This window comes from Bubalus kerabau, chromosome 22 (genome assembly GCF_029407905.1).
Source record: "Bubalus kerabau isolate K-KA32 ecotype Philippines breed swamp buffalo chromosome 22, PCC_UOA_SB_1v2, whole genome shotgun sequence".
NCBI classification, from domain to species: Eukaryota; Metazoa; Chordata; class Mammalia; order Artiodactyla; family Bovidae; genus Bubalus; species Bubalus kerabau.
In genome coordinates this window covers 15993168-16137346 of record NC_073645.1, presented here as the reverse complement: position 1 = coordinate 16137346, position 144179 = coordinate 15993168, and the positions used below count along the sequence as shown (strand labels likewise).

At 39.8% G+C, this 144179-nt stretch overlaps 2 protein-coding genes and 1 non-coding gene across 4 annotated transcripts; 1 reads left to right on the top strand and 2 right to left on the bottom strand.

Annotated features, from left to right (window-relative positions):
* The first annotated feature begins 2170 nt into the window (after positions 1–2170).
* On the top strand, positions 2171–2944 carry FGFBP3 (fibroblast growth factor binding protein 3). Its single transcript, XM_055559958.1, has one exon. It carries the CDS (start codon positions 2171–2173, stop codon positions 2942–2944), a length of 774 nt encoding a protein of 257 aa, XP_055415933.1.
* Positions 2945–27301: 24357 nt separating this feature from the next.
* Positions 27302–94602, bottom strand: TNKS2 (tankyrase 2). Of its 2 annotated transcripts, XM_055560688.1 has the most exons (27): positions 94084–94602; positions 76980–77204; positions 74164–74259; positions 72301–72337; positions 72059–72134; positions 71594–71688; positions 70031–70097; positions 68565–68751; positions 67410–67531; positions 64882–64973; positions 64715–64793; positions 61693–61864; positions 59594–59673; positions 56422–56567; positions 55554–55719; positions 54807–55026; positions 52015–52124; positions 51143–51331; positions 48834–49086; positions 47874–47956; positions 46347–46467; positions 42778–42875; positions 41863–41937; positions 39537–39642; positions 35264–35450; positions 31227–31383; positions 27302–30374 (listed from the first exon to the last, which is right to left on the bottom strand). In XM_055560688.1, exons 1-27 carry the CDS (start codon positions 94280–94282, stop codon positions 30312–30314), a joined length of 3501 nt encoding a protein of 1166 aa, XP_055416663.1. In that variant the 5' UTR covers positions 94283–94602; the 3' UTR covers positions 27302–30311. The 2 variants fall into 2 exon arrangements, with proteins under 2 accessions (XP_055416663.1, XP_055416664.1); XM_055560689.1 differs by lacking the exons at positions 64715–64793; positions 64882–64973.
* Positions 35540–35682, bottom strand: LOC129637168 (small nucleolar RNA SNORA79). Its single transcript, XR_008707376.1, has one exon. It is a non-coding gene; the product is annotated as a small nucleolar RNA SNORA79 (small nucleolar RNA).
* Positions 94603–144179: the final 49577 nt, after the last annotated feature.

The window sequence follows — 144179 nt, the reverse complement described above, 5'->3', positions numbered from 1 at the left end:
GTTGAGCGCCGAAGAATTGATGCTTTTGAACTGTGGTGTTGGAGAAGTCTTTTGAGAGTCCCTTGGACTGCACAGAGATCCAACCAGTCCATCCTAAAGGAGATCAGTCCTGGGTGTTCTTTGGAGGGAATGATGCTAAAGCTGAAACTCCAGTGCTTTGGCCACCTCACGCGAAGGGTTGACTCATTGGAAAAGACTCTGATGCTGGGAGGGATTGGGGGCAGGAGGAGAAGGACGACAGAGGATGAGATGGCTGGATGGCATCACTGACTCGATGGACATGAGTTTGAGAGAACTCCAGGAGTTGGTGATGGACAGGGAGGCCTGGTGTGCTGTGATTCATGGGGTCACAAAGAGTCGGACACAACTGAGCGACTTAACTGAACTGAAACTTCTAATTTCTGTAAGAAGTTAAGTTTGATTTATAATACCTAAAAATAATCAAAAGATCAATGCTTACTCCTGGGTGAAATGCTGGACAATATAAGTCAATAAACTAGGATATTACATTTTTATCAGTAGTAACAGTTATTAGGATTAATATTATTAGGATGAGAAAAATTATTCGAAATTGTGGGTGAAAATGAAGAACTCAGAATGATATAAAAATCAGAGTGTAAATAGTCCCCAGTTTAGGCTGTTTACAGTTTTTTGCTTCATTTTATTTAACTCTTAAAACTCAGATCTTTCTGTTTTACCTTTCATTTCCAAATGATTAAATATGTAAAAGGAAAGGGGGTATATAGTAGGTAAAGTGTACAGGTTGCTTTTTGTGGTCATAAAAATGTTGCAAAATTAACTGTAGTGATCGTTGCACCTGTGAATATATTAAAAACCATTGAACTTTACACTTTAAATGGGTGAACTGTATAAAAGGGCTTCCCTGGTAGCTCAGACAGTAAAGAATCTGCCTGCAGTTTGGGAGACCTGGGTTTGATCTCTGGGTTGGGAAGATCTCCTGGAGGAGGGCATGGCAACCCTCTCTAGTATTCTTGCCTGGAGAATCCCCATGGACAGAGAAGCCTGGAGGTCTGTAGGTGGCAAAAAGTCGGACACGACTGAGCTACTAAGCACAACAAAATGGTAAATAAAGTTATTAAATGATGAAGGAAGCACTATTCAAACATTTTTTTCTATTACTGCAAATATAGGTATGAATGCCTATTTTTAAAAGAGTACTGAGAACAACTGATTTGGAGGAAGGGATAAATTGGAAGTATGGGATTAACAGATGCACACTACTGTATATGAAATAGATATACAAGGGTTTACTGTAGATCACAGGGAACTATATTCAATCTCTGGTAATAAACTATAATGGAAAAGAGTTTTTATAAGGAATATTGCTATATATGTATCACTGAGTTACTTAGCTGTACACCTGAAACTAACACAGTATTGTAAATCAACAATAATTCAGTTAAAATAAATAACAGTTCAAGTAAGAAAAAATATGTAAGAGGAAAGAAAAGAATAACGTTAAAATTCGGGTGATTAAACCCTGGAATCAAAAAAGATTTATATTTCATGATATATCATCACTTCCATCATACGTGTGTGTGTGTGTGTGTGTGTGGCGCGGTGATGGGAAATCTCCCAGTGAAAGAGAAGTTTGGGAGGGGCGTAGTGGGGGAGGCCCCTTCTGTTGCATTGATAACACGTTCATTCACTGGGAGTCGGCTAAAACAGACTAATCCTTCACGCAGTAATTCGCTTTACCTTAATAAGGCCCTGCCACCTCTCCCAGAATTCGGTAAGTTCAAAGTGCAGGAAAAGTGCATTTTTCCAAAGAATAATTTGAAACGATTTTGTATATAATTACTGGAGGGTGGGAATGGGTGAAGGTGGTAATTACCAGGCGTCGCTTTGCTATAGTATTTGCACTGGGGAGATAATCTCAATGCGCAAATAGTTTCAAAAAGATTGTTTAGCTAGTAATTGTTTTTTTCTCAGGAAAACTTTTCAGAAGGGCCTTTCGCAAGCTGCTGCTGCCCCCTGGAAACCAGCGCCCAGGGAGTCTGGGGAGGCGGGTTGGCAGATGCCTGTACTCTGTCAGTAGCCGTCTCTGCCTCTGTCCCCAGGACCAAAGGATGCTGCTCTCCTGGCCCCGCTACCGCTGAAGCGCCCAGGGGTCCCTGGAGAGCCGACCTGAGCGCAGAAACCGCAAGCCATGAGTCCTCTGAGGCGGCGAGCGTCGCTCTCACTTCTGCTGCTGCTGGGCGGCTGCCTCCTCGCGGCCGCCGGGAGAAAGCAGGGGGCGGCCGGCGTCGCGGCCGAGTCGGCTTCGGGCTCCGCCGGCGGCTCCTCCGGCCGCTTTGTCAGCCCCGAGCGGCACACGTGCAGCTGGCAGCTCCTGCCGCCCGCCCCAGGGCCCGAAGCCGGCAGCGAGCTAGCGCTGCGCTGCCAAGACCCGGACGGGGCGCGCCACCGATGCGCCTACCGCGGAGAGCCCGGGCGCTGCGCTGTCTACGCCGCCCGCCGCTCGCACTACTGGAAGCAGGTGCTGAGCGGGCTGCGCAGGAAGCGGCGGCCCTGCCACGACCCGGCGCCGCTCAAGGCCCGCCTGTGCGCCGGCAAGAAGGGCCGTGGCGCGGAGCTGCGCCTGGTACCCCAGGCACTCCCGGTCGTCAGCCCCAAGGCGGCGGCGGGCTTAACCCGGGACCCCAAGCCCCGGGCCGGGAGCCGGGGGCAGCCCCGAGAGCCCGCGCTCGGCCCCGTGGCAGGGGCCCCGCCTCCCCGGAGCGCGCCGCCCAAAGGGAAGCCCTCTGAGCAGAAGCCCAAAGCGGGCAAGAGGAAGGCGGCCTGGGACCCAGACGAGGAGCGACCACTGGGGACCGGGCCTGATGCCGATGGGCTGGACGAGAACGCGAAGCTCACGGACACCTACTGTGCTGAGAAGTGGCACTCCCTCTGCAACTTCTTCGTCAATTTCTGGAATGGCTGAGGATGCGGGCCTGGGGAAGCCTGGGGAAGAGGGGTGGGGGGCGGGGGGGGGGTCTATATCCAGCCAGGGAGGGAAAACTAAGGGCATCCTAGTTCAGGAGATGCAGGAGAGTGAGGGAAGAGTCCCCGTTCTAGAAGGGGACTGGGGGGTAGAGTGGGGGTGGGGGGGCTTGGGATGGGAGTGTAAAGGGTATGGACAGTCCCTGAGACAGCAGAGAAGGTAAAAATTATTGAGTCGAGCCTGATTAAGAGCAGAAGAAACAGTGGAAACAGACGTAAGTAGGCATACCTTAAATATACAAAAACTGTAGACTGGGGAGAAAGATGGGTACAGAGAGAGGCTGAAAAAAGGAAGTGGGGAAAAGTGACTAAAATGATGTGACTCCTGTGGGAAGCAGGATACAAAGTACACTATTTAATACATTTATACTACAATTGATAACCTGAGCCAGACTGATATTCAGTGTCTTCTCATCTACTCATCTACTTGACTGACAAGATTACCAACTTTTTTCTCTTTAGGAATTAGAATGAACTTGGGTGCTGTCTCCAGTCATAGATGATCCCTAGAGGGATCAAAGCCAATGGGAGCTCAAAATTAACTCCAGTGAAAAGATTTTCCAGATGATTTGCCTCTGAATTCTTTTAGAAGTATTGCTTTTAAACTGAGTGATGCCCGGTATTCTGAAACTTCCCCATTAACCTTCCAAATTCAGAAGTGAATTATAGAAGTTGGTTTTAAAAAACAATTCTCTTTGATCGTGTTTTTAAAAACAGCTAAAATGTAAGCACACATCTCAGAATGGAAGTCATATCTCTGTTTCATGTAATTGTTAACATATTCCATTTTAAATAAGATGTAATAATAGACTTTGCACACATTAGGTGCTCAATAAAAATTGTATGGCTAGATTTAAAGAACTGGCAGGACAATGGAAATTTTGATTGCATTGGATCTAGTTCTGACTAAACCTTGAAGTTGTAAGTTCCTAAAAATATCTTGAATTGTTGGGGGAAGACAAGAAGTAAGAAGTCTGCATAAGGGAAAAATCACAAACTGGCAAACCTGGGCCCTATCATTCCTTTTGCCCTGCATGTAGTTATAGCATTTTTCTGCTCTTCCTCCCTTCCTCCCAATTGGGATTTGTTGCCAGCATTGAAAATTAAATAATTTCATATAAAAAGCCAGATGTTTGCATTCTTGTGTAAAATTAGATCTGACAACATTCGACACACCTTTCTACATGGCAACATGATGCTGAAGTTGGCTGCCCTCTTTAGATTATTTTCCTGAAGATTTATTTCATTACTTTGGGCTGTGGTGGATCTTCGTTGCTGCCCACAAGCTTTCTCTAGCTGAGTCTAGCAGGGGCTACTTTTCGTTGTGGTTCAAGGGCTTCTTACTCTAGTGGCTTCTGTTGTTGCAGAGCAGGGGCTCTAGGGTGCAGGAGTGTGGGCTTCAGTAGTTGCTGCAAGTGGGCTCAATAGTTTTGGCTCCCAGGCTCTAGAACAAGGGCTCAGTAGTTGTGGTGCCTGGGCTTAGCTGCTCTGCAGCATGTGGGATCTTTCCAGACCAGTGATCAAACCTGGTGTCCCTTGCATTGTAAGGTGGATTCTTAACCACTGGACCACCAGGGAAGCCCTTAGATATATTTTCCTGAGTTTTTCCACTGCTCCTGCACATCTTATCAGTTGACTTTATTCATTCATATTATAGGGCTCAACCTGAGACATTTGAGCCACCACCAGATAGAAGGGTTTTTGGCTGACCTGTTCTTCTCACCTCCTACCCTTTAAAACAATCGTAAATCCAACAATCTGACAGATACTGAATATCTCCTGAACTTCTCCCTCCTTGAACAGCCCCTAGAAAACTAGGGGCTGTAAACTTTTACCTGTTCTGTACATTCTTCACACAGTTAGCAAAACATTGAGATTGATGAGATGTCTTTCAATGACAGCCACTTGAAAGGAGATGAGAATGTTTCTGCTTTTGGAGGCTTGGGGACCACAGCTGCCCTCCCAGCTCCATGGCTCTCTTACAACTTTAAAGAGCAGTTCTCCTTACTTCCTGCCGGACGCTTATGGACTTCAGAGCTTTGATGAACTTACCCCAAGTTTGTCCCTCCTGTGACCTCTGACTCACCACATTCAAACTCTTCCTCATTTCAATTGTTAAAACAGGCTCCAAAGCTCTCCTTTCCCTTTGTAAAGCAAGACAGCTACTTCAGCCATATTAAAATTATTCAGTGGTCATTATATACAGACAACAGCAGAACTAAGATAATGTAAAGTGCCATTAATAATGACTAGCCAAGGCAAAATACCTTGGGCTTCCCTGGTGGCTCAGACGGTAAAGAATCTGCCTGCAGTGCAGGAGACTTGGGTTCGATCTCTGGGTTGGGAAGATCCCCTGGAGAAGGAAATGGCAACCCACTCCAGTATTCTTGCTTGGAGGATCCCATGGACAGAGTAGCCTGGGGGGTTGCAAAGAGTTGGGACACGATTAAGTGACTAGCACACACACATAAGGTAAAATACCTAAGAATAAACTCAATGAAAAAATATGCAAGAGCTACATGTAGAACACAGAAATACACTTGAGGGCAGAACAGAAAGACCTGAGTAAATTAAAACATATATGGATTGTGATTATGACTATTATTAAAGAAGGCTTAATATTAAAAAATGTCAACTAATCTACACATTTAAACACGATAACAACAAAATGCCAAAAGGATTTTGTGGTGTGGGAACTGGGTAGACTGATTCTAAAGTTCCAAAGGAAAATCAAAATGAATTTGGGGACTAGACAGGTGCAGGGTTGTATGTTTCAGAGAGGAAGAGAAGAAAAGAATGCTTTCATTAAGGGCACAACTTGAAATGGCTAAATACAGAATCTCCCGAAGGACTGTCAGTAGCACAGTGCAAAACAATGTAAATGACGTGAGGGCACTGTTTCTAGGTAACCACAGGGACTCTCCTCCATAAAAGGCCAGAAACTACCGACCAGCGCTTCAGTTGACAGTTGCCGCCTTTGAGCTGGGTGGTCACGTGATCCTGGCCGCGCTGAGGACCCTAAACCTTTGATCCGTCTGTTCTTTTGTTCCCACACATAATGATCACAATGAGGATGATTCTTCTCCACATGGAGACAGGGAGAGGGCCCTTATGCATTGATTTTAAGATGTAGGTAGAGAGGTTGAAGGGAAGAAGACTAGTGTGGGATCCCCAGAAGGGTGAGAGGTCACAGTTTACATTTAATCAAGTGTCAGTACTCCTTGGGAATGTCACAGGATTAAATATTTCCCAGCATTTAGAGGCAGCTCTTTACCTTCTCTCTCTTCTCCCTTCTGATTATTGCTCAAGGCTTGGGAGGGCCCTCAATTATATTTAAAAAGGCAAAGCAAAAGAACACACAACACAACAGAACACACACACACACACACACAGGATTGGAGTACTTTGAAAACTTATTGCTGGCAGTGTGCCTCAGAGGAGGAAGCTGGTTAGGACAGTCACATCTTTTATTCCTGAGCTCACAACAACAGTCTCCACCATGTGGGTAGGCAACCAGCTTCTTAGATGGCTTTGGATATTCCTGCAAAGCCCTGTTAAAATCCACAACATAAACCCTCAGTAAAATCTGGAGGGTGAAATCACTTTGAGTAACTGTGAGTGGCTGGCACCTACACCGTTATAAACACTTGGAGTGAATCACTAAGAATGAAGGAGGACCTCGGTGCAATGTGACAGCATGCTTGCCTGGAAGCTGGTTGGCTGGCTTAGGAAGGCTGCGGGCGGACCGAAGTTGGGAGAGCTGAAGTTATTTGCGGGAGGGATAATTCGCCTCATAGGACCAGATGGTAGCATGTAAGAGGGCAGGGGCTGGAAGTGACCAGCAGGGCCATTTGACTGCAGCCTCAAAATCTGGCTACTGTTTAATGGTAAATTTGTTCAAAATAGTAGAGGAGGCCTTCTCTTTTAATTGCCACGAAGTTTCATTTGCCATTTAAATAATAACTATAGTTTAACATCAATGATCTTCTTGAATTTTGAAAATAACTTAGACATAACCATTTAGACAGGCTTCTGCTGCTAAGTTGCTTCAGTCATGTCCAACTCTGTGCAACCCTGTAGATGGCAGCCCATCAGGTTCCTCCGTCCCTGGGATTCTGGAGTGGGTTGCCATTTCCAGGACTGGTGTGTTATTTTGGTAATGAATGCCTGTTCACAAAATTCTGTATCAATAGCATAAAAGTTTCTTTGTTTATCATTCTATTGTTTTATCTCAAAGTTTGCCATTAGATCCTAATTGAAATTCATAGTCTTTCCTGGTCCTTGCTAAATACTGAAAGTGAGAGCTCATTTCTAAGAGTGAGAAGGGTTAATGAGTTTGTGAACTTGCGTTGGTGGCCGGTTCCCAAGTCTGAACCCTGCATGTGTTGGGGAACAAAGGTTGCTTGTTAACCTCCCAGGTGAACAGCTGGTGGGGATCAAAGGCACCCTGCACCGTGTGCTTTTGCTCAAACCGACTTCCCACTTAACCCCTAGGAAAAGAGTCCTGCTAGGTCCCCAGGGAGCGGTGCTAAACCCAGAAGCACATCTGAAGGAAGGTCTGTCCCACTAGAATTTCTTTGGAAATGTGCCAGGGGAGGCTATGGGGGTAAGGAATTGGTTCTCAGAGCTGTGAAAACAGGGATGGGAATACGAGGATTATTTAGGCAGAGACATCACACCAAGTAGCATTTCCCTCTTTAGGTCCTCCTCCAACAGTTGCAGAGTCTGGAGCAGGAGTTCCAGTGGAGGGAAGTCCACTTACTGTATGCTGAATAGTAAATAATCATGACACAAGCTAGTAAATAGTCTATCCTCTTGTCTCAACTATACCTTTGAACAACAAAAAATTTAAATATATACATATGAAAACTATAATTTTTATATGATTGAAAGTTGGTAAATATCAAAGAAAATGAATTCACATATATGTGGGACTTCCTGGTGGTCCAGTGGTTAAGACTCTGTGCTTCCACTGCAGGGACACAGGTTCAATTCCTGATCGGGGAACTAAGATTTCCACATGCCGAATAGCAGGGCTAAAACAAAACAAAACAAAAAGGTACTTCCTTGGTGGTCCAGTGTTTAAGACTCTGTGCTTCCAATGCAAGGGGTGCAGGTTCAATCCCTGGTTGGGGAACTAAGATCCTACATGCCATGCCAAGAAAATATTTTTTAAAAAATTAAGGTTAAAAAATGTAATGCAAGGAACATGTTCATGCTGGAAAAGTGTAATTGTCATTTTCAAGGATCCTTACTCCCCCCCGCCCCCAAAAGTTCCAGAGGTCTCCTCTTTTTCATCTAGCTTGCTGACTTCATGGATGCAATTTTATCAGGTAATAGTCCAAAATAGCATTTGAGGTTTTGATTTGTGATGTAAAAGGGATAATTCTTTTAAATTTTTAATTGGTTTGATTAGTCATTACTTCTGCACTTAGTAGTTAAATATTCATTAAAGAATTTATATATATTTTTTCACATTCTGTATGGTCTTAACCTACAGTTTAGGGTTTAAAAAAATAAACAGATCACTCTGAAAATGTTCTATTTCCTTTTTTCCTTCAGTTTTTTTCCTGCTATGAGTTCCATTTGGATATTTTCTCTCACAATCTTGACTAGTAATTCATTCTCAGTGATCTAAGGGATTAAAAAATAAAGTGTAATATGGATAAACAACAAGGACCTACCGTAGAGCATAAGGAGCTATGGTCAAGTTCCACAGTGCACTGTTGAGCACAGTGCACACATTTCAACTCCAGAAAAATGCCAGGGAGGTTGAAAATAATAACTGTATAACATAATTACTGTAAAAAGAAAAAGCAAACGCAAAACATGACATTTTACTGGATTTTGGATTTTTAAAAAATTTAGTTAAAAGGTATTTTGTGAACAATTGAGAAATTTTAAATATGGCCTCTATTTTAAGTGGCATTATTGAAGCAGAGTTAATTATCTTAGGTGTGATAACAGTATTGTGGTTATGAAGAAAAACGTCCTTATGCCAATTCCTTCATGTGAATTATTTCAGGGCAAAATGTTAGATCTGAAATTGTAAGTAATTCAGGAGACAGAAACCTCTATGCAGATATATGATAAAGCTAATGGCAAAATGCTAACAAATGATGAATGCAGATGAAGGGTAGAGAAACGTTCATTTGTCTTGTATTACATTTTCAACTTTTCTAACCCTAACCCTAATCTAGCCCCATGATTATCTTAAAATGTTTTCTAAATTATTTGAATTGCAGTGAGAAAATGTGGCCCTGAGAAATATATCTATGGTGATTAAATGATGAGAGTGGGGGAAAAAAGAAGGCAACACTAAAAGAGCCACGAGTATATCTAGAGGAAAATAAATTTGGCAAACCAAAGTACCGCGCATGGTCCTTGGGAGCGAGGGATGCTCCACACCCCGGGTGACATATTGTGCGCGCCTGGGAATGCTCCACCGCGGGCGCGCACAGGGTTAACTGCAGGCCGAGGGGCCCGTGCATCCTATGCCCGCCCACATTCCGCCACTGAATGGAGGCGATGGTCTGATTCCGGTGGGGTGATGTCGCCGCTCCGCATACAACCTTCCCACTGGCCAGGCCCCCAGCCCCTCCCGGGGCCGACCCTGCGCTCCGCAGTCACGTTATCTTCACCACCATTCACGAGGCCCGACGGGGGTTACAAAGCAGGACATTAAGAAGTCTGAGGACGTCGTCGCAGAATCTAGAAATGCTGGGCTAGCGACGTGGAGACAATTACCGGGGTTCTGAAGGCCCCCGTCGTCGACCATCCTAGTAATCTAACCCCTTCCGTGATGTGACAGCGGGTCCTGTGTTTGCAGATCTGTTCCTTTGTCTGAATTTTGGAAAGAAAGCGTGTTACAATTTGAGAAATGTGTGCCTGCGCACCCTTTCATTAAGTCCCTATGAACCAAACAAAAGGGACCTTTCTCGATTTGCCCTTGTCTAACTTTATAGAGCACATCTCATAAACTTAAAAAATAACAGAACCGGTTTTTAAGTCTAGAGAGACCTAAATGAAAATAAAATATTATGTTCATATATCATGCTCCACCAAATCTAATAATTATTCTTTTTGTAATAACTGCATTTTTGATACCTTCAGCTGGTTATATTTCCTAAAATATTTTATAGAATATATAAAACATAAAATAACGTGAATGCTTCATTTTTATCACCTATCCAACAACCATGAAAACTAGAGGAAGTATGATTAAGTGGGCAATACAAAGTGACATTTATTATCACTAGAGAAAGTAAACTGGCATGTACAGAACGAGTAAAATGAAATGTCCAAATAGAAAATTAATTCACTCCTTCAACTAGTACTTAGAGAACCCATAATGCCCCAGGCCCTGGCGATTAAAGAGTGTGTGGGACACCCTTGCCCTTCAGAATCTCCCAGTATTCCTGAGGAAGAGCACTGAATGAGGGGGCCAGAATTATGAGAGTTAAGTACCAGGTGCTGCAGGAGCCCATGGGAGGGACATACAACTGGGTCAGGCTCACGGATGTGTGTGGAGGTGACAGAAAGGGGGAATCAGTGAAGGCTCCCTGGAGGAAGAAATACTGAGCTGAAATCTGAAGAATGAAGTAGGGCCTATGGTTCCCTAACTTTGTGGACAATAGACTCACCTGGGGAGGGACTTCCCTGGTGGTCCAGAGGCTGACTTCAGGCTCCCAACACAGGGGGCCAGGTTCCATGCCTAGTCAGGAAATTAGAGTTCATATGCTGCAACTAAGTATCTCACATGCCTCAACTAAGACCCAGAGCAGCCCCCCGAACCCTCCATACCAGTAAAAAAAAAAAAAGAGTCATCTGGGGAGCTTCATAAAATGCCTGTTGCCAAGGTCACACTCCTATTAAATCAGAATGTCTAGGGGTGAGAACCTGGCAACAGTGTTTTTAGCAAGTATTTTAAAAGCCAGGTAACCCCAACGTACAGCAAAGTTGTGGGAATTACTAAGACAGATGGAGGGAAGTTGACATTTTTCAGTTTCCTGAAGGAAAACGTTTGCCCAGCAGGCATGTAGTAGTTGTCAGTCATTGTTCTTGCTTCCAGATTCTCCTCTATACCGCCTGCCTCTAGTACACAATTCAGGAAATGTTGATTGAAGTTGGAGAAAAAGCCAATCAAAATCTGGATGTATAAGAAAATCAGGCACTCCAAAAGAATGCCAGCTGTCATTCCTTAGGGTCTGAAACTTACAATGGTAGGTCCCCCCCTAAAGACAAGGTAAAATGCAGCATTCTGACAATTGGGGGGAAATGTGTAACTGTCACTTCATAGGCAATGGCGACCCACGCCAGTATTCATGCCTGGAAAATCCCATGGACGGAAGAGCCTGGCAGGCTACAGTCCACGGTGTCACAAAGAATCAGACACGACTGAGTGATTTCAGGCAACAGTTGGGCTTCCCTGGTGGCTCAGAATCCACATGCAATGCAGGAGACCTAGGTTTGATCCCTGGGTAAGGAAGATCTCCTAGAGAAGAACATGGCAACCCACTCCAGTATTCTTGTCTGGAGAATCTCATGGACAGAGGAGCCTGGTGGCCTACAATCAGTGGGGCTGCAAAGAGTCAGACCCGACTGAGCAACTAACACTTTGACTTCAGACAAGTTACAGGATTACTGTTTCTATCTTGAAAATGGCTGTCCCCTTTTTACTAAAAAAAGCACCACGTCTGCTGTTATGGGTACATCAATCATGAACTGTCAAGAAAAACCTGAGGAGGCCACCACTGGAAAGCATATTCCTCCAAGTGAGTGGAGGTAAACCATGCGGAGCAGAAGCTAGGGCTCTTCCACTCAGGGGCCACTTTCTCTGCCCACTGCTCTAGGAGCAGGATTTGCCCAACAAGCTCTCCTAGCTAAGCATTCTCTGAGATGCTATTCTACCTGGGCATGAAATACCCTCTTGGAATTTACCTCTTGTTATATAAATGACTTGGAAACGAACAGAGATCAAACCAGTCAATTCTAAAGGAAATCAGTCCTGAATAGTCATTGGAAGGACTGATGCTGAAACTGAAACGCCAATATTTTGGCCACCTGATGTGAAGAACTGACTCATTGGAAAAGACCCTGATGCTGGGAAAGACTGAAGGTGGGAGGAGAAGGGGATGACAGAGGATGAGATGGTTGGATGGCATCACTGACTCGATGGGCTGAGTTTGAGTAAGCTCTGGGAGTTGGTGACAAACAGGGAAGCCTGGTGTGCTACAGTCCATGGGGTCGAAAACAGTCAGACATGACTGAGTGACTGAACTGACTGACTGATATAAGTGGCTGTTCCATGCCTGCATGCTGTGCCTGTGTGCTCAGTTGCGTGGGACTCTTTGAAACTCCACTGCACTGTAGCCTGCCAGGCTACTCTGTCCATGGGATTTCCCAGGCAAGAATACTGGAGTGGGTAGCCATTCCCTTCTCCAGGGGATCTTTACGACCCAGGGATCTGACCCAGGGATCGAACCTGGATCTCTTGCATTAGCAGGTGGAATCTTTACTACTGAGCCGTCTGGGGAGCCCAGGGCACTTTAAAAGGGAGGGGGAAAGAAAGCCGCTTGTAATCCAGACTGAGGCAGGCGGCGTTTTCAGTAGATCAGTTACCACAGAATATGAACCTTTTTTTTTTTTTTCCTGAGAGGCTGGGTCAACCTAGATAGCATATTGAAAAGCAGAGACATTACTTTGTCAACAAAGGTCCGTCTAGTCAAGGCTATGGTTTTTCCAGTGGTCATGTACGGATGTGAGAGTTGGACTGTGAAGAAAGTTGAGCACCGAAGAATTGATGCTTTTGATGTTTGATGTGGTGTTGGAGAAGACTCTTGAGAGTCCCTTGGACTGCAAGGAGATCCAACCGGTCCATTCTGAAGGAGATCAGCCCTGGGATTTCTTTGGAAGGAATGATGCTAAAGCTGAAACTCCAGTCCTTTGGCCACCTCATGGGAAGAGTTGACTCATTGGAAAAGACTCTGATGCTGGGAGGGATTGGGGGCAGGAGGAGAAGGGGATGACAGAGGATGAGATGGCTGGATGGCATCACTGACTCGATAGATGTGAGTCTGAGTAAACTCTGGGAGTTGGTGATGGACAGGGAGGCCTGGCATGCTGCGATTCATGGGTTCACAGAGTCGGACACGACTGAGCGACTGAAATGAACTGAACTGAAGGGCTGGGTGCTATTCCAGTCCCCACCCCTCCCTCCTCCAAGTACTGGTTGCAACTGTGTCCCCATGGGATTAACAATGCCTGTGACCTAGATTCAAGTCACAAAGGTGCTCCTCAATCAGGGCTGGGAATGGTCTGGAGAGAGCACTCTTTTCATTAGTTGTCCCATACGTGATGCAATAAACAGACCAAGTCTCTGAAACCAATCAATCAGCATAAATCTGTGCAAAGTGGAAGCTGACCTGGAATGAAGCCAGTTCCAGGCAAAGCCCATGGACAGGGAAGGAGAAGGAATGGAGAAAAACAAGTGTGGATTTTGCAGCAGGCTTCCCAAGGGTAGCTGGGAGCTGTTGCTAAGCCCTGAAAATCAATCAGGCTCTTCCAAAGATCTTTTTTCTCTTGAGCACAGTGAGGGAACGCCTCCTCCCGTTTATATGCAGTCTATAATCTGCCAAGTGTTTTCATTGACATGACCTCATCTGAGCCTCACAGCCACCCTGTGAGGTTGGCAGGGCACACATGATCTTCCGCCCCCTCTTCCTGCTGCCCACAATTAAGACTGTGAGAAACTAAGGCTTAGGGTGAGTGCCCTGTAGGGAACAGCTGCCCCTGAACCTGTCTGACTTACAGTGCTCTTTCTACTCACTGTATTCAGTACCATTAGTATTGGGTAGCAGGCTCACCATCAGTAGCTCTTTTTAAACCACCCTCAGATCTCATGAAAAATAACGGATTTTTAGACCTCACTTGGATCTTCCCAAAATCACCATCTGGGGCAGCACTGGGAAGACTATTTTTAACCTGCAGATTGCCCCGGTGATTCTGCTAAGAATCACTTTTGGTAGCTTGTCACCCAGACAAGACCCAGGAGGGTTTCACTTTGGTTTGCAGTTCCTGTGAGCTCTTGAGTCTAGTCCTTAGCCTTGCACCACAAATTAAACAGTTCATGGTTTAAAATGAATGAACCTATAAAAATTACTCTTTGGCTTCCCCCTCCTTTTTCCCAGCATGGCCATTATGGTTTTGGTTCTGGGCCGGAACAACTTTTTTAAAGAAGGCAGCCCTTTGGCCTCCCTGCATCCTTTCAAACAGTGATTTGCATAAAATCCAAGGCAGCATCTCTTTCCTCTAGCATCCTAGTCTTCAGAACTGCCCCATGCTATTTATCCCCCTTTCTCCTACCTACTGCCCTTACTCAATTCTCATCAATCTTCCCTGGGCCTTCCCCTGACTGCTGGAGCCACCAGAGCTCTGATTTACAGCACAATTCCGTGCTTGAAATTATAGGAAAGCATAAGCACAGCTCTATACATGGGTGTCTGTCTCAACAGTTCCCTAGGCTTGGCCAGCTTTTCTCAATTGCAAACTCTTAACTGGCCCCACACCCCACTTCCCTCATACAGATGACATCCCAAGTCCTTCAAGGGATAAATCATTGCCTTTCATACTGAATCAGTCTTCTCAAACTCAATGTTGGCTGAGCCAGCCCCTAATCCTTGTTAAAACCCCCAGATACCCTGGTCACCTATCATGTGCCATCTTCGCCTGCTTCCTCCAGGTATCTTCCAAACTTGGCTCAAATTGTCCGTCTAGTCAAAGCTATGGTTTTCCCGTAGTCGTGTACGGATGTGAGAGTTGGACCATAAAGAAAGCTGAATGCCGAAGAACTGATGCTTTTGAACTGTGGTGTTGGAGAAGACTCTTGAGAGTCCCTTGGACTGCAAGATAAATGATCCTAAAGGAATCAGTGAATCCTAAAGGAAATCAGTCCTGAATATTCACTGGAGGGACTGATGCTGAAACTGAAACTCCAACACTTTGGCCACCTGATGCAAAGAACTGACACTGGGAAAGACCCTGATGCTGGGTAAGATTGAAGGCAGGAGGAGGGGACAACAGAGGATGAGATGGTTGGATGGCACCATGGACTTGATGGACATGAGTCTGAGCAAGCTCCAGGAGATGGTCACGGACAGGGAGGCCTGGTGTGCTGCAGTCCATGGAGTCACAAAGAGTCAGACACGACTGAGCGACTGAACTGTACTGGGCCTCAGAACCTTCAGCATCCCCCCAAAAATCCACTCAGGCCTTGAATCAATGAACTCCCAGGGATACCACTACACTCACCTCGAACATACGTCCATGGCACTGGGCAGGATGCTGGAAGACAGTCATGAATAACACTGACGTGGTTCCTGTCTATATGGAGTTGGTAGCCAATTTGGAAAGGCAATTGAACAAGGGATCAAACATCGTGGCTGTCAACTCTGGATGCGCATTAGATCAGGGCTTATTCATGAGGTGGGATGAAATATCTTGGTGGCAGTCCTGGGGAATCAAGTATTCTCCAAGCTTCTTAACTCCCAGGGTTACTCTCATAGCATTTCCTGCCTTCCATCCACTCCTTAGAGGGCTCCTGTGGAATTTCAACTACACAGATAACCTTCTACCACCCACTCCTTGTCTCTATGACTGGGGCCTGAATGGGTATGTGGTGCTGTGATGATGACCGTAGTCAGTGGGTCTCACAGTGCAGAATATCACTCCCTGCACACTCTCACCGGTGGGCAGCTCTGAAGACTTCAGAAGGCAAATGAAGAACTGTGAATGAGGATTTTCCTTTGACCTTTATTTGGGAAAGTGGGGGCTAATGCTTTTATTATCTGTATTGGGGTCTGATCAGGTCAAAAGAGAAAAACACATGGGAACTAGCGTCAGAACAATGAAATACATACAGCTGACAAATATTTAACTCCCTTTCCTCATCTATAAAATGAGATCATTATAGATAAAACCTCAAGGTCTGCTATGAAAATTAATGGTTATTTCAGTAAAAAGTCTGTTATGTAACACCACACAATAAGTGGCATTTATTATTTCTTTTAATCTCTGAAAAGGCTGGAAAATGCTGTTTTATGATTCACAGATCTACAAATAAATCTCCAGAGAGGTTGTACCAATGCACACTCCCATCTGCAGTCCACAAGAATACCTATTTTTAGCTCCTCCACCACAGAGCATCATTCTTAAAAAGTTGACAATTCGATAGAAAAAACTGATATAAAGTTATTTTAACTTTCATTCATTTTATTAACTCTTTCATTTTATTAATCCTAGTGAACTTTTTCCCATCATATTTCTATTTTGTCTATATCTATTTTTTACATATAAAATTAAACATTTTAAACGTAATCGTGTCTTTTGATTTACAACTTTTGCTTTTACGCTTGTCTTGAGATTATATATTCACCTTTATCACCTTATAGTTCTATTTCTCAAAAGTATTTTTTAGATCCACATGGAATTTATTCTAGACTATGATGTAAAATATCTAACTTAATTTTTCCTTAAATAGTTAATTTCTTCTACTAGGAAGATATCATTCATTCTATATAATTCTATATAATTCATTCTTTCCCTATTGATTGGAAATACCATTTTCATTCTTTGGATAACTTTAACCATCTCTTCTTATAATAACAGCACATATTTTAATTATCATAGCCTTATAGTATTTTTAGTATCAGGTAGTGTGAATTCACAGGGGAAAATCTTGATACTGCATATTGTTTGTGTGTAACACACTTGTTTGTGCACACTGTCGCCTCAAGTAAAACATACTACTTTGGGTAATGCAACCTAAGTTGAGATACTTTATATGATGAAACAAGATGCAGCCATTAAAAAGCTTTTCCAAGAGGAGTTATACTTTGGCTATAACATTAAAAGATTCAGGTTAAATAATATGATCTGACTTTATTAAAACCAACAAATTACCTGTCTATATGCATAGAAAACATTGTAAATAAACACACTAAAATGTTAGTGGCAAGCTGTTTAAAAGTAATAGGATGACAGACAATTTTTAGCTGTATCTTAGCTGTATCTTTCAGCCTTTCCCAAATTTTCTACAGTGAATGTGCTTTACTGTTACAAGCAAAACAATTAGTAATTAAAATTTCTGAAATGTTTTAAGGTCCACGCCCAGTACTGGTCAGGAAGGTTGGAGTCGTCAGTCCCCTCACCCCAACCCCCAGACGATACTGGCTCTTTCTCTCTGGAGGGAGTCATGGATGAGTATCCAGCCCTGAAAGAGCTCCACCTCTTGATCAGAGAGATGCTGCCATTACAACACCTTAAATGCCAAATAGCATCTAAAATCTCCCCATGATCCTTTGTATTGCCAGCTGGGAGAGGGCCATGGGTGTCACCTCCTACTCCCCTCTCCAAACCCCACCCTGGAGGGCTGGGGGGACACAGAGATGGTGCACGGCATCAGGGAGGTATGCAAATGCTGGCGTGTCTCTGACCTTCGAATCCTATCAGGAATGCTTAGGGTGTTAATTTGACCATGTTCCACAGCTCATAAATCTACTTGGGGGCAAAGCTGAGCTGCCAGATGCCATCAAGCATAACGCCTTGAGGTTGGCAGTTGGAGTAAAACAGCCCGGACAGTGCCTCAATAAAGTCCAATAAAGAGCTTTGTATGTGGCGGACTGGAAAGTAGTGTCTCATGTTTTGACACAAAGGAACAAAACTGTGGGAAATATGCACTTCTGATTATCTGGACTGGTGGTCTCCCCTATGCCCCGCCTGCCCACTGAGCCATGATCCTCATTCATTCACTGTTCTTTGCACACAAGATGGATCTATCTTGTTCCCAAACAACTGCCTGCAGAGACTCCTGTCAGATTATTTAATCCCTGTCAGTAAACACAAACTAATTTCGCTACAAGGGAATCTGCTAGCCTTTTTATATTGAAATCTACTAAACATCAGGGAGGTCATTTCTGTCTAGATTCATTCTCCCTTTATTTAGTGGTCAGAACAGAAACATTCTCCTCTTTCTGGGACAGAACATTGCCCCAGAAGAGATCCCCCTATTTTCTCTTAACAAAGGTAGGGAAGAAACTAATAAATCACTTTCAACCTCCAGATTACAGCTTCATCTAGAATCCATCTATTCCTCCAACTGGTCAGTTCACAATTGGGTAAAAACATCCTTTCCAGTATCTGTTTCAAGAGGGGAGGCAATGAGGCAAGCAGTTAGAATTTCAATTTCCTTCTAGGTTCAAGCCTCTTAGAAGGCATGCTGGCACAGTTTTCTGTCTTCAGAGTCATAAAGCTCCTCTGACAGATTCTGCACATCAACTAGGGTGAGGAGGAGAGCTGGTTCCAGGAAAGGCACACAGCAGTTAATTCCGCTGAAACTTAACAAAGTACCAGCAAAGACCTACCTGCTCTGCGTCTCCACACGATAGAGGCAACCAGTGATATTTCCAGAACCTAGATGAGAAACTCCTGTCTCCCCTGGGCTGATTTACTAGCTGCCAAGAGCACAGCATCTTTGGAGGGTTACAGAAAACAGGTGAAAGGAAATCGGAAAAAACTTACCAGCCATGGTTTTGGGCAAGTTTAACTCTGGAGCTCCAGTTCCCTTCATGTGGGATTATCTGGTTTATGATACAGACATTTAATACATGGTTAATTGTGGTTACTGATAGAACTGATGGTGAGTTGATAACTGTGATTTTTGGTATTATTATGGGTGGTAAATTTAAAAAATGATAACTATGATTATTGGTGTTGTTAGTAATGGATTTGATAAATAACTTGTTATTGTTGCTGCTGCTAATGCCACTACTAGCCATTTCTTCATATAATGGTGCATGCTAAGCCACTTCGGTCGGGTCTGACTCTGTGTGGCTCTACAGACTAGTATGCCAGGCTCCTCTGTCCATGGGATTCTCCAGGCAAGAGTAGTGGAGCGGATTGCCATGGCCGCCTCCAGATCTTGACTGAGGGAGTGAACCTGCATTGGCAAGTGGGTTCTTTACCACTAGTGCCACCTGGGAAGCCCCTCATTTAATGGTGAGTAGGCTTGAGAAGGGAATGGCAATTTACTCTGCTGCTGCTAAGTCGTTTCAGTCATGTCTGACTCTGTGCAAGCCCATAGACAGCAGCCCACCAGGCTCCCCCGTCCCTGGATTCTCCAGGCAAGAACACTGGAGTGGGTTGCCATTTCCTTCTCCAATGCATGAAAGTGAAAGTGAAAGTGAAGTCGCTCAGTCGTGTCCAACTCTTTGCGACCCCATGGACTGTAGCCTACCAGGTTCCACTGTCCACGGGATTTTCCAGGCAAGAGTACTGGAGTGGGCTGCCATTTCCTTCTCCAGGCAACTCACTCTAGTATTCTTTTTTTTAAATAAAGTCTTTACTGAATTTGTTACAATATTGTTTTGTTTTTTTTTTTAATGTTTGGTTTTTTGGCCCCAAGGCATGTGGTATCTTAGCTCCACCATCAGGGATCAAAACCTCAACCGCTCGCTACACTTAAGGCAAAACCTTAACTACTGAACTGCCTGGGATGTTCCCACTCCAGTATTCTTGCCTGGAGAATTCCATGGACAGAGGAGCCTGGCAGCCTACAGTCCATAAGGTCACATAAGAGTCAGACATGACTGAGCAACTAATGCACACACAATACAGACTTAAAAGAATGAGTGAAGATCATATAAGCCAATTCACTCACTTAACAACTGTTTATTGAGCACATCTATGTGCCAGGGACTGTTTGAGGCACTGGTGCTACATCGATGGAATCCACCCTTGTGAAGTTTACGTTTCAGTGTGGGGAGACCAGGAATAAATGTTAATTACATCATCTAGAATGTCAGTTTAATAGGGAAAACTAGGCAATGGCACCCCACTCCAGTCCTCTTGCCTGGAAAATCCCATGGACACAGGAGCCTGGTAGGCTGCAGTCCATGGGGTCTTGAAGAGTCGGACACGACTGAGTGACTTCACTTTCACTTTCCACTTTCATGCATTGGAGAAGGAAATGGCAACCCACTCCAGTGTTCTTGCCTGGAGAATCCCAGGGATGGCAGAGCCTGGTGGGCTGCAGTCTATGGGGTCGCACAGAGTTGGACATGACTGAAGTGACAGTACTAGCAGTAGTAGAGCAGGGCAAGGAGGATGTGGAGTGAGTTGGGGGAGAAGGGGGAGTGTGCAGTGGCATTCCAAATAATGTGGTTCTGGAGAAACTTCCCGAAAAGGTGACATCTGAACAACCAGGAAATGGGGGAAATGAATCATGGAGAATGCTGGGGAAGAGCATTTGAGTTACAAAACAGTCCCTGCCAAGGATCTGAGGGTGGGGACACCCACACTAAGAAGGCTGGAGTGGCCAGGAATAGAGTGGGAAACAGCAGCACAGGGGCGCAGCAGCAGGTCGCCAAGCGTCAAGCTGGGCATTTTAAGGACTTCAGCTTTTTACTCTGTGAAATGGGGAGACACTGCAGTTTTGTGACATAGTTGACTTATGCTTCAACAGGATCTTTGTGGCTCCCGAACTGGAAGACAAAGAGATGTGGGGGTGGGGTTAGGGAGAGGCTGCTAGCGGACAAGGGTGAAAAAGCAGGGAGGCCAACTGAGTTGAAGTAGGCAGTGAGGGGAAGAGGACTTACAACTAGAAGAATGGAAAGGACTTTCATTATGAAGACTAATGGCAGAGCAGGTTTGAGGAATTTTTTAAATTAATCTTTATTGGAGTATAGTTGCTTTACAATGTTGTTCGTTTCTGCTGTACAGCAAAGTGAATCAGTTACACGTATTCATATAGCCCCTCTTCCTTGGCTTTCCTTTCCATTTAGGTCACTACAGAACACTGAGTTCCCTGTACTGTACAGTAGGTTCCCATTAGTTGTCTATTTTATACATAGTAGAGGGCACCCCACTCCAGTACTCTTGCCTGGAAAATCCCATGGATGGAGGAGCCTGGTAGGCTGCAGTCCATGGGGTCGCTAAGAGTCGGGCACGACAGAGCGACTTCCCTTTCACTTTTCACTTTCGTGCATTGGAGAAGGAAATGGCATCCCACTCCAGTGTCCTTGCCTAGAGAATCCCAGGGACAAGGGAGCCTGGTGGGCTGCTGTCTATGGGGTCACACAGTCGGACACGACTGAAGCAACTTAGCAATAGCAACTTGCTATCCACATAGTTCTGAACCTTTTCTTTTTTCCACTCCATAATCTATCTTGATCAGTACATGTAGGTCTGGCTCATTCTCTTCATGATTCCAGACATTCTAGTATACGGATGCACTGTAATTTAACCAGTCCCCTACTGATGGAGAGATGAGCTTTTCATAACTTTGTCTTTCCAAGTAATGCCGCAATGTATTTCCTTATCACAGGTCCTGTTACTCAAAGGGTAAACCCATTTAAAATTTGGACAAGTATTGCTCAATTTTCCTTCTAGATGTTGTTTCTCAATGAAGCGAGACATATTCTCCGCCACCAGTGGACTCTACTAGTTGCTCTCAGCATCCTTCTGTACCCACTGGTAACTAGCTGCTGGCCCCAATCCCAAGTGCTCTTTTTCTCACAGGCTCTGGTTCCTCCACAACTTCCCCAAATCCAGCAACTAAAGGACTAACACCAGGCAGAAGCAGCAGTTTTGTCTGTTGACTGGCCAGTGCCTCAGTATTAAATACTTTGAATATTCCTCCCTGATTACTAGTAGGAGGTGAAAATTGGTATCACAGTATATAGTTAAGCTGTATCTCTCTTTTGTAAATGCTGTTTTAATTTTCTTAATACTGCTCATTTTCTATTAGGTTATTGGTGTTGATTCCTGATTTTCAAACATTTAATGTTAAGTAAGAAAATTCCCTGAATGCTGTAAACATTTCTTACATTCTACCATTTATCTTTTAACTTCGTTTGCAGACAAAACTTGAGAAGTTGGACTTAATCTCTCTCTCCAGAACTTCTGGATTTTGTTATAACTGAAAGGCATTGCTATACCAACACTGTCCTATGTTTTTCTTCTTGTAATTTTGTAGTTTTATTTTTCTATCATTATATACTTGACTCAACTGAAAAGTATTTCGATTTAAGAAACAAGGGTCCAACTTATTTTGTCCAGATGGGTGCCAAGACAATTATCTTTGCCACAGTTTCACAATATCCTACCTTTACCATATACTGTAGGTTTCAGACCATTTCTGGATTCTGTATTTCATTTCAGTGATTGGTTTATGTGCCAGTATTACTGTTTTAATAAGTTTTAAAATATTTTAGTAAGTGATACGGCTAGCAGCCTTTCAGAAATCTTCTCAGCAACTTTTTATAAGAATCCTTGTTACATTTCCTTTCCCATAGTAGCTTTAGAATCAGTGTGCATAGTTCCCCACCCTTTCCCTCAAAAGGGTTATGTTATTTTTTAAATTAATTTTGGAGTCTAGTTGATTTACAATGTTGTGTTAGTTTCTGCTGTACAGACAAGTTAACCAGTTATACATATTTGTGAAGTGAAAGTCAAAGTGACTTAGTTGTGTCCGACTCTTTGCAACCCCATGGACTGTAAACCATGGAATTCTCCATGCCAGAATACTCGAGTGGGTAGCTTTTCCCTTCTCCAGGGCATCTTCCCAACCCAGGGATCGAACCCAGGTCTCCTGCACTGCAGGCGGATTCTTTATCAGCTGAGCCACACAAAGGAAGCCCAAGAATACTGGAGTTGGTATCCATTCTTTTTTTGATTCCATTTCCATATAGGTCATTACAGGGTACTGAGTAGAGGTCCCTGTGTTATACAGTAGGTTCTTATCATTAACAGTTATCTATTTTATATATAGTAATGTGTGTATGTAAATCCAGTATGTTATTGACATCGACATTGAAGTCGCTCAGTCGTGTCCAACTCTTTGCGACCCCATGGACTGTAGCCTACCAGGCTCATCTGTCCATGAAATTTTCCAGGCAAGAATACTGGAGTGGGTTGCCATTTCCTTCTCCAGGAGATCTTCCCGACCCAGGGATCAAACCCAGGTCTCCCACATTGTAGGCAGACGCTTTACCGTCTGAACCACCAGGGAAGTCATAATATGTTATTAGGTCATGGCAAATGTATATACTTATTTAAGGAGAACCAAAATCATTATAATACTAAACTTTTCTGCCCAGGAATGGCATATAGTATTCTATTTGTGCCAGTCTTATTTTATTCCTACATAACATTATTTTCGGAGAAGGCGATGGCACCCCACTCCAGTACTCTTGCCTGGAAAATCCCATGGGACGGAGGAGCCTGGTAGGCTGCAGTCCATGGGGTCGCTAAGAGTCGGGCACGACAGAGCAACTTCACTTTCACTTTTCACTGTCATGCATTGGAGAAGGAAATGGCAACCCACGCCAGTGTTCTTGCCTGGAGAATCCCAGGGACGGGGGAGCCAGGTAGGCTGCCGTCTATGGGGTCGCACAGAGTCGGACATGACTGAAATGACTTAGCAGCAGCAACATTATTTTAGTTTCCTCTTTATATACCCAGAAGTAGACTCCTTCATTTTACTGGTAATGTCAATTGTTTTTCAAAGCACTCAGACCCACAGCAGTAAGATACCAACATCCTCTAATACTTGCATTGTCAAATTTTTTATTTTTGTCAATTTCAGCAGGTGTAAAATGATATTACATGTTACCTAATTTGAATTTCCCTGATTACCAATACGTCTAAGCATTTTTTTGATGTGCTCAGTAGCCACTAGGGTCGCCCATTTGGAGAAATGCCTGTTTTTAACTCACTTTTTCTGTAGTTTAATATATTCTGGATATGAATCCTTTGCCCTTTAAATGTACTGCAAATATTTTCTCCCACTTTGTGACCTGCCTCTTTATAGAAATCGTTTGATAACAAGGATGTTCTTAATTTTAACACAGTCAAACTTTTAATCTTTTCTTTTAGGATGACATCTTCTTTGAAGCTCAGTTAAAAGCTCTTTGTTATCCCCAATCAGGAAGTCTTCTGTATTTTCTTAACATTTAAAATACTTTGATTTTCGTATCAAGCCCTATATAAAATCCACCTGGAACTGATTTTGTGTATGCATCTAGATATACATTTTTTCCCATATGCATAACCAGTTGTTTCATAACAATTTACTGAACAGTTCCTTCTTCCCCCATGATCTGTAATGCTACCTCTGGTGTATATAAAAATCCCATTTATTCTCTGTTCAGTTGGTTAGATGAGTATGTCCCTATACCATTATTATGCTTAATTACTACAGCCTTAATGCTATTCTTGACCTCTGGTCCTCCTGTTTTTGTTTTTTCTCTTCAGGAAGGTCCTGCCCAGTCTTAGCCCTTTACAGATTATTTCTTACTCATTCTAGATTCTTTCATACGTTTTGGGAGAGAAAAAAGTATGTCACTTAAGGTCCCCATTTTTGTTGTTCTTTTACCTTTCTTCCCCCACCTTTCCAGTCCTATTTCTGCTTTAAGTGATTACAGTCCTGCTAGAAAACTCATAAAGAATAAAAGAATATACAGTAAAAAGTGTCTTTAACAAACTCTGTCCCCTGGTACCCAGGTGTCCTCCCAATAGTTTGTGTGTATCCTGCAGGCATTTTATGCATAAAGCAGCTAATGTATATTGTACTTTTTCCTATTTTATACAAATGAGAATAACAAATCAAACACAGTTGCCAACTTCTTGCTTCTTCATTTATTGTATCTTGAAGATTGTTCTGTATCAGTTAATAAAGTTCTTCTCGTTTTACACAAGTGTAATTTCAGTCTGTTTAGCCATTTCTTTGTTCACCATGCTTCTTGCAGTTCATTCCTTCCTTTCTGGATTCAACTGCCTTTTTTCCTTAACAACAACCCTGAGCTCATACAGCAAAATCTGAAAATGTGTTTTTCAGCCTCTCTTTTGAATGCTAACTTATCTCTGTATAGAATTCAAGGCTATCACCCATTCATCATTTATAACTTATCTTGTTTCCTTCTGGTCCATACTGCTGCCATTGAGAAAGCCTGCTACCAGTGCAATTATTCCTTTGCAGGTAATGTCTTTTTAGTTGCTTTTAGATTTTTCTCGTCTTTTGCAATTGTACTGTAAGTCTAGAAGCATACTTGTTTTTATTCACCACTTTAAATATTTGTTATGTCTTTTCATTTGGAGATCTATATCTCTTTTATAAATTCTGAAAAAAAAAAAACAAAAACCTTCAAACCTCTTCCCTCCCCTATTCTTTATGTTGGATCTTCTCATCCTGTTCTCCGAGCTTCTTAGCTTTTTCCTATTTCCCATCCCTTCCTCTGTTATAACTGGGTACCTTCTTGATTTATCTTCTAGTTTACCAGTTCTCTCTTCACATATGCCCAATCTGTGGTTTAATCTGTCCACCAAGCTCTTACTTTCACTAATCGCACATTCTGTAGTTCCAAAAGACTTAAGTTTTTCAAACCTACTCTGCCTTTTTTCAGTGTCATCTTTCCTAATGCTTTTTGTATTTTCCTCTCCCAGTCAACCATTTTAAATATTCTTATTCCACAGTTATCCTATATTAAGTTTTGGGGGTGCTAAACCTCTAAGGTTGTTATCTGCTGACTTGTACTCACAATAGACTGTTCTGGACGTCTGATCCTCTGAGCGGAGTTTGTTTCTTCTGTACTGTAACAATATGATGCAGATAAGATTGTGGGTATGTATTCTTTCCCCAACCAGGCTGCTGTACTGTCTGTGTGCTTTTGTGAGTCATTTTCTAACTAAGATCTTCAGCCACCTAGTGACATACATACCTCACATTTTGAGCTTCTTAAGGTTTCATCTGAACAAAGATTGAAAAAAAGGTTTTCATCTGAACCAGTGGCCAATCAACTTTGCTTGTTTTAAAATTCTATGTTCATGGGGAGGGAGGAGGGAGGAGGGTTCAGGATGGGGAACACATGTATACCTGTGGTGGATTCATTGTGATATTTGGCAAAACTAATACAATTATGTAAAGTTTAAAAATAAAATAAAATAAAAATAAAATAAAATAAAATAAAATAAAATTCTATGTTCGGGAGGGAGGAGGGTTCAGGATGGGGAATACATGTATACCTGTGGTGGATTCATTTTGATATTTGGCAAAACTAATACAATTATGTAAAGTTTAAAAATAAAATAAAATTAAAAAAAAGAATCCACCTGCCAATACAGGAAATGTGTGCTAAATAAAAATCAATGTTAATAATTTGACATTAAATCTGAATAAAAAAAATAATAATAAAATAAAATTCTATGTTCTGTGGCCCCATGACAAGTGAAAAAACCCAACCAGTGGTCCTGGGAATTCAGGGAAATAATAATATAATTACAATAACCAGCTTTTGCCAGTCACAGTACTTACTAGCACATACAGAAAATCATTTAGTTTCCTCAACAAACCTATAAGTACTGTAATTTGTTCAAGGTTGTACAGTTGGCATGGACTAGGCTAAAATTCAAATCCACATTCATCTGACTCTAGAGCCCAATCACTTAATAACTCTTTTCACTCAAGTAAAACTTATTTGAGGAACTATTATGTGTCAGCATGTGCTAAGTGATGGGTCTAAGTGGTAAACCAAACAGATTATTTTTCTTCTACTTTTCAAATTATCTGTGAGGGACTAGAGTTTCTGTTTTCCTCTTAATTTCCAATCTGTTGCAGACCAAAATCTTAGGTAAAGAAATTTAAGGGACTTCCCTGCTGCTCCAGTGGTTAAGACTCTGTGCTCCCAATGCAGGAGGCATGGGTTCATTTCCTGGTTAGGGAACTAAGATCTTTTATGCTGCACGGTGTGGCCTTTAAGAAAAAAAAAGAAAGAAATTTAAAACATTGCATCAATGTCAAACTGCCATCAAAGTTTCCTCTCAATTTGTGTTTTCATCTCTCCATGGGCTGGAAACAAACAGGCTGCAGGCCAGCCCCAACTACAGGTCACTTTCACGCAGCACTGCTCTACAGTGTACTGGCAGACCATCTGGAGGGCTTTGTGCACTTTTGTGATGGTGATGATAACAATTGTGGATGGGTAACAAAGTGGAGAAGACACTTCTGACAATGATGGCTTGTATGTGGACACCAAGAACCTTCTAAGAAGCTATAATTAAGATTTTAGGTCACAGTCTTCCTCAGCTAGTAAAGCATGAGGAGGAGGAGGTGGGTACAGGTTCAGTAGGCTAACTTTATACAAATCTGACAGTTCTCCTGGTGAAGAATGTATACCACCACTTGCTTCCTCTGTTACTCTACTCCTCTAATAAGACAGGACAGTAGGAAAAGGGCCAGTCAGGAATACTAATCACAAAAGCTCAGGGAAATTTATTGCAAATTTTCTTTCCTCATCAACATGCAAAGGATCGCACATGCTTAGGAACTAGCATGCGGACACGTTAACATTATCCCAACTCAAGCAGTAAGAAAGCTGCTGAAGAGTATTTCAAAGCTAAATGACTTATGAGCTACTTGCACCACTATTCTCTTATTATAGAAAGCAGGGAGCTGATCATACACGCAGACATTTAGCATAATGAAATCTAAAATAAATGTACCTTATTATAATTTTTCTTTTAAGAGTAATAAATACCCCTAACTTTAAGGTTTGTAAACTCATAAATTTTCTATGCCTCTTTATAAGTTAAGACAGATTTCCCGGGGGTATTCCCTGGTGGTCCAGGGGTCAGGACTCTGCTCTCTCACTGCTGAGGGCCTGGGTTCAATCCCTGGTTGGAGAATTAAAATCCTGCAAGCTGTACAGCATGGCAAAAAAAAAAACAAAAAAAACCCCAGATTTTCCAGGAAAAAGCTTGAAGGTTTGCCAAAACTTATGTTGGGTGGACTAAATGTCTAAAAGCATATGACAGCTACTTTCATCTTAAAGCATCTGAGGAGGTATGGTCACAGTGTTCAGTATTTCAAATTTTAAACTGCAGTGTCTATCACTAGTAGACTCAAAACTACATTATTTTCCTGCAATTGTGGTTTATTGTAATCTTAATTCATTTTTTTCAAAGACCATTCAATACATTTATACTATTCCAGTAATTACCATGCTACCAAGAAAAACAAGTGAACAGTTTATTAAGAATTAAATGAGGGTATGGAATGTGATACAGTACAAGACACTCAAGATGGATACAATAGTACTACTCACACAAAAAGTTAAATCTCTTTAAAAAAATCAGAAGACAAAAGAAAAAGCAATTCCATCATCATAAAGTATTTCATGCAAAAACTTCAAAGAAATCCCCAGTCCCCACCCCCCACCCCTAAGCTCCTAACAAAAAGCTATCTGAAATATGCCATGCTAACATATTAACCACAATATAATCATTCATAGAAAAGCAACACACTAATTAAGAAATGAATTAGATGAAACAACACAGGCTGCAAAATCGTAAACTCATAGACCACGATGATTTTACATGATAAGCAATTTCAGATTCACTCATAGGGTGAGCAATACGAGCTAAATGTTGAGAGAGAAGGTATGTAAATATAAACTCCACTAACTCATCTCATTATCTTCTAATTATAAAACCTGGAAGCTTCCAGAACCTGAAAAATTATATAAAATTTGGCATACTCCATTTGTGTTCCAAGAAACGACTTTAGGATCGTATTTGCAATTATTAGAGAGCTGTATAAAAAGCACTTTATGGTCAGGAATTGACCTCTTAAATAATGATCACAATTTACATTAATAGAAACAACTCCAGATATGCATTTACTGTGAATAACTCTTACTCAAGATAAGAAACATGATTTTCTAGCACTTTATGTACAAATTACTGCAAAGGCCCAGTTAATTTAGAGACTGAATAAAATGTAAAATAAATGTGAATTGGTACAGAGAGTGAATAGGAACAGCCTCATTAACAGAGGTTTAAGTGGGTAGCAATCTTGCCTTGACTTCCAAGAGAACGAAAGTCAACAGATTGCCAAGCTGTAACTCATGTCTCTGTACCAAGATGCGTTAGCATATTTCATGGAAAAGTAGTTTTACCTTAAAAAGTAGGAATGGCATTTTATGGGACGGTATTCCCCTCCACAGCTGCCAAACAAGCCTGGTCACCAGGCGATGCACAGAGTGTATTTTCAAGTGGGTGTAACATGTCACAATGAGGCAACCCAGAAGCGGAAGCACCCATCTCATGGCACCTGCCTATTCAGCAGGCCAGGAGAGAACTGGGACACCCACGTGTCATGGTTTTGGGTTGAGCTTACCTATGGTGTATAAACTGGTTATACACGAAACAGTAAGGCCAAAGAAAAAGAACAGGAGAAAAACTACCCACTCCCATCTGCTATTTTTTTCCCTTTAAATTTAAGGTAATTAGAACAGATTCGAAAAATTTCAGGATTACCCTTCCCACATCTGAAATTCAACCTCCTATTTACATTCCATGAAAACAACACTATAATTGTTCTCTAAAAAACAGAAGCTCTTGCTCTAATTTTCACAAAATAACATGAGAAAACTTTTCCATGTGAAACCCAGAGTGTGAGGCTTGTAAAGAAGTGTCTGTAATAATCAGGACCGTGATAGTTAAGAGCTCTTTGGAATGTGTGTTACACATACAAAGTTATCACAAATTAAACTCCCAGAGTATTTATGAAACAAGTTCTTAAATGGGAAAGATTATTGATGAGAGATAAATGCTTCCATCAGCAAATTAAATCTGAGGGATCAATCTTTCCCAAGTGACAAGGTGTCTGCTAATAATTCAACACAGCCTCTGGAATCAAACGTCAAAGATCACTCAATCACGATGATTCAAGATGAAGTACAGATGAGCAGTACATATGAAAAAATCTGTAAACCGCTGCCATTCTACAACAGTAGATTTATATTACAAAGCAATGTAAATAAATATTGGGCTAGTACAAAAGCTCTTATTTACAGTTTTACAAATGAAACTGTATTCAGTGTAAATGCTGTGTTTTGAAGAACACAGTACTATATTAGTAAAATGAGTTCTGTTGAGGGGAATTACAGTTTCTGTTAGAATCAATGTATAATGTATAAAAGATTCAAGTTAACTCTGTTTATAATTTAGTACAGACAAACCCAGTTTAACCTGGAATGGCATCTGTTAAAGTGCTGAAAAACAGGAAATATTTAGAAAACACTGTACATTATTAAAGCTTTATCAAGTCAGAATGTTAAAACCCTTTCACATTTTTAACCTTTTGCCACAGGGTTGTGGACAAGATGATTTTTCTCAGCAAAGGAGTAAAACTTACGAGGCCACCAGCTGCTTAGATGATTTTAGGTTCGGTGGTGCTAGTTTCCTAAAACAACTATTTACCCATCAACCATACCTTCAGGCCTTACAATCTGGTAAGTAATTAAATATTCAGGATAAGCCTGGAAGAGAAAGATTAATTCAAAAATTGGTAAATAAATTTTTTGAATGGAGACTTATTCTAAGGATTCCTTATCTTTAGGGAAGAAGCTCTAAATTAGTGTCGCAGATCAGAATCAAAGGGCCTCTTCTCGAAACAGCTTTACGTGACTGCAATCCCTTCGATTCTCAATCAGCAGGTCTAGGATGACTACTGAGCATGTGTTTGTCTTTAGGAATTGAGGTTAACCTGATACATATCCCCAGTACATAATGTTGCTCTAGAGATGCTTCTGACTGCATCTATGCCACTAAGAGGAAGGGGAATTACACATTTCTTTGCTACAGAGAGGTTAACTATTAAAATAAATATAGGATTCTAATTAATTATATTTTACAGAAGCTTAAAAAAAATTCAGAATAGCTGGCAAAATCTGAATAAGGTCTGTAGGTTAGATTTACTACACCAATGATATTTTCCTGATTTTAACAATTTTAAGACAATGTCCTTAAAATTTAGGTGTATTTAGGAAATACACCCTGAAGTATTTAAGTGTAAAGGAAGATGCTTATACCTTACTTCCAAGCTGCTCGGTGGGGGGGAGGGGGGGAGGGGAGGACATACACATATAGTAGGGAGAACATGATAAAGGAGAGAGAAAGCTAAAGTATTAACATTTTGAATATCTGGGTAAAGGGTCTAAGGGAATTCTCTTTACTATTATTGCAACTTTAAGTCTGAAATAATTTACAAACAGAAGTTAAAAAGAAATCCAGTTTGTAAGGCACTCTACCTTGTTAATTTAAAAGATTAGTAAAAGGTTAAAGTATAGCTCTAAAGTATTGCTGAAAACGAACAAATAAAACTGAATTACCTGCTCTCCTCTGTAAATAACATATTCAGCCAATGCTAGGCCATTTACACTGGGTCGGCCAGTGACTGAGTGATGGCCTGGAGGAGAATGCGCCATTTTCATTGCACTGAACTGCAGGAAAGACTTTCCCAAGGTTACACGGCAAAAGAGCAGCTGCCTGTAACACATGAAAAGGAAAAGATTTCCCTGAGACAAGGCCATACAGGACAGTTTTATTTATGTACACTATATAAGCTTTTGAATGCATTTATACTTAAACACAATTGTTTTCACCATTTTACCCTTTAAAGAGTTTTTAAAGAATATCTTCTACTGCTCTCACTAATGAAATAATTTGTCACTTTAATCCTCATTGTAACTATAAAATACTATCTTAGAGAGATTATAATAATCTTTCAGATCAGATCAGATCAGATCAGTCGCTCAGTCATGTCCAACTCTTTGTGACCCCATGAATCGCAGCACGCCAGGCCTCCCTGTCCATCACCAACTCCCGGAGTTCAAGGAGACTCACGTCCATCGAGTCAGTGATGCCATCCAGCCATGTCATCTTCTGCCGTCCCCTTCTCCTCCTGCCCCCAATCCCTCCCAGCATCAGAGTCTTTTCCAACGAGTCAACTCTTCACATGAGGTGGCCAAAGTACTGGAGTTTCAGCTTCAGCATCAGTCCTTCCAAAGAAATCCCAGGCCTGATCTCCTTCAGAATGGACTGGTTGGATCTCCTTGCAGTCCAAGGGACTCTCAAGAGTCTTCTCCAACACCACAGTTCAAAAGCATCAATTCTTCGGTGCTCGGCTTTCTTTATAGTCCATGTATGGTCACATCCATACACGACCACTGGAAAAACCACAGCCTTGACTAGAAGGACCTTTGTTGACAAAGTAATGTCTCTGCTTTTTAATATGCTGTCTAGGTTGGTCATAACTTTCCTTCCAAGGAGTAAGCGTCTTTTAATTTCATGGCTGACAGACACCATCTGCAGTGATTTTGGAGCCCAGAAAAATAAAGTCTGACACTGTTTCCACTGTTCCCCCATCTATTTCCCATGAAGTGGTGGGACCAGATGCCATGATCTTCGTTTTCTGAATGTTGAGTTTTAAGCCAACTTTTTCACTCTCCACTTTCACTTTCATCAAGAGGCTTTTGGGTTCCTCTTCACTTTCTGCCATAAGGGTGGTGTTATCTGCATATCTGAGGTTATTGATATTTCTCCCGGCAATCTTGATTCCAGTTTGTGTTTCTTCCAGTCCAGCGTTTCTCATGATGTACTCTTCAGAGAAGTTAAATGAGCAGGGTGACAATATACAGCCTTGACGAACTCCTTTTCCTATTTGGAACCAGTCTGTTGTTCCATGTCCAGTTCTAACTGTTGCTTCCTGACCTGCATACAAATTTCTCAAGAGGCAGGTCAGGTGGTCTGGTATTCCCATCTCTTTCAGAATTTTCCACAGTTTATTGTGATCCACACAGTCAAAGGCTTTGGCATAGTCAATAAAGCAGAAATAGATGTTTTTCTGGAACTTTCTTGCTTTTTCCATGATCCAGCTGATGTTGGCAATTTGATCTCTGGTTCCTCTGCCTTTTCTAAAACCAGCTTGAACATCAGGAAGTTCACGGTTCACATATTGCTGAAGCCTGGCTTGGAGAATTTTGAGCATTACTTTACTAGCGTGTGAGATGAGTGCAATTGTGCGGTAGTTTGAGCATTCTTTGGCATTGCCTTTCTTTGGGATTGGAATGAAAACTGACCTTTTCCAGTCCTGTGGCCACTGCTGAGTTTTCCAAATTTGTGATACTGACTCTGCCATCCTGCTTGTATCCCAGCAAAAGCACAAATCATAGCCCAAGTGAGGAGGAGGAGGTTTTAAGGGACTTTCATGAAGTGTCTTACAAAGTTGAACATTTATCCAGATAAGTCCTATTGATTCCACTTTCAAAATGTATCTTTCCTCTAAATTCTACTGTCACTATTAAGGCCAAATTGCCCAAATTTTCACCCAGACTATAACAATGGCCTCTGAGCTACCTTTTCTGTTTTTACTCTAATAAATTATTTTCCATCTAAGCTACTGGTGATTTAGGGAAAAAACAAACAGCAAAAACCATAAATCAGATGACACTAGTTTTCTACTTAAAACCTTTTAGAGACTGTTCACTGTGCCTAAAAGAAAACCCACATTTCTTATAATGATACCAAATTCTCCAACTTTACTTTGTGTTCATTACACCTAGACACATTAGTTTTTCTTCCTGCAGGCCAAACTTTCTTGCCCCAAGGCCATCAGACACGCTGTTTCTTTTACCATCTAGAATGATATGTTCTACCACTCTTCAACTGGCTAATAGTCATTTTTCAAGTTTAGCTGAAATGTTTCTTCTTCAAATATGTCTTTCCTCACCAGAAGTTTAGGTTGTATTACTTTCTTACTCCCCAAGGGCATATGATTGGCCTTCCCTAGGTCCAAAACGAACTTTTTGTTATTTCACTGTTTCTCTCTCTAATCTACTTTTCTTTCTACCGGAGAAAAGGAGATTTGGTGGCCTGATGATTCTGTCTTCAAAGAAGATAGGCTACATTTTTTATTCTAAATATGCTCTTTGCAAATTTTCTTAGCATTTCTAATACATTTTCTATTATAGTCACAATCAATCCATGATAATTCAGCATGCAGAAATCTTAATTAATAAATTTATTTCCAGACATACAAGCATTGTACTTCAAAGACAACTGAGAAGAGGTACTAGAACACTGCTTACTATTAATAGTCAGAACTATTTAGCCTCCAGATGATATATGACAAGTAAAGATAGCAGTGTTCAATTTACAGACTCTCAAGAAATTACAAGCCTCCTAGCCATTCCAACCTATGATCTAAAATAGAAGTGGGTGGGAGGTCATCCCCAGGAGGTCTGGCTTTAGACACCTACACGAGTCTAAGTTTAGGAGGAAAACAGTAAGAACAAAACATAAACAGTCTTTGTCTCCCTTTAGGACTTCAGGCCTTCACTTTGGCAGCCCTTCAAAATCAGCTGGGAAGCTTTTAAAAATCCCATGCCCAGACCAGACCCCCAAGTGAGACTCTCTTGAGGGTAGGACACAGTCATTAGTAGTTTTTAAAGCCCCTCAGGTAATTCCACTGAGCTGCCATAGCTGAGAACTACTGCTCTAGGGTTTCTAGATCTGTGATCAGAAGCTTCAGCATCCCCTAGGAACTTGGTAGAAATGCAAGTTCTACTGCCCTAGCCCCAGACCTACTATATCAATAATTCAGGAGGTGTGGCATAGGAGTTTGTGTTTTAATAAGCCCTCTAGGTGATTCTGAACTTGCTAATGTTTGATAGCTACTGTTCTAGGTCTTTATAAGTAGTGCTCTAACCACAGAATAAATTTCAGTAATTAATCTTACTTGATTTTTAAAATGGTGAAGATTATTTACCTACAAGGATTTTATCAACTAGGGCCAAGTCATTTGAATGATTTTAATAACTAAGTTCCACTAGGGTAACTAAAAGTAGGAAAAAAAGAAGTACAAAGTAATTCTTTGATAATGTGCTTTCTAAAAGGACTGACATGCTGATATGCTTTATTATAACTTTTTTCTGAGTAGTAATATCACAAATTGACAATTAAAATCATACCACAGTGGAGGAGAGATTCTCTCATCCATTACCATGAAATGATTAGGTGTAGCAAATAATGCCATTTTATTAATAGCATTTGAATAGATTTTTAAACAGTCCACAATAAAACTCTTTCGTGCCCAGCAATATTTTCTACTCCATATTCTGAAAGCACTGTGTGTTCCAATGATTGAATGATGTGAACAGATCAAATGCTTGTAACTGTGCTTGGCTCTTACAGACCATTTAAAAAACATCAGCTACTATTAGAACCAGTGAGAGGACCAAAGCAACCTGAACTGTGCCTCACTTGGATTCCTAGAGTGGTCCAAGATAATGTCTTACCTGAAAATTTCAATATGGAACCAGTTCTTATCTGATTCTTATCAAAATAAATGAGAAAAGTGATCTCTTACCTGTGGCAGATGTAACAAGATCTGTCTTTATGTACTGGACATCCAGTACCTCCTCCAATTCCATATACATACTGATTGCTTTTGGAAGAGTTTTCAGCAAAATAGATCCCAGCTCCAAACATGCCGCCTATGTAGGCATGCCTTTCATCAAAGCCTTTATGGATGATTGCATTCACAAAGGGAGACCCTAAAAATACATATAAATAGGTAACATTTTTAAATCACAAGTAAAGGAATAAAAGCTAAAGCGTCTTAGAAGTTAAATTCTTTTTCTTCAATTGTTTGACTCCACAAAAATCAGAAGGCACTACAGCCAACCCATTCCCATGGTGCCCTGAGTGAAAACAAGTCAGCTTAGATATATGATGGACTAAAATCCCACTACTTAAGGCTCCAAGCAGTGAGAGGAACAGACATCAGAAGAAGTTAAATTCTGAATTAACATACATATATCACCACCATGATAAGCAAAACCGAAACACAACCGTCAGCTGGCTCACTACTTTAGAATAGTTATTTTAGAAGAATTGCTAATGTGAATGAATGTTTCTAACAGGGTGGTGGTTCGGATGCCAAAGTGAGGACACATACAGATTCAACTAGGAAAAACGTACAGATCACCTGAAAGAAACATCCATGCTAGAGTTATCAAATTCCTGGCTCCAAATTCACACCAACCCAGAATCAAGAGTCTCATAATTGACGTCCTATGGCCAGGCTGAACGCAACTAGGTCATGCAATGACACCCACATCCGTGTACTTTTCCTAGATACCCTAAGTGGCTACAGTGATCTTTTCAAGTTCATGCTTTTCTTTACACTTCTCTCCTATTCTTCCTCTTCTCTGCCTTTATCACTTGCTAGTACCAGATTCCATCTGCAAATGTGGTGTGTTCCTTCATTCCCTACATATTGACTTCTTTCTCCTCCTTCCTTGCATGCATGCCAAAAAGGAGCTCAGCCAAAGACCAGGAGGTACTAAGTATGGAGATCAGGTCAGGGAGGGCAGTGAGGATGGGGCTTGGGAAAAGCCAATATGACACAGCTAAGTGATTCATCAAGATTAGTGTCCCTTTTCATTTAATAAAGGGACAAGGGAAATACACCGAATTTCGCTTTACAGAAATACTAAAGAACAGAATAACTCACTTGAATTAACTTGGAAAAACCATTTCTATTATAAAATAGAAAAAGTCATACATTACAACCCTTAAGTCAATACATAAATAAATACCATGTTCTGTGGCAAGATTTTATCGTGACAATCTTTATGGTGTTGAAATGAGAAGTACCATTTAGATATTATATACTAATTCAGTCTGCTATAGCCATTCTTCCAGGGGATTGTGAAATTTAAATACTGTATTTTATAGAACTTTACCAAGTCTCTAAAAATTTTTTGCAATCAAAGCCAACTGAAGGAACACATTGGAACTATCATGGGTAATGTGTTTAAAGACTTGATAAACACTACATTAATATCTATATTCATCTTTTCTATAAACTTGAAAGATCAACCACCACCACCTGCCATGTTGCAACATAAATAGGAAGTTTCAAAAATGACAAGTAATGGTGCTCAGTAAAACTTCTCAGAAAACTCCACAGGTTCAATGACAATTATCTTTTTGCACCCTGGACACTTAGAAGCACAGTCACAAGAGGATGTACATATTCTTCTGAGGCAATTTTCAGATCCTCCTTTAATTCAATCAACCAGTTAAAAGTAACACACATCAATTTTCCAGAGTAACCCTAACACACAAAATCAACTACATACATACATACATACATACATCAGTTCAGTTCAGTTCAGTCGCTCAGTTGTGTCCGACTCTTTGCGACCCCATGAATTGCAGCACGCTGGGCATCCCTGTCCATCACCAACTCCTGGAGTCCACCCAAACACATGTCCAGAGTCGGTGATGCTATCCAACCATCTTATCCTCTGTTGTCCCCTTCTCCTCCTGCCCTCAATCTTTCCCAGCATCAGTGTCTTTTCAAATAAGTCAGTTCTTCGCATGAGATAGCCAAAGTATTGGAGTTTCAGCTTCAACACCAGTCCTTCCAATGAACACCCAGGACTGATCTCCTTTAGGATGGACTGGTTGGATCTCCTTGCAGTCCAAGGGACTCTCAAGAGTCTTCTCCAACACCACAGTTCAAAAGCATCAATTCTTCGGTGCTCAGCTTTCTTTATAGTCCATGTATGGTCACATCCATACACGATCACTGGAAAAACCACAGCCTTGACTAGAAGGACCTTTGTTGACAAAGTAATGTCTCTGCTTTTTAATATGCTGTCTAGGTTGGTCATAACTTTCCTTCCAAGGAGTAAGCGTCTTTTAATTTCATGGCTGCAATCACCATCTGCAGTGATTTTGGAGCCCAGAAAAATGAAGTCTGACACTGTTTCCACTGTTCCCCCATCTATTTCCCATGAAGTGGTGGGACCAGATGCCATGATCTTCGTTTTCTGAATGTTGAGCTTTAAGCCAACTTTGTCACTCTCATCAAGAGGCTCTTTAGTTCTTCTTCACCTTCTGCCATAAAGGTGATGTCATCTGCATATCTGAGGTTATTGATATTTCTCCCAGCAATCTTGATTCCAGCTTGTCCTTCTTCCTCCAGCCCAGCATTTCTCATGATGTACTCTGCATAGAAGTTAAATAAGCAGGGTGACAATATACAGCCTGACGTACTCCTTTTCCTATTTGGAACCAGTCTGTTGTTCCATGTCCAGTTCTAACTGTTGCTTCTTGATTTGCATATAGGTTTCTCAAGAGGCGGGTCAGGTGGTCTGGTATTCCCATCTCTTGAAGAATTTTCCACAGTTTATTGTGATCCACACAGTCAAAGGCTTTGACATAGTCAATAAAGCAGAAATAGATGTTTTTCTGGAACTCTCTTGCTTTTTCCATGATCCAGCAGATATTGGCAATTTGATCTCTGGTTCCTCTGCCTTTTCTAAAACCAGCTTGAACATCTGGAAGTTGATGGTTCACGTATTGCTGAAGCCTGGCTTGGAGAATTTTAGGCATCACTTTACTAGCGTGTGAGATGAGTGCAATTGTGCAGTAGTTTGAGCATTCTTTGGCATTGCCTTTCTTTGGGATTGGAATGAAAACTGAACTATTCCAGTGCTGTGGCCACTGATGAGTCTTCCAAATTTGCTGGCCTGTTGAGTGCAGCCTTTCACAGCATCATCTTTCAGGATTTGAAATAGCTCAACAGGAATTCCACCACCTCCACTAGCTTTGTTTGTAGTGATGCTTCCTAAGGCCCACTTGACTTCACATTCCAGGATGTCTGGCTCTAGGTGAGTGATCACACCATCGTGATTATCTGGGTCGTGAAGATCTTTTTTGTACAGTTCTTCTGTGTATTCTTGCCACCTCTTCTTAATATCTGCTGCTTCTGTTAGGTCCCTACCATTTCTATCCTTTATTGAGCCCATCTTTGTATGAAATACAGTCAGCAAAAACAAGACCAGTAGCTGACTGTGGCTCAGATCATGAACTTCTTATTGCAAATTCAGACTGAAATTTAAGAAAGTGGAGAAAACCACTAGACCATTCAGGTATAGCTTAAATCAAATCCCTTATGACTATACAGTGGAAGGGAGAAATAGATTTAAGGGACTAGATCTGATAGACAGAGTGCCTGATGAATACGGATGGAGGTTCGTGACATTATACAGGAGACAGGCAGGAAGACCATCCCCAAGAAAAAGAAATGCAAAAAAGCAAAATGGCTGTCTGAGGAGGGCTTACAAACAGCTGTGAAAAGAAGAGAAGTGAAAAGCAAAGGAGAAAAGGAAAGATATACCCATTTGAATGCAGAGTCCCAAAGAATAACAAGGAGAGATAAGAAAGCCTTCCTCAGTGATCAATGCAAAGAAACAGAGGAAAACAACAGAATGGGAAAGACTAGAGAGCTCTTCAAGAAAATTAGAGATACCAAGGGAACATTTCATGCAAAGATGGGCTCAATAAAGGACATACATACATACATATATATATAAAGAGAAAATATGATTAGTCAGTATTATCATTTCTATACTTTTTCTATTATGGTAATCTTATTTATAAACTATATCCATTCAAAACATACAAATCAGAAGTTTGAAGACACAAATATAAATGCAAAGATTTACAGAAATAATGTTTGTTTTTTAGAAAATGATATGAGAAATATACAGATTCATTATTATTTCAAACCTGACAAAAAATGTGGAGGAGGATGATGGCAGGTAAGGGGAGAGGAATCTTACCATGAAATAGCATTCTTTCATTTGCATGGTTGTGGTTTTCTTCAGAAACTTCTTTTCTCCTATGAGTGTATCTTTCCCATAGTTTCTTGTTACAAACTTTCTGAATCTATAAAAAGAAAGCAGCAAAATAAAAATCTCTGGATCACAATAATTACTTACCTACTTGTTAATCTTAACCAAAAATGGGCCACATAGGACCAGAAGAGAGGCAAAACTTTTCTCTGAAATATAAATTACGTATTATTTTTAGTCAACTAAAAAACTTTGTCACAACCATAAAGATGAAAATATATGTACATTTTAGAAATCAAAAACTACAGATGAGAAAAAGTTACATATGGCTATATGTAAAGGTCAAGAGTACTATCAATTGATTAAAATACTTCTATTCTCACTTTAGAATTATTACTAAAACATCTCCAAATCAGACATACTGAGTTCTATATGGAAGTGTAAGAAAGAAAATAGTGTAAGAAAGAAAATACTGTCTTTCCCCCAACTGCTTTTTCTGGCTCAAAGTACCATCTGTTTTTAATTAAAATATTTGATATAGCCACACCAAACAATCACCCCCCTACCCCCCACCTCCTACCCCCCCCACCGCCACACACACACACACACACACACACACACACACTCCCTAATATTTCCTCTATTCTTCCCTATCCCTCCAATTCCTAAAACTTTTGTTTGGAGAAAAGTTTTAAGATGGATGCTGGTTTCGCTAGGAGTATTTCTAAGTCAAAACTCACAATCCTAGTGCTGCTTTTCAGCTGTATTGAAGGGTGCTACAGCCCCCTGCTGGTCCCAGAACACATCTGGGAGCTGATGGTTTTAGTCTAGGTTCCAATTAACTCAAAATACCATCAAAGACATAATCAAAGCACACAGACTGGCATAAACAGAGCTCATTCATGTTTTTTAAAAAAGGAAACAAAAACAAAAGTTTTATCAGTGAAAACACTTGTATTAGATATTGTACTAAAATATCTTTCTAGAGAAAGAAAACAGCATACCTCCCAAATTCAGTAACTCTAGAAATCAAACCCATATTCTGTTCCTCGCCCTCACCCTTAACAAACCTTTGCATATTTTGTTACTGGTTGCACACAAAATGCCCTTGACTAACATCTACCTATAATAGGAATAATTATTTGTTATAGTAATTATTATTATACATGTGTTCATGAAAAGAAAACTCAAGATGTCACTCAGGTCATACCATGATACGAACTAATGAAATACACCTCCTGAAATAACCCTTGCACCTGAATAATGTGTACTTATTTTATGTCATCTTATTTCTAAATAGTAAGAACATAACGATCTTGATGAATAACTCTAAAATATGAGATCTATTGGTATACTCAGAATAGTGTATTATTGTGAGTCAGTAATATAACACAACTGAAAGATTACATACTATTCACCTTTCAGATTAAAATTTAGGTATCAGAGATACTTGCCACATTATAACTCTAAATCTTATAATGATTAAGAATAATTAACAGAAAATCATTATGCATCTCAAGTAGAGTATACAGTTTGGTTGCCATACAGCTTTTAAAAACACCAAGCATATTAGCAAAGCTGAAAAGGCCCTGAGAAGAGTACCTGATATTAGTAAGAGTCAGTGCTCTCTTTAACGTATTTTTTTAAATGACTATTTCTGGAAAGATGAAAGGTACAGAGGGAGTGCTACTAAAATTACCACAAGATGGTATTATGTGTGAGGACTCACAGAAACCTGGAACAGACACAATTAGGACAGACCAGAAACAAACCAACCATGGTGTAACTAACTGTAAAGATGGGAGTCCTTCCATGAGCCACAAAAAATTCAAAAGTACTGGAAAAAAGTCAGCAAGAGTACCTTAACAGTAGTGTCCATATTTAAAATCCTAAGCCTACAGGATTTATCATCCAAGAATGAGAAGTCATAAAGCTTACTAACAATGGAATGCTTATTCTAATCCATAATAGATTCCTTAATTTGTCGTATTTGCTGAATGTCAACAGTTAAGATAATCATGTATCTTGCCATTTAAACTTATTTAAGTTTAAAGATTAAACTTAAATAATCTTTAAGTTTAGAAATTATTTCAAGCATAATCTCTAGACTTAAATATGTTAACAGGCTGAACTAGTAGTTAGTACAGAGACTGAGGACCTTAACTGCCAAGTACACATTCCTTCCCAAAATATGCCTGATGCCACAGGAAGGACTTACTGGGCCGCACACATGACGTTCTTTTGAGAGTTAATCATGGTTTCAGGCTTCTGAAAACTATGGTCACAGTGAACTTTATTTTCACTGACTTATTACCTTGAGAATATTGTATCTGTTGAAGATCCCACCTGCGTGACCTCCATCTCTGTGCTCTCGGACTGTACTCTGCATCTGATGGAAACACATTTCAAAAATATGTGCATTAGCTTGTAATTCTTTTCTGATTTAGGGAACACAGTTCTTGACTCATGTGACTCTTAAGACAAATTAGGTTTTTAATATTTTTGTTGTTTAAGGAATGAGTTCTATAAGTTTGCAAGAACTACTTTCAAGAGACAGTGCATAGTTGATACAATGAATCCAAAAATACCTATAGGTGAAAATTATATAATGCAAACTACTGGACAGAAGGCAACAAGCAAATGCACAGGTGAGCCAAACACAAAGCCAACCAGCTGGCACACTAACAAACAAAACCAAACCAATGATATATCTGCTCCCATTCGTTTTGCTCTCATAAAGCACAATTTATATTTCACTGAGAGTTGGGAGTTTCCTGAGATTTACTAAGCCTCACTCAACTTTGTGTCTCTGTGCTCAGCTCACACATACAGGGTATGGTGTTCTTCAAAGCGCCAGGTGCCATTTTAAGGCTTTGGTGGATACAAGAGTTTTATGGAAAGAAAGTTAGAAAAACATTTCCTAGATAAGTAGCATCCACATGTTCTGGGTCTTGTCTAAGATACAGGGCTTTGCAATTGCCTTCATGAAGGAAGGGAATATTAGCAACCTCTTCTGCAACAGAACTCTGTATATTAATTGTAATGCTGAACCAAATTATTACAATTAAAGCTTACTGAGATAGTATATCTTAAATGCTGATTTTTTAAGTTTTCAGGTGGTAGAGTGAGGAACAATTAAAAACTCCTGCTACATACATGTTCAAATAGATCTGGGAACTTCTGGGAAATTCAGCTGCTGACCCGACATTTATATGGTGTATGAACATACCTCTTCCTCCACAGACTGAAACTCTTTATCTTCAGCAGACAGATCAATGAGAATTGTTCCACTTCCAGAGGTGTTCAGAGTTAAGTATGGGTTAAGACCTATCAAAGGAAATTTGAAGGTTAAAAAAAACTTGCCAGAATCCTCCTCCCTGCCCCCAGTCCACAATAAACATCAACCCAATACAACCACCCAATTTATCTGATGCTTATTACTAGTTCTTACAAGTTTTTTATTTGGGGACAGTTTAGATTTATAGGAAAGCTGAGAGCACCGGGAATTCCTGTGTGCCCTCACTCCACTCTCTAAAGTCATCATCAGGAACATTAATGTTCCCATTTTATACAGTCACAGCACACTTATCAAAATTAAGTAAATTACAGACTTTATGTGGATTTTACCAGTTGCTCCCCACTAATGTCCTTTTAGTTTTCCAGGATCCAAACCAGAAAATTACACTGCATTTAGATGACTATTTTATTGACCTTACAAGTGATAAGGGTTTTGTAAGAATAGTTTTGAAAATCTGTTCTTTATCTCCTATGTGTCATATGTTTTCTTCTTCAAATCATTTCCTTTATTAACTAAGCAGCCCTTTCAGCATTTGATCCCTGTATTTTTTGTAAAACTGAGAAGAAACTAGCATGGCCACAGGTAATTTTAAATTATCCAAGAATGAGAAGTCATAAAGCTTACAAACGATGGAATGCTTATATTAACCCATAATAGATTCACTTCAGCAATGAATTTATCCTATTTTCTGAATGTCAACAGTTAAGATCATATATACTTTCGTATTTTTACTCTCACAAAAGCTTTTAAAATGGAATCTTACACAGGATTTTCTAATTTCTTTGTTGTATCTATTAACACAACTCTCCTGTAATCTCTCCAAGATCTCCAGAGCTCCACTGTTTTCTCAGGTAGGACTCAAGTCCTTTTTTGTTGTTGCTCAGTCACTAGGTCATGTCTGACTCTTTGCATGACCCATGGACTGCAGCATGCCAGGGTTCCCTGTCCTTCACTATCTCCCTCTCCTGGAGTTTGCTCAAACTCATGTACACTGAGTCAGTGATGCCATCCAACCATCTCATCCTCTGTCATCCGCTTCTCCTCTTGCCTTCAATCCTTCCCAGCATTAGGGTCTTTTCTAGTGAGTCAGCTCTTCACATCAGATGGCCAAAGTATTGGAGCTTCAGCTTCAGCACCATTCCTTCCAATGAATATTCAGGGTTGACTTCCTTTAGGACTGACAGGCTTGATCTCCTTGCTGTCCAAGGGACACTCAAGAGTCTTCTGCAGCACCACAGTTTGAAAGCATCAATTCTTTGGCTATCAGCCTTCTTCACAGTTCAACTTTCACATTCATATATGACTACTGGAAAAACCATAGCTTTGACTATATGCACCTTTGTTGGCAGTGATGTCTCTGCTTTTTAATACACTGTCTAGGTTTGTCATAGCTATTCTTTCAAAGAGCAAGCATCTTTTACTTTCATGACTACAGTCACTGTCCGTAGTGATTTTGGAGCCCAAGAAAATGATATCTGACACTGTTTCTACATTTACCCCATTTATTTGCCATAAAGTGATAGGAATGGATGCCACGATCTTCATTTTTTGAATGCTGAGTTTTAAGCCAGCTTTTTCGCTCTTCTCTTTCACCTTCATCAAGAGGCACTTTAGTTCTTCTTCACTTTCTGCCATTTAAAGTAGTATCATCTGCATATCTGAGGTTGCTGACATTTCTCCCAGCAATCTTGATTCCAGTTTGTGATTCATCCAGCCTGGCATTTCACATGATATACTCTACATATAAGTCCTCTGCTGCTGAGTTAATGCATGGCAGTTTCTCTCTGGAGACTAAGAACACTGTTCTGGTCTGAATAACAGAGCTATCACAAACATGCCAAACCCTAATAACAATGTATAGGTATGGCTGCATTATAATATCTACGGGAAGTATGACAACTATACAGAGGAGGACATTTTATAGAAAAAACACTTAACAGAATAAAGTCTGTGATAGACACTGGACTAAGGCATCTTTGAACGTCCCAAGAAGATACTCATAAGTGCTGAAAGATCAGAACATGTAATCTGTTGACTTGATGCACTGAATAGCAGCTAAGCTGTTAAGTCAGCAAGGTAAGAGACAGTCAGAATGTTTGCCACTGGTTCTAATTTGCAAACTGGGTATAATGCCGGTATTATACAGACTCCTAGCTGCAAATGGAGATAAGGCAGGTGGTAACTTTATGCAGAAAAGTGACCCTGATGTGCTAGACCAGACACAGTCATTCTGTGCTGCTGTGGTGTTTCTCCTCCACGTAGGAATCAATGTTCCTACTCAATGCAGCTGGATGTCATCAGAACGACCAGAGGGCCAAAGGCGGCAGGGAGGGATGTACCTCTGCCACTTGGAAGCAGTGTATCTGTTTCTATCATTGTTTCCTGAGCCTTTAAACAGTCTTAACTGCCTCCCTACCAGGTTCACAGTGTTTTCTAGTAGAGGCACAATGGCAGTCCAAAACTGAGGGTTCCAGTTCTTCTTCATACTAACATTTCAAAAAGCATCGAGTCTGCCCTCTTCTTTATCTTATAAAATTCTATCTTCTATACTAGCAACGTCTAAGACTATCTCACATTTTAAACGCTTTGCCCTAGTTCCTATCAGGCAAATAAAGTGCATCTACCTTTAATCAATCCCAATCCAGAATTTCAGTTTAAAGCATTCCTTAGCTTGAATCACAGAACTTTCAAAGTTCTCTTTTTGTTCCTCAAGAGATAGACCGTATCCTGGATAGCATACATTCTTTCCTCAAAATTCCCTCAGTTTTGCTAATGGAGGTTTGTCTTTAACCCCAGTTGTACAGGCAGGTCTTCAACTATAGGATGCTTCTAATCTCAGGGTACATCACTCCCTCAGTTGAACAAGAAACTTAAAATGTGGTTCTGACAACTAAAATAACTCATCTTTTATACCAAGACCTGATATACAGGAAGTGTGAACATTTGCAGAACAAATGCAATTTGCATTTTCCTTATGTATCAACATTCAAGAGAAATAAAATATTATTCAACTTTGTTTTACTACGTTTCCTTAGTTGCAACATTATTGTTTCCTTGTACTTTTACAGTAAGTGTTTAAAATGTAACTATTTACAGCAAAAGAGATTTACAACATTATTTTATGGGCAGGCCTGAACACCTGGCCGTTACCTGTTATGTTACCATATGAGATATCCAAGTTTCAGATCTTTTAGAACCATATAATTTTTGAGCTACAATAACTTCAGAAATGAGTGAATGGAAATAATAGAAAAAACTTCAGAGCTAAAATAACACCCATATTTCTGAATGGCCCAGACACTTCACTTAGGTTCACAGAGCTAAAGGTAGCAGTTCAGGAAGCCTAACAGTGGCAGATTTAAGATTTGACTCCAGGTTTCCCGAATCCTCATTAGTATTCTTCTTATCAAGCGGACTATTACAGATTTTAAAATTATCCTTGAGGGCTGTCTTTATGCAAGCTGTTAAATTGACGATAGCAATGACTTAAAATGAAATACCTTGTTGTCCAGAGATAAGTCTCTCAACTCCTTTAATTAGTTTGTGTCTATGTCCATAAGCATTGATTCCAATCTCTTTCAACTCCTTGTGTCCCATCTCAACTAATACATCCAACGTGATCTTATAAAAGAGAATGAAACTGTTTAGAAGACTTGTTTGGAAGACATTCATATATTGGTGTTCTCACAATGTTATTAGACATATATTTATTTCAAATGACTTCTGAACACAACATAGAAATGAAAGCATACCAGCTATTAAACCAAAACTGAAAAGTTGCAGTTAATTAAACAAAAGTTGAATCAAGAACTAACCAAAAACATCATTATTTTCATTTAGTATTTGAACCTGAGTAGAATTAAACTGCAAAACAAAAATACATTTTCAAATTAACCACATTTAGGTGCACTATTTTATCTCTTCCACTATCACTTTATACCCACCTATTAATACAATGTCTTAATGTAATGTTCCTACAGATTCTGCACTATGTTACCTGATAACTTCAGCATCACTGTTTAAACTAACCCTTTTAACCCTGAATATATGATTCCCATTTTGTGAAACTGAAGGCATTCTTTAAAATCCTGTATTATTTGCAAACCTTTCATGAAGCTTTCTTTGAATAGTCCAGCTTGTAATAACTCTTTCTTAGAATTTCTATGCCAAAAACTTAATTCTTCATATGTTCTTGCTATGCTCCGTAACTAGATTAAAATTCTTTAGAGGTACAAGTCTACAAAAATTACATTTTCTGAACTCAAAAAATCAGTAAATGTATTCTGACAGAAAACTTAAATTAGGACTATTCAAGAAAAGCCCAGATACATAGTTTGTGGAGAAGGCAATGGCACCCCACTCCAGTACTCTTGCCTGGAAAATCCCATGGACGGAGGAGCCTGGTAGGCTGCAGGCCATGGGGTCGCTAGGAGTCAGACATGACTGAGCAACTTCACTTTCACTTTTCACTTTCATGCATTGGAGAAGGAAATGGCAACCCACTCCAGTGTTCTTGCCTGGAGAATCCCAGGGATGGGGGAGTCTGGTGGGCTGCCGTCTCTGGGGTCGCACAGAGTCGGACACGACTGATATGACTTAGCAGCAGCAGCAGCAGCAGCAGAGTTTGTGTGTCTATATAGCTTCCCAAAGTGGTTAGCAACGTGTCAGGCTTAGAGTGGGTAGTGATTGATGTAAGAGAACTGAACAAACTGAGGTCAAGGATAACTTATCTTTAAGAAACGCATAAGCTAGATTTATTCAAGAAAGCTATTTTGTTACCACACAAGAAACAATTTTTATGTGCTAATAAACTAAACATAACTTAGTGAGTAAGCAACAAGAGCAACAAACTGAATGGGAAAAAAACAAGCCAAATTAGAAGAGGGATTGATTTCCAGTCCTTACAAAAAACACACATCCTTTTCAGTCCTCAATATGTCGAATGGTTCAGGGCATTTCAAAAGTTTCTATTTTTCCCTTGAGGTTCCCCAAAACAGCAAACCAAGTGAAACAACTCATGAAGTTACCTGTTCTCGCTCAAATATATCCATTAGGTGTTCAAGCCCAAGATTTCTTACAAATTGAGTTATGCTAAAATCTATTCCTGGAACTGGAAAATAAAAAAAACAACAAAGAATTTCACATCGGAATAATGTGTATCAACATTAGAACAGCCAAGTTTTGTGATATTGTATGCACAAAGAATATAAAGATGAAACAAAATGTAACAGCCATCACAATATAATATTAAACTTAACATCAAAATTACAAAGAGGACTTCCATGGCGGTCCAGTGGTTAAGACTCTGCACTCCCAATGCAGGGGCCACAGGTTCAATCCCTAGTCAGGGAACTAAGAGCCCATATATGTGCTGCCATACCAAAAAAAGAAGTGAAAAAAGGTATAAAATTTCATCATTAGAAGAAAGGGCTAACCAAGGAGGCACTCACATGTTACAAAGAAATCTTTTCTTTTTTAAAAATTTATGTTTAATTGTATCTTTAAAATAAGTTTCCATACAGCTTAAACTAATATAATATGTCAATTATACCTGAATGTAAAAACGAAGTTTCCCTATCTTAGGGTAAAGAGACTGTAGGTATATGTGTCTTTTTTTTCTTTTTTGGCAGCACCATGTGGCTAGCGGGATCTTAGTTACCCAATTAGGGACTGAAACAAGGCCCATGGCAGTGAAACTGTCAAGTCCTAATCACTGGACTACCACAGAATTCCTTTCCTTTAAAACAAAAAAAACCTCAAAATTATAATACACTGGAAGAGATAAATAAAGGCATAGTACTCAACCAAAAGGATTTCTATAGCTTTCAAAAAGGTTGCTTACATCTAAAGAGTAGGTTAACATTAGAACCTCATCAAGTCTGAACGTAGAGGGAGAAAGTTTCATTAGAATTCCAATAATAATATTAAAAATGACTTTTCAGCAATCCAATATCAGTTATTTTGGCTGATATTGGCTGATATCTCACCTTCCTTTTTCTCCAAACTGGAAGCACCCTCTGTTCCACTTGAACTGACTACTGAAGATAGCTCAGAAAAACTGCCAGACAAATTGTCGAGACTGCTGGCTGCAGAAAGGCTTGATGGGCTGGATGGACCTGAAGACAGAGCATCTGCGGTGGCTGCTGGGCTTCTCATGCCATTGAGCACTTGAGGTTTATAACACGAAGGCAGAGCTGAAGGGGGCATGGCTGCTGTCAGGAGAGCACTGACATCATCTGCCTGGAGTAGATGTCAGATAGAGATGAAATCCGCAGTAAGCAGGTTGTAAAACTCTACTATACCCAACAGAATGCATTAAAAAAAAAAAAAGACAAAACCCTAGCAGATTTGCACTAGAATTGCTTATATAAAAATGATTATTTTAAAAAGTGAAGCAAATAAGTGATATTCAGCTAAACTGTTATTAAATGTAAAACATAATATAGAACATATACTCTGAGGCATACAAAATAGAAGTTTAAGATGTGGCAAAGCAAGAAAAAAAAATCCTAAGACATCATGATTGAAAAGTACTGAAATTAATTTTAGAAATATAAACTTTAAAAAGTAAGATCTGAAAACTTTTAAAGGCATTCTGAAGTAATTCGATCTATGTAGAACTTTAGCAAACAGAATGATGGTTGATTTTTTTGGGAAAAATTTCAGCAACATATTTGTTTCTCAAAATCGAACATTTGGAAGGGTAGGGAACAAGGATATAGTTTTAATCAAATATGCCAGAATGGAAAAAATCCCCAAATTTACTGGTATATTAATTTAATTAGTAACAAATACTATTCTTTCGGTTGCTCAGTGGTAAAGAATCTGCCTGGCAAGCAGGAGACGTGGATTCAATCCCTGGGTTGGGAATATCCCCTGGAGAAGGAAATGGAACCCACTCCAGTATTCTTGCTTGGGAAATCCCATAGACAGAGGAGCCTGGTGGGCTATAGTCCATAGGGTCCCAAAAGAGTCAGACATGACTTAGCAATTAAACAACTATTCTTTTACAATGCTCAATTAAGACACCAAGTAATTAACATTCAGCAAGAAGTAATCAGGACTTGTTTTCATGGCTTGTCAATTATACTGCCTTTTCAATCCTCATCTTCTTTCCCTGAATCTGAGGACTCCCATGACACTCATAGTTGGTATGTAACATTTAAAAATAATAATAGCACAATTTATTGGATGCCTCTTATGTACCTGAGAGCATGAGGTACATCCCCTCATTTAATTCTCACATTAACCAAATACATTTTACCTCCATTTACAGATTAGGTAACTGAGGCTTTGAGGTTAAGCAACCTGCAAAACCATACAACTGTTAAGTGGTAGAGCTAAAATTATAAAGCAGGTCTGTTTGACTCTAAAGCCCAAGCATGTTCTCTAGGGCACCCTGTTTCAATGTCACTTAATTATATCTAGTGGACTAACACATGGGTGGACTGAATTAAAAAAAGTTCACTTCTAAGTTAGCTTGGAACTGGAAGGACATTTCCCTTAAGAAATAATCCTGCAAATACAGTTGAGCTGTCAGCCTGCTTAGAAAATTCTATCCAACCAGCTGAACTAAATTTCAGTTTCTCAATGTAACTTGCAACCGTGGAATCTCTCGGTAGAAAGCAATCTGCAAGACAGACTCTCCTTCTCCATCTCAAGAAGAATTTCCTCTCCCTTTCCCTCTGCTGCTCTGGGTCAGTGTCCTCAGTGGCAGAGGCGAGAGAGGCACCTGAGTCACAGTGGCCACAGCAGAGGCTGGAGGCCACAATGGAGACACCTATAGCAATTTTCTCAGGAGAGGAAATGGAAAAAGGACTTCCCACAGAAAACTGGAGGAACAAACTTGTTTCATGAACGGTTTTGGCGGGGTATGCAATAAAACCTTTGAGATGAGACAGTGTTTGGACGGAAGAAAATCTCTATAAACCAAGCTCTTCAGCTGCATGCTGAAGGCAATGCTCCCAGCTGGGTGGTTCATAAAGACCCCCGGGCCCATACTATCTTGTGCCCCTTGAACGGCGTTCATGAAGCACCTTGCCTGCTTGTTTCCCAACTAATGTAAGCAGTATGCCTTATACTTCTTTTTCCCATTTCTAAAAGTACTCAGCTTACAATAACTGATAATTCTACTATTTACTTATTATATTTTAATACCAAAGAGATCCAAAATTTAAACCAAGCTAAACGCCAGATTTTGCCACATTCACCAAAAAGACATTTTATATATGTATACCAAGGGAATTTTCAAAACGTCAGGAAAGCACTGAGATTTTTCAAAAATCCCATCACTTACTGAAACTAAATCTAAAGGTGTTTGTCCTTCCTGATTTTTAAGAGTTGGATCAGCTCCATGGGCCAATAATAACGCACAAAGCTGTGTTCGTCCCTTCTGGGCTGCCTCGTGCAAAGGTGTGAAAGCCCATTTGTCCGTAGCATTGACACACGCATTATATTTTATTAGCAAAGCTGCTACATCTACATGCTGTAGAAGAAAATAAACCTGTTATAGTCTGAATTATTACTTTATTATATTGTAGTTCTTAAAAAGACACTAGCTATACTCTAGAAATGAAAAACTGTGTTTTTTCTCCATCAAAATTTATGGGCTACTGATTAGAAATTACAGTAGTAGACATTCATATAACTTGAGAAAATATCTAGAAAATAGATAATACTACACAGAAAGAAACTAAACTAATGGAACTTTAACAATATCTCATTTAAGTGTTATAACTGCTAAACATCAATTTATAAACCTGCAGCCTTTCTTAATTAATCAACTGAAGCTGGTCAATACTGATGATTAATATTCAAGGCTATTAAATATAAGTCAGAAACAATGCATCTGATCTCAACAGATTTGTATGACCCCAGTGGATTTTCTGGGTACCAACAAATAAACAAAATCACTAACATCTCAGTGAAAATAAGAGATGTGTGCTGAGGAAGGTAAAATAACAGAAGACAAAACGTCCATGTCAGACAGCAAGCTCCCCGCAAGCTACAACAGCTCGAGAATGGAAACTTAGAGGTTATTTACTCTTTAGCGCTCATATTTACTTCTCTGTAAAATGAGAAAGTCAAACTAAATTTCCTTTGCATTGTAACACTGATTTTCACTGAGAAAACTGCCGGCATTTTAAAAGCTAACATGAAAGAACTTACGCCGTAAGATGCTGCATTGTGTAAAGGAATAAGTCCTCCTTTGTCCTGAGCATTCACATCAGCTCCATGTTGTAGGAGATACTCCGCAACTTCTAAATTATTATAACCAGCTAATTCAGGAAAGAAGTAAAATTACTTTTACTTGTTAATATAAAAATAGCTACATATATGTATATATCTATTTCTAAAAGATAGGATTTTTAAAATAAGAGATTTTATAGAAATCTGAAATTCTCCAATGGAATCTATTAAAGATTTAGCTTATGAAAAAAAATTGCCCACTGGCCTCAAGTTGGAAATTTTCAGTGATGAAATTCATTTCTTTTTGAGATTCTAAAGTTATATTGGTTGATTTACTTAAATAGCTCCTTTTAAAACCTTCTTACCAAAGTCCCTGCCTTCATGGTTATTGTATATACAACTTCCTGAACTCAGGTAAATGGTCTCAAGGCTGCAAGCAAAAGGTATCCAATCATACAAAAGCAAAGTTAGGAACAGAAGTGGCTGGCAGAGCAGAAGACAACATATCAGTGGGTCTCAGGGTCCCATTTCCTCAGAAAATCACAAAGACATGCTTTTTGCCAGAGAGAATGTAAGTGTACACATCTCTACGGGCAGCAGAATCTACTGCTGCTAAAGCCATGAAGTAGTAAAACTGAGTATTTTATAAATGTACTATAATGCCCCAGCTGTCATCTTGGGAACCGACAGCTATCTTAGTACATGTTCTTGGTAAAAAAAAAAAAGATGTATTGATATATTGTATCTGACACATAATCATAGTTTGAAAGCAAATCTGGAATTTAACTTTGCCAACATAAAATCAGCTGTCACTTGAAACTTTAAAATCGTTCAAAATATATAATTCATTCACTTTTACTGCAGTTTTCAGCCTTTTGCTGAGACATCTATAGCAAAAAAAAAAAAAAAAAATTTTCAGTAAGATCAAGAAAAACAAAACTACCGTAAGCTAAATACACCAAATCCTAAAGTCCTTCCATGTCTCAAGGCATAATACTACGTAAGTGAGAAACGTTCTGTGTGTACAATGTATTTGTCACTTACAAAGATAACACAGACTTACAAAGTAATAGTGTTCTAGATAAGCTACCATTCAAAGCCTAATGTAAATAATTATGCACAGCACCTTCCAAATCTGAGATCAGGCCACATTTTGTCTTACATGGACTACTAACTCCTGATTGCCAGAGGAAGAAAAGTCTTACCTCACTTTGTTAGTATTTGTGGTTTATCATTTCCAAAATGCTCTAAAAGACACAGAGATGGAGTAATTCTTTCCCTTGGCCTGTGGGGTCCAAACTCACATGGGGTCATAATTTAAAGGTCTAAACCACAAACACTAAAATGATCTCTTATGGGACTTAGCTGGTGGAAATGGCTGGGACTCTGTGCTTCCATTGCAGGGGGCCCGGGTTTTATACCTGGTTGGGAAACTAAGATCCTGCATGCCACGCCAGGCATGGCCAAAAAATAAACAAAAATTCCCTAGGAACATAGTTGCTCACAATGTGAGACTGAAAAGAAATGAGAGAAGAGTACTTCCTACATTACACAAAGTGGCAGAAACACCTGCATTCCTTTTTTCTCTTTTTAAACCATGTATATTTATATTAATCTGTATGGGTCAAACATGCCTATGATGCAACTCCACTAAAAGACTAGTAGCTCAGTGATTTTAATGACCCATTCCCTAGCAACTTTTTCTTCTTTTTTTAAAGGTATATGAATTTTTATTTAAAAATTATCATTATTTTTTGGCCACGAGGCTTGTGGGATCTTAGTTCTCTGATCTGGGACGGAACCCATGCCCCTGCAGTGGAACCACAGAGTCTTAACCTCTAGACTGCCAGGGAAGTCCTGCTAGCACCTTCAATGCAGCTCAGAAAGCTGTACTGAAATCACAGTGCTGCACTTCATGCAGTGAAGACAAAGACAGACTGTGCCAGTTCCATGAGTGAAAACTCAGAACAAAAGTTAGATACTCAACTATATCCCCCAAATTTCATATGGTGAAGCCCTAATCATTAGTACCTTAGAATGTGACTGTACTTGAAGATAAGGCCTTTTAAGAGGTAATTCAGTTAAAACAAGGCCATGAGGGTCAGCCCTAATTCAATGTGACTGCTGTCCTTGTAAGAGGAGAAGTTAGGACATAGAGACACCAGGGATGCACATATACACAGAAAAGGCCATGTGAGGACTCAGAGAGAAGGTGGCCATCTGCAAGCCAAGGACTGAGGCCTCAGTAAAAACCAATCCTGCCAACATTTCCAAAGCTGAGAAAATACATTTCTGTTGTTTAAGCCACCTACTCTGTGGTAATTTGTTAAGGCAGGCCTTACAAACTAATACAAAAAATAACAAGAATTTTATGTAACTTTTGGAAGTGTAAAGACTTTTTCTGCTTCTGTTTAACAACTATCAGAAGAATGGAAAATTTTAACTTTCCATCAGGAAGGCTGACTCAAGCAGGCATGTTTTTAAAGCTTCCACAGCGAAAACACATTCACCAAAGATGATTCAAACAAGATGATGACCTGGAATAAAGGTTCTAAAGCACATGGAGACTAGCAAAGCCGCTTCCAATTATTCTCACTGAATGTAAATTGCTATACTAAAGAGAGCATGGCCCTGTACAAACACTCTAGTGTATAACGGTATTAGAAGACACCTGATTCAAATCTTTCAAATTTACTTACAGGAAATATTTTACTCAGGTAAAATGAATCTTAGATGTGCCAGCCTAAATCTGTGACACTTCATTCACCTACCTGCTAAATGTAAGGGTGTTGAATGTCGGCCTTGCGTATCACGGCAGTTTACATTATCTGGTGAAGACAGCTTCTTTACTCTGGCCAAACAGCCCTTCTTGGCAGCATCCAATAAAGCTGCATCTCCCCGAAGCAGATCCTGAATGTCTGTATCTCCTTCTTTCACCAGATCCAAAGGAGTGTTTCCATCTCTGTTCTTCTTTGTGGGGTCTGCACCATGCTGGGCATGTGAAAAACAGAAAGGGAAGATTTAGCTTAAGTTTGCCTTTGGATAACGAGAAAATAGTCAATCTATTTTATACAGACACTTAAAGGTTAACATGACTATTAATAATGCTTAATACACAAAAAATTACAATAAAAAATAGACACTTAAATATTACTGAGCTTTAATAATACAAGAATATAACCAGAATTTTAAATTACATTCAAAACAAAGTAGTATTTCATTAAAAATTACCTTTCACATATGCTATTTTGTTTTCACAAACATTTCAATGTTTGTATAAGGTATAAATTTAACTGCAGTCTTGTTTTTACTATAAAATACCTACAGATACCAACATACTATCAATTTCATTAGCGCTAAATAAACCTGGCTTATAATGTTCATGACATTTATTCTGAAGTCTAGGTACACAATTAGAGTTTTGCTTCCTATCCCTTTACTATTAAAGTTTGGAGCTACAAGTAATATAATAAACATATTCAACATTATATACCCTGTCCATAAATACTTAAATATACCTGAAGCAGAAGTTTGCAAATTTCATATTTTCCTTTGGCTGCAGCTTCATGTAAAGGTGTAAATTTCCATAAGTCAGCTACATTAACTACTGCTCCATGCTTAACAAGAAGCTCTGCAACTTCATAATGTCCATAAGAACATGCATTGTGCAAAGGTACAAGGCCTCTGAAATGAAAAGTTAAATAAAAAACACAACACAAAGATATATTTTAATTTAAATAATTACACAGAGATGATAAATTTATTGACTTATAAAGAAATTTTACTGATTTTAATTTATAGAACATAAATTTATTGTAAGCAGAAATGGAATTACTTTGACGGGGCAGAGAGGAAATTTTTAAAATATTTAAAATTGCAGAGACCATAACAAGCATCTATTTTGCAATATCTAGGGTTAAGAATTATATATTTTTATTTACTTTTTTCTCTTTTGGCCACATATCAGTTTATGGGATTTTAGTTCCCTGACCAGGGACTGAGTTGAACCTGGGGCCATGGCAGTGAGAACCACTGAACCAACAGGGGATTCCCAAGAAGTATTTTTTTTTTTTTTTAATTAATATAAACTGGAAGAAATCAAGTATCCTCAATGCAAACTATTTACTACATTAAAAATCAGTATCACACTACTGTTGCAATCTCCTTGGCTATTATAAAATAACAAGGCATTAAGCAACTAAGTCTTCATAAAAATACTTGATAAAAATCATAAAATCTTAACTGAAATTAAGAAGTATATTTAAGCCAATGTTGGAGAACAGACTTGTCTGAAAATAAAAGAACCACCGTCTCATAAAAATGCCTTCAGGCTTTCCTAGGAAGGTCAGACGGGGGCACAGAGGCGCAGCGATGGCTGGTACTTGCCCTTTGTCTTTAGCGTGCACGTCAGCCCCGTGCTGCAGCAGGTACTCCACCACAGACACCCGGTTATAGCCAGCTGCGAAATGGAGCGGTGTAGACTGACGCCCTTCAATGTCTCTGCAGTTGACACTCTGAACAGTACACAATTTCTGTAGGATGCAAGACACATGATGCTGTATATTCTGACTTCTTGTTTTCATTCATCTAGTAGAAATTTCAAATGCCTGATTTATTTTGTCTCATCAAATTTCTCAGACACTCTCTGCTATTTATTCTTATTTCATTTTGTCCTTTATTGGCAATCCCTCTGGTCCTCTTTTCTGTAATCATCTTCTTTCGCTAAAGCTAGTGGGTAAATTTTATTATTACGATTACTACTGTTTACATAAAGGTAATGTAAGTACCAGTTAGCAACAGTAATTTCCATTTTGTAGCAAATATATATACAGATACACGGGATCACAGAAGCATTGGCATCACCTGGGAACTTGTTAAAAACTCAGATTCTCAGACGCTCTGACCTACTGAATCAGAATCTGTATTCTGACATGATCTCCAGGTGATCTGTAAACACATTAAAAGTCTGAGGAGTACTGTTCTATAACAGTGGTTCTCAAATTTTCATGTGCATTGGGTCCAGTCTCCAGATGTCTGGGACTGGGCCTGAGAAGTTGCATTTCTAACAAGCTCCCATATATTGCTGATGCTGACTGTCAAGGAATTACACCTAGAGAATTATACTGTACTATATGGAATGAATGAATGAATAGAATGCTATTAGTTATGTACCATCCTTGGAAGAATTAAGAAGTTACTCTCAAGTTTTTATGTTTTTTTGGTTGTTGTTGTTTAGATGAGGAAGCTTGACTGAGAGAAGCTGTAACACTCAAAATACTCAAGGGTATTTTGCATGAAAAGTATGAATATTTGAGGAAAGAAAGCAGCACAGATAATAAATCATGGTGTTTAAAAATCCTTTCTCTTTTTTATTAGCCTACCCTAAAAGCAGAGATAAGCTAAGCCTAATAAACCAAAGGAGCCAGGGATCAGTGGTTTTACCTCAACGGGTTTAATAACAGGTCTGATAAAGCTATTCAGTGGCTTTCCACATGAGAGCCTGTTAGATACACACATTCAGTGTTCTATCACTGAGAAAGGGTGTTTTGTGGGTCTAAAGTCGGCTCTAGGGAATAAGTATTTTCAACACGTGTAAAGTGCTGCTGCTAGATTCAGTAGTTATCACTGGCCACTCTAACTCCCTAGCTCTCAAGTTTAATTTTGTCCATTCAGAGAAGTTTTCTAATAGTAGGTATCTAAGTATCTAGCCTGACAGCTCACCAGTAAACAAACACAACCAAGCACATAATTAAGTGTTCACTGGGAAATATGCAGGTGGTACTGCAGGGACAGAAAGCCTGATGGAGATAAATTTCCACTGAGTGACTTTATAAGTAGAGGTAAGGGAAGACAGCCTAATGCCTATCACAGGGAGAGAAGAAGGTCCTCCTCAATTAAATGGCATTATTTCATTCTCTAAGTTCAATTCCTGCACCCAGTCTTATCCTCATTTCATCTGTTTCTTCCTATAGTCTTCTTTTATCTTTATGAAAACAAAGTCTGGTTTTTAATAGTAGGTGTACTGAACATAGTTTTATGCTCTTTAATATATGTAAATGGATGAGCATTACAATTTTTTATCACCACCTCCACCCAACACACATAAAAATCAGCTGCCTGACTTTAACTCTATGTGCCCATCTAACACAACTTATCATTTCCTCCAAGAACAAACAGCTCACTATGCTTGAGTGTTCTGTTTTTCTATAAGTCATTCATTAGCCAGTAAGAGAAACAAGTCAAATAATAAAACTGCATAATAGCATTTTTCTTTCAAAACAATGAAATCTGAAGTTACCTGGAGATGACTGTACTATCTACACAGATAAAGCAGGAGGAAAAGAGCACATGGACTTTTAAAATCAACTTTCAGAAATCTCTTGATTTAAAAGCACAGTGAATAAATATCCTCAGAGCTCAAGTTCTGATGAGACCATCATTCACAACGTTTCATTCTCAAGAAATCTAAAATTTACTTTGTGGAGTAGGTCTGTTCAGGATTAAGAACACCATAGAGAGATACAGTGAAACTGCTTCAAATGGAGACTTCTGCCATGAATCAAATCAGTAATTTTAGCTTTTAATAAAACTTATTACCTATTAATGCTCCCTCAAATAGAACCAAGCATTTTTTTCAAAGTCTGTTGTGGGAGGAGGACACAACAGGGCTTCTTCCCTCCTACTAGCTTTGGAAATTGAAATTAACATTGTTTTACTAAAGAATTATTTAATCATGAAACATGCTGAGTTAATTTTAATTTATATTAGTTGACTTGAAAAACAGTCTTGCTCTTTCAAAATTTCAATCTTCTGGATTAAATACCTGGATATACTAATATAGTTTCTGTCGGAACAGGAATATCTGGTATAGGCAGTAAGACATTACATATGATTATATATCACATAAATACATATGTATTACAGTAAAAGCAAAATTTGAGGAAAGGTTATTCTATGGAAGAACATTATAGGAGATGGGCCACAGAAGGGCTCAGGATTGCTCTTCTGAAAAAGAAAAAAACATTTCAATCCAGATAAATTGAGGATTATTGGGAGACAGTGGCTCTGAAAAGTGGTGACACTGTGTTATTATTACATTTAAGCACTGGGTCCTCACAGAGGTAGAGGAGGCAAAGAAATCACAATAAACATACAGACAGAGGGATACACTGTTTAGTTTTCTTCCCTTCCTGCTTTATGTATCATATGTAAACAAGAAGAGACAATAATTCATATAGTTCATTCTTTTAAAGGGACAAATGAATAGGTTCTTTAAACAAAATGCATTCCCATAAACACGTCATTATCTAAATTTATAACCGTGACATATTTACCAAGATGCGTGTGATACTAGTTTCTTTCATTACTCAATGATCCTTATTTGCAGAGCGGAACTAATTAGCATTATTTACTTTTTAAAACAATGCACATATAAATAACTAGATTTTTTTATTTTAGCAGTACAAATAACTAGACTTTTTCATTTTAACAGTACGGATTCATTAACACTGTCAAAGTAAAAACCCAATGTTAAAAAAACCATAAGATCATGTCTTACTTTTACAGTTTCTACATCTCCAGCCTTTGCAGCTTCCAGCAACTGTCTGTCTGCCTCTGAATTACCTAATGGGATACCCTCTAAAAAAAAAAGAAAGAAAGAGAAGGAAAGAGTGATTAACTTCTACTTGGAAGATGGGACCAAGTTTTAAGGGAGGCATCTTATTTCAGAGTACAGTTCCTTTTACAGTTTGATGGCAATTGTGTAGGAAATCTCCATAGTAGTACGGGAAAAGCAGTATAAATTTTTTTGAATCACATATGTGAAATGTATATAGATATGAATAATAACTATAAAATGAGATTTAAGCAATATAATGGAATATAAAATAGATAACAAAAGATTACTCTATAATGAAGTCAGTGACTGGTGGTAAAGTATTAAATAAGGAGAGCAACAGCTAGACATCTACCCATGGTTCTGCCATTGACTAGCTATCTGAATTGGAACAAGTCACTTGAACTTTCTGGGCCTCAGATTGTTTCAGTTCTAAAAAGACAGACGTTGGATTAGAAACAAGTGAAGTTATTTTCAGGTCTGAAACTCTATGTTTTTATAGCTCATTTTAAATCTCATAAGAAAGGAAGAAAACATATACCTTGTATCTTAGAACAAATAAACTTCAGATAGGTTAAACCTTAAAAATATTTTTATAAATAGGTGAATATTTATCTTGAAATAGAAAAGCATCCTAAAGCAGTACATCAAAGGCAGAACCAAAAAAATATCTGATTTGGAAAAATATCTGTCAGACAACAACATAGCATGAACAAAATTACAGGCAAAGAAAAAATTGTAAAAAATATTGCAGCATGCACCGTGGAAATGCAAATTAAAATGATATACTGGGCTTTTCTTTCATCCATTAGTGGAAAAAGAGCAAATGAAGGAGTTACACTGTCAATATTTCTATAATTTGCATTTTAAAAAGCACCTATTATTTCTGTAATACAAACATACACACACACTCACCCAAGGAAATTATTAAGAATCATAATATCTGGAGCTAACAAGGAAAACAGGTCCTGTCATACACTATTAAAAGGAATGTAAAATGGTACATAACAGCTTTTCTAGGAGATGATTTAACAATTATGTTAACCTTGACTCGGAAATTCCACTTAAAGAAACTCATGGAAAGGTAATGTATAGCATTAGCATAAAATTAGGAAGACTGTCAACGTCCATCACTAGGTACCTGAACAGAACTAATGCTATTACCCTCAACTCTGACACTGAAACAAATGCTTGGTAAATGGGAAAGTAAAGGCAATTTTGAGAGCAGTCTTGTAGTTCAGAATTTTAGAAGTTCCCAGGAGATCTTATTAATCTGCCTTCGTCTATTCAAGCAGTGTTTTTCTCAAAATGTGGCTTCTAAACCACAGGCATACGGATCATCAAGAGGGACTATTAAAGGTACAAAACGCTTGGTCCGTTACATTTCTTCTCATTTGAGCTCTGAGGTGTCAAAGACGTTCTATTAATTTCTAGTAAAATACAGACATGTAGGCAAAGACACTTTGAAATTATGGGACCAGATTTATTTTATTTATCTTTAATTGGAAGGGACCAGATTTCTAGGCTTAAATGTTTAACCTACGCCAAATGTGTAGATATTGAATATAAATTGATTTGATTTTTAAATGCAATGAATATCAGTGTATTCAAACATAAGTCAAATAGTTGGTTACCTTGTACAGATTCTATATGCCTTATATGAAGGATCTAGAAAAGAGTGAAGAGGCAGGACTGGTCTCTAGAGTATTATTTATAGCTCTGGTTGCTCTACTGGAGATATCTACCCTTTTCAGTTTTCCTCTCTTTAAAAAGAAATAGCAACTATTATATCTCACTCTTAAAACCTTTCTAGATAAAAACTTAAGAGCCAGCTATTTACTCAGCAAAGATCAGTAGCAAACACTACTGGGAAAAACTTATTAAAGACTTAACAACATGTGGGCATTGACTACAATGAGCTGATCAAGGAGAAGTAACAGCCAATAATTTTGAAAATTTTTCTTTTTACTACCAACTCCAAATGATAAATGAAAAAATTTAAAAGTTAATTGAAAAAATAATTTCATCGAAGTATTCAATACCTTGAAGAAGTTGCTGCACATTTTCATTTCCCATCTGTAAGGCAGTGAAGCCCTGAAGGGATATAATGTTGGGGTCACACCCATAGCTCAGGAGTAAGCGGCAGGTTTGCAGATGACCACAATGTGCAGCTCTGTGCAGAGAAGTCTGACCGAGATTATCCAGAGCATTAACCTTAACAATCAGAAAAAATGGAAATTAGCCTGTGGTATAAAATTTAAAATCCTCTAATTATGGGTTCAGGTTCAACACCTGTTATTAACTTAAAAATGCTCAAGTATTCTCTTATAAAGACTATTATCCAGTGGCAAAGAAAGTATTTTCTCTCAAATTTAGAGTACAAATTCACCAATTCATGAAGGCCGACATCAGGAGACCCAATTTTGGATTAAAAGTTTAAGATGTTGAATAATAGTTGTGTTTAGCATTAAAGCACTCATAGATTCATCACATTTATAGACACTGCCTAAAGTCTAATGCATATATTTTTAAGAATCACTGAGGTGCAGAAATGTAGAGACTAACCCCAAGATAACAGATAACAAAGTCAGACACTAAATTAGCATTAAAATACTTAATCTATCTTATCATTTAAAATACAATCTGTACAAAGACACTACAGTATATTCACACAATGGAATATTCTCAGCAATAAAAAGAATTATTGTTACTGCTGAATCTCCAAAACATTAACCTGAGTGAAAACAAGTTTGACCCAGAAGAGTCAATGAATACTGTACAATCTCATGGACATGAAGGTCCAAAGTGGCAAATCAATCTACTGTAGAAAAAATCAAAATGGTTGTTGCCTCTAGGCAAGGAGACTGCCTTGGATGGGACACTGTCTCTGCCATGTGGTTATGTTCTCTATCTTCAAGAGTTTTGGTTACACAGGTGTTTGCATTAGGCAAAATTCAGTAAATGTACATTTAAGAGCTGTATATTTCATTGTATGTAAATTCCACATCCAAACAAAAACTACAAACAAATACTGACCTCTAGTTGATGCCTACTAAAAGAATTTAGGGAGGTGTGTATATTAACTTGCAAATTACTTTGAAGTGTGTCAAAAAATGTAAGATACTGATAAGAGGGAAAAATTGATGGATATGTAAGAAAACAGTACGGTAAAAAGCTAGTGGTAGAACTTATATGTCGAGTATATAGTTATACTCTGTAAAACTCTCTCAACTTGGCTGTATTTTTGAAAAATTTCATAGTAATAATTTAAAAAATCATCTGTAAGACCCCTTCTATCTCATTCCCAACCCACCAACTCCCTCCCCTGCCACCCTGGAAAATAATTCTTCAAAACGTAACTGAAAAATAAAATTCCTCAGTAATTATGTGACCACTAGTGTGTTTTAAGACACTATCCAATTCACATTCATGGAACTGGAGAACATCTGAACAGGATTATATAGTAAGACTTTCTCAATAATTCTAAAAGTAACCTACAAAAAGCTAGTCTCCATGCTTACAGAATCAGAAAAATCAACTTAAAATGCTCAGAGCAACTAATCTATTTATTCATGAACTCACATTCACTGAAACGTGAACTATATCCACTTGAAAACTTTATTTGGGTGCCATTCTGTGTCAATATTAGGGGACCAACTTGTCCTAGTTTGGCTGGGATATTTCTGGTTTTAGCACTTAAAGTCCTGTGTTCCCAGAAATCCCTCAGTTTGGGGATTAGGATGGTTGGTCACCCTAGCCAAGATTGTTTCATTGAGTTATACAACTCAAATTTAATATGCATCCAGATAGTCTTCAAGTAACACACCACATGTAAGAAAAGAAGCAATCAACAAAAAGTTATAGAACAGACAGACAAATGAGATATGCCAAGCAGTCAAGCAGAAATAAACTTTATTTTTTTAATACTTTACAACAGGAAAGATTGAAATTATACATTATCAAGAATTCCCCCAAATAAGAGAGAAATTATTAGGACACTGAAAGGCAACATTAAAAAAACTGAAGAATTTGAAGTGGTTCCTTGAGTGGAAATCCAAGAAAGGACAGCTTAGAAAATCGTTCTGCAAAGTTCACTTAGAGAAGAGCCAGCTCAAGTCTATTATATAATGTATTTCTACCACGATTTTGTTTGAAGAAGACAAGGATCTGTGGCTAAGAAAACTGTGAAAACCGTTGAATTAAATGACTGTTATCTCTTCCAATCTGGGATGCTATGTGTATTGTTTATTGAGAAATTTTTTTTAAAGTTCCTGTGTAAGAAATGATGACTTTTAGCCTTGATGAAAACCTAACTATTCCATGAATACAACGCTTTATCTTCTTTAAGTCTACTTGACTTTTTTGGCGGTACAGCTGATATATGATATTATCTAAGCTCACGGTGCCCAACACAGTGACATCAGCTTGACTTTAAACTTAAGTATACTGTTTCTATAAACAGAAAAACCATATTCTCCTAATAAAAAGTATAACTCTTATAAAGAAAACATTTCTCTCCTGAATGCTCTGGAGTGAATGACTTTTGTGATTCATTTAAAAAAAAATGCTTTTTGTCCAAGTGCCAACTATGGAACAGCAGCTTCACAATCTGAAGAGCTATCTTTTTAGTCAACTTATTTAAGTAACTTATTTCCTTCTGTTCCATGTTCTCTGGCAGAAATAACAGAGGGTAAGAGACAGTGTGGCTGGGGTAAATAATAGGAATTATCATGGTAAGCAAGGAACAGAAGACACCAGAAGAGAATTCCAGAATAAATATGTCTGGCTAGGGATACTCTTAAGAGTGTACTGTTAGAAAAAGAATAACTTGACCAGTGAGGTGTGGTTAACAGGAAGGGTGAAGGAAGGATATACAGGAATAATGTTTCTTTGAGTAAATCCACAGCTTTTCTAGCAAAAAGATACAGAAAAAAGTATCTGCAGAACTATTTTGAGGGAAAAACTAATACTTAGGAGAGAGTAAATAGTTTAGGAAATCAGGCATTTTATCTACAAAATCAGAAACTCACTGGATTACCAAAAATTACCAAAAATGAAGTATACCTTTGCTTCATGTTTCACCACTACTTCGACAACATCGTTATGAGCTTTCTCAGAAGCCACGTGCAGAGGAGTCAAGAATCTTAAAGAGAAAAAGTCAGCCGGACAATGAATGTATTTTCCAGAAAACAAAAGAGTCAACAATTTTTAATTATTAAAAGCAAACTTACTCTTTCGTCTTTTCATTGATGTTGGCTCCTTTTCTTAGCAACAGTTCACATATTTGCTTTCTTTTGGGATATGGAGATGCAGCAGCACAATGCTAGATAATTTAAATTGAAGCATTAATCAAGGACTATACAACTGATTTTTAAGAATATTCGTGTATCCAACCAAAAATAATCAAGATGTTAGTTATTTCATGTCTTTGTTTCACTTTTGACTTAACTTTGCTCTTCAAAGACTTTCTATTGGCTAGAATGTGCAATGATTACCAAATTCTGACAGGGCCTGAAAATCCTATTTACCAGGTGATGTGTTATTAAATATTTTGATCAAGCTTTATAGTTGCCCTACATCTCTGCAAAAGCTACCACTGCTGTGATGAAAACCTTAAACTGTGATCAACAGTCCTTTCAAAACTGTTCCCAAAGAGCATGGTGTTTATGTTATTTTTTAAAGGTTAATAAAACACTCCAAATGTCAGGATTTCTTTAATGAAGAAATACCACAGCGTTTGTCAGCTCTGGATTCTGCTTGGTAAAAACACTGATGGAATCGCTGACAAACTAGGTGGTATTTCTTTCTTTCTTTCTCAATGAGTTGCTCTAGCAGAATAAGGACCCTGGATTACCTGTTTGGTAAAACTGGTGGTGGAAATTGATACAGTCTGAGCTGGAGGCTTCAGGATCTATGTTTATGATGCATCAAGGAGGAAGGGAGACAGGAGGTAGGGATTCGCCAGTCATAAACCCAGTAAAACTCTCATAGTCATGTCCCAGATCTTTATCTCCCCAACATCCAGGATTATACTCATACACAACAGGTGTTCAATAAATGTCAGTGAGTAAATGACTTAATCAATGTATGAATGTTAAGTTAAAACTGAAACCTGAGAATTCATGGAATACAACTTCTGGATAACTGCCAAGGTAACTTGCACATACATCTAAACACAGTATACATGGATGTGTCTGATTTTAACTTGTTGCTAATTACAAAGCTTATCTGATCTTCATGGCTTTGCTTCAGATTCATTCTGATACTGTTGCTGTCACCAAACTCACTCCCTTGCCCTTAATAACATCATTTCCAATTGGTGAATACAGCTCTTTTGGTGTGTTTTGAATCATCATCCCAGGACATCTATCAGGATGGCACAGAGAATGGAAAATAGTTTATATTCAAGAATTCTTGAGCTTATCCATTTCAAATTGCACCCTTTCTCTTCAGCCTCATCCTTTTACGGGCAGGGCCTGGGACCTCGAAACTCAGAAGACACTGCCTCTGCAATACAATGTCTACCAACAGTTAATTCCTTGCATTCTAAGGCTAATCACAAAAATGAGCAGTTTAATGGTAGAAAGCTTAAGGGGAAACAAAATGCAGAATTAATTCTTCAGACTGGAAAATTTCCCATGTCAGTTTTTCCAAATTTCCCTGTACCATCTTGATGCTGTTATGATTTAAATTTTGCACTGGCATTTCTTATCAGTCTGCAACTACGCTATTTTTTTTTTTACCATGGATTTTTTTTTTTTTTGGTAAAGTAGCAAAAAGGCCTAAAATGCTTTATAGATAGGTTCCTACATAAACTTCATGCCCTATATCATGGCATAAGGATGAACATTAGCCATAAAACGTAAGGAAGCTACAATTAAATCTTCCCCAAAGACATTAAGTTACTTATTGTCATCTTCCCTCATTAAAAGTACATTCTGCGACTCACAAAGCTTTGCTCCTTTTAAATTTCTACTTCTAAAGTAGCCTCTGATTACCACATTCTCCTTCTGATCTTCTAACACTTATCTTTAGTCACTTCCATTTTTTTCTTACTGCTTTTCCATACACTGCCCAGTTCTCATCTACATTGTTACAGAACCACAGAGCTGACATTACCTCCATTAGGAAAACTGCCTCTACTCACAGATACTTTATTCACAAGTATAAAGGGGACATATACAGACTTAGATCTAATTTTGAAAAAAAAAAAAAAAAAAACAAACAATAACAAAAGGAGAACCAGGCGGTTTTTATCCTGATGGCAAGATTAACTTTTCAATCATAAACACTTATTATGCTTGTTATAAAAAAGCAAATGAGATATGATTATAATAGAAAAGTCACATGTAATATACGCCACTATGTGATAAAATGTTTGTCTAGAAGGAAGCACAAATGAACAACTGTATTGCCTTCTGAGGGGACGTGTTAGTTGCTCAGTTGTGTCCAACTCTTTGCGACCCCATGGACTGTGGCCCACCAGGCTCCTCTGTCCATGGAATTCTCAAGGCAAGAATACTGGAGTGGGTTGCCATTGAGGGTATGAGGTTGTCTGTTTTTCTGTATTGTTTGAAATATTTTCTTTATATATCCAGAGGCACTAATTCTTAAAAAGCACAGATTTTTAGAACAATACTATTATTAAAAGTAGGACATTATGTCAGTTATCTGGTATCACCAAAAGAAGCAGGGCATTATGATTAACTTAGAATGTTTTTGGCTATTTCATTTTAAAGACTTAAATCTGAAATATTACCAATGCTGTTTCATGTGTTTGAGGATGCTTAAAGTTCACCATTTCCAGAGAGAGATGTTTTTTGATTCGTGTAACATCAGCTTCCCGTGCAGCCTGAAGCAAGGAGTGGCCTTTAAATTCATCTAGATGAAGAAGAAGCATTTAAATTGGCATAAGAATGATCAAATTTATGAAACTTACCTTATAAAAGAGACATAGTATTTTTCTTGAATTTATTTTCAATATTATCTACCAAAGTTGCCAGACTGAAGCTCGAAAGATAGTCTCCAAATATAACCCTTGGAAAGGGAGATAATGGCACTCCAGTGCCCCTTGGTTATGACTCAATTCATTCCCATGAGTATACAAGATGGCCAATTCAAAGTCTATTTTGGTCTGGTATACGGATTATTGCAATATATTCCCAGAGCAGAGTTGTGAGAATTTTCCAAAAGTATAGAATTTTTCTCAGTAAAGAAACAAAAGAAAAGGAGATCACAGTCCCCATATTAACATTATAGCAAGAGCAGATGGTTATGCTCACAAACTGGGGATTAGACAAGCTGGATATTTCTAAGAGCCACCTAGAAATGAGGCATTTTCTCAAGATTCTTCTCTTTTATTCATCAGTCTTGTGAAACTACCCATTCTCCTTTATTATTCCAGAATAATTCCAGTTTAACACAAGTTTCCTATTCATGTATAGTAATATATACCTGAATTAGGTGGCTATTTCTCACCACTATCTCTACTTCAGTTATAGACAGAAAAGCACAGAATTGTCCAGATACCAAAGAATATTAGATGGTACATTCTGGGGACTATGTTTACAAGATAGAAATCCTACAAGTAACACCTAAAAACTTCATGACAGATAACTAGGAAGTCACATCAAAGATAGGAACAAAACTCAAATTCTTTCTTTCCAAAAGCCTAGCATCTGTAAGACGAACACAAAAAGCATTTGCCTTGAAAAAAGCAAATACAAATATACTTTCCTTTCATAGCATCTTAAGAGTAAGTGATTAAATATGCTAGTAAGAACGATACATACCCATGGCTAAGGAAAATAGCCTATGATTTAAAAATTCCTCCCCTCCAAAAAAATCCAAGAAATAAAACGTTTTAGGTTACTGGTATAAGAGTTTAGCTGAACATTCATCATTTTATACTTACATGCTAACCTTTCTTTTAACTGTGGTGTGGGAGCCAAGTCTATAGCGCTTTTGTTGTGACAATTCAGCAGTGTTGGATCTGCGCCGTAACTCAGGAGAAGAGAACACACTTCAACCCTGTTCTTGGAAGCAGCCTCATGGAGAGGAGTGAACTGCCACAAGTCCATTGCATTTACGCAGGCACCATGCTGGTGGTGGGGCGGGTAAAGCATATATTTAGTGCTCAACTTTTAAGAGAACTTAGAATATTAGTACTGTGTAATTTACATCATGCCAGCTTAAAAAGGTTATGTCCCCAAAGGTTACTTCTCAAACCAGTTACTTCAAAGAGAGAATACATTTCTCTCTCATAGAAAAAGAGTCACTAGTTGCTAAGCCTACCCACAAGTGCCTATTTAACTCTTTTATTGTTAAAAAAGTTACAATGATACTTCAGATTTAATAAGAACTATTTTTTCCTTTTCTGAGATATACTTTATATATGGCAAAATACATAGTTCTTAAGTATATAGTTTGATGAGTTTTGACAAATGTATATATCCATGAGACCATCGGGCTTCTCTGGGGGCTCAGCTGGTAAAGAATCCACATGCAATGTGGGAGACCTGCCATCTATCTGATGCTTCATTTTTATCCACAATAACATTGCAAACATTCTGTTGAGTTCAATTCAGTTTTACAATAAGCAAAAGCATTAGTATTAAATGTATAATAATATTAGGGTCACGCTTATAAAGGCTTATGGACCACTTAGAGTATCTAATTACTATAATTGTTTCTGTGGGAAAATATATTTAGTGGTAGCACATGCCCAAGAGGAAGCATAGAGGTGTTGGAAACAAAGGTCCTTCCCATGACAGCTGCTGACAAAATGAGGAAAAGTTTCAAAGGCAGAATGGGTGCAGAAAGAAGACTAAAGAATGTGGTCAAATACATATGTAGAGATTAGGGGACAAAAAAAACGGGTATGAGTAACATCCTTGAATCCACTCTCAAAAAGAGTATGTAGCCTCTATTCTCATCCAACAGGGAGCAAAACAAGAAGCTTTTTGCCAGTTCCAGGAACCCGTCCATCAAACAATAGCCACCCATCGTTCTGCCCAGTATACTGGAAGAAGTGAAGTTTACCAAGTAAGCCTGTTTCAACACACCTAGGCAGGCCCTGCAAATCTAACTAGTGGTTGTAAAAATATATGGTTCACTAAAAATTGCTTTCTGGTATTTTCAAGAACTTTGAACTGCACTTTTAGCTACAAATTAAAAGAACCACTTAGTCTGACATTCACAAAACAGGAAAGCTATTTTATATAAAGACTTGCAGTGTTTTAAAAATCTCAGTCAAATGACCTATCAATAATCCACATTTTATAATGATTATAAATACTTCTTCTATATCTACCAAGCACTAAAAACACAAAGAAAAACATATACAAATACACACTGTAAGAAAAGTATATAAGAACTAACCTTGACCAGAAGTTCAGTTACTTCATAATGACCATAGGAACAGGCATTGTGCAGGGGTACCAGATCACTACAATAAGAGAAGGGAAAAACCCTGCGTTATTACAGATTCCCTATGCTTTAGCTTATATATTAAATTTAAATAGCAAATGGCTTATGTCACCTTCTGGGCTTCCCTTGTGGCTCAGCTGGTAAAGAATCTGCCTGCAATGCGGGAGACCTGGGTTCAATCCCTGAGCTGGGAAGATTCCCTGGAGAAGGGAAAGGCCACCGACACCAGTATTCTGGCTTATAGAATTCCAAGGACTATATGTATAGTCCATGGAGTCGCAAAGAGTAGGACATGACTGAGCGACTTTCACTGACTTCTGTATCTTTTCCAAACTCAGAACTCAAACACTGGGTCTTCTTTGAAACTTTTTCTTTTAAAGATTCTGTAAAGTAAACTGCTATATTCCTTAACGTAAACCCAATTCCTTCATGATGGCAATAGAGGAAGAATTTTCTGAACAGGAAGGTACAATAGAACCTTAAAATCCTGACGTATCTTTAAGTTGCTCCACTTTGGGAATCACTCACTAATCACCACAGACATCACCATGATGTCCTTTGTTAAGAGATGACCACTCATGGCTAAGTCTTTCTGATTCTATCAGAACTCTCCATCAAGTCTCACAGCTTTCCTCACCATTTTGATTATATGATTTCTTACCTGAGCCCTATCTACTAGCTAACGCCACCTGAGTTTCCTTCATCATCTCATAAAACCAAGACTTCCAAAGTGAACTCAATGGTTTCCCCCACAAACAAATTTCCTGGATTTCAGTATGTGTACCATTGGGTCTCATGCATTGGGCTTCAGAATATGAAATGTAATAGTCTCATTTATTCTATCTCATCACATCCAGATATTCAACAAATCTTACGCATTCTTACACTGTAACATCTCCTGCATCTCTGCCTTCTTTTCATTTCCATTTCCCCCCCCACCACTACTGCAGATCTCACTACGCCTGAACCCCTATAATGCTCATGCTCATGTTCTTTTTGCCTCTAGTCTCCTTCTTCGATCTATTCAACACATTGCTGCCATAGTGCGTTTTTCCAAACTCCTTTTTTAGAAGAATCATTCCCCTTGCTTAAGATCCTTCAATTCTCTTGCACAGAGTGATGTTTCCTAAACTCTCTGTTTTCTTGAACTGAGTCCAGGTGAAGGATCACCTTCCACGGAAAGATTTCTCAACCACTGCACCCAGCACTGAGCATTCTCTCCTAAAATCTCCTATAAGTACTAGCCCTTTCTATTTATCACCTCACACTTACTAGAGAACTTACGTTGTTAGGTGTCTTTTCATGCCTCCTAAAACATAGTATAAGCCCTATGGGTGGTGGCCTTAATGGTTTATAATTGCCTGTTCTCTCAGAGCAATCTGCATATTACAAAAGCTCAATAAATGTTTTATGCTGTTTAGTAAAAAATATGATTCTTACAAGATTATGACACAGATTATCATGAGGACAGAAACATTTAAAAAATTCTCATTTTTGTTCAAATGCTTGATTTACCCTTTATCTTTAGCATGCACATCAGCTCCATGTTGCAGCAACAGCTGTACAATCTTTACTCTGTTGTAACCTGCTGCCAAATGCAATGGAGTTGACTGAAATATTAAACAGACAAATCAGTGAAATTCAATAGCGGAAAATATACATATATAAAGATAAAAATCCAAATATAAAACCAGAAATTGAGAAAAAACTCTATAACTTACTTTATAACTTATTACTATCTAAATGACAGTAATAATTTGGTTTTATAAAATCCAACATATACACCAAAGCACAGTATACAAGTTTGTAAGTTCACTATTGCAAACAGGAAGCTAACTAAACATTTATTATAAACAAAGTTTTACTAACATTAAGAATTAACAGAAATTATTGCTTAAAAGGAGAATTTTCAGCAAATGTTTTACGTTAAAAGACAAACATAATTTCATGCTGTACAAAATTAGTTGCAAAAGGAACTACCTTTCTGCCGTCGCTTGCGTGACAGCTGACATTTAGCGGCGTGAGCAGAGCCATCATTCTCCCCTCGCTGCCACTCCTAGCACACAGAAAAGTGTATTAGCAATGTGCTTTCTTCATCACATCCTATTTGGAGACATGTATGTGACCATTAAAAATTCATTCTCTTTTGGAGTTTGCTTATTGTAAAATAAAATGATTAAAATTATATGGTAAAATATTTATGGTACATATTTATAACACACCTGGCACTTTCCAAGAGTTCATCCTTCTTATATTCACCTGTGAATCAGAAGAAGAGCACAAAATTTTTAAAAAATTAATTACAAAACTAGTATCAGTTTTATGCATAAAAATGCTCATTGACCTATGTTTAAAGTACAAAAATTTGGAAATAAATTCAAGTAAACAGAAAGTGGCTAATCAATAGAATACACTGCAGTTTAAAATATTTCTATGAAGAACATGGAATACCTTTGCTATGAAAGTGAAGAAAAAAGATTCAATGTTATATAATGAAACATGACTACAACTATATGAAAACAATATACACAGTAAGAGCAAAGCCAAGAAGGAAATAAATCAAAATTTTAGCAAAGTGTGTCTTAGGGGATTGGCTGTGGGTGAAAGTTTCATTTTCTTTTTACCCCTCAAATTTCCTAAAACCAGTATTATTTAACAGACAAAATGCCTCCACAACTTCATTCAAAATCAAAACAGAACAAAATCCATATAAAAATGTAACAGTATCACAGAAATTTATAAATAAAATTAAAATCAGGACTAAATATAAACTCTTTATGCCTATAGCTTTTATATTTACCAATGAAAACAAGCAAAAACTTTAAAATCAATATAATTTAAATTAACATAATAGTGTTTATTGATTCACTTAAACAAAACCCAAACTGGTGTCCACAATATGAATTGTATACTGATTGCTGTGCAAGGTTTTTTTGGTGCCCCAAGATTAAAAAAAAAAAAAAAAAAAAAGGCAAATAGGGAATAGCATGGAACAGGGAAGGAAGAAATAAACTCACTTTTGTAAAACTTTTTGGGGGGACTAGTCTAAATTTTCTCAGTAATACCAAAAGAAATATCACAAAGCCCAAGCTCAAAAGCTTACAGCAGAGCCCCTCGGGCTCTTGACTATTAAGACATAATTTTAATGGTGATCACACAGTAAATAAGAGTCCAAAAAATAATATAGCAGAGAGATGCTTCAGAGGAAATCTCTGTTAAGGGAGAAATGTGTGAAAGTAAAGTCATTCAGTCGTGTCTGACTCTTTGAGACCCCATGGACTATACAGCCTACCAGGCTCCTCTGTCCATGGGATTTTCCACGCAATAGTCCTGGAGTGGATTGCCATTTCCTTCTCCAGGGGATCTTCCCAACCCAGGGATTGAACCCGGGTCTCCTGCATTGTAGACAGACGCTTTACCGTCTGAGCCAAAGGTGAAAGTGTTAGTCCCTTAGTCCTGTCCAACTCTTTACGACCCCATGGACTGTAGCCTATCAGGCTCCTCTGTCCATGGAATTCTTCAGGCAAGAATACTGGGGTGGGTTGCTATTTCCTTCTCCAGATCTTCCTGACCCAGGAATCGAACCTGGGTCTCTGGCATTGCAGGCAGATTCTTTACCATCTGAGCCACCAGGGAAGCTCATATTACTACTCAAAAAAGCCTGACAGTCTAAAATAAACCTAAACCAGGGGACGACAGTCTTATATATCTTAACAGGTTCCCAGAACATCAATATGTCCCAGCAGAATACAATAATTGCCATTCTTCAAGGTTTTGAAATTGGTGAGCCCAGAATCTTGTTTGAAAACGCAAGAGAATGATTAGTAACACATGATTATCTACTACCTCTGGCCCCAGTAAAGGTAGGAATCACAAAATTTAAAAGCTAAGTAAGAAAAAAAAAAGCTTTATTTTTCTTAGACAAGAATCACATGTCAACTATTCAGATATAGAAAATAGCAACTAAACTGACACTATTGTAATAATCTAATCGAGATCATTAACTGCAAGAAACTGAATGTCTATCTAGGAAGCTCGTGTGTTATACTGTTCCCAGAAGACCCAAAGAGAGCTTGCAGACTTACCAGTCAGCACTGCTTTGGCAGACGGGTCTGCTAAATCCAATGCTGTCCTTCCATCTGTATTTCGAATGGTTGGCTCAGCTCCATGCTGTAAGAGCACTGCAAAACAGAAACACGATCGTTCAAAATGGTAATTCTGACAATATGATTTTAGTAAATCATTTTCTCAAAAATTTTGGTTCCTACCAGGGAAGCCCTAAGACGTCTCAAAGTTATTTTAAGACTTTATATATCCTGATAGTAGAAAAATGCTGTATTTTAAAGATAAAACTATATAAAATATTCCATTATTTCATGTATTGCTATGCTAAGTCACTTCAGTCATGTCCGACTCTGTGTGACTCCATAGACGGCAGCCCACCAGGCTTCCCCGTCCCTGGGATTCTCCAGGCAAGAACACTGGAATGGGTTGCCATTTCCTTCTCCAAAGCATGAAAGTGAAAAAAGAAAGTGAAGTCGCTCAGTCGTGTCCGACTCTTCGCGACCCCATGGACTGCAGCCCACCAGGCTCCTCCGTCCATGGGATTTTCCAGGCAGGAGTACTGGAGGGGGGTGCCATTGCCTTCTCCGATTTCATGTATTAAGACACATTAAATATCTGTCTGCTGAGTTTAACGTCAGATTCTCCTCTGTTAAACAAATGCCCAAGGACAGATAAAGAATTAAAAGGCAAGTTTACTTGAAAGCTTGTTTTCTGTTTTCTCATACCAAATGAACACTGCCCAAGTCAGAAAGATTGCTCAAAATAACAAAAATGAAATTTCTAAAGCTATGAATAGCCGAAGAATAGGGATTTGTGGAATTTGAGAAAGAAGAAAGGAAGAAAAGGAGACAGAAAGGAAGGAAGAGAGGAAGGGAGGGAGGATAAGAGAAAACTACTCTGTAGGGTTAATGAATCCCCAATCAAAACTTTCCACATTATAACTCAAAATACGTTAAAAAGAGAAGAGCTGTGCTACACTCTGTACATGTTATTTGACTATATAAAGATACTCCAGCACACTCTATAAAAAAAGCTGGGGAAAGACAGGCGAATACACGCAGAAAGGGAAGCTCAGCTCCTGTGCATTCCACTGTACTATCTCTAACAGTAATGTCCAACAGAAAAAAAACGTGAGCCACATATGTAATTTAAAATTTTATAGCATCCAGATTATAAAAACAAAAAGAGGATAATTTTAACATGTCTTATTTAAGCCAATATACCCCAAATATTGCTATTTCAATATGTACATTAATACTGCAGTCCATACAAAATTGAGGTAACTTTGTATTCCTTTTATTCATACAAAGTCTTTGAAATCTGGTATGTATTTTCCCCTTACAGTACATCTCAGTTTGAACTAGCCACATTACAAGATTTCAACTACCACACCGGACGTGTGTACGTATGTGCTAAGTCACTCAGTCATGTCTGACTCTTCATGACCTTATGGACTATAGCCCTCCACGCTCCTCTGTCCATGGGATTCTCCAGGCAGGAATACTGGAGTGTGTTGCCACGCCCTCCTCCAGGGGATCTTTCCGACCTAGTGATCAAACCTGCATCTCTTATGTCTTCTGCACTGGCAAGCAGGTTCCTTTCCTCTAGTGCCACCTGGGAAGCCCAGACTAGACAGTGCAGATACATAACTATATTTGAAAAACTCTATATTACTAAAACTAAGTATTAATAGGCCTGAAACTCACATAACAGAAAAGGATTCTGAGCAGAGGACAGATAACACAAAAAATAAAAGCAAACAAAAAAACATAACACATAGAAAAGGAGAACTGGACAGACGTTACTAGGTAATCTTTTTCTTATCTTTATAAATTACCTAACCTAATTCAAACTAAGCTCATGACTTTCATATAAAGTGATTTAAGGTTGGGTTGGAGGGGAGAGAGAACAAAATAGGTTCCCTAGACCTTTCCTAGTGCACAGACCTGGCTTTCTGTCTGTCTCAAGGATTTAAAATGTCCCTGTTTTGCATCAGGACATAGAAGGTAGCAGAGTCCGAAATTTCTGACTCTTTAGGCTCAGAAAAGTCAATACTGGGTTAATGACTATTTTCAAATAAGCAGCCTTCTCACATGTAACTTTCTGTCAGTGATTAACCTGTTAGGCAAATCCTATTTCATTAAAGTATCCTACATGATTGACAATTTTTTCTCCAAACACTTCTTTACTTACGCTGCCATTTCTACTCTCCTACAACCATCCTAGTTCATGCCTTCATCATTCTTCATTTGTGTTATTCTACAGCTTCCTAACTAGTCTTCTTAATGTCATGCTTTCCACTCAGCCCTCTACCAAATCACTTTCTAAATATACTGCTCTCATCACATTGTCCCCTCCTTAAGTTATCAATGATTCCACACTATCCACACAATAATATAAAGCTCCTTAATCTGGAATTCAAAGCTCCTTATAAAGTAGTCAATTCCCTTCCCTTTTGAACCTTTCTCCCCAGTACTTCCGAGGAAGACTGATAAAGGAGTGACTCAACTCTAGCCCATGCACTGCACTATTATCTTCTAACACTCTCTGTTCACTTCCACCATGCTGTCATCTGGTTCTTTGTGGGTATCAGTCTCAAGAGAATCCACATTTCCAAAGAAGAGAAATTCTGTACTATTCTATCATCTAAAAATTTTAAGCACAGTACCACATTCAAAAAGATACTCAGTAAACAGTGACTAGGTTAATCATTAAGTGTTCTTAAATATTTAAATTCAGTCTGGCAAAATTTGATCACGTTAACAAATAAATTCAATTTAGATTCAGAATAGTTACAAACTATTTCTGAAAAATTCTGGAATGTAAACAGTCTTACCAATACAGACATCAATCTTTCCTTTAATTGCAGCTTCATGGAGAGGAGTATAATTCCAATTATCACGAGCATTTGGGTCTGCACCATGTCGCAAAAGGAGGTTGACCACTTCAGCATGACCAAAAGAGCATGCATTATGAAGAGGAATAAGCCCCCCATCATCACGAGCTTGGACGTTCGCGCCATTCTGAAGCAAATATTCAACTACATCTTTCCGACCAAAACCTAGAAGAAAATAAATTATCCATATTTAAGTTCTCCAAAGAAAATATATCAAGATAGAAGCAATAAATACATGTCATACTAAAGTGTTTTTGGATGCAAAACATTAACAGATACAAAAATTCATTGATGAAATACATCACTAACTAATCTTAATGAGAAAGCCAAAGGTAGTACTCAAAGGAAGTACAAAGGTAGTACGCATTAGGTAGTACTATTACTAACTTCAGAGGAAGGTTATGTAATTAGTGACTGAAAGCCTGAAGTTCAAATGTTTACCACTCTACAATAGCATTCCTAACTGCAAATAACGAGTTCTGCATATTTTGTTATGCATACATTTTCAAGTATTCAGAGTATATACTAACCAACTCTTGCTAGACTCCCTTTCCCACATCCCATCTCATAAAACGTTTCTACTGAATTGGGGGACCATGAGAAAGCAACAGAAAGTTTGTACTGAAGACCAAGAGAGGTGATACTGGGCAAAAGTGTGACATGAGGTATCTTCGAAGGAGCACCTACTCGGCCACTTGCACAGCACAAGCAACCCTGCCTAGTAAGAGGCCTCCTTTAAAAACCCATGCGACTTCCCCCCAAAGAAGTCTGACAACTCATTTATATTGGTTTACAGGTTTAGTACCAATGAGTTTCAATCTCTTACATATAATAGCACCTAAAATCTTTTTACAATTAATTGTTAAAGGAAAAGGACTTCAGATATATGTTAAAGCAGATGGGAAGAATATATGAGTATTGGGAGAGAGAGAGAGAAGACCGTTTCACTCTCATCTGAAATTTTACCAGAATATTCTTACAACCATCAAGACTATAAGACCAAAATGGAGTTGAAAGAGAAAGCAAAAACATATAATCTTTCCAAGGGGTACATCTGGGACTGGCCTGGCTGTAGCTGAGGGAAGAGTTAGATGACTGTAGAGATTAACTGTTTTGTTTTGTCTAAATATTGCTAAGCTCTATGTCAGAGACATGGGTATCTTTGATTCCCCCAATTCTCAATCTCTGACTCTTCCTATCCTCAGTTCAGTTCAGTTGCTCAGATGTGTCTCTTTGCAACCCAATGAACCACAGCACGCCAGACCTCTCTGTCCATCACCAACTCCCAGAGTCCACCCAAACCCATGTCCATAGAGTCAGTGATGCCATCCAACCATCTCATCTTCTGTTGTCCCCTTCTCCTCCTGCCCTCAATCTTTCCCAGCATCAGAGTCTTTTCCAATGAGTCAGCTCTCCGCATCAGGTGGCCAAAGTATTGGAGTTTCAGCTTCAACATCAGTCCTTTCAATGAACACCCAGGACTGATCTCCTATTCTTAAAGAGCTTACAATTTACGATGTGGAAAAACAATTAGAACTAGTAATTTCAGTATACTGTAACTCATAAAAGAGGTATATATAAAAATGCTACTACAGCTCAAAGAAGAGACTATCTAAATTAGTGGAAAGCAGAGAACAGGAAGGACAGTCCCAGAGAAGAGTCCAGTGATGACACCTGAGCTGAAGGCTTACATTAAAAATGAAGAGATCACTAGGAGAATGAAGAGAGAAGAAAGGTGAGAAGGGAAGAAAGGTTAGGAGAAAAGGGGGAGTGGGAAGAAGCTAAACAAGGAAAGAGCACAACAATTCAAGCAGAAGAAACAAAATGTACACAAGTGTGAAAGAGCAAATCATTCACAGTAGCTAGGACACAGAATGCCCAAGTAGGCAGAAGTCAGAAAAGGAAGAATCTTTTAAGTCACACTAAGGTGGTATCTGGATTTTGTCCTACAGACTATAGTGTTTCTCAAGCTGCTTTCAGGCAATAGACTTAAAGGAAATCTTTTTTTGCCTAGGAAAAAAACTGAGACATAATTAACATATAAGATTTTATTAGTTTCAGGTGTATAACATAATGATATGATCTGTATATACTGCATGCATACTAAGTCGCTTCAGTCATGTCCAACTCTGTGCTACCCCATGGACAGCAGCCCACCAGGCTCCTCTGTCCATGGAATTCTCCAGGCAAGAGTACTGCAGTGGGTTGCCATTTCCTTCTTCATGTATATACTGTAAAATGAACACAATAAATCTAGTTAACATTACCACCACATATAGGTATTTTTTCTTGTGATGAGATCTACTCTCTTAGCAACTTTCAAATATATAATGCAGTATTATTGACTATAGTCTTCATGCTGTATATTACATCCCCAGGACTTAACTTCACATAGCTTAATACCATTCATGCTATTACAAATGGTAAGATATCGTATTTTCCCAGCTGAATTATACTCCATCGTGTATATATACCGCAATTTCTTTATCCATTCATACCTTGACAGGCACTTAGGTTTTTCCCCATGTCTTAGCTTTTGTAACTAATGTTGCAACGGCACTATTTACAATAGCCAAGACATGGAAGCAACTTAAATGTCCATGGACAGAGGAATGGATAAGACAAATATCAGGTATCACGTCTATCTAAAATATGGTACGACAGTGAAAGACAGAGCAGTCTGGAATGCTACACAGTTCACTGGGGTTGCAAAGAACTGGACACAACTTAGCGATTGAACAACAACAAAAATATGATACAAATGAACTTATTTACAAGACAGAAACAGACTCACAGACAAAGAAAACAATGTATGGTTACCAAAAGGGAACTGAGGGATCAGTAAATTAGGAGCTTGGGGTTAGCAGATACAAACTAATATTTATAAAATAGATAATTATCAGAGGCCTATTATATAGCACAGGGACTATATTCAATGTCTTGTAATAAATTATAATGGAAAAACAATATGAAAAAGAATTTATACACATACACACAAAACCAAATCACTGTGCAGTACACCAGGAACTAGCACAACACTATAAATTAACTATACTTCAATTTTAAAAAACAGGAAGAAAAGAAAAAATGCTGCAGTGAATATGGAGGTGCATAAGCCTTTCTGAGTTAACACTTCTAATGAAATCTTATATAAAATCCCAGTATGTGTCTTGTTTGTTGCAAAAATACCCAATGCCTGGTACACAGTTGGCACTCATAGAGTTGCAAATTAACTGAATTCAATTTAAAGTAATACTATTCAGAAGAATCTGCCTTCTTCTCCTTTACAAAGACCCAAATGAAATTTTCCTTCTACTTCAGAGGCATCTCAAAGAAATAGTATGAAAAACACCACTGTAAAATATGAATGGTCACTGAAGACAAGCAAATTGCCTAATAAATATACTTTAAAACCTTGTTTTGCACCTGCCTTTTAAAAAAGCTAATAATATCCTACAAATCAACTCCAATAGCCACACATTTTATTGATTGCAAGTATCAAAATTAAACTAGTTTTAGGGCATCACCAATGCAATGGACATGAACTTGGGCAAACTGGGAGATGGTGAGGGACAGGAAAGCCTGGCATGCTGCAGTCCATGGGGTCGCAAGGACCGTCACTGGGCAACTGAACAAAAAAAAAAAAAACAACCAATTTTAAAACTAGTTCCTTTCTCATGAATCTTCTTCCAGATGTGCTGACATATTGAATGCAACACCTTGACGGCATCCTCCTTTAGGGTTTTGAAGAGTTCTGCTGGAATTCCGTCGCATCCATTAGCTTTATTAACAGCAGTGCTTCTTCAGGCCCACTCGACTGCACTGTCCAGAATGCCTTGTTCTGGGTGGCTGACCACACCATCGTAGTAATCTAGTTCATTTAAATCTTTTTTGTGCAGTTCTTCCATGTATTCTTTCCATCTCTTCAGCATCTACTAAGTCTCTACCGTTTCTATCCTTTATTTTGCCCATCTTTGGGTAAAATGTTCCCTTGATATCTCCCATTTTCCTGACGAGCTCTCTAGTCTTTCTTCTGTTGTTTTCTTTTAGTTTTATACACTGTTCATTGAAGAAGGCCTTCTTGTCTCTCCATGCTGTTCTTTGGAAATCAGCGTTTAATGGGATATACCTTTCCCTTTCTCCCTTGTTTTTTTCTCTTCTCTTCTCTTCAGCTATCTGTAAGGCCTCCTCAGATAGCCACTTTGCCTTTTTGCTTATCTTTTTCTTTGGGATGGTTTTGCTTGCTGCCTCCTGTAGAGCATTACGGACCTCCATCCATAGTTCTTCAGCCACACTACTTACAAGTTCTAATCCCTTGAATCTATTCATTACCTCCACTGCTGGAAGAGTGGCCACAGGATTGGAAAAGGTCAATCCTCATCCTAATTCCCCAAAAAGGGCAGTACCAAAGAATGCACTCACCCTCAGACAATTGCACTCATCTCCCATGTTAGCAAGGTCATGCTTAAACCCTTGGGTGCTAGGCTTCAGCATTATGCAAACCAAGAACTTCCAGATGTCCACGCTGGGTTTAGAAAAGGAAGAGGAACCAGAGATCAAATTGGCAACATTCACTAGATCACAGAGAAAGCTAGGCAATTTCCAGACCAACATCTACCTCTATTTCATTGACTGCGCCAGAGCCTTTGACTGTGTGGATTGTAATAAACTGTGAAAAGCTCTTAAAGAGACAGGAATACCAGACCATCTCACCTGTCTCCTGAGAAACCTGTATGTGAGTCAAGAAGCAACAGTTAGAACCCTATATGGAACATGAGTGGTTCAAGATCGAAAAAGGAGTATGACAGAGCTGTCTGCTGTCGCTCTGTTTGTTTAATCGATATGCTGAACACATCATGCGAAATGCCAGGCTGGATGCATTACAAGCTGCAATCAAGATAGGAGGGAGAAACATCAACAACCTCAGATATGGGATGATACCACTCTAATGGCAGAAAGCGAAGAGGAACTAAAGAGCCTCTTGATGAGGGTGAAGGAGGACAGTGAAAAAGTCAGCTTAAAATTAAATATTAAAAGGACTAAGATCATGGCATCTGGTCCCATTACTTCATGGCAAATAGAGGGGGGAAGAGGTGGAAGCAGTGACAGATTTCCTCTTCTTGAGCTCTAAAATCACTGTGGATGGTGACTGCAGCCATGAAATCAGAAGACGTTTGCCTCTTAGCAGGAAAGCTACGACAAACCTAGACAGTGTGCTGAAAAGCAGAGACGTTACTCTGCCAGCCAAGGGCTGGACAGTCAAGGCTATGGTCTTCCCAGTGGTCACACATGGTTATGGGAGTTGAATAGTAAGGAAGGCAGAGTGCCAAATAATTGATCCTTCCAACTTTGGTGCTAGAGAAGACTACTCAGAGTCCCTTGGACAGCAAGGAGATAAAACCAATCTTAAGGGAAATCAACCCTGAATACTCGCAGGAAGGACTGATGTTAAAGCGGAAACTCCAGTATTTTGGTCACCTGATGGGAACAGCTGACTCATTGGAAAAGTCCCTGATGCTGGGAAAGATTGAGGGCAGAAAGATAAGAGGGCATCAGAGGATGAGATGGCTGGCTGGATGGCATCACCGATGCAATGGACATAAGCTTGGGCAAATTTCGGGAGATGCTGAGGGACAGGAAGGCCTGGTGTTGCAAAGTATTGGAAACAGCTGGGTGACTGAACAACAATCAAAATTAAACTAGTTTCTTTCTCATGAATAGTTGGGTTGTTTCTAATCTTTTCCTACTACATACAATGTTGCCAGGAGTAACTAAAGAGAAGAGAAAACTGACAGTATCTGGCAACTTCTTTAATTTGGGGAAAGAAGATGACAATCAGATATCTAAAATATAAAGGAAAACAGGATGTTTCCTAAGATAAGATTATTTGTTTTTGGAAATGCTTAAATACTTTTGGACATCTGTTTGAGGAACAAATGTCCAATAAGTAGAAGGTTCTGTGTATTTCTAACTAAGGAAATTAGTATGAACTAACAACTGACATTTTGAAGTCTTGACCGTAAAGATGGTGTTCAAAGCCATGCAAGAAAATGAAGCTGACTAGAGGGCGCTAGTTTTCTGTTCTGTTGAAAGAAGTATGTTTCTTAGCAAAGATCAATTCCTTCTCATCTTACACTTTCTCACCTTCTCAAGTCCTTTCTCACCTTCTCAAGGTATTCCCATCCACATCAATCTCTCCCTCTCCACCAGATCATTCCCAACAGTATGTAAACATGTTCTATATGTTCCATTTTATTAAAAATATTCTCCTTGAATTCACATGTCCATTTCTCTGCTCCCCTGCATATTCAAACCTCTAGGAAAGTGAAAGTGAAGTCACTCAGTTGTATCCAACTCTCTGGGACACCATGGACGGTAGCCTACCAGGCTCCTCCATCCGTGGGATTTTCCAGGCAAGAATACTGGAGTGGGTTGCCATTTCCTTCTCCAGGGGATCTTCCCAACCCAAGGATCGAACCCGGGTCTCCTGCATTGTAGGCAGATGCTTTACCGTCTGAACCACCAGGGAAACCCTACAGACTGTCCCCAATTCTCTATTTCACATTTACTCCTCTTCCAAATCCAGTCTGGCTTCTTCTTTATGACTGCTTTCATTGAGGCCACCTACAACCTCCATGTTGCCAAACCCAAAGGACACATGTCTGCTCTCATTTGACTAGATCTCTCAGCAACATTTGGCAACTGACTCGACAATTGACTAATCCCTCTCTTGTGAAGAGTATCTCTGAGTTTCCATGACATCACACCTTTCTGGTTTTCCTGCCTCATCTGGTCATTTAACAAACGATCAGGGAGGGATCTCCCTGGTAGTCCAGTGGTTAAGACTTCACTTTCCAATGCAGGGGGTGCAAGTTTGATCCCTGGTTGGGGAGCTTAGATCCCACAAGCCTTGAAGCCAAACAAAAACAAAATGAAAAACAAAAATAGTATCGGGACAAATTCAATCAAGACTTAAACAAACAAAAAAAGAAACCAAATGATCAGGGAATCAACCACGTGATGACATTTTTCGGGGTGCCTCTGACTTACTAGTGTACTGCTGCTGCTGCTAAGTCGCTTCAGTCGTGTCCGACTCTGTGCGACCCCATAGACAGCAGCCCACCAGGCTTCCCGTCCCTGGGATTCTCCAGGCAAGAACACTGGAGTGGGTTGCCAGTTCCTTCTCCAATGCATGAAAGTGAAAAGTGAAACTGAAGTCGCTCAGTCATGTCTGACTCTTAGCGACCCCATGGACTGCAGCCCACCAGGCTCCTCTGTCCTTGGGATTTTCCAGGAAAGAGTACTGGAGTGGGGTGCCATTGCCTTCTCTGTACTAGTGTACAGAACAGACCAAATATCTGCCTTTGAGGAACTTCCATGGAGGTGGAGGAGATGAACAATAAATGCACAAAGTAAGTATGTTAAAAGGTAATTAGAAAAAGAGGAGAATAAGAAGTGATCAGGGATTTCCTCGTGGCTCAGTGGTAAAGAATCAGACTGTCAATGCAGAAGACACAAGTTCAATCCCTGATCCAGAAGGTCCCACATGCTGTGGAGCAACTAAGCCCATTGGCTACAACCATTGAGCCTGTGCTCTAGAGCACAAAAGCTGCAACTACTGGAGCCCAAGGGCCCTGGAGCCCGTGCTCTGCAAACAGTCACCGCAATAAGAAGCCTGGAAAAAAAAAAAAAGAAGCCTGAGTATCACAACTAGAGAAAGGCCCGAGCAGCAATGAAGATCCAGCAAAAAAAAAAAAAAAAAGGTGACCAGAGTGTGTACATGGAGGGGGCCATAAAGTAGAACAGTGAGGTCACCACAGGCCTTGCTGAGATGGTGACATCTGACCCAAGACTTGACGGAGAGAGAACTAGCCCTACTGACCGACAGTCAGAAGGCTAGAATAAATGGAGCTGAATGAGAAAGGGGTAGCAGAATAGGAGGTGAGGTTAGAAGTAACGAGGACCAGCCACAGAGGCCTGAGGATTACAGAATTCACTGTAAGAGTTCTGGCTTTTTTACTGTGGAAGAAGGGAGTGTCATCGTAGGATTCTGAGTTGGTAAATTACATGACATGACGTATCTGAAAATTGCCCTCTGGCTGTTGGGTTGAGACAAGATTTAAGGGGGTTCAGGTTAGAAACCAATGCAAGATCATGGTAGTTTGGACCATAATGTGGTGGCACCTGTCAGAGTATTAAGTGGCAGATTCTGGGCAGACTCTGAAGGTACAGCCACCATAGTTTGCTCTCAGAATGGATGTGGGGTGAGGGTAAGGGTGAGAGGGTGAGGAGGTTAAGAGAAGGTGGGGGCAAGGGAGGAGTCACGGCTGACTCCAAGGTTTTTGGACTAAGGAATGGAGGAGTGGGGTTAGTATCAACTGAGACAGGATGTGGCAGCAGATGAGAAATGTCAAGTTTCGGACATGTCCTACCTCCGTAGGGGCTTCTTGCTTATTCCACCTGATTTTTAAATGCTGGGGTTCCTCAAGACTCAGTTCTCTTCCCTCTTTTCCCCTCATCTTCTCCTATGGCTTTAAATACCACCTAGATACATGAAGGCAATGGCACCCCACTCCAGTACTCTTGCCTGGAAAATCCCATGGCCGGAGGGCCTGGTGGGCTGTAGTCCATGGGGTCGCTAAGAGTCGGACACGACTGAGAGACTTCACTTTCACTTTAGATACATGACCTGCAAACTGAAATCTGCAGTCTAGATTTTTCACCTGAATTCCAGACTGTTTACTAGACATATCTCCACCTGGGTATTTCAAAGGCATCTCAAACTCAACACGTTCCCTAACTTCTCTTCATTCCACTGACACTGCCCAACCACCCCGCCACCTCCCGGGCCACTGTCTCCAGCCTGAACCACTGCAAAAGTCTCCTTAATTGGGCTTCACATTTTCACTGTCCCCAGCGATCTTTTAAAAACAATCTTCATATCATACCCCCATTTAAAGTAATTCATTGGCTTCCCACTGACACTCTTAGAATAAAATTCAATCATGCTACCATGGCCTACAAAGCCTGCTGCCTGAATTGGCCATTACCTACTTCTCTAACTTCATTTCAAACCACTTTTCCCTTTCTGAACCATGATTCCCTTTCTTTCAGTTCATCAAGTGTGCCAGCCTTACTTTAGTATATGCTGCCTGTCTGCTTGGCCGCATCCTCCCTTGTTCTTTGCATTTCTATTCGCTGTCTAATGTCTCCACCTTAAAGAGGCCACCCCTGATCATTCTATCTAAAGCGGTCCATTCTGTACAGTCATACAATCAATGCAGTTGGTTTCCCCCTCTCCTCCGTTAGAACTCAAGCTCCAGAAAATACACAGGGGTTTTCGTCTTTGCTATTCACAGCAGTATCCTCTGGTACTTATTAAAACATATAATTACTTTTCAGTACTAATCTCCTGAACTCCATAACGGGAGGGTCAACGTCTATCTTAATACATCCCTACTTCCCCAGTGTCCTGCACACTGCCTGGCACACAGCAACAAAAAAAATTTGTTTATATTTGCTGAAAAAATGCATCATGGTACAAGAAAAGGAGACTGAGAAGTAAAACTTAGAAAGACTAGCACTGCAAAGGCCAAGAGGGAAAACTTCCAGGAAGAAAGGTCTCTGACCCAAATATTCCTTATCACAGCCTGGGCACTGCTGATCACACTGTCCTCCCAAGTGAGCCGCCCCCAGCTGCCCCAATCAGTGGTTCTGCTATTTCGGCCACGCAGCATCCACCTGGAAGAAACGCTTTTATTAAAGACTTCAGTTGGAGAGTAAGAAAAAAAGAATCAGAATAAAGAAAAGTTAGTAAAGGTATCTCTTTCTTTGCAAAGTTACTTGGTGTACTCAAGGACCCTGAGAAGGATCACTATTTCTTCAGTGGTAATGTTGTCTGAAGTCGTCAAAATGGTGACTCACAGAGTAACTTCCCAAAAAAGGGGTGTGAAGTGGCCACAGAAATAGCTATAGCAGAACATCTAGTTGTTCTATGTGATAGTGTCAGGAAGCTATCTGTTACAAAGGATTAGTGATCAAGCTGAACAAAGGTCAAGAGTAGCCTTTTGCTAAAATACCACTGAGAAAAGAAGATAGTTGTTTCTAACCAGAGTTAACGAGAGAATCAATACTGATGTGTTTGATTAAATACTGAAATTGAAGTTTTAGCTAGGGAGGAGATATGAGGAGAAAGGGTTAAGGTGATTTTATCTACATAATTACCAACAGTCCAAGACACAGATGAGGACTTTCACCTCAACAACTGTATCAACATGATTTCCTAGCCATTAAGAGGTCTGAAACCCATCTGGAGACTGACAGAGAGATCAGCATGTTTTCCAATCACAGTGTAAGGACTACAATATGTATATAGAGGTCATGCTGCTATACTGAGAATAGATAAGAGTCTGAGATTTAGAGTGTTGGAAGTCACTTCTTGACGTGAAAGGAATTATTTAGAAGGGGTCAGTAGGGAGCTATTTCAAAGTTTAAAATCTACTTTTGGAAGTTTGGTGAAATCTTTAGATTTAAGTGGCTTCCCAAACTCTAAGAGCTAATCTCTGACACAATCCCCATTCTTACAGTCTCAAGAATAATTCAAAGCATTTCTGTTATGTACTCATTTTTTGAAGAAAAAACAGTTTTCCAAGGTATGTTCTGATCACGCTCTCACTGGCCAGGTAAAACATGAATAGGCATATCCTTAGAGTTGATACCCAGCTCCATTATCCTAAGGATCTCTTTACAAAGGAATCAGAAGCCTACAGTCAGTGGTTACGGCTGCTCAGGATACACTGTGATTTTATTTTACAATTATGTAATAGCACTCATCTTCAAACATGAAAATCCTGATGAAATCATACACTGAGTTTGAATACACTATAGAGCCCCGACAGTGAAACAAAACAGGCTTACTTGGAAACTAAATTTGCTGATCAATAAAATGGCCGGCAAGATGTCCGGTTCATTTCTGTTCACTGACAAGGCCAGTACTGGTTATATAGGAGGACTTGATAAACATTTATTTAGTGTATAGCTGATACTTTGGCTGGAACAGTAAGCAAACAACCTCCACAGAAAATATGAAGTTAATGATTTGTGACAACTAAGAAAGCAGTCTATTCAATTTCCCTTTTGTTTCATTACTATCCAGATGCCATCAGTTTCTGCAGTCCAGGAACTGTCCGGCCAACCATGACTACTGTTAACAGTATCATATTTTCCTGCTATACTGGAAACATGCTTTCATCTGAATGGTTTCCAAAAAGTTGTGAAGCACTGCAAGTTGCTAGAGAGAAACCAACTTAGACTCTTAGGAAGTTTCATTGAGAGCCCCCATCTCTCCCTTTTTACAGCCTGAAGATAGAATGAGCCACTGATGATGCAGCTGGTCCAATATGCAACGACAGTATGTGTTGCCAACTCAAGGCGTCACACAGAGCTTTGTCAGAAGGAAACATTAAAAAACAGAAAATATCAACAAATGCCATGAAAGAGAGAAGGCTCCTGCGATCCAGAAGATGGGAATGTCTAATCAAGCAGCCTTCAGCTTGACTTAACACAGCCAGGACTCTTGTCAGATTTTTTAAAGGCTATCATTTTATACTTCTCACTTACTATTATTAGATTGGTTCAAATTAATTGCAGTTTTACATTGTTGATTTTTGCCATTTGATAGTAGAATACATTCTTAAATAAATGTGGTTATGTTATACATTGTTTCAATGCACATTTCTTCTTTTATGTTTTTTTGCTAATGACTTACTACTTGCTGGTTATTTTATATTTACTTTAGACTATAGAAATGATGTTAGACAAAAAACTAATTTGAGTAATTTTTTTATTCAAGTTCAACACGGGTCTGGGTCATAAAGCAGCGGGGACAACTCAAAACATCAACTATGCCTTCAGCCCAAGAACTACAGGGCAGTGGTGGTTCAAGAGGTTTTGCTAAGGAGGCCAGGGCCTTGAGGATGAGGAGCGCAGTGGCCAGCCACCAGAAGCGGACAACGACCAAGAAGCTGATCCTTTTACAACTACACAAGAAGCTGCCAAACAACTCAACGTCAATCACTCTACGGCTGTTTGGTATTTGAAGCAAATCGGAAAGATGAAAAAAAAAGTGGGTGCCTCATGAGCTGACCGCAAATAAAAAACAACCCACCATTGTGAGGAGTTTTCTTCTCTTACTCTACTCAAAAATAAAGAACCATTTCTCAATCAGACTGAAAAAGTGGGATTTTATATAAAAACCAGAAATGACCAGCTCAGTGACTGGACTGAGAAGCAGCTCCAAAGCACTTCCCAAAGCCAAACTTGCACTCCCAAAAAAGTCATGGTCACTGTTTCATGGTCTGCTGCCCATCTAATCCACTACAGCTTTCTGAAACCATTACATCTGGGAAGTATGCTCATCAAATCAATGAGATGCACCAAAAACTGCAATGCCTGCAGCCGGCACTGGTCAATAGAAAGGGTGCAATTCTTCTCCATGACAACGCCTGACCGCACCTCACACAACCAACGCTTCAAAAGTTGAATGAATTGGGCTACAAAGTTTTGCCTCATCCGCCATATCCACCTGATCTCTCGCCAACTGATTACCACTTCTTCAAGCATCTCAACAACTTTTTGCAGGGAAAACACTTCCACAATCAGTAGGAAGCAGAAAATGCTTTCCAAAAGCTCATCAAAACCCTAAGTATGGATTTTTACACTACAGGAATAAACTTATTTCTCATTGGCAAAAATGAGTTGATTGTAATGGTTCCTATTTTTATTAATAGACATGTGTTTGAGCCTCGTTATGATGATTTAAATTTCATAGCCCCAAACCACAATTACTTTTGTACCCACCTAATAACTTAACTTTACTAAGATCCAGAAAGAAGTACTTCCTGCATGTGTTTGTTGACAATGAGGAATACATAGGAGAAGGCTTTGTCTAGTTCAACTTGGGACAAATAGTCTGGTCAGAGTAGGAGAAACTTTGGAAAGGATCCCATGGCCTCTGGGGTGATGAAAGTCTGACAATCTGAATGCAGAAATATTGAAACAAGCACTCCAAACTGGTTGCTACTGAAGTCTACTGCCTACCTCTAAATCCACCAACAGCTGAGGAAAAAGGTGTAACTCAAGTCTTGATAATATACTATAACAAGAGATCTGGTAGTAAAAAAAAATATTCTGAAGTCTTAAATAGACTGGTCTTTGATACAGGGGTTTTCTACTGATACAGGATTTAATTATCCCCCACAGCAAAAAACAATCCTGAAAACAGTCTATAATTCTAGCCCTAGGTAAGAAATGGGGGTACTTTTTGTGGATCTCCCATAATTATGATGTTGGCCTACAGCCAAAAGAGGGAAATGCTTTTGAAACTTTAATGGAGGGCTTCCATAGCACCACTTTGGGAAAGGGTATCAGTGGTAACCACAAAAGCTATTACATCTTTGGCAGCTGAAAGTAAAAGCGTCAGTTGCTCAGTGTGTCTGACTCTCAACAACCCCGTGGACTGTAGCCTGCCAGGCTCCTCTGTTCACGGAATTTTCCAGGCAAGAATACTGGAGTGGGTAGCCGTTCCCTTCTCCAGAGGATCTTCCTGCCCCAGGGATCGAACCTGGGTCTCCTGCATTGCAGGCAGATTCTTTACCATCTGAGCCACCAAGGAAGCCACTGGGCAGCTACGTTATTAACATCTTCAATTGGAGAAATCATTTCACTTTCTATACAAGTCAGATTCTGACCTACCAGTCCAACTGCCTTCCCTATACAGAAATCCTTTCCATACCTCTCAAAGGTGGCAATTCAACCACTGTAAGGAGACTCCCAGCCAATCCCACAGTTGAGTAGATTGTTAAAGGCAGTCTGACTCCGCGTAACCTTTCACCTACTAGCCCCTAGCTTTGACTGCAAAGGCCACACAAGTCATATCCTCTCACTTTGTGTACTTGACTTCTTCCACATATGTGGATGGCAACATTGTTTAGCCTTAGTCTTCTTTTCTCTCTAAAAAAAGTAGGTTTCCTATCAGTTGATTGTATAATAAATTCCAGGTGCTCTAGTTCACACTTGGTGTGGGGGAGTGGGAAACCTTATATGCAATTCATATACATACTTTATACATAATTGAATGTAGCAACTGAAGTACATGGCTGAGTAGCATACTGTAAATACAAAAAAGTAACATACTAAGTACAAAACAAAAGTTACTTTGTTTAACTATAACTCTAACAATGCAAATTATTTTTCAACTTGTCTTCTCCAACTACAACTATATACATACATATATATCATCTCTTTCTACCATCTCTATACCTGAATTCTTTGAACTGAATGCTATTTTACATTTTTTTCCCATTGAACAATTCTCTGCACATCTTAAAGAATATTTAATATTCTCAAGCCAGAGAATTCTGTTCTCCTGTTCTAAGATTCCTGAGAATGCTGTGTATTTCTTTCTTTGGCTATGATGGACAAAAAGATAACGTTCTCCCAAAGATTCTGGCCCTCTTCATTTTTTCAGAAGCAAGTTCAGAGAAGCAATATCCTTTACTGAAACCTGCTTGTTTTCTAGGGGATTATACTGTCAAGAATTTCAGATGTTACTGCTTTTAGCAAAATTAGAGCTGCAGCTTTACTACCACCAACTTGCCTCTACAAGTTTTGTAATGTGTCACAAAAAACTCATTCACACCCTGTGTGTGTGTGTTGGGGGGAGGGGATAGGTAAGGGGCTGGTGGCAGGGGGATTGAAGAGGAAACTTCTGACTAGCAGTGACTTCTTGAAGCATACTTATTTAAGAAATGGAATCTAGTCTGATAATAGAAAAGTTACTGTTTATCTGATTATTTTTTCCATTTGACACAAGAACTTAACTCCTTTAGAGCTAGCAATTATTCTTTAAATGAACTAAATATTTTAGATGAAAAGACAGACCAAATTCTCTAAACTGTTCTATAGTGATTCATTTTCCTTTGCACCAATCTCTCATTCCTGTTCTTTGGAATTGAAACAAAAAGACAAAATCATACCTACCCACCTCCCATAAAATGTCCAAGTTTTAATTGGCTGAAAAAAAAAGGTTCCGCTACAGCTTACCCTATAATGCACAAACACGGGACACTGCTCGGTCAGGCAGTTACATAATCCCACCTACACTGAACTTCCAATGACATGCTGACGTGCATGTTACCATAACTAATAACTCACTACTACAGAGAGTTTATAAAATATATTCTCCACATATTAAGAAAAAATGCAGCTGGATGCATTTATTTCAAAATTTGAGTAAGAAGGTTCTCTCTCATTAATCTTAAGTAATAATTCAGACTGAAATTTACAGAGTTAATTAAAGTTTTTTATACACCTGGGTTTAAATGCAGAGCTTTAAAACTCTGGTTTAATATAGATCATTAGTAATTTTTATTACTTTCTTTTATACCTCAAATTCTTAATCTTATAACGTGTACCTGATAATTTGGGTAAATTGTGAGGCGTAACTGGTTCCTAAAATAAGTTTTCCATTTCAGTTTGAACAAACCACAGAGTTTTCCACTTCAGTTTGGCAAAAAGTGCTTTGATCTTGGGACAGAGCTCAGGGTGGGATGGTTGGGAGGAAAAAGGTTAACAGGAAGCTAATTCATAACCTTAAGTCTCTAAATATTACTATTTTCAGATATGAACTCATTAATACAACAAATTCTTGAAAGGTAGCAACTAAGATCTTTGGTTATTTTTATCCCACAGATCAAGCAAACAGAATCTGAGTAACACTACCCTTTGGATTATGTATCAGTAGGTTATGACAGTTTCCCAAATCAGTTGCTTAAATGTTGACTACATGGACAAGCAGGACAATTCAAATTAAGAGACAGCGGTGATCATCAAAATTTTAGGCAAAACTAGCTAAACCTGAGATTAGACTTTAGTATTCTTCTCTTCCCTTTCCACTGCCCACAGGCGGTTTCTAGTTCTCCCACCAATGGTCCTCCAAACCTTCTCCCTTAAAAAGTTCCTAATGGGAACCCAACAAATTTGTAATTGATGGAGAAAGCATACTTTCCAGTAATATTTACATTCTAAATCAGGTGCAGGTTAAGACAAACACATTTCCCACTGAAAGCGTAAAAGCAATGCTTCTGAACAAGGAAATCTTTCTTACGTTTCTTGGCTCATCATTACAGAGTGCAATCACAATCCTTCTTCCAAGAGAAAAGTATAAATGCTTCACAGAAATAAGCTGTGTCCCATCTCTAGCTTTTATATTCTTCAATTAAATTTAATACACCTATCAAAAATGAACCTAGTAAACATATATAAAAATGTGTATGTGTGTAATTCAAACGGTCTAAATCTCAGGATGAGGCGAGATTACTTCCAATTTAAAATCTAGACCCAAGCTAGAGTCCCCGCACCATCTTTGTGGCATTATACTACTCTCCATCCCAACTTGTGTCTGGCAGAGACTACCCGCACCCAGCCTAAGTCAGACCTCAGTTCTTCCAAACTTGACTATTTCCAGTTTGTCTCCAGAAACTTGCCAATGACTGCTACCCAGATAAACCCATTAATGCTAATGTGTCAATGAACCATTAAGCTGATCCTCCTAAATTACATCCCTGCATTTGACAAAAGCCTCAAGAACGTCACACAAAGGATTTTCAAGAGTTATAGTGGAAAGTGCAAGAAAGATAGGTTTGGAAGATAACTGGCCCTTAAAAATCACAAGGTCTACTTCGTCCCCTACTCTTTCTAGCCTGTAGAGGCCTTTTAGGGTAGTAAGACCGGAAGTGGGTACAGGTATTGTCGAAACAAAACAAAGCAAAAAAAACCCACAACAACTTCCAGTGACTGTGGCACATTCACCCCCTAAAACCTAGGGGACTCCTCACCTCCCATTCGACGACATCAAGAGAACCGGGACCGAAGTCCCAGGGGGAAGGGCCGGGGGGAAAGGAGCACTGTATCTGGATTCCGGCCTGCGAACCCGAGTGCGCAGGTGGGGTCTGGGGCGAGGCAAGGAGGCGCTGGCCTCGCTTACCTGCGGCGAAGTGGAGCGGGGTGGACTTCCTGCCCGCCGTGTCGCGGCTGTTCACCTTCTCGGGCGTCACCAGCCTCTTAACTCGCTCCACGTCCCCGTTGCGGCAAGCCTCGAACAGCTCGCGGGCGGCCGGCTCCACGGCCTCGGCAGCAGCGCCCGCGCAGGCCGCGCCCCCGCCGGCGCAGCGGCGGCCCGACATTATTCTGGCCGCCGCCGCCGCCAGCAGCAGCACCAGCAACGGCAGCAGGAGCCCCGGCCCCGCGAGCAGGAGGGCGAGGCCCCCCGGAGGAGACGCGCTCAGGGCCCGGGCCGCTCGGCTCCCTGCTGTCACCGGGCACGGCGCAGTCCCATGGCCGCGCCACCTCGCATCCCTCGATCGGCCTCGCGACCCCTGACTGCCCCGCCGCGGCGGAGGCACCGAGAACCCGCCGTTCGAGCTCAGAAGCGACGCGGCGGCGGAAGCTGGCAAGGCCCCTCCCGCCAGCTCCGCTGAGCCCTGGGAGCGCACGTGACGTCGCGCCGCGCGTGCGCAGTGGTGGTAGGCAGGCCGGACAGGTTTTGGCCAGCGGGCCGCGCGGAGGGGTTTGTGGGAAATGTTAGGCGAGAGCCTCTAGCTGCGGGTGGAGTAGGGGCTTCGTTCCACCGCCATCTTTGTGGTGGGTTTTGCTGAAGTTGAATGTTCTGCTTAATGTTTTTATAAAAAGAATGGATTCTTAATCTGAATTTCCTTATTGCGCAGAAAAGAACCTTTGAAAGTTTCCCCCCAATTTTGGATGTTATTTTGGACTTCTTACTGTGGACGTTTTCCATGTTTTCAGCTTCCACAACCCCTTTGTCCTGGGGGTTTCTCCCTGCCACTGTCTCTTTCCTTCCCCGCAAGTGCCGTTTTGTTTTTTGTGAGCCACTTCTCAGAAATGAATGAGTTGCCCCAAGATAATGTGAAGAAAATTAGGAAAGCATTGGAAGTTTGTCCCAATTCTAAATTAATGATTGAGAGGTATGGCTTACATGAATTACTCTTTCCATAGTTAATAGCTTAGGACTAAAGGACCCATCATGAGTCTATATTATGCTGACTTGGCCGAAGTGTGGATATACTGGGTATACACATCGCTGACAAAGTTTAATGAATTGTGATTTCTTTTCTTTTTGCCGTGAAAGCAAGAAAAGCACATAATTAACTCTCACGCCTAAGGTAGTGATACAGCTGTTCATGATCATTCCCTACCCTATGCCCTGGTCTTAAGAAACTTTAAAACTATGGTTACATACATGTGGAAAAGACCCTGAAGCTGGGAAAAATTGAAGCAAAAGGATAAGGTGGCGGCAGAAGATGTGATGGTTAGATAGCATCACCAACTCAATAGACATGAGTTTGAGCAAACTCCAGGAAATAGTGCAGGACAGAGGAGCCTGTCATGCTGGAGTCCTGGGGTTGCAAAGAGTTGGACAGGGCTTAGCAACTGAACAACAAATGGTTACCTAAACGGGTACATGTGACCCTTGGCATGCAGACAAGCATCTTCCCCACCCCTCCACCCCTCCCCTGTGTTGTCTTAACTTCTTAACCTGTTTTTTTTTTTCTTTTCAAATTCAGTGTTTGTTCGTTTGTTTGGGAACATCAACTCACTATTGTGTTAAAAGATAGAGGCTTTACATGGATGGGGCATTTTTATAAATGTGTAAATTACATAATTATATATGAACACGATAAGTATAGATTTAAATTATGTTGCATAATAAGTATCTGTGAATCCACCTAAAGAACTGGTACACCACCAATGGTATTGAATCTATCATTTTTCTTCCATCTTTCATCTACTTACCAAGTGTATTCCCTAATTTTCTTATTCTCTAATTATTAATTTGTAGTTATTAATCCCTTACAATGTGGGTATTCCTCAGCAGCATATTGTTCACCTTTACTTGTTCTTGAGCTTTCTAAACATATCAGTCTGTGAGGTCTTTTTTCACTTGTGATGCTTGTAAGTCTCATGCAGTCATTATTGTTTTCTAGAGTTGTCTTGTGAATATACCACAGACTTACAAGTCTACTGGTCATTTGCTTTGTTTCCAAGTTTTGTTGTAAAGTACTGCTACAAACATTTGTATACATTCTCCTGGTACATATGTGCAAGTATTTAAAATGAGAAGTGTTTGAACTTTTGGACCACTATTCATAGCATAAGAAAGGTGATTGCTGTATTCAACCAGTAAACATGCTCACATATATAAAACAAAAGTTACACGAAATAATGAAATGATATTTACCTCTTCAATGTTTACAAAAATGCTAGTTATGACTCCCAGTTAACTGATCACAGAACACACAAATGAGTGGTGACAAAAGGTTTGAAAAACACTGCAGGAGTAGGAATGGACTACCCATGAGAGCAGTCACTCAATCATAGGCAGCAAATGCTCACTTTACAAAATAAAGCCAAATTGTTTTCCAAAGAGATTGTTTATAATGTACATGGCTACCAGGAGAGTGTAGGAGTTTTTAAAATCTCTGTCTTCATTAACCCTTGGTATTGTAGGACTGGGCTTCACTAAGCTCAGTTGGTAAAGAATCCGCCTGCAATACAGGAGACCCTGGTTCAATTCCTGGATCAAGAAGATCCACTGGAGAAGGGATAGACTACCCACTTTAGTATTCTTAGGCTTCGCTTGTGGCTCAGCTGGTAAGAATCCAACTGCAATGCGGGAGACCTGGGTTTGATCCCTGGTTTGGGAAGATCCCCTGGAGAAGGGAAAGGCTACCCACTCCAGTATTCTGGCCTGGAGAATTCTATGGACTGTAAAGTCCATGGGGTCACAAAGAGTTGGACACGACTGAGCAACTTTCACTTTCATTGTCTGATTAATTTTTCCATATAGTGAGTGTAAGTGGTATCGCAAAGAAATGTTAGTCGTCATTTTTTAAAAATACAGAATTTCTAAATTTCTGTTCAGTTCACTTCAGTCGCTCAGTCATGTCCGACTCTTCGTGACCCCATGAATCGCAGCATACCAGGCCTCTCTGTCCATCACCAACTCCCAGAGTTCACTCAGACTCACGTCTATCGAGTCAGTGATGCCATCCAGCCATCTCATCCTCTGTCGTCCCCCTTTCCTCCTGCCCCCAATCCCTCCCAGCATCAGAGTCTTTTCCAATTAGTAAACTCTTCGCATGAGGTAGCCAAAGGACTGGAGTTTCAGCTTTAGCTTCATTCCTTCCAAAGAAATCCCAGGGCTGATCTCCTTCAGAATGGACTGGTTGGATCTCCTTGCAGTCCAAGGGACTCTCAAGAGTCTTCTCCAACACCACAGTTCAAAGGCATCAATCCTTGGGCACTCAGCTTTCTTCACAGTCCAACTCTCACATCCATACAGGACCACTGGTAAAACCATAGCCTTGACTAGACGGACCTTTGTTGGCAAAGTAATATCTCTGCTTTTTAATATGCTATCTAGGTTGGTCATAACTTTTCTTCCAAGGAGTAAGCGTCTTTTAATTTCATGGCTGCAGTTACCATCTGCAGTGATTTTGGAGCCCCCCAAAAATAAAGTCTGACACTGTTTCCACTGTTTCCCCATCTATTTCCCATGAAGTGATGGGACCAGATGCCATGATCTTCGTTTTCTGAATGTTGAGTTTTAAGCCAACTTTTTCACTCTCCTCTTTCACCTTCATCAAGAGGCTTTTTAGTTCTTCTTCACTTTCTGCTGTAAGGGTGGTGTCATCTGCATATCTGAGGTTATTGATATTTCTCCCGGCAATCTTGATTCCAGCTTGTGCTTCTTCCACATGAAACTAAGCCATGCCCTGTGGGGCCACCCAAGACGGGTGGGTCACGGTGGAGAGATCTGACAGAATGTGGTCCACTGGAGAAGGGAATGGCAAACCACTTTAGTATTCTTGCCTTGAGAACCCCATGAACAGTATGAAAAAATTTCTGTTAAGGAAATGCAAATCAAAACCACAGCAAAATATTGCAACACCCTGATAAGGATAATTCAGTTCAGTTCAGTCGCTCAGTCATGTCTGACTCTTTGTGACCCCATGGACTACAGCACGCCAGGCCTCGCAGTCCATCACCAACTCCCGGAGTTTACTCAAACTCATGTCCATTGAGTCCGTGATGCCATCCAACCATCTCATGCTCTGTCGTCCCCTTCTCCTCCTGCCTTCAATCTTTCCCAGCATCAGGGTCTTTCCAGATGAGTCAGTTCTTCACATCAGATGGCCAAAGTATTGGAGTTTCAACTTCAACATCAGTCCTTCCAATGAACACCCAGGACTGATCTCCCTTAGGATGGACTGGTTGGATCTCCTTGCAGTCCAAGGGACTTTCAAGAGTCTTCTCCAACACCACAGTTAAAAAGCATCAATTCTTCAGCGCTCAGCTTTCTTTATACTCCAATTCTCACATCCATACATGACCACTGGAAATACCATAGCCTTGATTAGATGGAACCTTGTTGGCAATGTAATGTCTCTGGTTTTTAATACGCTGTCTAGGTTGGTCATAACTTTCCTTCCAAGGAGTCAGCGTCTTTTAATTTCATGGCTGCAGTCACCATCTGCAGTGATTTTGGAGCCCCAAAACATAAAATCAGCCACTGTTTCCCATCTATTTGCCATGAAGTGATGGGACCACATGCCATGATCTTAGTTTTCTGAATGTTGAGCTTTAAGCCAACTTTTTCACTCTCCCCTTTCACTTTCATCAAGAGGCTCTTTAGTTCTTCTTCACTTTCTGCCATAGTTCAGTTCAGTCTCTCAGTCGTGTCCGAATCTTTGCAAACCCATGAATCGCAGCATGCCAGGCCTCCCTGTCCATCACCAACTCCTGGAGTTCACCCAAACTCATGTGCATCGAGTTGGTGATGCCATCCAACCATCTCATGCTCTGTCGTCCCCTTCTCCTCCTGCCTTCAATCTTTCCCAGCATCAGGGTCTTTTCCAGTGAGTCAGCTCTTCTCATGAGGTGCCAAAGTATTGGAGTTTCATTTTCAGCATCAGTCCTTCCAATGAACACCCAGGACTGGTCTCCTTTAGGATGGACTGGTTGGATCTCCTTACAGTCCAGGGGACTCTCAAGAGTCTTCTCCAACACCACAGTTCAAAAGCATCAATTCTTTGGCCCTCAGCTTTCTTTATGGTCCAATTCTCACATCCGTACATGACCACTGGAAAAACCATAGCCTTGACTAGATGGGCCTTTACTGGCAAAGTAATATCTCTGCTTTTTAATATGCTATCTAGGTTGGTCATAACTTTCCTTCCAAGGAGTCAGCGTCTTTTAATTTCATGGCTGCAATCACCATCTGCAGTGAGTTTGGAGCTCAAAAAAATAAAGTTTGACACTGTTTCCACTGTTTCCCCATCTATTTCCCATGAAGTGATGGGACCAGATGCCATGATCTTAGTTTTCTGAATGTTGAGCTTTAAGCCAACTTTTTCACTCTCCTCTTTCACTTTCATCAAGAGGCTTTTGAGTTCCTCTTCACTTTCTGCCATAAAGGTGGTATCATCTGCATATCTGAGGTTATTGATATTTCTCCCGGCAATCTTGATTCCAGCTTGTGTTTCTTCCAGTCCAGCGTTTCTCATGATGTACTCTGCATATATGTTAAATAAGCAAGGTGACAATATACAGCCTTGACGTACTCCTTTTCCTATTTGGAACCAGTCTGTTGTTCCATGTCCAGTTCTGAGTGTTGCTTCCTAACCTGCATACAGGTTTCTCAAGAGGCAGCTCAGGTGTTCTGGTATTCCCATCTCTTGAAGAATGTTCCACAGTTTATTGTGATCCACACAGTCAAAGGCTTTGGCATAGTTAGTAAAGCAGAAATAGATGTTTTTCTGAAACTCGTGCTTTTTCGATGATCCCGCAGATGTTGGCAATTTGATCCCTGGTTCCTCTGCCTTTTCTAAAACTAGCTTGAACATCTGGAAGTTCAAGGTTCATGTATTGCTGAAGCCTGGCTTGGAGAATTTTGAGCGTTAGTTTACTAGCATGTGAGAAGAGTGCAATTGTGTGGTAGTTTGAGCCTTCTTTGGCATTGCCTTTCTTATGGATTGGAATGAAAACTGACCTTTTCCAGTCCTGTAGCCACTGCTGAGTTTTTCAAATTTGCTGGCATATTGAGTGCAGCATTTCACAGCATCATCTTTTAGGATTTGAAATAGCTCAACTGGAATTCCATCACCTCCACTAGCTTTGTTTGTAGTGATGCTTCCTAAGGCCCACTTGACTTCACATTCCAGGATGTCTGGCTCTAGGTGAGTGATCACACCTTTGTGATTTCGCCATGCAGCAGATAACGATGATTATTATGAAACAAATCCAAAGAGCGAAAACCAAAATAAGAAGTGTTAGTGAGGACGTGAAGAATTGGAACCCTTGTGCACTGCTGGTGTGACTGTAAATGGTGTAACTGCTAAGGAAAACAGCATGACATTTCCTCAAAAAATTTTAAATTGAATTACAATGTGATCCAGGAATTCTACTTCTGGGCCTATGCACAGAAGAACTGACAGCAGGGTCTTGAACAGATATTTACACACCTATGTTCATAATAGCAATATTCACAATAGCCAAGAGGAGGAAGCAACCGAAATGTCCATGAACAGACGCATGGATAAACAAAATGTGGTATTTATGTACAAGAAAATACAATTCAGCTTTAAAAAAAGGAAACCTGTTATATGCTATGTCAGGGATGAACTTTGAGGACATTATGCTAAGTGAAATAAGCCAGTCACAAAAAGACAAAGACTATATGATTTCACTTATACAAGGTATAGTAGTTTGTTAGGGCTGCCATAATAAAATACCACAGAGTGGGTAGCCTAAACCTCAGAAATTTATTTTCTACCCTTTTTGAGGCTGGAAGAATTTTTAAGTGCATCTTAGAAAAAAGCCTAGATAGCCTTGAAGAGATGGTTGGTAGAAAAAGAAGTAAAACATAATTCTGATGAATGTCCAAAAGGAAGAGAACCCTATAGAGAAAGCTTCTCTTCTCTTAGGGCATACAAATATCACTAACAGAATGTTATTAGAAACATGAATAATAGAATAGTTCTGGTGAGGTCCCGGACATAAATGAGGAATGTGTTATTGAACACTATAGGAAAGGTAATCCTTATAATAAAGCGACAACAAACTTGGCTGAATTACATTCTGCTATTGAGTGACAATAATTTATAAGAGATGAACTTGGGGCTACCCTGGTGGCTTAGTGGTGAAAAGTCTGCCTGTCAATGCAGGAGACGTGGGTTCAGCCCCTGGTCTGAGAGGATCCTAGCTGCCATGGGGTGACTAAGCTGGTACGCCACAACAACTGAGCCTACACTCTAGAGCACAGGAGCTGCAACTGCTGGAGCTTGCATGTCCTAGAGCCTGTGCTCCGCAGCAAGAGAAGTCACAGCAATGAGAAGTCTGCACACTGCAAGTAGATGGTAGCCCCCACTTGCAACTAGAGGAAAAACCCATGCAGCAACAAAGACCCAGCACAGCCAAAAAAGAATAAATAAATAAATAAAATTTTAAAAAGAAAAAGAAAACATTTTTTTAAAAAGAGGTGAACATGAGTAGATTTCCAAGCAATACATAGAAAGTGGAGACTGGTTTCACCTTTTCACTTACAGTAAAATAAGAGAGGGGCTTCCCGGGTGGCTCAGCAGGTAAAGAATCCTGCAATGCAGGAGACATGAGTTCGATTCCCTGGGTTGGGAAGATCCCCTGGAGGAGGGCATGGCAACCCACTTCACTATTCTTGCCTGGAGAATCCCATGGATAGAAGAACCTGGTGGGCTACAGTCCATAGGGTCACAAAGAGTCAGACACAACTGAAATGACTTAGCATGCATACACGCAAAATAAGAGAAGATGTAAACTTGAGAAATAAAAGGTTAAGGAAAACAAAACCTGAAAATGATGAATTGGAAAATTCTTAGTCTACCCAGATAGCATACTCTGGAATAGGGCCAAGGGTGTGAGTGGACCACACTTTGCTATAGCAATCAGGTGTCTGTGACTTATGGATCTTATCAACCATTTCAGCAGCAACCAGCAATAGAGACAAGGTTATCCAGGAACCCTTGTGTCTGATGGATTCTCTTGACACTCATGGAAGACTGACAAGGTTTTGGAGAATTTTGCACCAACAGAAACACTGCCAGCCTGGACAGAAGGGGACAGAGACAGGATGAATGGAGGAAGAATGCCTCTGAGAGCAGAGCTGTGAATGCAGAGGCCAGAGAGGGTGGGCTGCCACCTAAGAGGGCTGAGAGTACAGAACATCAAGCCACAAAGGATTATTCTTAAGCCTTGAAACCTAATATAATTTGTCTTTCTGGGCGGTGAACTGTTTTAGAAAGGTAATCTGTGTACTCCTAATGTATTTTTTTTCCCCTAGTTTAGGAATGGGAATTTCTACCCCATGACTGTTGCATCATTGTATTTTGAAAGCAGACAGTTTGTTTTCTAGTTTCATGGGTCTGTGGACAGAAAAGGATTTTGTCCTGTGATGGACCATACCCAGAGTGTCACCCATATCTGATTTAGATGACAAGATTTGGAATCATTATGAGTTGACAATATTTTGGATTTAGATATAATGTTGCAATGAGTTAAGACTTTGGGATGGGTGAATGTATTTTGTACACAGGATGGATGTAAGTTCAGGGGGAACCACACGACAGACTATACTGATATTGTCCCCTCTAAACTCATGTCCATTTTCAACCTCAGAATGTGACCTAATTTGGAAATAGGGTCTTTGCTAATGTGATTAAGTTGAGGTCATATTGGATTAGGATAGGCCCTAAATACAATCACTTAAGTCCTTACAAGAAAAGATGAGGACACGCAGACAGACGTCCTTCATGGCTGTAGTTGAAGAGGCAGTTGAAGAGTAAACTTTTCTTGGGGACTACGTAGTTTTCTCAGCCTGCTTGCAGCTATGTAAACTCAAAGACTGTAAGGTTGAAGACTAGAAGAGTCAATGCTTTTTTGCTGTTGCTTTTTAGTTGCTAAGTGTCTGGATTTTATGTGATCCCAGGCAAGAATACTGGAGTGGGTTGCCATTTCCTTCTCCAGGGGATCTTCCTGACCCAGGAATTGAACCCATGTCTCCTGCTTGGTAAGCAGATTCTTAGCCACTGAGCCATCTGGGAAGCTCCTTCAATGTATTTTTAGTAGATTCTATTTTTAACTCTGTTTTTGGTTCTAGACAGATAATTCCTTCCAAAGCATTATAGGTTTCTGGTCAATTTGCTTCTAGTCAATTCCCTGGGCCTGTAACCACAGATAATTCTTTCACAGATGTAATTCTCAATCTTAATTTAATTTTTGCTTCCTTGATGCAATGCCTCTTTCTCTTAATATAATTACAGCTACATTAAGGCCATAAGGCTTGAGAAGGAGAGCCACCATCTTAATTTATTCTCTGCTACCTGGCCAAGTCTTACCTTGGTTCCATAAGAGTTTCCTCAATCCTATTTCCTTCTGTCTAGCTTTTGTAACCCTCCTAGGCCCCATATTCTGGGTTCTTTTTATTCATTTTTATTTCTGCTTGAAATTAGCTAATTTTTACCTGAGATCATTTTGTTTTCTAATAACTCGCTAAATATAATCAGTAAGAACTGTAACATTCAGTTAACTTTTTGTTTTCCCAATGCCTTCCCCTAAGCTATGGGGTTTGTCTTTCAAGTTATCTCAGACAGTAGTTTACCAAATATTTTGCTATTGTTTATGTGTATGTGTGTTAGTTGCTCAGTTTTGTCCTACTCTTTGCAACCCCATGGACTGTAACCCACCAGGCTCCCCTGTCCATGGAATTATCCAAGCCAAAATACTGGAGTGGGTAGCCATTCCCTTCTCCAGGGGATCTTCCTGACCTAGGGTTTGAACCCAGGTCTCCTGCATTGCAGGCAGATTCTTTACCATCTGAGCCACCAGGGATCCCACCATTGCATGAATGGGATATCCACTCCCCCCAAATCATAGTATTTTCCTCACTACCTCTCCATATTTAAGCCAATGCCATACAATTTAGATTTTCTTTTACAACACCCAACTTCCAGGTTCTAACTTCTGTATTCATCAGTGATACAAAACAACCAAAATTGCGGTGGCTTAATAGAAATTTATTTCTTACACACATAAATTCTATGTGATTAGGCTGTATGCTGGAGAAAGGAATGGCAATCCACTCCAGTAGTCTTGCCTGGAGAATTCCATGGACGGAGAAGCCTTGGTGGGCTATTGTTCATGGGGTTGCAAAAAGTCGGACACAACTGAGTGACTAATACACACAGGCTGTACGGAGGGAAGGTCTTTTCCCCAACATGGTCATTCAGGGATCCAGGGTAATAGAAATTAGAAATTCTGACTTTACATTGAGTTTCTTCTAAGGTTGCCCTTAGCTAGTTTGAATTGAGATGTGCCATAAACCTAAAATACATCTGCATAAATGTATTTCATTAATATTACATGTTAAAATGAAAATATTTTGATATATTCGGTTAAAGAACATTTATCATTAAAATTCATTTACCCAGTTTCTATTTTACTTTTAAAATGTGGTTACTAGAAAATTTAAAACAACAGACTTACCACTTTATATTGATCAGAATGACAGAAGTAGGAAGTTCGATGTGGGATGATATGGAGAAACCAGAAACCAGAATCCTCTTGCACTGCTGATATCATATGGAACTTGTTCAGTTTTTACTGGGGCACAGTCATGCCTACTCATTTATGGCTTGTCCATGGTTGCTTTTGTACGTGTGTGCATGCTAACTTGCTTCAGTTGTGTCTGACTCATTGCAACCCTATGGACTGTAGCCTGCCAGGCTCCTCTGTCCATGGGATTCTCTTACTATAACAGAATTGAGTAGTTGTAACAGTCTGATTCCCAAAACCTAAAATATTGAGTATCTGGGTTTTTACAGGAAAAGCTTGCTGACCACTGGCCTAGTTGGTAAAACCTTGTTGTTGTTGACATTACAAATATCTTCTGCAAATGGGATCCCTGCGTGTTTAACTTTTCTATGGTTTTCTTATTTTAAAAAATCTTTTATTTTAATGTAGTCAGATCCTTTCATTTTTACCTTAAGATTTGTGCTTTTCGGGCCTCTTTAAACAAGTTTTTCCACTCTCAACGATCATAGAGATATACTCCTTCATTCTGTTTGCATTTCACACTTAGGCCTTTGATCAATATCAAATTTACCTTTTAAAACATTGATGTGAAATTATTATCAAAATTAATAGGATAAACTATTTTCCCAACAGCATGTATTAAATAATCCATTTCCCCCACTGCATTGTGGTATAACCTAAAATTCCGATTTCATTCCATAATCTTATGCAAGTTCTACGTTTCCGTTGCCTCTTCCGTAAAATGATGATTAATAATAGCACTTACCTCATGAGGTGACTGGGGTAAGTAATTAATTGTGTTGTTACAACTAAAGCACTTAGAACAGTACCTGGTAAATAAAAAGTCTGTGGTAAGTATTGGTTATGACTATTTGTGTTAGCTCTTTCTGTGATATGTGTATCTGTGTGTGTGTGTTTCATGGCAGGTGGCAGATATACAAGAGAAGCCAAGCCATGAAACTCATGGAAAGCCTTTGCTCATGTCACATTCACTCACATTCCATTGACCAAAGCAAGTCCTCTGGCCAAATCAGTGAAAGAAAGTGAAAGTGTTAGTCACTCAGTTATGTCTGACTCTTGTGACCCCATGGACTGTAGCCTGCCAGGTTCCTCTGCGGGATTTCCCAGGCAAGAATACTGGAGTGGGTTGTTATTTCCTCCTCCAGGGGATCTTCATGACCCAGGGATTGAACCCACGTCTCCTGCAGCTCCTGCATTAGCAGGCAGAGTCTTTACCACCGAGCCATCTGGGAAGCCCCAGTGAAATTCTAAGTAAGTAAGTAAGTGTTAGTTGCTCAGTCATGTCTGACTCTTTGCGACCACCCCATGGACTGCAGCCCACCAGGCTCCTCTGTCCATGAGATTTTCCAGGCAAGGATACTGGATTGGGTTGCCATTTCCTTCTCCAGGGGATCTTTCCAACCCAGGGATCGAACCCAGGTCTTCTGCACTGCAGGCAGATTCTTTGCTGACTGAGCTACAAGGGTAGTCCAATGAAACTATGACAGGGGCCAAAATAAAAGGAAGAATTGTGACAATATTGTCTTCGATATATTCTTGTTAGTTTCAAAATTCCCATATATCCATGGTCTGTTTTTTAATTTCAGTTCTCTTTCAATGGTCTATTCCTGCAATAGAAGCAGCTGTTTTTATTATTGTAACTGTGTAATATACTTTCATATCTTGTAGGTTAACTTTCCTTCTCTTTTCTTTTATAAAACTGATTTTTCTATATGTGGAATTAATTGTTCTACATATATATTGCGGCTTCTCAGGTGGCGCTAGTGATGAAGAACCCACTTGCCAATGCAAGAGACTCAGGAGACGTGGGTTCAATCCTTGGGTTGGGAAGATCCCCTGGAGGAGGGCATGGCAACCCACTCCAGTATTCATGCCTGGAGAATGCCATGGACAGAGGAAGCTGGCGGGCTATGAAAATGTTTGTTTCCTCAAAAATTCTGGAATTCTAATTAAAATAGCTTTTATTGATTAATGATTGGGGAAAGACTGACATTTATGATGTGAATTAAGATGAGAGATTGATGTATACTCATTAGATCATCAGATAATATTAGAAGCAGATGGAAATACCAGGAAACTGTTTATGGTGGAATGGTACAATGCTGCTGTTCTAGAGAGCAGACTGTCAATATTCAATAAAGTTAAATATGTGTATATGCTATGGTGTAGCAGTTCCTTTCAGGAGTTTTTACCTAATGCACAAATAGACATGCTCAGGATGTTCTCTGCAGTTGCTCATGGTAGCCAAGAGCTGGAGACAACTTACATGTCCTTCATAAAGGAATAGATAAGGAAAATATATAAGCATATGATTGAATATGATGTGATGACCAGAAGTGAACTGAATTTTCATAGAGCAACATGGATAGACCTCATAAACAAGATTGTACAAAAACTGAAAAAGAATGCAGTTGATAGCATAGTTTCATGTTTGTAATTTAAGAAATACACAAAATAATACCACATATTTTCAAGGATGATACATATATGAAAAGTAGACCGTAAGGCCATACATTATGTTAATACATAAGGGACAGAACTTATGATGTAGAAACAAAATAGAATTGGAGACTGGGGACAGAAATAAGGGAAAAAGAGAATAAATACATTAAAAATGTTAATTAGGCTTAACTTAGATGGATAATGATAATTTGCCATAAAAGTAATATTAATTCAATTCTATATCCCTGAGGTAAAAAAAGAAACCTCTGTTAATAGTTTACTAAGGTATAACACTTTTGGAAGTATTCTATTTTTGTTTTATAAATAGTTTATTTATACCAGTATGAATAAAATTAACATTTTGCTTTTTTTTTGAACACTGAGTACCAACTGTATAATTTATTTATTTTCCATTTCCATGAAAACCTTGCCAAATTCTCTTTTTGCTTCAATCTTGAATAAAGTTTGCTTTCAATGTCCTTTATTAATTACATGTTTGTTTTTTATTTTGTATATTTATTTTTCTTACTTGTTTCTTGAGAAAATAGTCCAATGGAAATTTCTATTAATTAATTTAAATTCACATTTTGCCAAAGGACACACTAATTACTATATAGTTAATATTTAGAGACCATCATATACCTGATTTAAAAAAGAGAGAGAGAAACACTCTTTTATTGAGCAATCCAACTTTCTAAAGCATAATCAGTAGCTTCACTGAAGGGGAAGCTCTTAAACTCTGTGGTTAGAGCTTCTACTTTTAGCATGATAGAGTAACTTTGGCAGAAAGCATGCATTCTTTCTTTTTATGGCATAATTTTACTGTAATTTATTTCATAGAATTTCTATTGATAGAATTGATTGCTCTTTTTTGTTCAACTTCATTTCTCTTACATTTCATTTTTTAAAAATTAATTTTAATTGAAGGATAATTACTTTACAATATTGTGATGGTTTTTGCCATACATCGAAAAATGCATTCTTTTAGAACAACTAGAGAGAAGTTGGATAAAATAGCAACAACAAATAAAATCTTTTTATGGGTATTGGGAAAGCTGCTAAGCGAACTTAGAACTTGAGAGGTCAAGATTCTGGAGAGGGAAAAACCATGGAGAGTTGAACTGACATTGTGCAGATGTGTTTTTCCAAGGGATATTTCACAATTCTGGTCTCAGGGAATGTGGCTGAATGTGCAATAAAAGTCTTGGGCAAAGAACAGCTGCTGCAAGGCCGAGAAACCAACCGTCTGAGCATTTGGTAATCCTGTGCATCTAAAGAAACAAGTTAGAGCTGGAAGGGGCAGAAACTGAATCCAACTGGTCAGGGTTTTTGTTTTTTTTTTAAAGCATTTTGTTGAATTCTGAAGCTGTGAAGTATAGGAGGCTAAGAAGCTGGGCAGAAGGTTTCTGTGGAGTTTCTGACTGCCCTAGGCTACTCAGCAGTCAAGGATTAGAGTTCGAGGGAGCTCTGATGGATGGCTATGTTTCCCCCAGTCCTGCGGTAGTTCTGTAATCAAATTCTGCCAACCTTCCAAGTCAGATTCCCTGGGGATTCCCAGTTGCTTTGCCGGATCCCCAGGTTGAGAAGTCTGATGTGGGGCCTAGAACCTTACCAACGGTGTGAGAACTTCTTTGGTATAATTGTTCTCCAATTTGTGAGTCACTTACCTGGCAGCTCTATGGTAGGTCTACTGGCCCTATGGTAGGGCTAATGGCAGCTTCCTCCAAGAGGTCTTATGCCACACGCTGTGCCTCCCAGGCCCGCTGCTGCCAGTGCCCCTGTCCCAGCAGCAGGCCACTACTGACCCATGCCTCTGCAGGAGACTCTCAAACACTCACGCAGGTCTGGCTCAGTCTCTTGTGGGGTCACTTCTCCTTTCCCCTGGGTCCTGGTGTGCCCATGGTTTTGTTTGTGCTCTCCAAAAGTCTCTGGTGAGTTTGGGGTTTGATTTTAACCTGATTGTGGCTCCCTTACCATCTCGTTGTGACTTTTTTGTCCTTGGACCTGGGGTATCTTTTTTTGGTGGGTTCCAACATCTTCCTGTTGATGATTGTTCAGCAATCATTGTGATTTTAGTGTTCTCACAGGAGAAGATGAGGGCACATTCTTGATATATATTTCACATGCTAGCAAAGTAATGTTCAAAATCCTTCAAGCTAGGTTTCAACAGTATGTGAACCAAAAACTTCCAGATGTACAAGATGGATTTAGAAAAAACAGAGGAACCAGAGATCAAATTGCCAGCATCACTGGATCATAGAAAAAGCTAGGGAATTTCAGAATAACATGTCCTTCTACTTCACTGACTATGCTAAATCGTTTGACTGTGTGGATCATGACAAAATGTGGAAAATTCTTAAAGAGATGGGAATACCAGACCACCTGACCTGCCTCCTGAGAAAACTGTATGCAGGTCAAGAAGCAACAGTTAGAACCGGACATGGAACAACAGACTGGTCCAAAACTGGAAAAGGAGTACCTCGAGGCTGTATATTGTCACCCTGCTTACTTTACTTATATGCAGAGTACATCATGTGAAATGCTGGGCTGGATGAATCACAAGCTAGAGTCAAGATTCCCAGGAGAAATATCAGCAACCTCAGATATGCAGATGATACCACTTTAACAGCAGGAAGCAAAGAGGAACTAAAGAGCCTCTTGATGGAGGTGAAAGAGGAGAGTAAAAAAAGCTGGCTTAAAACTCAACATTCAAAAAATGGAGATCATGGCTTTCGGTCTCATCACTTCATGGCAAATAGGTGGGGAAAAAATGGGAAGAGTGGCAGATTTTGTTTTCTTGGGCTCCAGAATCAATGTGGACAGTCACTGCAGCCATGAAATTAAAAGACACTCCTTGGAAGAAAAGCTATGACAAACCTAGACAGCATATTAAAAAGCAGAGACGTCACTTTGCTGACAAAGGTCCATATGGTCGAAGCTATGGTTTTTCCAGTAGTCATGTACACATGTGAGAGCTGGACCATAAAGAAGGCTGGGCACTGAAGAATTGATGCTTTCAAATTGTGGTGCTGGAGAAGACTCTTGAGAGTCCCTTGGACAGCAAGGAGATGAAACCAGTCAATGAAATTAATGGAAATTTGGCTTGGAATTCAATGCTGAATGGAAATGGAAGGACTGATATTGAAGCAGAAGCTCCAATACTTTGGCCACCTGATGCCAAGAACCAACTCACTGGAAAAGACACTGATGCTGGGCCTCAGTTTGAGGGCAGGAGGAAAAGGGGGAAACAGAGGATGAGATGGCTGGATGGCATCACTGACTCGATGGATGTGAGTCTGAGTGAACTCCGGGAGTTGGTGATGGACAGGGAGGCCTGGCGTGCTGCAATTCATGGGGTCGCAAAGAGTCGGACACGACTGAGCGACTGAACTGAACTGAACTGAACTGATGGGACTGTATGCCATGATCTTAGTTTTCTGAATGTTGAGCTTTAAGCCAACTTTGTCACTCTCCTCTTTCACTTTCATCAAGAGGCTTTTGAGTTCTTCTTCACTTTCTGCCATAAGGGTGGTGTCATCTGCATATCTGAGGTGATTGATATTTCTCCCGGAAATCTTGATTCCAGCTTGTGCTTCCTCCAGCCCAGCGTTTCTCATGATGTACTCTGCATAGAAGTTCAATAAGCAGGGTGACAGTATACAGCCTTGATGTACTCCTTTTCCTATTTGGAACCAGTCTGTTGTTCCATGTCCGGTTCTAACTGTTGCTTCCTGACCTGCATACAGGTTTCTCAAGAGGCAGGTCAGCTGTTCTGGTATTCCTATCTCTTGAAGAATGTTCCACAGTTTATTGTGATCCACACAGTCAAAGGCTTTGGCATAGTAAATAAAGCAGAAATAGATGTTTTTCTGGAACTCTCTTGCTTTTTCGATGATCCAGCAGATGTTGGCAATTTGATCTCTGGTTCCTCTGCCTTTTCTAAAACCAGGTTGAACATCTGGAAGTTCACGATTCATGTACTGCTGAACATATAGGACATAGTACATAGGTCTAAAACATATATAACTATAGTTCCATCAGACTAAGGAAAAAAGCAAATGCTCCAAGATGGAAAAGAAAATGCAAGAAAAAAGTGAAAGGCAGTGAAAAAGCTAAGCATATGGATAAATGAATGGATTATGGGTGTATAAAACAATAGCAATGTTCTTTACAATTGAAAATGTGTGGAATTAAATCCATGATAACAATAATACAACAGGCAGGAAATGGTAAATTGAGTTAAAGTGTTCTAAAGTCTTAGCATTGTCAGGGAAATAATAAAAGTAATAATTAATTTTAGGCTGTGTTGTGGGCTAAATTGTGTTTCTCCAAAAAGATATGTTGAAATGCTCACCCCAGATACTCAGAATGTGATATTATTTTTAAATAGGGTCATTGGAGAACTATGAGTGAAATAGAGATAAGGTCATACTGGAGTTGGTAGGATCCTAGTCTAATATAGTATCCTTATAAGAAAACAGCCATGTGAAGACCCAGAGCCATGAGAAGAATGTCATATGAAGATGTAGGTAAAGATTGGAATGATATATCTACAAATCAAGGAATGCCAAGGATTGCTGGCTATCACCAGAATCTAGAGGAGAGGCATGGAATAGTTCTCCCTCAGAGCCTTCAGAAAGAATCAACCCTTCTGGCACCTTCATTTTTAGACTTCTAGACTCCAGAATGATGACAGAATACATTTTTGTTGTTTTAAGCCATCTAGGTTGTAGTACTTTATTATGGCAGCCCTAGGAACCTAGTGCATACTGTAATAAATTACAATATTTAGGCTAACCACTAAAAGAATAGCTTAAAAGTAAAAATAACTAATCGATGGAAAATAATATAGCATTGCTTGACTAAACCAAAAGAAAATAAGAAATGAAAGATAAAAACCACCTGGGTGCTATGTAAAACAGCAAAACAAACCTACAAAAGTAGAGGAGTACATAAAGATAAGAGCAGAAATAATTAAATTTATAACTAATGCACAATAGAGAAAACCAACAAAAAGTTAGATCTTTTGAATCAAGCTTGGAATTTCAGCAACTCTGTGAATTCTGTTGTTTCTTAAGATGGGGAGAGCATAGGACTAAGTTGGGAGATGACGTCAAGAGATATATGGGGTATGTTAGATGTGATAAGTTGAAGAAGGCAACGGCACCCCACTCCAGTACTCTTGCCTGGAAAATCCCATGGACACAGGAGCCTGGTAGGCTGCAGTCCATGGGGTCGCTAAGAGTCAGACACGACTGAGCGACTTCACTTTCACTTTTCACTTTCATGCATTGGAGAAGGAAATGGCAACCCACTCCAGTGTTCTTGCCTGGAGAATCCCAGGGACGGGGGAGCCTGGTGGGCTGCTGTCTATGGGGTCGCACAGAGTCGGACACGACTGAAGCGACTTAGTGGCGGCAGCAGCAGCAGATGTGATAAGTTATAGAAGACATCATTATATTATGTATTAATTATTGAGTACATTTAATTACATTATATATAAATGAACTAAAGGTTCCAGTGAAAAGATTGTCATATTGGATAGGAAGCAAAATCCAATTATATGCTGCTTAAAAGAAATACACCTTGGTATAAGAACACAGAAAATGTGAAATTAAAAGAATTAAAAATAATTAATGAAAACTGATGTAACTATATCAATATCAGACAAGAACACATTACAGCAAGAAACTTTACTAGGAATAAAGAGAAACAGTTAATAATTTTAAAGAGATGAATCCTTCAGGAAAATACAATTTTAGATTTATGTCAGACTTTATTTTTTTGGGCTCCAAAATCACTGCAGATGGTGACTGCAGCCATGAAATTAAAAGACACTTACTCCTTGGAAGAAAAGTTATGACCAACCTAGATAGCACATTAAAAAGCAGAGACATTACTTTGCCAACAAAGGTCCGTCTAGTCAAGGCTATGGTTTTTCCAGTGGTCATGTATGGATGTGAGAGTTGGACTGTGAAGAAAGCTGAGCACCAGAGAATTGATGCTTTTGAAATGTGGTGTTGGAAAAGACTCTTGAGAGTCCCTTGGACTGCAAGGAGATCCAACCAGTCCATTCTGAAGGAGATCAGCCCTGGGATTTCTTTGGAAGGAAGGATGCTAAAGCTGAAACTCCAGTACTTTGGCCACCTCATGCGAAGAGCTGACTCATTGGAAAAGACTCTGATGCTGGGAGGGATTGGGGGCAGGAGGAGAAGGGGACGACAGAGGATGAGATGGCTGGATGGCATCACTGACTCGATGGACCTGAGTCTCAGTGAACTCCGGGAGTTGGTGATGGACAGAGAGGCCTGGCGTGCTGCAATTCATGGGGTCGCAAAGAGCTGGACACGACTGAGCGACTGAACTGAACTGAACTGATACTCAATAAGATGGCTTCAAAGTATCTGAAGCAAAAATTTGACAGAACTAAAATACAAAACAGCAAAATCCATAGTCACAGTGAAATACCTTAACAGGGATCTCTCAATATCGGATAGAACAAGCAGACACAATATCAGTAAGTATATAATGTGATTAACAAAACAACTAACATACATAGAACATTACACATGACAACATAACACACATTCATTTCAAATGCATTTGGAACATTTATCAAAACTGACCATATGCTGGATTATAAAGCATACCTTATAAAAATTTCAAAGGTTTGAAATAAAACAGAGTGTTTTCTTTGACCATAGTGAATTCAATTATAAATAAGAAACTGTTAACTACAGAAACCCCTACTTTAAGAAATTAAACAATATAATTCTAAATAAATCATGGATCAAATAAAAATCATAATGGAAACTAGTATTTTGAATTGACTGATAATGAAAATATTACATGTTACTACCCGTGGCTACTACTAAACTATGCTTATAGGGAAATATATAATTTTAAATAATCAGAAAATAAAGACTGAAAATGAACAATCTAAATATTTATCTTGAAAAATTGGGAAAAAACAGCAAAACAAACCTACGAAAGTAGAAGAGTACATAAAGATAAGAGCAGAAATAATTAAATTTATAACTAATGCACAGTAGAGAAAACCAACAGAGCAAAAAGTTAGATCTTTTGAATCAAGCTTGGAATTTCAGCAACTCTGTGAATTCTGGTGTTTCTTAAGATGGGGAGAGCATAGAACTAAGTTGGGAGATGACGTCAAGAGATATATGGGGTATGTTAGATGTGATATAGGTATCTGATATCTGTGGAGAGATACCAAGTGTGCAGTTGTTTGTAAAAGACCAGGGCTCCAGAGAGAGGTAGGACTGCAGATCCAGATTCGTGAGTCAGCAGCACATGATGGACCGAAACCGAGACACTCACCGAGAAGGCACACAGATGAAGGGATGAGAGACCAGCAGCCCCAGGCAGCCTTGAAGAGGGAAAAAAACACCAAGTGAGATTGGAGAGAAATAGATAAGGAAGTAGGGAAAAAAGGTTATTTTGAGAAATATCTGCTATGTCAAAAATGAATAAGATGAGAACAGGGACATGACCATGGGGTGTGACAATATAGAGTTTATATGAGATGCTGACAAGTATTGTCCTGAATTGGAGAAAGCATGGGCCACTGGTAATCCTAGAAGTAAAAGTTATTTTATCATAAATTAATCACATTAAAAAATAGTTGGATCTTTGAAAAGACTAGTAAATTTGACAGACCTCTTTCAAGATAAGTCAAGGAAGAAAAGAGAGAAAACACAAAATTTAAATATCAGGAATAAAATAAATTCCTACAGATCTTATAAACATTAAAAATACATAAGATGATGTATACACATTGTATAGTCTCACGTCTAAACAAGTTGATTCGATAATTTAAAACCTTCCAATAAAGAAGTCTTCAGGCCCACATGGCCTTATGGGTGAATTCTCCCAAATATTGAACAAAGAAATATTATTTTATACAACTCTTCCAGGGAAGAGAAAAAGATGGAACACTTCTAAGTTACTTTAAATGGAAAAAAAAAAAGTGAACTGAATTGACCTTAATTGAAAAATACAAATCAGGGCTTCCTTGGTGGTCCAGGGGTTGGGAATGCGCCTGCCAATGCCAGGCACGCAAGTTAGATCCCTGATCCAGGAAGATTCCACATGCTGTGGGGCAGCTAAGCCCATGGGCTACAACTAATGAGCCCATGCTCTGCAACAAGAAAAGTCACCTCAATGAGAAACCCTCGCACTGCAACGAACAGTAGCCCCTGCTTGCCACAACTGGAGAAACCCTGTGTGCAGCAACAAAAATAGAGATAAATAAGTGCAGCCAAAACTAAATAATAAAATACGAATAAATAGAATTACAAATCATTATTCAAAGAAATTTAAAATGACCAAATGACTAGAAGTCAATACCATGTTCATGAATTGGAAGACTCAATTTATAAAAATGTTGTCTCAATCAGGGATCAATCGGAAAAGCAGAATCACTAAGATGATGAATAAATACACATATATTATATATACACACATGTGTATCTATGTTTATTTGTATATATGTGAGATTTGTTGTAGAAATTTGACCTTGCATGATGTGGAAGCTGAGTAAAGAGTCTCTGTAAAGCTGTTGTCTTTGTGTCTCATGCTGGACCATGAAATCTCTATGGAAGAAGGGAGGATGTCTATAAGTGGGTAGAACAAGGACAAGCTGGAACCCACGAGGACACATGTGAGCTCAGCTCTTTCTGCCTCTAACCTCGATGTGGGCATCCCGTAGGAGATACTGGTGCCCACTGCCAAGGAGTCAGAGAAGCTGAAAGAGGATTCAGAGGAAGTTAGAGTAATCACAGGCTGAACGGCTGTTTCCACCCCAACAAAGTGAGCCAAGAGATAAGTGGTATTGTGCATGAGCTCTAACAATGCCCACTCTGGAATTTTGAACATGAAAAATATGACTGCTTCACTTCTGCTCTCCAAGTCTCAGGCCAAAAAAAAAGTCTCCTGTGGCTCTCTCCCACCAAAAAGCAAAGCAATCAGGGAAGGGAATTCTGGGAGATATACTTTTTTCTTTAAAAACTTTTTAAAATTGGAACAGTTGATTTACAATGTTGTGTTAGTTTCAGGTGTACAGCAATGTGAATCAGTTTATACATATATATATATACACACAGACATATATATATTTATATGTGTATACACACACACACACACACACACACACACACACACACATATATCCACTCTCTTTAGATTCTTTCTTTTCCCATATATGCCATTACAGTGAAAGTGAAAGTCACTCAGTCATGTCTGACTCTTTTCGACCCCATGGACTATACAGTCCATGGAATTCTCCAGGCCAGAATACTGGAGTGGGTAGCCTTTCCCTTCTCCAGGGGATCTTCCCAACCCAGGGATCAAACCCAGGTCTCTCACATTGCAGGCAGATTCTTTACCAGCTGAGCCACAAGAGAAGCCCAAGAACACTGGAGTGGGTAGCCTATCCCTTCTCCAGCAGATCTTTCCAACCCAGGAATCGAACCAGGGTCTCCTGCATTGCAGGTGGATTCTTTATCAACTGAATTTTCAGGGAAGCCCTATGCCGTTACAGACTTACATGTAAAAGAATGAAACCAGAATACTCCCCAACACCACACCCAAAACAAACTCACAATGGACCGAAGACCCAAGTGTAAGGCTGGATACCACAACACTCCTAGAGGAAAACATAGGCAGAATACTCTGACATAAATTGCAGCAAGATTTACTTTATACTTTATTTTGTATTGGGGGTATAGCTGATTAACAAACAATGTTGTGACAGTTTCAGGTGAATAGTAAAGGGATGCAGCCTTACATATATCCATGGGAGATGTACTTTTTGTTTACAAATACATTGACATATTTAGTTCAGTTAGGTTCAGTCACTCAGTCGTGTCCAACTCTTTGCAACCCAATGAACTGCAGCACACCAGGCCTCCCTGTCCATCACCAACTCCTGGAGTCCACCCAAACCCATATCCATTGAGTCGGTGATGCCATCCAACCATCTCATCCTCTGTCATCCCCTTCTCCTTCTGCCCTCAATCTTTCCCAGCATCAGGGTCTTTTCCAATGAGTCAACTCTTCAGATCAGACAGCCAAAGTACTGGAGTTTCAGCTTCAACATCAGTCCTTCCAATGAACACCATCTCCTTTAGGATGGACTGGTTGGATCTCCTTCCAGTCCAAGGGACACCCAAGAGTCCTCTCCAACACCACAGTTCAAAAGCATCAATTCTTCAGCGCTCAGCTTTCTTTATAGTCCAACTCTCACATCCATACATGACAACTGGAAAAACCATAGCCTTGACTAGATGGACATTTGTGGACAAAGTAATGTCTCTGTTTTTTAATATGCTGTCTAGGTTGGTCATAACTTTCCTTCCAAGGAGTAAGTGTCTTTTAATTTCATGGCTACAATCGCCATCTGCAGTGATTTTGGAGCCCCGAAAAATAAAGTCTGACACTGTTTCCACTGTTTCCCCATCTATTTGCCATGAAGTGAAGGGAGCAGATGCCATGATCTTAGTTTTCTGAATGTTGAGCTTTAAGCCAACTTTGTCACTCTCCTCTTTCACTTTCATCAAGAGGCTCTTTAGTTCTTCTTTACTTTCTGCCATAAGGGTGGTGTCATCTGCATATCTGAGGTTATTGATATTTCTCCTGGCAATCTTGATTCCAGCTTGTGCTTCCTCCAGCCCAGCATTTCTCATGATGTACTCTGCATAGAAGTTCAATAAGCAGGGTGACAACATACAGCCTTGATGTACTCCTTTTCCTATTTGGAACCAGTCTGTTGCTCTATGTCCAGTTCATGTTGCTTCCTGACCTGCATACAGGTTTCTCAAGAGGCAGGTCAGGTGTTCTGGTATTCCCATCTCTTTCAGAATTTTCCACAGTTTATTGTGATCCACACAGTCAAAGGCTTTGGCATAGTCAATAAAGCAGAAATAGATGTTTTTCTGGAACTCTCTTGCTTTTTCGATGATCCAGTGGATGTTGGCAATTTGATCTCTGGTTCCTCTGCCTTTTCTAAAACCAGCTTGAACATCTGGAAGTTCACAGTTTGTATTGCTGAAGCCTGGCTTGGAGAATTTTGAGCATTACTTTATTCGCGTGTGAGATGAGTGCAATTGTGCGGTCGTTTGAGCATTCTTTGGCATTGCCTTTCTTTGGGATTGAAATGAAAACTGACCTTTTCCAGTCCTGTGGCCACTGCTGAGTTTTATATATATACAATGGAATATTACTCAGCCATTATAGAGAATGAAATAATGCCATCTGCAGCAACATGGATGGACCTAGAGATTGTCATACTGAGTGAAATAAGACATACAGAGAAGGAGAAATATCATTTAGCATCACTAATATGTAGAATCTAAAAAGAAATGATACAAATGAACTTACTTACAAAACAGAAAGAGACTCACAGAATTAGAGTATGAACTTATGGTTGCCTGGGAGAAGGATGGGGGAAAGGGATAAGTTAGGGAGTTTGGGAAGGACATGCACACACTGCTATAGTTAAAATGGGTAACCAACAAGGACCTACTGTATAGGACATGGAACTCTTCTCAATGTTATGTGGCAGCCTGGATGGAAGGAGAGTTTGGGGGAGAATGGATATATGTATATGTATGGCTGAATTCCTTTGCTGTTAACCTGAAACTATCACAATATTGCTAATTGGCTATACTCCAATATAAAATAAAAGTTAAAAAAAAATAAAGCCACCAAAGATATCAGTTTTCTCCCAAACTGACTTATTGATTTAATCCAATTCCAAAAACAATCCCAGTAGCTGTTTTTATTCTCTCTGTAGAAATTGACAAGTTGATTCTAAAATTTATCTGCAAATGTAAAAGACCAAGAGCAGTCAATAGAACCTTGAAGAAGAAAAACAAGGCTTAGAGACTTATATACCAGTTATCAAGACTTGTTTTATTGTTACAATAATGAAGATAGTGGGCCCAAGGAGAGAAAAATAGAAAGATGAAAGAGAATAGAAAGTCCAGAAATAAACATACACACATATATACCTAATGTATATATTATATATACATACATATCTACAGATACACACACACACACACGCACACACACACACACATAGAGTCAAAGAATTGATGCTTTTGAATTGTGTGCTGGAGAAGACTCTTGAGAGTCCCTTGGACTGCAAGGAAATCAAACCAGTCAATTCTGAAGGCTATCAATCCTGAATATTCATTGGAAGGACTGATGTTGAAGCTGAAGCTCCAATACTTTGGCCACCTGATGTGAAGAGTTGACTCATTGGAAAAGACCCCGGTGCAGGAAAAGACTAAGGGCTGGAGGACAAAGGGATGACAGAGGCTGGGACGGTTAAGATAGCCTCACTGACTCAATTAATGTGAATTTGAGCCAACTCTGGGAGATGCTGAGAGACAGGGGAGCCTGTTATGCTGCAGTCCATGGGGTTGCAGAGAGTTGGACATGACTTAGCGACTGAACAATAACAATGACAAAGACACATATAGTTTGTGGCAAAGACAAAATTATTGTACAATAGTGAAATGATGGTCATTTTAATAAATGGTGTGGGGACAACTTGATATCCATGTGGAAAACGGAGTTTTTGTCCCTTCGTGACACCATACACAAAAAGCAACTGCAGATAGATTGTATCTAAATGTAAATAGTTAAATAATAAATCTCCAAGAAGAAATCATAGAATAATGTATTCATGAATTTGGAATAGGCAAAGAATTTTAAAACCAGGACTCCAAGAATGTGTTAACCATAAAGAAAAAAAAATGACAAATTAGATTTTGTTCATCAATGATTATTGAGACAGTAAAAAGTTAAACCCCAGAATGGGAAGAGATGATTACAATATATTTGTATCTGACCACTGATTCGACAAGCCTCAGATGTATAAAGAACTCATGCAAATTAATTTTTAAAACGACAATAGGGCTTCCCTGTTGGCTCAGTGATGAAGAGTCCACCTGCCAGTGTGGGAGACATGGGTTTAACTACAGATGGTGACTGCAGCCATGAAATTAAAAGACGCTTGCTCCTTGGAAGAAAAGTTATGACCAACCTAGATAGCACATTAAAAAGCAGAGACATTACTTTGCCAACAAAGGTCCGTCTAGTCAAGGCTATGGTTTTTCCAGTGGTCATGTATGGATGTGAGAGTTGGACTGTGAAGAAAGCTGAGTGCTGAAGAATTGATGCTTTTGAACTGTGGTGTTGGAGAAGACTCTTGAGAGTCCCTTGGACTGCAAGGAGATCCAACCAGTCCATCCTAAAGGAGATCAGTCCTGGGATTTCTTTGGAGGGAATGATGCTAAAGCTGAAACTCCAGTACTTTGGCCACCTCATGCGAAGAGTTGACTCACTGGAAAAGACTCTGATGCTGGGAGGGATTGGGGGCAGGAGGAGAAGGGGATGACAGAGGATGCGATGGCTGGATGGCATCACTGACTCGATGGACGTGAGTCTGAGTGAACTCCGGGAGTTGGTGATAGACAGGGAGGCCTGGCGTGCTGCAATTCATGGGGTCGCAAAGAGTCGGACACGATTGAGCGACTAAACTGAACTGAACTGATTCAACAAGCCTCAGATGTATAAAGAACTCATGCAAATTAATTTTTAAAACGACAATAGGGCTTCCTTGTTGGCTCAGTGATGAAGAGTCCACCTGCCAGTGTGGGAGACACGGGTTTAGCCCCTGATCTGGGAGGATCCCACGTGCTGCAGAGCAACTATGCCCATTTGCCACAACTGTTGAGCCTATGCTCTAGAGCCTGCACATCACAACTACTGAGCCCGAGTGCTGCAACTTACTGAGGCCCCTGTGCCTAGAGCCTGGGCTTTGGTAGCTAGAGAAGTAACAGCAACGAGAAGCCCATGCACTACATCCAGGGAGTAGTCCCCGTTTTCCGCAGCTAGAGAAAAGCCCATGCAGCAACGAAGACCCAGCACAGCCAAAAATAAATAAAATAAAATGATATAAAAAACTATAGAGAAATGAAAAAAAAAAAAAGATTGGAACATTCTTAACCCATAAGCATATAAATAGTTTCATTAGGAAATGCAGTTTAAAATCACAATGAGATATCACCCATCAGAATGGCTTCAGTATAAAAGGACTAACTACCAAATGCTGGGGAGGAACTAGAACATGGACGCGCTTATATCTTGCTGGTGAGAGTGTAGATTAGCACAACCATTTTAGTAAACTGGCATTGTCTTTCAAAGCTGACCATATGCAAATCCCATGACATATGCAAATCTCACTTCTAGGTAGATACTTACCCCAAGAAATGCATTGTCATTCAAGAACTGAATAGAAGCTCTATTCATAATAGTTTCAAGCAGAGGGACTTCACTTTCACACAGTATCTTAGGTTCAATTAGAAAAAAGAAAAAAATTTCAACTAGCAACAAACAAAATTTCTGTATTTTTTAAAAAGCATATCATGTTTTTAACATTTACTGACTTTTTCCAAAGTGGGGGCTAAAAAAATGGAATCATAGAAGCTTTGTATTATTGAATCTACTAAATGGCTATGTATATAGTTCTCTGTAAAAGGTAGGCTTTAAAATTTGCAAATTGCTGCAAGTGGGCATGGATGGCTCTTACAGTTCTTGGTAAAGACAGCCACCTAGTGGAAATAGCTTTACTCATTTTTTAAAGCCTGAAATATGAACCTTAGCTATGGTTTTTCCTGCGGTCATGTATGGATGTGAGAGTTGGACTGTGAAGAAGGCTGAGCGCCGAAGAATTGATGCTTTTGAAATGTGGTGTTAGAGAAGACTCTTGAGAGTCCCTTGGACTGCAAGGAGATCCAACCAGTCCATTCTGAAGGAGATCAGCCCTGGGATTTCTTTGGAGGGAATGATGCTAAAGCTGAAACTCCAGTACTTTGGCCACCTCATGCGAAGAGTTGACTCATTGGAAAAGACTCTGATGCTGGGAGGGATTGGGGGCAGGAGGAGAAGGGGACGACAGACGATGCGATGGCTGGATGACATCACTGACTCCATGGACGTGAGTCTGAGTGAACTCCCGGAGTTGGTGATGGACAGGGAGGCGTGGCGTGCTGCGATTCATGGGGTCGCAAAGAGTCGGACACGACTGAGCGACTGATCTGATCTGATGAACCTTGGCCGCCGCCCCAGACATCGGGTGCGGGGTAGCTCCTCTCGGCCGCCGCCCCTGACCTCCCGCTCAGGGTTGCTCCTCTCGGCCACGCTGGTGCGCCCTCGCAGCCGCTGCGCTCATGCTAGACAGCATATTAAAAAGCAGAGACATTACTTTGCCAACAAAGGTCCGTCTAGTCAAGGCTATGATTTTTCCAGAGGTCATGTATGGATGTGAGAGTTGGACTATAAAGAAAACTGAGCGCCGAAGAATTGATGCTTTTGAACTGTGGTGTTGGAGAAGACTCTTGAGAGTCCCTTGGGCTGCAAGGAGATCTAACCAGTCCATCCTAAGGGAGATCAGTCCAGGGTGTTCATTGGAAGGACTGATGTTGAAGCTGAAACTCCAACACTTTGGCCACCTAATGCGGAGAGCTGATTCACTGGAAAAGACCCTGATGCTGGGAAAGATTGAGGGCAGGAGGAGAAGGGGACGACAGAGGATGAGATGGTTGGATGGCATCATCGACTCAATGGATATGGGTTTGGGTGGACTCCGGGAGTTGGTGATGGACAGGGAGGCCTGGCGTGCTGTGGTTCATGGGGTCGCAGAGTCGGACACGACTGAGCGACTGAACTGAACTGAATGAACCTTGGGGCTGATTAAAGAATCCGCCTGCAATGCAGGAGACCTGGGTTCAATCCCTGGGTTGGTTGGGAAGATCCTCTGGAGCATTGTGCTATCCTCTGGAGAAGGGAAAGGCTACCCACTCCAGTATTCTGACCTGGAGAATTCCGTGGACTGTATAATCCATGGGGTTGCAAAGGGTCAGACACGACTGAGTGACTTTCACTTTCACTTTCTGAAGAAGGAAATGGCAACCCACTCAAGTATTCTTGCCTGGGAAATCCCATGGACAGAGGAGCCTGGCAGGCTATAGCCCATGGGGTCAAAAAAGAGTTGGACATGACTTAGCGGCACTAACATGAACCTTTAGCCCAACTGCAAAATGTGATGCTGGTTTGAGGCTTAAAAACAAATATTAAAAAGTATTCAGATGCTTCCTGATCTTATGTCCACTTCCTATATGAGCTGGGGGAGAGAAGGCAAGTTGTGGGGTAGGGAGAGAAACTGATCCTTTGTATATGGTCCAGGGAATAGAGTGCCATTAGAATAGAGAGCCATAAGACCCAAATATACATTGCTTTGAGCGGCACTGAATGCTCTTTCAAGGAACAGGAAGAAGACAATTTTTCAGGATGGCAGGAAGTTTCACAATGATAGCTAAAAAATGAGCACCTAGTGGTGATGTCAGAAGTTCAGTTAGCTAGTAGTCATTAACCCAGTGAGAGTTCCAGGATGAGTGAGTATTCTTGTAGGCTGATGACTTAAAAAACAAAAGCATTATGCTATACTAGATGTGGGCCTTCCCTGGTGGCTCAGATGGTAAAGAATCTGCCTGCAATACAGGAGACCTGGGTTTGATCCCTGCTTGGGGAAGATCCCTTGGAGAAAGGAGTGGCAACCCACTTCAGTATTCTTGCCTGGAGAATTCCATGGACAGAGGAGCCTGGTGGACTACAGTCCATGGGGTCACAAAGAGTTGGACACAATTGAGTGACTAACACACACACACACACACACACGTACCAGATTCACCCCAAAGGCTCCAGTTCTGAGAAGGAATGGTATATGGTAGAGTGTGAATTAAGGGTGAGAAGACTTGAGGTTAGTCTGCTTCTGTGTAAAGTTGACATGACTCTTCTCATTTGACTTATCTAAATTAGTTTTCTTATTTATAAAAATAGGTTAGTATAGTAATAATACCCACTCCCATGACTCATACATTGAGAAAAATCATCAAATTTAGCCTTAAAATCTATTAGTATTAAAAATAAGGCATATTGAAATTATTGATAATAATCTCTGATTGGCTTGATCATGGATGACTGGAATTATAGGTTGTTATATGCACATATTCTCTTTTTTTACTCTTTATTTTCTTCTAAAGTAGAAGATACTAATTTATAATTATAAGTCATCAGAAGTGGGAACAAATGTTTGCTGACTTTATCAGATAGTTTTGAATTTGAGGGTTGAACAGAGATCCAAAAATGTAGGAGAGACTTTTCTCGGAACAGCACATTTGGTTCTTTTCTCGGTCAGATGCTAACGTTTCAAATGTTTCAAACACTTGGATGTCTAATAACACACTCTTTTACTGTATGAGGCTCTAAGAAATATTTCTTGATAATCTGTTGCAACATCTGGCTATAGTTTTAAAATATACCCCCAATAGACCATAGATTTCTTTCTTTGAAGAGAAAAAAGAATCAAGGATTGGCAGAATGAAAATCTTGACTTTGTATCATTTTCACTACAATTCAGATTTCTTGTGAAACCTCAGTCCCGTAACTCCAGCATTATAAACAACACCTTAAAATGAAAGTTTCTGGCAAGTTAAAATACTAGGCATGTTTCTGAGATATGCAGCTTAAGGAAGCCATCTGAAACCTTAAAAAATGTAGTTCACTAGTATTATCGGAATCTAGACCAAAATTTTATTCTCAGTCTTCGTTTTATATTCTCAGTCTTCATTTTAAACACTTGTGTGATCAGTTGGCAAACTTTAGCATGAAAAAAGTTTTATTCTCTAAAATATCTCTTCTCATTGCAAACTTGAAGTAACATTCATTAGCTGCCCTTGTTCCTTGGCACTATTGCCACTATTTTCTTCAACACTGAGTGAAGACCCCCAGGTATATGTAGATTTCCTGTTGTGCTGTGGATCTGAGTTTAGATGCTGCTTCTTTTATTTGCATAGCAACACATCCCTTGCTCTAATATAGCTGGTACTCCATCATTAATAAACCCAGCATACATTTTCCATTTCATATCACAGATGCACAAAATAGTTTCTTCCCCTGCAGCATGCATTTTCTGCATTAAATGCATAAAGGCATCATGTGCATCTCTACATATAAAGTTAAGAGGTGATTCATAATTTCAGTGGTTTTGAGCAAATGCAGAGTGAAGTTATCTTCTAAACTGGATATGTGATACTAATTGCCTTCCATAGCTGTATTCCAGATATTCAGAATTCAAGTGTTATTTGATAAATAAATTTTTCTAAATGCTTTCTAAGAGAAAAGTATCAATTTTATTGATATGGTTCTTAGTACAAACACTGTACTAATACTATAACATAACTTGTTACTATGAGAAATGAAATTTTGAATGTTTCTTTAATTTTGCCCTCCTTTTTTTGCCTCTAGCAACCAAACTCCTCAATTTAAAGCTGGGAAGCGTTATTTGGTGCATACTTAGCTTACTAAAGAGATTGTGGTATTTTAATTGAAAAGACCCTAATATTTCCATGGCAGGAATGATTTGACAAGTTTTCAAAACATTCAATGTTCTGGAGACTAAGACAATAATTCTAATAAGAAAATGTGCAAAGGATAAGAACATGAGTTGTCTAACTTACAATGTAGGAAACTCTAGCAAGCAAATGAAGAAATGCTTTGTTATTCACTAAGTCGTTTCCGACTCTTTGTGACCCTCTGGATTGTAGCACATCAGGCTTCCCTGTCCTTCACTATCTCCTGGAGTTTTCTCAAATTCATGTCTGTTGAGTCAGTGATGCTCTCTAACCATCTCATCCTCTGCTGCCCCCTTCTTATCCTGCCCTCAATCTTTCCCAGCATCAGGGTCTTTTCCAATGAGTCAGCTCTTCAAATCAGGTGGCCAAAGTATTGGATCTTCAGTTTCAGCATCAGTCCTTCCAGTGAATATTCAGGGTTGATTTCCTTTAGGGTTGACTGGTTTGATTTCCTTGCAGTCCAAAGGACTCTCAAGCATCTTCTCCAGCACCACAATTCAAAAGCATAGGTTCTTTGGTATTCTTTAGGGTTCAACTCTCATAACTTTGAGGAGAACATGACTACTGGAACTTTGACATCACTGTGCTGACAAAGTGATGCCTCTGCTTTTTAATACACTGTCTAGGTTTGTCATAGTTTTCAAGGAGCAAGTGTTTTTTAATTTCATGGCTGCAGTCACCATCAGCAGTGACTTTGGAGCCTAAGAAAATAAAATCAGTTATTGCTTCTACTTTCCTCCTTCCTATTTTCCATATAATGCATGTATAAGAAGTACTTAACTGCATCAATAATCAGAGAAATTAAAACAGTGAAATATCAGTTTCCATTTATTAGAAAGCTATATCAGGCCAAGCTTGGAGTTACAGGAACTCTCAGGTACTGCTGGAACCAGTATACAGGAGTAATCCACCAGTACTTGATAAAATTAAAAGTTATGCATCTTAGTATATAGCAGTTCTGTTCCTGGGCATGCATGCTGAGGAAATCCCACATAGGTAAATGTGGGAACTCATATAAAATTTTTAATTTCAGCATTATTTGTACTGGTAGGTGTACATTAAGGGTCCATTCCTAAACTGGTCAACCACTTGTAAAAGAAAGAAACTAGAACACTTCCTAACACCATACACAGAAATAAACTCAAAATGGATTAAAGATCTAAATGTAAGACCAGAAACTATAAAACTCCTAGAGGAGAACATAGGCAAAACACTCTCCGACATACAACACAGCAGGATCCTCTATGACCCACCTCCCAGAGCAATGGAAATAAAAGCAAAAATAAACAAATGGGACCTAATTAAACTTAAAAGCTTCTGCACAACAAAAGAAACTATAAGCAAGGTGAAAAGACAGCCTTCAGAATGGGAGAAAATAATAGCAAACAAAGCAACTGACAAAGAATTAATCTCAAAAATATACAAGCAGCTCCTGCAGCTCAATTCCAGAAAAATAAAAGACCGAATTAAAAAATGGGCCAAAGAACTAAACAGACATTTCTCCAAAGAAGACATACAGATGGCTAACAGACACATGAAAAGATGCTCAGCATCACTCATTATCAGAGAAATGCAAATCAAAACCACAATGAGGTACCATTTCACGCCAGTCAGAATGGCTGCTATCAAAAAGTCTACAACAATAAATGCTGGAGAGGGTGTGGAGAAAAGGGAACCCTCTTACACTGTTGGTGGGAATGCAAACTAGTACAGCTACTATGGAGAACAGTGTGGAGATTCCTTAAAAAACTGGAAATAGAACTGCCATACAACCCAGCAATCCCACTGCTGGGCATACACACCGAGGAAACCAGAATTGAAAGAGACATGTGTACCCCAATGTTCATCACAGCACTGTTTACAATAGCCGGGACATGGAAGCAACCTAGATGTCCATCAGCACATGAATTGATAAGAAAGCTGTGGTACATATATACAATGGAGTATTACTCAGCTATTAAAAAGAATGCATTTGAATCAGTCCTAATCAGGTGGATGAAACTGGAGCCTATTATACACAGTGAAGTAAGTCAGAAAGAAAAACACCAATACAGTATATTAATGCATATTATGGAACTTAGAAAGATGGTAATGATGACCCTATATGCGAGACAGCAAAAGAGACACAGATATAAAGAACAGTCTTTTGGACTCTGTGGGAGAAGGCGAGAGTGGGATGATTTGAGAGAATAGCATTGAAATATGTATATTATCATATGTGAAATAGATCACCAGTCCAGATTCAATGCATGAGACAGGGTGCTCAGGGCTGGTGCACTGGGATGACCCTGAGGGATGGGATGGGGAGGGAGGTGGGAGGGGGGTTCAGGAAGGGGGAACACATGTACAGCCATGGCTGATTCATGTCAATGTATGGCAAAACCACTGCAATATTATAAAGTAATTAGCCTCCAATTAAAATAAATTAATTAATTTTAAAAAAAGATAGAAAATTTAAGAAAATGCTATCATAAAAAAAAAGTCCATTCCTGGGAAAGTGGCTGGGTACGTGGTTCCACATCAGAGAAACAAGGTAATAAGCAGAAACAGCTAAGCACATTTATACATGCTAATGTAGAGGAACTTAAAAATCACAGTGTAGAGTGGAAAAAATAAAAGAAATGGAAAGATGTAGCAAAATACTATTTAGATAAATCAAAATGATCTTTATACAAAGATAATGGAATGTAATTATCATTTACACAAAATGATATATTTTGTAAGTGCACTTAAGAATCAAAAAGATACTCTTTCAACTCATTGGCATGGTTGCCTCTGGGGGGATAAAGGAGAAAGGCATGAGGAAAGGGGGTTAAAGGAAATAAATAAAATAAGGGCAAGGCCTTGAACAGACCGGTGATGATAATGTACCACAAAGTGAAGAATAGGATTAACTCAACCCTGTACACCTGGGGCATCCATTACACCCTCCCACCTCCTCAAAAACAAACAAACAAACAAAGACTTATGATTAAAAAAAAGGTCTGCACCCTTTCATTATGTCTTAGCTTTGCATGTATATCTCATGTCTTCAGATAGAGTTGTTCCAAGTAAGTTTGCGCAGACCCAACAGAAAATCTTGCTTTTAAATTTGTCTTTGAAGAGGAATTGTGAAGGACTAATAGTTAATAGATTTTATGCCTTTCCCAAACCACAATAAGAAGAAATAAGAAAAAACTCCTCCAAGCCAAAACCAAAAGAAAATTAAATAAAAATAGAATGAGATATATAATACTATTTATAGAAATAAAATTACTTTCACACAAAACAATATATTTTGCAACAGCACTTACAAACAGAAAGATACTCATTCAATCATTGTTGGAGAGGAGGGGAAGCGGTGTCCCCATATATCCCTGTGCTGTGCTGTGCTTAGTCATTCAGTTGTATCCAACTCTTTGTGACCACATGGTCTGTAGACTGCCAGGCTTCTCTGTCCATGGGGATTCTTCAGGCAAAAACACTGGAGCGGGTTGCCATGTCCTCCTCCAGGGAATATTTCCAACCCAGGGATCAAACCCAGGTCTCCTGCATTGCAGGCAGATTCCTTACCATCTGAGCCACCAGGGAAGCCCAAGAATACTGAAGTAGGTAGCCTATCCCTTCTCCAGGGGATCTTCCCCACCCAGGAATTGAACCAGAGTCTCCTGCATTGCAGGCGGATTCTTTGCCAGCTGAGCTACCAGGGAAGCTCCCCATACATCCCTACTGGCTCACAATAGTAAGACTGTCTAGAGATGGGGAGAGGGTCAAAGGAAAGTCACCAGATTCTAGGCGCTGAAATAGATATTTCATATAGATTCTCTCATTTAATTCTTATACCAGCTCTGTGGAATAGGTTATTATTTCTATTTTACAAAAAAAGAAAACTGAGACCCAGAAATCATTCAAGGTGTCACGTAACTCTTGAGTGGTAGAATTGGGACTCAAATCCTGATTAATTCTGAGAAAACACTTAATCAAAATCATGGGCATGCTTGAATCTGTTTGGCTTAATCCTCACACTAGACAGCCATGGCTTAAATAATATAGATACCAGCGAAAGCTATTTATTGTTGCTGTAGCTTGATATATTACATTATATCCTCCTGAGATCCTAAGGAAAAATCAAGCCTAGAATCTCAAGAGTAACTTAACTTGTAATTAGAAGCATTTAGTTTTTCAACTCTCCCAGCTTTGTGGTATTTTTCCATGGCCTTTTAAAACAAATTTGTTACTCTTTAACTGTTAAAAATAGAAAATCCAGTGATTTGTACATATCATTGCTGCAATCAAGTTAAGATCTTGCTCTCTAGCTAGTTACTCACTAGGTAGAGCATATGATAATCAGACATTTGACATTGGAATTGATTGAAATTTGGGCTCTGATTACCTATTAAACTCATGTCATTGAATTCAGCAGATAAAAGTTTATAGTAGTTCATATTTATTATCTTATCATAACTTGATATTTAAAGACTACGAGTATGCAACCTTCCAAAACAGAAGTTTCCTGAGAAAAAAATTTACATTTCTCCTTAAAACACTTTATGAAATGAAATAAAAGTTGCTCAGTTGTGTCCAACTCTTTGCGACTCCATGGACTGTAGCCCGCCAGGCTCCTCTGTCCATGGGATTCTCCAGGCAAGAACACTGGAGTGGGTTGCCATTCCCTTCTCCAGGGGATGTTCCTGACCCAGGGATTGAACCTGGGTCCCCTGCATTTCGGGCAGATTCTTTACCCTCTGAGCTACCAAAGAACCCAAAACACTTTATAGTGAATATGAAATACATCTATACTCTGATTTATAAAGAAATAAATGATCTGTTGAGTCAAATTTTATTCATATCCAGTTGTAATATACTGATCTTAAAAATCTCAAGTATAGATTACTCACAATTCAGTTTTTATTTTAAAATTTCTGTTGTTCAGGAGGAAGACAGGAAAAAGGAGCCAGAGAACAGAAAAGGGAAAATGGGAAACGCAGTAATGACTGGTGACCAAAAAAAGTTGTTTTTGTTTTGTTTTAAACTGAGAAGGGAAATTAAACAGGCCAAAAGGAGAAGTAAAAATCTGAATGACTTGCCATTGTTAAGGGGAAGGAATGGAGTATGAATTTGTTTTTCTTGGCTACAAAAAATATTTTAAAAAATGAAGTGTGTTGGTGGATGTGTGGGTACAAAGTGAGAAACAATTAGAAGTTTGACTTTTTGTGTTGGAAGCTTTATTTCCAAGGCTACAAGCTCTTCCTGGAAGAGCTTATTTGTATGTTCCCTGCCACAGACACCGGCTAATGACTACAATAAAGAAATAGTGTCCACATTTGGAGGAGAAGATGGTCTTCCTTTTACATCATAGACTGACACCATTTTAAAATTAGGGTGCCAAAGTTCCTACTCCCTTCCCTTTGGAATTTTTGGAGGTGGCTGGCCTTGATTTCCAGACAGAGAGAGAGCAGGATAGCTCATTAATGCTGACGTGCAGGGAGACGCAGGTTGGCTGCCCACTTCTGTCACTAAGGCAGGGAGTAAGACTGTCATAGGCAGCAAGGAGGTAGGCGTGGGATGGCGATCAATTTTGGTATGGCATAGATGCAATTGGTTGTTGGTCAATATTCTGATTTAAAACATGCATTTTTGATTTGGTGATTGGGGTAGAAGTGGTGCTGGGTGAAGGAGGAGGAGTGGGCCTGGGGGGCTCTTCCTTTGCCTGTTAGGCCAGACTTTGCAAGGTTAAAATTGGTAGAGTCCTACAGAACTTCCCAAAGGAGGGTCTTCATTTATTGATGCTGATTATAGTATCTTGCTTTCTAAATTAGCCCAGGATTTATCTTTGACCCAGTAGATTGTTGGTAACTCTTGAAACATAAAGCATTTATGTTCAAACACTCATCTGCACCTCGGTCATGTAAACTGGTAGGTCAAGGGTGTGTACTTTTTTCATTCAAACAAGTGTTCATTGCATTCTCACTGTTCTAGCTGTGATGTGGGAGACGGGAAAAAAAGTTTAATGCATTCTAAGGATTTACCTGTGAGCAGTGATCTCTGAGTATAATAAGAGAGGTAAGCTACAACTTAAGTAGAACAGTTTACAATACAAACAAATACATACGTATTTAAGAGAAAACTTGGATCTACAGATTTTAAAAATTAATTCAAAAAAGACTCCACTGTAGTCTGGAAAGGTTACTTGGAGAAGGTTAGATTTTGACTTGCGGAAGGGATGGAGACAGATTTAGAGAGGAGGAGAGAAAATGCATTCTAAATGGTTAAGGCCTGATTCAACCTTTATAAGAAAATTTATGATGCATGTATATCATATACAATTTAAAAACAATTCTAAAACTGTAAGCACAAAACATGCATGCATGATGAAATTAAACAGTTTATTCCATTTTTCTGGTTGCAAAATTCTGGATAAATTCATTATGGTTGATTTTCTCTCTCCTTTGCTTTGCTAGTGTTTTAAACACCCACTTGCTTTGTCTATTACATTATCCACCAATTTGGAATGGGGAGATCATGGCTTAGATGTAATAAAGAATAGGAGAAGAGTAAGGAGAGTTTGTTCTTATCTATTTGTTTTTGAGTGGGAAGATTTAAATTAAGAAAGAGTAGGACATAATTTCAATTTATTGTGATTGAATTTTAAAATCATTGAATGCTGCTGCTGCTACTGCTGCTAAGTCACTTCAGTCATGTCTGACTCTGTGCGACCCCATAGACGGCAGCCCACCAGGCTCCCCCATCCCTGAGATTCTCCAGGCAAGAATACTGGAGTGGGTTGCCATTTCCTTCTCCAAAGCATGAAAGTGAAAAGTGAAAGTGAAGTCGCTCAGTCGTGTCTGACTCTTAGCGACCCGATGGACTGCAGCCTGCCAGGCTCCTCCGTCCATGGGATTTTCCAGGCAAGCGTACTGGAGTGGGGTGCCATCGCCTTCTCTACATTGAATGCTAACTAATATTATTTGATAGGTTATGAGAAGTCATTAAAGGTTTTACTGTGTGATGGCGTGAAATCACACCACAGTCACACTGAAAGCAGTGACTTAGTTAATGATCTTTAAGTATTAGTGGCAGGTTCACATAAAGACAGATTGGAGGAAGTTGAGACTAGGTAATGAGTGGGGAAGATTTGAAAATACATATGTATATTTGCTTCTTTATCCTTTCTGTAATTCACTCCACTTCCAGGATTATTTCACCCATGTTAGCTGAGTTTATTGTTCCCTTTCCTCTCTCCCTCTTTCCTTGTTTTCTTATCCAGACTGTTCTACATAAAAGAAAAACACATTTGTCCTCACAAACTCATTCATAAAATAATGGAAAGAATTAGATTTCATTTGGTTGTTAATAAAGGAAAACCTAACTAACAATAGCCTAAATTGTAAGAACATCTGTGGTTTCCTTAGTAAGAGCACTGGACGCAGGCAGTTACAGGCTTATGCACTGGCTCAGTGATGTCACCAGGACCGAGGTTTTCCTGTCTTTCCGTTGTATTATTCTCATTGAGTTTCCTTTTAGCCTTCATGCCTCTCGCTTCAGTGTCAGAACCTAGCTGCCACAGCTCTGAGCATTATATCTTCAGATCCATATTCTAAGAAGGAAGGAAGAGACAGGTACAAATATTAGTTGCTTGTAAGACTCAGACTTTTTATTTAAGATGGGAAATATTTTAGTTAATTTTCCCCTCCCTTGAAAAAAAAGCAGATGACATGTTTACTATGTAACAGTCTACGCCAAAGTGGAATAGGGTTAGCATGACTGGTTTAGGAAAATCGTGATTCATTGTTGGGGACTGGGATAGATCAACAACTCTATAGTTGAAAAAAAAAATATCAGGGTTTTGTTGTTATGGAAATGAGGTATGAGGGTTAAGTGATGGATGGACAACAAACTGTATGTCATAATTATTAACTTAGAAAAAGTAGAAGATATGGTAAAGAATGGTAATAGAGGATAACTCAAATTTGGGCAGAGGTCTATGGGAAATTTATTAATTTTACAAATACAATGACTGAGTTCCTACAACATGTCAGACACATTTTTAGATGCTGAAGATAGTTGTAAATAGAATAGTGTGTGTAAGTGTTGGAAAGACAATAAAGAAACCAATTCATATCAATGATGAAGTCGGGTTGTAATATGTGCAATGCAGTAAGAAGTATAGGCAGTCTGATTGGATGATGATTGAGTAAAAACCCTAATCAATGAAGGAAAGATATATCTGACAGAAGAGTGTTCCAGGAAGGACTTCCCTGGTGGTTCAGTGGTTGGGAATCCACCTGCCATTTTGGGGAATGCAAGTTCAACCTCTGGTCTGAGAGGATTCCACATGCTGCAGGGCAGCTGGGGTTGTGTGTCACAACTACTGAGCCACAACTACTGAGTGCGTGCTCTAGAGCCCACAGATTGCAACTCCTGAGCCCATGCACCCCAGAACCTGTGCTCTGCAACAAGAGAAGCTACCACAACGAGAAGCCCTTGCACAGTAACGAGAGCAGTCCCCACTCGCTGCAACTAGAGAAAGTTGCAGCCACAAAAACCCAGAGCAGCCAAAAAAAAAAAAAAAAAAAAAAAAAATAGAGTGTTCCTGGGAAAGAGAACACCAAATAGGAAGGCCCTAATGAGGAACATGCTTGACATGTTTGAGTAACAGCAAGGAGGTCAGCAGAGTGAGCATGTAGGAGAGTGGTGGACGTGGATATTGATGAGATAGCTAGAAGTCAGACCATACAAGGCCTTGTAGATTATGGTAAGGAGTTCGTATTTTATTCTATTTAAAGATGTTGGAAGGCTTTGGGCAAACGAGTAGTATGATGAGCTTTGCATTTTTAAAAACGTAACTTCAGAGAGGTTCTTGGGAAAATAGATTGTAGGGGGCAAGGATGGAGGCGGAGACTTTGGCAATGGCTCAGGCAATAGACCATGCTGACTTAGATGAGGAGAGCAGTGGTGGAGGTGGCGACAAATAGATTTGGAATATAGTGTGGAAGTGGAGCAAGCCGAATTTGCTAATAGATCAAACATGGGATGTGGAAGAGAGGAGTCAGACTCCCAGTTTTTGATGTAAGCAATTGGGAGGATGGAGAAGGCTTCTTCAGCCAAAACTGTTCTTTTAGAAGCTGAGAAAGTAATTATTTCGTGTTCCTAGCTTCTATACTGAAGGAAACCGGGAAGAAAAAGTAGAGAGGAATGCCAAGTGAGCCAACCTGGGATAGCCTGCAACAGTGTTATTATAAAAAATGGGGCATGCAATACCATTGCTGATTGAGTTTGTATTGGCATGTTCCAGGCTCCCCTTCTCATTCTCTCTTTGTTCTCAGGCACGTCTTTACTTGGTCAGTGCCCATTAAGGCCTCCCTCATTTTCATTTTGTGATTTAAGCCCTGTGTCTACTTTGAGGTTGCTGAGTATGCTTTACCCAAGCAATTGATTTCTGGATACTTTCAAGGCTGTTCTTCTGAAAAAGCCAATCGACTATGTAGAAAATTAGGCACTCTTGTCTTACATAACCATTGATTTTTTTTTTAACCTGAAATTTTGTTGACACAGATGGCACTGACACTGTCCTTGAAGCTATTTTAGAGAAACTGGTTTTTTAATTTCTCCTCCATTGGTAAGAGATAGAGTAAAATCTGTGGCAAAGTGTGATTCTGGGGCAAGTAGTAGGTCATTTTAGAATTTTGTCTTCCTTATGTGTTTTCCACATTGAAAAGGATTAGTTTAAGAAGGTAGGAACAGATATCCTCTCACCTTCCTAGGGAGTGGGAACAATTTGAGCAGGTTCTTAATTCATTCTCTAACATTGACTCCAGCCATGAAATTAAAAGACGCTTACTCCTTGGAAGGAAAGTTATTACCAACCTAGATAGCATATTCAAAAGCAGAGACATTACTTTGCCAACAAAGGTCCATCTCGTCAAGGCTATGGTTTTTCCTGTGGTCATGTATGGATGTGAGAGTTGGACTGTGAAGAAGGCTGAGCGCCAAAGAATTGATGCTTTTGAACTGTGGTGTTGGAGAAGGCTCTTGAGAGTCCCTTGGACTGCAAAGAGATCCAACCAGTCCATTCTGAAGGAGATCAGCCCTGGGATTTCCTTGGAGGGAATGATGCTGAAGCTGAAACTCCAGTACTTTGGCCACCTCATGTGAAAAGTTGACTCATCGGAAAAGACTCTGGTGCTGGGAGGGATTGGGGGCAGGAGGAGAAGGGGACAACAGAGGATGAGATGGCTGGATGGCATCACTGACTCGATGGACATGAGTTTGAGTGAACTCCGGGAGTTGGTGATGGACAGGGAGGCCTGGCGTGCTGCGATTCTTGGGGTTGCAAAGAGTCGGACACGACTGAGCGACTGAGCCGGACTGAACTGAACATTAACTGGCCCTAATCGTGTGAGCTGGATCATTTGGCTAAGTGAGGAAAGCAGTGTTCCACTTAGAGGGATTAACATGCGTGAAGGCTCAGGAGCGACATGGAGCATTGGCTCATTTAATAACCCCAACAAAAGACTTCCTTGGTGGTCCAGTGGTTAAGAATCCACCTGCCAATGCAGCAGATATGGGTTCAATCCCTGGTCTGGGAAGATTCCACATGCCACAGGGCAACTGGGCCCATGCATGTGGGCACTTAGAGCCCGCATGCCACAACTACTGCAGCCCATGATCCCTGGAGCCCATTTTTCTGTAACAAGAGAAGCCACTGCAATGAGAATCTTACACAATGCAACGAGAGAGGAGCTCCTACTCCCTCCCCCAAGCCTCATCACAACTACAGAAAGCCTGCACCCAGCAACGAAGACCCAGCGCAGCCAAAAATAATAAATAAATAAAATAAATAAATGAAGGTAAAGAAAAAGAATCCAAAAGAAGTTCAGTGAGGCTGTTTTTCAGTGTGATTATAGGTATAGTACTTGGTGGTGAACAGGGAAGCCTGTGTTGAAATCAATTGGTGTGGTGGAGCAGAGAGGGTGGTTGAGAAGGGAGTTATAGAAGCGAGGCTTGAGCCAATGATTCATGTATTCATTAATCCAGTTGTTGGAAAAAACCCAAGATCATGTGCCAGGTGCTGGCAGAGTGCTGAATATAGAAAAGTGATGAGCCAAACAAGTATTCCCTGGCACCTATTCTCATGCAGGTTAAGATCTGGTTTAGTGGGAAAATATACTAGAAATAATCATATAAATAGATTCATAACAAACCAAGGTAAACTAGACAAAGGCAAAGTACAAGATGGTATACTGCTGCTGCTACTGCTGCTAAGTCGCTTCAGTCGTGTCCGACTCTGTGTGACCCCATAGACGGCAGCCCACCAGGCTCCCCCAACCCTGGGATTCTCCAGGCAAGAACACTGGTGTGGGTTGCCATTTCCTTCTCCAATGCATGAAAGTGAAAAGTGAAAGTGAAGACGCTCAGTCATGTCCAACTCTTTGCAAACCCATGGACTGTAGCCCACCAGGCTCCTCCATCCATGGGATTTCCCAGGCAAGAGTCCTGGAGTGGGTTGCCATTGCCTTCTCCAGATGGTATACTAGAGAGACCTAATTTATTTTTTTATTTTTTAAAACTTTTTAATAGAGCTTTTTATTTTGTTTTGGAGTACAGCCAATTAGCAACCTTGTGACAGTCTCAGGTGGACAGCAAAGGGACTCAGCCGTACATATACAAGCATTCATTCTCCTCCCAATTCCCCTCCCATCCAGGATGCCACATAAAACAGAGCTCCTTGTGCTAAACAGAAGGTCCTTGTTGGTTATACATTTTAAATATCACAGAGTGTACATGTTGATCCCAAACTCCCTATGTTTTCCCCCATCCCCCCACCCCGCTAGCAACCATAAGCTCATTTAGAGAGATCTAATTGAGGTTGAGGGAGGTGGTGGTCGGTGAAAGCCTCTTTGAAGGAATGACATTTAAGCCGAGACCCTGAAGGATAAGTAAGAGATAGACTGGCAAAGAGCCAGTTCAGTAGAGAGAAAAACACAAGTGAATTTCCTGAAGTGGGAAGTTTTGATATATTTGAGGTCTTGAAAGAAGAAGAGAGGGACTAGAGGAGAAAAAGACATTGAAAAGGATATGAGATGAAGCCTAAAATGTACAAGAAGCCAGGTTGTGTAGAATCATTGTGGGGACTTTTGATTTTTACACTTATTTTAATAGGAAGCCACTGAAGAGTTTGGATTATATATTTCAAGAATATTTTTTCCCGGCCTTTGTGTGATGAATAGATTGGGAGGGGCAAGAGTCAAAGTGAGATCAGTCGAAAGTTACAAAAGTAGTTAAGAAGGGAAACAGGTGGCATGGATGGGGCCCAATACTCAGCAGAAGAAGATGGGTTTAAGATATATTTTGGAGGCAGAATCAGCAAGAGTTGGTGGAGTTAGATTTGGGGAGTAAGGAAGAGGGAAATAACAGTCATAACTTCCAAATTTCTGGTTGGAGTTATTGGTCTAAAGGAGGTGTCATTTACTGAGAGGTAGAGCAAGAAGCTTGGATGGAGGAGGTTTAGAAAGAATGAGTTCTGTTTTGGACATTATTAGCTGTGAGAGACTTGTGAGATATCCAAGGGGTGATATGAGTCTTGAGGTCAGGATAGAAACCTGCTTTGGAGATAAAAATCTGGGGTTTGATAGCAGAGAGTTGAAATTGGAATAAACGATAATGGGTGCGATCATCCATTATAAGTGAAAAGACCTGCAAAGAGAGGCCTGGAATAACTCCACACTCTTCAGTAAGGAGGAAGAGAAGGGAAGGCTATCCAAGAGGAGACCTAGATAGAGCAAGCAGGGAAGTAAGAAACTAAGGAGGTGAAGTTTCATGGAATCGGAAGAGAAGGGTGTTTCAACTTGGAGTATATGGTCAGTTGAGAGGCTGAATACGATCAGGATTGATACGCATCTATGGAATTTGGCATCCTGAGTATGAAAAACTTTATTAGAGTGGGTCAGCAAAGCGGGAAGATGGAAGGAGATTGAAAAGTGAATGGAAGACACTGAAGTGGATCCAGTTGGTAAACATGATCTCAAATGAAATTATTGTCTTTGAAAGTAGGAAAGCAAGGGCTTACCTGCTAGCTCAGTGGTAAAGAACCCACCTGCCAATGCAGGAGACACGAGTTCCATCCCTGGTCTGAAAATATCCCACATGCTGCAGAGCCGCTAAACCCATGCATCACAGCTACTGAGCCTGTGCTCCAGAGCCTGGAAGCCACAGCTACTGAGCCTGCATGCCACGACTACTGAAGCCCATGAGCCCTAGAGCCCATGCTCCAGAACAAGAGCCGCCCGTGCAGAGTAAGAAGTGCAAAGAAGCCTGTGCACAGAACTAGAGAGTAGCCCCCTGCTCTCTGCAACTACAGAGCCCACACAGCAATGAAGACCCAGCACAGCCCAGATAAATTAATAAATATTTTTTTAAAAAGTAGGAAAGCAAGGTTACCAGGGCAGTTATTGGGATTTCTGGGCCATGTGAGATTGCTGGTGACTAATTTAAAGGGAGATGAGTCCGTGCAATTGTGTGATATTCCCAGCTACACCAGCTGCTTGGGAGCAGCCTAGGGATAGGGGTGGGGGGTCTTGGCTGGGGTTTTGCTGGGTGAGATGTTTGCCTGCACAGGTGAGTGGAGAGGGCAAGAGTTGGTGGAGATGTGGAGGTTTAGGATAACGGGGTGGGAAGGAATGAGAATTCTAAGCCAAAGAAACAGACATAGGGTAGAGGAGGTGTTGCAACAGGTGAGGCTTGAAAGCTTTGAATGGAGGTATGAAATTGTCACCTTCTCTTTTGTAGACTTTCTTTTCATGCCCTTTTTGCACTCATCATTGTCCTTTAAATATTAATAATATGACTCTTTTGCTTGTCTTTTGTACATAGTTCTGTTTTTGTATACATTTTCATTTAGTTTTATTTGTGGTCAGTAGAAATTACATTTTTAAATGTTAAATTAATGCATCTTTTTCAGACTCTCCCCTCCCAAGCTCCCTGTGGAAATTATAAAGTTCTTTCCTTCAGAGATTGTGTAAATTTTAATTTCTATTTCCATTTCTTAAAGTTTTATTTTTTAACACACAGTTTTTATATAGTCTGTGTATAGCGAAGGTCTAAATGAAGCTTTTGAATAAAAGCAATGGCACTATTTTTGACTAATTCCTTCCTACATTCTTTATTATCTATTGAATTTATATTCATAGAAATATATGTGTATACATGTGTGTATTTCTAGGTTATCTGTCCTGACACATTTTGGTAAATAGACATTCTGATATTTTTTTGGATGTCTCTACCTATGTCTCAGTCTAAATTTATACCTGCGTGCACACACACATATGGAGATTTAAACAGGTTCATACTGTAGGGCTGTGTATCAGTCAGAGCTCTGCTAGGAAACCACACTCAAGGGGGTTATTAAAGGGACTTTAACAAAGGGAGCTTTTACAGAGGTGCTGGGCCAGGGTTAGAGGAACCAGCAGGTACAATGCCTCTGCTGCTGGCTGCTGCTAAGTCGCTTCAGTTGTGTCCGACTCTGTGCGACCCCATGACTGCAGCCCATCAGGTTCCCCCGTCCCTGGGATTTTCCAGGCAAGAACACTGAAACGGGTTGCCATTTCCTTCTCCAATGCATGAAAGTGAAAAGTGAAAGTGAAGTCGCTGTGTCGTGTCTGACTCTTAGCGACCCCATGGACTGCAGCCTACCGAGCTCCTCCGTCCATGGGATTTTCCAAGCAAGAGTACTGGAGTGGGGTGCCATCTCAGGAAAACTTTTCCACCTTAGGCCTCTGGGGCTTGAGTCTGAGGAGGAAGCTGTTCCTGGAACCTGCTGGGAGCTGTACTGTGAGAGACGGATCATCTGACAGGTACTGTGGCCTCAGGAACAGAAACAGCATGGCAAACCACGGCCCAAATGCGAAAAATAAACATTCCAATCTCTCTCTTGCTTCCTGTCTCTTGCTGATGTCTCCTCCCATTGGTTAAATGCAACGCAAAGTCACTTTTGCAAATATTTACTATTATTATGCTTCGATACTATCTTTCTTTGATCATTTGACAGGTGGAAATGTCTTTACCTTATTATTTTAATATGCATTTCTCAGGTCAATAGAAATGTTGTATTTGTTCTTTGTCTATTCATCATTTGTATTTCTTAAAGATGCACTGTTTGAAATCGACTCATAGACATGGCAGACAAATTAAAGATTATCAAAATGGAAAGAGGGAAAGGGATAAATTAGGAGTTTTAGGGATTAACGGATACAAACTACTATATATAAAATAGATAATCAACAGAGACCTACTGTATAGCACAGGGAACTCTACTCAATATTCTGTAATAAGCTGTATGGGAAAAGAAACTGGAACAGGATGGATGTATGTATATGTATAACTAGGTCACTTTGCTGTACACCTAAAACTAACACAACATTATAAATCAACTATTCCTCAATTATAAAAAAATGCACTGTTTATAATTTTGCATGTTTTCCTGTGAAACACATTATTTTTTTAGGATTCTTTTATATTTGAGTAACACGTTTTTCTGGAGAAGGCAATGGCACCCCACTCTTGCCTGGAAAATCCCATGGATGGAGGAGCCTGGTGGGCCACAGTCCATGGGGTCGCTAAGAGTTGGACAAGACTCAGCGACTTCACTTTCACTTTTCACTTTCCTGCATTGGAGAAGGCAATGGCAACCCACTCCAGTGTTCTTGCCTGGAGAATCCCAAGGACGGGGGAGCCTGGTGGGCTTCCGTCTATGGGGTCGCATAGAGTCGGACACGACTGAAGCGCCTTAGCAGCAGCAGCAACACTTTTTTCTGTCTTATTAAATTTTTCTCCTCACACTTTGTCTTTTCTTTGTGTGTGTGTGTGTTTCTGTTAGAAATCCATTTAAAGGGATTTTTTTGGTGGTACCAGTTTTCATATTTCATGTTTTGACTTCTTTTGATTTGTGTTTAGAGTATTATTTAATTTGATTTGAGATGCTACAATCATCATATTTGGGTCTTTTTCTGGGTTTTAAATTCTGTTTCACTGATCTATGTATGAGTCCCCAAATTTCAGCCCAACATTTACATTATTGTGGTTTCTTAAGCAGATTTTGTTGGCTTGTTGGACAGGTTACCTTTCAGCAATATTCCTTCTATATTGTCCTGTTTTTTTTCTTGTATGCTTATTCTTGCAGATGAAATTTTGAATCACGTCAAATTGGAAGGGAATTCTGTTGGTGATTTTATTTTCATTGTGTTGCTTTGGATTAATTTCTACAGAATTGACATCTTACCACAGAAACACAACACATCTTGCAGTTTTGCAGGTCTCCTTTATGCCCCTTGGTAAATACTTGTTTTCTTTATATTAGACCTGTATGTTTATTTTAAATATATGCTGAAATATTTTATAATATATGAAAACCATTATTTTGGTATGTTTGCAACCAACCACCAACTTATTGGAATTTCTTCCACTAGTGCTTCATTTGAGAAGGCAATGGCAACTCACTCCAGTACTCTTGCCTGGAAAATCCCAGGGATGGAGGAGCCTGGTGGGCTGCAGTCCATGGGGTAGCTAGCAGTCCAACACGACTGAGCGACTTCACTTTCACTTTTCACTTTCATGCATTGGAGAAGGAAATGGCAACCCACTTCAGTAGTCTTGCCTGGAGAATCCCAGGTATGGGGGAGCCTGGTGGGCTGCCGTTTATGGGGTCACACAGAGTCGGACACGACTGAAGTGACTTAGCAGCAGCAGCAGCATTTCATTTATTTCTGTAAATTCTGGTAGAAAACCAGTTCATCTATTACAAACAATGACCTATCACCTCTTTTTGAATATTTGTATCTCTTATTCATTTTACTTATCTAATTCTACTAGTTTATTTAATTCTACTAGTTTATTTAATTCTACTAGACTTTATGGACTATGCCAAAGCCTTTGACTGTGTGGATCACAATAAACTGGAAAATTCTGAAAGAGATGGGATTACCAGACCACCTGATCTGCCTCTTGAGAAACCTGTATGCAGGTCAGAAAGCAACAGTTAGAACTGGACATGGAACAACACACTGGTTCCAAGTAGGAAAAGGAGTACGTCAAGGCTGTATATTGTCACCCTGCTTATTTAACTTCTATGCAGAGTACATCATGAGAAACGCTGGGCTGGAGGAAGCACAAGCTGGAATCAAGATTGCCGGGGGAAATATTAATAACCTCAGATATGCAGATGACACCATCCTTATGGCAGAAAGTGAAAAGGAACTAAAGAGCCTCTTGATGAAAGTGAAAGAGGAGAGTGAAAAACTTGGCTTAAAGCTCAACACTCAAAAAACTAAGATCATGGCATCCAGTCCCATCACTTCATGGCAAATAGATGGGGAAACAGTGGAAACAGTGGCTGACTTTATTTTACTGGGCTCCAAAGTCACTGCGAATGGTGACTGCAGCCATGAAATTAAAAGATGCTTACTCCTTGGAAGGAAAGTTATGACCAACCTAGATAGCATATTCGGAGAAGGCAATGGCACCCCACTCCAGTACTCTTGCCTGGAAAATCCCATGGACGGAGGAGCCTGGTAGGCTGCAGTCCATTGGGTCGCTAAGAGTCGGACACGACTGAGCTACTTCCCTTTCACTTTTCACTTTCACGCATTGGAGAAGGAAATAGCAACCCACTCCAGTGTTCTTGCCTGGAGAATCCCAGGGATGGGGGAGCCTGGTGGGCTTCCATCTATGGGGTCGCACAGAGTCGGACACGACTGAAGTGACTTAGCAGATAGCATATTAAAAAGCAGAGACATTACTTTGTCCACAAAGGTCCGTCTAGTCAAGGCTATCATTTTTCCAGTGGTCATGTATGGATGTGAGAGTTGGACTATAAAGAAAACTGAGCACCGAAGAATTGATGCTTTTAAACTGTGGTATTGGAGAAGACTCTTGAGAGTCCCTTGGACTGCAAGGAGATCCAACCAGTCCATCCTAAGGAAGATCAGTCCTGGGTGTTCATTGGAAGTACTGATGTTGAAGCTGAAACTCCAATACTTTGGCCACCTGATGCAGAGAGTTGACTCATTGGAAAAGACCCTGATGTTGGGAAAGATTGAGGGCAGGAGGAGAAGGGGACAACAGAGGATGAGATGGTTGGATGGCATCACTGACTCAGTGGATATGGGTTTGAGTGAACTCCGGGTGTTGGTGATGCACAGGGAGGCCTGGCATGCTGCGGTTCATGGGGTCACAAAGAGTCAGACTGAGCGACTGAACTGAACTGAATTCTACTAGTTAGAAATGCCAGATTAATTAAAAGAAACTATAAAGGTAGTAATAGTGGGCATTCTTGGCTTTATAGGAAATCATCTAGTATTTTGTCACTAATACTATTTTGGATATCAGTGTGAGAGCCTTTTAAAAACTCATTGTATGGAATATTTATGAAATTCTCCTAGAATAAAAAAATCAGGCTCTAAAAGTCTTAACTGAAAATTTAAATGTCCCTAATTAATAT

Coding starts and splice junctions, on each gene's coding strand:
- FGFBP3 (XM_055559958.1), top strand. CDS start 2,171: ATGAGTCCTCTGAGGCGGCGAGCGTCGCTCTCACTTCTGCTGCTGCTG.
- TNKS2 (XM_055560688.1), bottom strand. CDS start 94,282: ATGTCGGGCCGCCGCTGCGCCGGCGGGGGCGCGGCCTGCGCGGGCGCT. Junction 72,338..74,163: donor TGCCAAAGCAGTGCTGACTG/GTAAGTCTGCAA, acceptor TCTGATTCACAG/GTGAATATAAGAAGGATGAA. Junction 61,865..64,714: donor TGGTGAAACATGAAGCAAAG/GTATACTTCATT, acceptor CTGATTGTTAAG/GTTAATGCTCTGGATAATCT.